Consider the following 144179-nt stretch of genomic DNA (forward strand, 5'->3'; position numbering starts at 1 on the left):
CCTCCAATAAGTGATTTTAAAAGAAATATATGCGAGTGAGTGACACGTAGCCTATAAGTTTGCCTTATTTTATTATTCCCCCAATAAGTGATTTTTTATAAGAAAAATACATATTTGCGAGTGAGTGATACGTATCAATTTGCCTTTTTCCTTTTGAAGAAAACCTCATATTTACACATTTGTAAATGCGCATCAACATATCAATATATCAACTTGTAAATGGGTCAGCGAAGACGAAATATAAACACAAAACTAGTTGTTTTATATTAGCCTACTTGAATTGCAAGTCTGCGCGATGTTCATCTTACGCAACTTTTAGGCTAATTCTTTTTGCGTAAACTTATTAAAAAGAAAACAAGTAGCAGTCTTTCACTATTTGCAATCACTCAAGTGCAACAATAATATTGCATCGTTCTCAGACATCGCAAACAACAGGACTGAATTTTAAAATAAGGTGAACAGTTGATTGGACTACATGTGGTCATTTTGACAGTCACACTTTTTTTTAGACGATTAAAGGAAAACTACATATTGTTTTAGTAATTGAAATTCAATTTTTAGTAAATAGAAATAGCAGAAAACAAGACTAGAGTCTTTAAAAAAATAACGATATTCAAATTAGAACCAGAAAGGGCTTTTTAGCTTGAACCTTTTTACTTTTTAATAGTTCTTTAGATCACAGCCATATGCTGGTGTTTAAAAACAAACAGCATGTGAAGAACCTATAAATGTAACATCAGTAACTTTTTAACTCGTACAGCCATAGTTGTGGATATAAAAAGAAGATTCTTTGCTGAACCAAAGAACCCCTGAAGAACCATGGCTTGTCTGTTTGCTTCTATTTATTTTATTTTGTTATTTTTATTTTTTTTTTTACCTTTTTTCGTGCAGGCAGAGAAATTCTGCTTCAGACACCCCCACCAGAAGACGCTTCTGTTAAATAAGAGTCATCTTACCTTTAAGAGCCGTTGCGTTACTACAGAGGGCGGTGCAGGGGCAGCAGTGTGATGGAGGCTGGCCCTGGGGCGTCAGTTTACTCCAGCTAACTCCAAAACAGCTGAAGACAGGGGGGCTGAAAGAGACATCAGCGATCCTCGTTCTAGGAGGGGCATAAAAACACTTCAGGTGCTTTTTTGATCGGGTTTTATAAGGAGATCTCTGCTGGATCTCCCTCACTGCGCTCCGCCCGGTGCTTGAGGACAGAAGATGCCCAGGCAGTTCTTCTGCCCAGTGTTCGGCTCGTCACTGTGGTTGGCACTGATACTCCAATCTCTCATTTCCTCCGCCGCTACCTACAGGAGACCAGTGTCCGGAGGGAAGAGACAGAGCTTTCTGGAGAGAACCTTAATTTTACTGGACGTGAATACTCGAAGCCCGGTGAAAGTTTTGAATGACAACTTCCTCTCGCTGCAGTTGGACCCATCTATCATTAAGGATGGCTGGCTGGACTTCTTAAGGTAATGCAGTTTTGCAATCGCATCCTGCGCCTGGTGATGCTTTGGTGATGCTGATGTGTTTGTGTTGTTTTAGGAAGACCAGAATTGCCTGTTGGAAAAGCCTGATTTGTTTTGGAACACGGTAGCTGCATGGTTTAAAACTGGTAGACCATATCGGACTAGCAACATACAATCTTAAAGTGGTCAAGCTTGACCAGATAATGACCAGCTAGAAACCATGTTTTCCATGTTCCAACCACAGCTACCCGGCTTAAACTGGATTTTCCAACAGGAACACTACTAGACATTATCAATAAATCATTCCAGTACTTCTCAAATACCTAATAGGCTACTGATATCTAATAGCATACTACTTTTTAGTCTATCAACCGCTCCCTTAGTAGGCTACACAACCAAGTATTTTTCTAAAAGTAGGTTACCAACCCCTTTTGCTCTTATTAGATGTTTAAACTTACATATTTGGTCGCGCTCTTTGGAAATTAGCATTTCTGTGCAGTTTATATTGTTATCATGTAAAACACCACGCGTTTTTCGCACTCATGGACATTCATTTTACGCGTAAAGTAGAATTTATCATGTTTACTCGCGAGGCTTAAAACAACATCTGTTTAATCCCAATGAAACAGTGTTGTGGGATGATGTTAGTCCATGATATTTCTCTGAATGGGTCTACTCGACGTGCGAATAAGAATTGTATATCAGAGCGTGAACCCTTAATATAGCCTACATACGCGCAGATTTGAATGGTTGTGATAATTTGCACACCAGGGCTTGACCTGGAAGTGAATATGAGTGTCCCAGCCCCCAGAGGAGAAAAGACACAAAAACATACGGAGAACCGAAATGTAAGTGTCTTTTATAGACCCTAACAGGTTTGAGTAACGATATAGCCTAGTGTTTACTCCCGATATGTAATCGAATAATTATTATTATAGGCAGGATGAGGTGTTGGAACAAGTATAATCAAAAGAATTTAAGAAGTGGCCCACATAATTCTGAACCCCAATCTGCTGTCGTGGCATTATTGTTCGTTTTCTGTCGTGTACAGTGCACGTTACCGCAGATTAATGTGGCAGGCTATAGCTTTTGGGTTTTACATTTTGCGTATAGCCTACTTCGTTTCATTATATGTATGGAATAAAACCAGGACCAAATATAAGCGTAATTTGACTTTACTGTAGGACACTTACCCACAACTTGAAGATTTATATTGTCCCCCCCCCCCCGCCCCCCAGCAACAGATTTGAACAGTGGCCTATTTGTTGCCCAATGTTTAGCTCATGATATGCACATGCACACGTTTAAAATAAGGTTTTCATAATATTAATGCTATAGGTATCAATAATACCCATAATGTTATGTATTTATATCTAAATGTATTGCAGTTATTGTCGCCATTATTCTGCCGTACGTTGCACTAATATTATTTTTCTTTTAAACTGTTAAATTGTAGTCCCAAAATAACATTATTCACGCTTCATGCTCGGTCTGATTAAAAGTATTAATTCACATTATTGGACGTGACAGCAGATGAGCGAAATGTGAGTGTATATGCCGCTTACTTGCTCGTTTTCTGTCTGTCTCCAAAATGTATTTTCTAAAAATCAGTTTCGGCCCACCGACCACACCACAGGCTTCACCGATTATTTGTGGCAATTTAGCTTGTTTTCTGTTTTACAAAAGAATATGAAACAATTCACATAATATATTTTATTTCACGACTATTTTATTTTATTGTTCTTTTATTTTATCTGTTGTTGTTTAAGTTCTGGACTCTCATAAGCGGAATATTTGCGCAATTTATAGGCCTACTTTTATGTGAATCTTTTACAGCTTCTCTTTTTACGACTGGTACCGTATTATGTCTCATTATTTAGGAAAGCACTAAAAGAAGCTTGTATTTAGCCTATTTATTTAGAAAGAAACAAGCGTGTAGCACCACAGACTACAGCTCTGTGCGAAATAATCAGCATGCGGCCTGAAACACAAAGACTCAATCTCACGAATTTCAGTCCTGCTGTGAGTTCCCGTAAAAAAAGTTAAAGCACCAATCTAATGGCGACAACCAGGTCAATGCAAACAAATAAATATCATATCAAATAAATAATACAATAAGAAGTTTATAATTATTTATGAGTTTTGATATATTATTGCTGTAAAAATTATCCTTTTTTTTTTCTCGTGCCGGCATTACAGACTTACAGACAGTATAGCACATAACATATAGGCTATATATATATATATATATATGTGTGTGTGTGTGTATGTTTTGTGTCTTTATATAATTTAAAAGGCTAAAGATCTATATTAACTAGCCTTAAAGAAGAAATTAATGAATTTATTCAGTTTATTGTACATGTTCCCTCTGATGTTCTAATATCGTGAAGTAAATCTTCATGATTTTATGCACTATTCAATATTTAATCAGGTAGCCTAAATAACTTGCTTCATATGGTGACTACTAATACTGTATATACTATGACTGAATCAGAAGGCTGCACACATGAAAGTCATTTTTAAGGGTCCTGAATAACTCCTTAAGTTAAGCTCTGTTTAAGTTTTACAGTGTAGTTTCATTCGCAGTGATTCTGTAGTAGCCCTACGGGTTTCTCTGAGAATAGCTGGATCTGTGATCTACATCTTTCTGTATCCACAGCTCCAAGCGGTTAGTCACTCTGGCACGGGGACTCTCTCCAGCTTATTTGAGGTTTGGGGGCAAACGGACTGACTTCCTTCAGTTTCATAACCTGAAGAATCTTGCAAAGTTTAGAGGGCCTGGACCGGACTATTACCTCAAAAACTATGAAGATGGTGAGATCTAATTTGGTCATTTTCAATTAGGCAGGTATTTTGCATATATTATTGAGATGAAAAAACTATTTGTACCTCAGAAAACTTGATGAAGAAAAAACACTAAACTATGGAAAATTTAACTATATTTCATGATAGGTATAGTTCACCCAAAAATGAAAATTCTGTCATCATCAAGACTTTCTTTCATCTTCAGAACACATTTTTTATTTTTTTATTTTTATGAAATACGAGTGCTTTTTGTCTCTCCATTGACAGCTACGCAACTACCACTTTGATGCTTCAAGAGAGTTCATAAAGAGATCGTAAAACTAATCCATATGAATTGAGCGGTTTAGTTCAGATTTTCTGAAGAGACTTAATTGCTTTATACAGTATGAACAGATTAAATTTAGGTTTTTATTTTATATAAAAACATTGAGCAACGAACATAAACAGAAGCTCAACCGAACCTGCTTGAAGCGCGAGAACAAACCATTTGCAGAAGCTCAAACGTGCTGCGTAACATGAGAACGAACCTCATTGGTTCTTCTCAAACATGCTTGAGCTTCTGTTTACCACAAGTGACGTGTGAGTTGATGAATGTTTATATGTGAATAAAAGCCTAAATTCAATCTGTTCATCATATAAAGTGATCAAGTCTCTTCAAAAAATTTGGACTAAACCGCTCAATTCATATGGATTAGTTTTACGATCTCTTTATGAACTTTTTGAAGCATCAAAGTGGTAGTTGTGTATGGAGGGACAGAAATCTCTCAGATTTCATTAAAAATATCTTCATTTGTGTTCTGAAGATAAACGAAAGTCTTACGGGTTTGGAACGACATGAGAGTTGGTAGTTAATGACAGAATTTAAATTTTCGGGTGAACTAAACCTTTAAAGCTTCATGTGCAATTCCATACTATGTGGACAAATGTGCATGAATAAACCTAAAATATATATAAATAAAAACTGATGAATTTAATTTATTCAGTTTACGCCTGTAGAAAAGAAATGGCTTTTTAATTATGAAGACTTTTTAATCAATAAACAGAACAGAAAGAAATATATTTTGAGTATCTGGTAAACATGTGCACAATGCAAACCACATTCATACATTGCTCTTTTAGTGGTTAGTTTGTCCTCTTGATGGCCAGATATACACACAAAAAATAACTCCAAAAGCATTCTCGCGGTTTCCATGCAGACATAGTGCGCAGTGACTTCGCCCTGGACAAACAAAAGGGTTGCAAGCTGGCCAGCCACCCAGACATGATGCTGGAACTGCAGCGGGAGAAAGCGGCTCAGATGCAACAGGTCTTGTTGAAAGAACAGCTCTCCAACATCTACAGTGAAGTTACATTAACAGGTAGGAGATTACAGCAACATGCAGATACTGAGCTAATATACTGGGTTAGACTTTGTTTTTTGCCTCAGAGTTTCAAAAAATATTTAGGTTTTTAACAAATGTATTGAATGGTGCATAATGTTAGTGCTGATCAGTAGGAATCATTAGTCCTGTAGATGGTTTGATATCTCAGGTGCTTTCTGTGTTTATGTTGTTTGAGCTTGTTGAGTTGTTTTGTCTCATTGACGTCCAAGAACATTGGTACAGTGATGTAATGCTTGCTGCTTGTTCCAGAAACGCATAGGTTTAAAATGATGAGACATTGCAGCGCACAATCAGCCAAGCATATGGTTTTATTGATCACTTTCAACAGCTGTGCTTTGCCTGTTTGTAAATCCAGTGTCCAATTTCAGATTTCATAGTCACACACACAGACACTGTCCCAAATGTTCAGATCATTTTAGGGCGAGTAATTGTTTGAAAGGAAGAAATCTCAGAGGACCTGTCAGAGACCTTTGTAGTACCGAAAATGTCAGATCGAGGATAGAATGAAGCTGAATGATGACATATACAAAAGGCCAGTGGAAACAACAGCTGACAATGATTTCAGAAAATGACACTTTGTAAAGCACCCGCTGTAGTTCTGGGAGGAAGAGCAGTTATTGCCTGCAATTTGAATCCGGTCAGTAGTGTCTTTTGTGTGCATATTTATGAGGATGATTCACTAAAAAATATGGTGTAAAAAGATGTTTTGGTTGGACCAGGTGTGATATTTTGTTCTGGGTCACTAGAACTATGTGTTGATTTATTTTGCAGGGACACTGTTGTTGATTATTGACTTCTGATCCAAGGGAATTGAAGGATTAATTAACTCCAGAATTAAAATTTCCTGATTATTTACTCACTGCCATGTCATCCAAGAGGTTCATGTCTTTCTTCAGTTTTCTTCAGAAAACATTCCAGGATATTTCTCCATATAGTGGACTTCAATGGGGACCAATGCTGATTGCAGTTTCAATGCAGCTTAAAAGTGCTCTACACAATCTCAACCGAGGAATAAGGTCTTATCTAGTGAAACAACCAGTCATTTTCTAAAAAAATAAAAATGCATATACTTTTTAATCACAAATGGTTATCTTGCACTAGCTCTGCGATCCACAATTTCACACATTACATAATCATGTTGGAAAGGTCACGCGTGATGTAGGAGGTAGGGATGGGCATTTTTTCAAAAATATTGTATTCGAATATTTGGGCTCGTAAAAAACGAATATTCGAATATTCGTTTATTTAAATGAGGTTAAATGAGAAGGATGTGCTTGTTTTATGTTCATCAAGATTTTGTAACCATTTCTGAACAAGCTTACGATTAGGCAATACACAACAAGCTTACATTATATCTTAAGGTTTTCTTTTAGTTCAAAGCATTAAACAATATGTGTAAACAGAAAATATTAAGAACAAAAGCATTTAAGCTCAAGCAGCGCGAGCGGGAAAAATACTAATAAAGCAGACAGCGCCAGTTATCGTACAAAACGTAGCCTACATAATACCCTCGAGTCAGTAGCCTATATGGTTATCGTGTTTATATTTTTTCACAAGTTCATGTTGAAAAAAACAATAAAATCCACATGCTCGGGTGAGAAAACGAGCTACGCTGACAGACGTTGCAGAGACAAAGTAAATAATAATACATAACGGTGTGCTAAGCTAAGTTTCTAACAGTAACGTTAGCACCTTGTTTTCTGTTCGTAAATATGTCTCCCTCGACGAAACTTAAAGGAAACATATGTCTCAAAATCATTTTACTATCAGATCTTCTTGGCTCACTCTGGGATAACTTACAGCTGAGCTTACCTGTCGTGAATGGAGTGATGGACAGCCGTCTTTCCTCTCTGGTGTTTAGATTTCACGTGCTTTCTCCATATGGTGGTTATATTATGATAACTCAGTCATTAATTCATTTGATCAAAAGTATTTCCATTGTGTAAGATCATTTTCATCCAAACTGTGCAAGACAGACGACAACATTATGTGACGATCAATTGAAATAAACTTGTTAAACGTGCTCCACAGCGCCACCCGGTGCATTTAGTTATAACTGCGAGTTTTAGTGCTTAGGATTTATCATGGATTCACTGCATTTACGGCCAGCAAAGCAACATAGTAAAATTCGAATAGTATTTTTATTTTTCGAATATTAATTACAGGTCGAATATTCGACTATTTGTGCACACCCATAGTAGGAGGAAGTACATACCCAGTGTTTACAAGGCAAAAAACAACGATGTTGGACGATTTTGAAGTTGGAGGAGAAAATGAGATTAGTTTTTTCGCCCTATCCTACCTTTTAAAGTACTTCCACCTACGTCATGCATGACTCTTCCAACAAGATTACGTAATGTGTGAAGTCGTGGTCGCGCTTCGCATAGCTAGTGCAAGATGAGTATTTGTGGTTAAAAAAAAAAAAAAAAAAATATATATATATATATATATATATATATATATTTTTTTTTTTTTTTTTTTTTTTTTTAAATGACAAGATCGTTTTGCTAGATACGATCCTTATTCCTCTTCTGGGATCGTGTAGAGCCCTTTGAAGCTGCATTGAAACTGCAATGTGGACCTTCAACCTGTTGGTCCCCATTTAAATCTACTATATGGAGAAAAATTCTGGATTTTTTCCTTAATTTCTTTTTGACTGAAGAAAGACAGACATGAACATGTTGGATGACATGGGGGTGAGTAAATTCTGGATGGAACTAATCCTTTTTTTGGGGGGGTTTCCTTGACAGATTCGCTTTTTTCATTGTTTTATTATTATAATCGTTGCTGTAATCTCAATGTAAACTAAAATCACTATCAGGTACAGTCAACCGGAGCGAGATTATTTGTTTAAAGCAGATTTACTGTGGAAAGATTGTACTAAATTTTATGTCAAGCACTGTGCAAGTTCCAGTGCAGGTCACGCTGAATGTTTTCTTATTAATATTGATATACAAGCTCAGATGAGAATTTCTGAACTGCTCTTGGCGTCAAATAAACCCGAATGTTGTTCATTCATATCTAAACCATTATCGTTTTCATGCCAGATACAGCAAAAAGCACTCTTCTAACTTTCAGCCGTATTTTCCAAACATCTTTTTACGCACATCTGCGTTTGACAGGGCGGCTGTAAGAGGAATTAGGACTAAACACACTTAGCAAAGGAATCTCTCTCTCCGTGGATCTCAGCATGTGTGCTGTAGCAAAAAGCCCGTCGTGTGTATGACTGATTGGTGAGAATGAAGACACCTGGGTGTATGGCACAGACGGGTCTGTTAGCAATCAGGACACCCCCTGCGCAGTCACTGGCAGGTGGCAGGGGAATTGCAGTGAGATGTCCTGCCCCATCCATTTCCACTCAGCACAGGTCGGCTTTTCTGACCCTTTCTCATTACAGCTATCAGTAATAGGCGCGAAAGCCCCCTGCCAGTTAAAACAAACCGTGGTGAGACAAGCCCAAGGTCATACTAGCTTTCACCTCTACACTCGCTACAGTTTAGTCCAGTTTAGTTAAAGCAAACCATCTGAGACAAGTCGAGGTCAGGGCGCTTGAAACTCTCAAGTTGCTACAGTTCCACGCTGCTTTTACGTTCCATGATGCTGCCTGTTGTTTGAGCTCCTCTTTCACTTCATTCTCCGAATTCAGTCATTGTTTGTTTCTTACAATTGAATGTAGCATAAAAGATTTGAATTTCCTGTATTTATGCTTGTAAGAAAAAAGAACAGTGTTAAAGGGAATTTTAGATTAGAAATTAATAATAAAATAAATAAAAAAAACAGTAAAGTGGATGGGTTTTTAACCAAAACTTTGCTTAAAAACCTGTTGTACACAATCTACTACAAGCCTTTTGTCATTTGTTTGATAGTTCATACTTTTTTAGCAAGTAAAATGTATAGTTCTAAACATGAAATCGTGAAATCTTTTAATTAATTTTATGATTATTATATTTTATATAATTATATTTTGGTAGTTATATTTTAAGATGAACACTTTTTTCAGGCTCTTCAGGAAAGTATATTTGTACATCTCTCAATCATCATTTTTTGTCCAGTATTACATATGTTTTGCCCTCTTTGATCGTGAAACTAAGACATATTATTGGGAGATACTGACAATTGGTGTATGCATTTTATGTAAGTAGTCTGCTATACTACTATAAAGATTTCACTGATTTACATTGCAAGCCATCAGAATTTCATCTTACTTTTTGGCCATATAAATATCAGCAACTGCACTAAATTGCATAGTTTTGCTCAGTTTGGGCCTCTTACTGATATTGAAGTGTTTTTTTCCTTGAGTGTGAGTTCCATATCATAATATAAGCCATAAAAGCCTGATGTGTCAAATATGTTACTCAACAAAAAATGCATTTAAAAAAAAAAAAAAAAAAAAAAAAAAAAAATTCTGGCTATTATTTCATATATGGCTTTACAGGGTTAGGTGATGAGCTGCCACGCTGAGATCATATGAACAGCAAAATACTATTTGCTTTATCATGCCTGACTGCAACACATTTTTACAGTACCATTGGTACACTAAAAAATGCTGGGTTAAAACAACATAAGTTGGGTTAAAAATGGACAAAACCCAGCGGTTGGGTTAAATGTTTGCCCAACATACTGGGTAGTTTTATTTAACCCAACTATTGTTTAAAAATTATTATATGGCTTAGAATGATACCAAAATAGGTTGGAAATTAAAAATCAGACGTATAATAACTAGACACAACAATAATAATCAAAAGGTGAACATTAATAAGCAATTTAATAAATGTTTATTTTTTAATTAATATTAAACTTATTAATAAATATTCATTTATTAAATATATTAATGAATGTTAATTTCCAATATATTTCGGATTCATTTTAAGCAAACAATACAGTAGCCTAATTTTGAAACAATAGTTGAGTTAAATAAAACTACCCAGTAGAAGGGCTGTGCAATTAATTGTATTTATTTGGCTTCCAACGATTATGAAAACAAGATAATCGAGGTAAAACGATTACTGTAACTTACCGCTGCTGCATTCCGTTCAGCACACCTTCCTTTCCTTCACAGTGGTGCACTTTTCATTCCTCCCTAAACCAAACTTAACATCCAAATCAGCCGAATAAGAGAGGGATGTAAAATGCCGTCAACTGTTGCTAAACCTGTGTTTGATATTAAACATAAACCGTGCTATTAAAAAGCGCATTAAACCGCGAAACGGAAGCTGTTCCCTAGGCGGCCAACTGTGCGCGCGCTCCGAGAACGCGCACGAGCATTAAGCAAAGGACTTCAGATACGCGCCAAACAGTCAAATAGCCAGCACAAATATATCGAAACGCCGTTTTGGTAAGTATCCTCGTAAATGCAGTCGGTTATGCCTTAAGTGTACACTGAGAAAGTGCGCGTGTGTATTGCTGCCTACGTGCTATCGGAAATTTGATAAAAACCACTTATTCGTGATTCCGAGCTTATCACATTCATGTTACGAAATGAAAGGATGTTCATGTGCAATTTTTACCTAGCAAACTCGTATTTACCATAATTTCGAAACCCCGTGAAGGCAGCATAACAGTAACGTTAGGCCTGTAGTGGGTCCGTTCAGCTCTTAAAGGGACAGCATCCAACATTATTGCTAAAGTCATTGTTAATCTAACAAGAAAAGACAAAGATAAAATCACTCACTGCTCTTGAATTAATAACTTTTTTAGTTTCAAATAATAATTAGTCTATATTTAATGTATACAGCACTTACTTGATTACTTTATTCAATTTCTGTTGGGTATTCTGTTAGTACATCTTTCTGAAAAACCTAAAACACTGTTTATTTCATTTGTATTTTTGATCTGTTGTATTTTTTGTCTGCTTTGTTTTTAATTAGTTTATTTGTTCTTATTTAATTGTTGACTGTTTATTATCTTCTGTAGCTGTTTTGGGGACTTTTTGCTTACATTAATTAACATAGTATTAGTTTTTGCTGAAGTATTGAAAATTGTGAAATTTCACTGACATTTAAAATGACTCATATCATGAAATAAGACTTTGATTACATCACCAATAATCGTGTTAAATAATCTTGATTTCAATATTGACCAAAATAATCGAGCAGCCCAGTAGGTTCGGCAAACATTTAACCCAACCGCTGGGTTAAAACAACCCAATTGCTGGGTTTGTCCATTTTCAACACAACTTGGTGTTTTTTTTTGTTTTTTTTTAGAGTGCAACAATGTCTTCCAATTACTGAGGGCACCTTTAATGTTCCATCCTAGGTGTTTTATTGATTTAAGCTTGTGTTTCATTTTCTATAGACTTTGCACAAGAATATACACACAACACAATTAGGCAATATTTAGGTTAAATACAGTAGATGCAGGAAAGAAAAGATCATTTGGAATTTAGTATGCAAATAGACAAGGATATCCAAAAATATAGCACTCAAAATGGCATTTAATTTATTTAGAAGAAATCTATAAATTTAGTGAATTCTGACAGACTTTCATTTAGAAAATATTAGGACAATATCTCTATGATGGTTGTATTTGGATGATGTTGTCTTTTTTTGTTACGTTTTGAATGGTGAACCTTGTCCAGGTCATTTCAGGCTTAAGTGTGCAATTCAATGTAGTTGTGTGCTAAATGTTTTGTTAAAGGTGCCATCGAATTGAAAATTGAATTTACCTCGGCATAGTTGAATAACAAGAGTTCAGTACATGGAAATGACATACAGTGAGTCTCAAACTCCATTGTTTCCTCCTCCTTATATAAATCTCATTTGTTTAAAAGACCTCCGAAGAATAGACGAATCTCAACGTAACACCGACTGTTACGTAACAGTCGGGATCATTAATATGTACAACCCCAATATTTGCATATGCCAGCTCATGATCGAGGCATTAGACAAGGGCAGCCAGTATTAACGTCTGGATCTGTGCACAGCTGAATCATCAGACTAGGTAAGCAAGCAAGAACAATAGCGAAAAATGGCAGATGGAGCAATAATAACTGACATGATTCATGATAACATGATATTATGATATTTTTAGTGATATTTGTAAATTGTCTTTCTAAATGTTTCGTTAGCATGTTGCTAATGTACTGTTAAATGTGGTTAAAGTTACCATTGTTTCTTACTGTATTCACGGAGACAAGAGAGCCGTCACTATTTTCATTTTAAACACTTGCAGTCTGTATAATTCATAAACACAACTTCATTCTTTATAAATCTCTCCAACAGTGTGTAACGTTAGCTTTAGCCGCGGAGCACTATCAAACTCATTTAAAATCAAATGTAAACATCCAAATAAATAAGATTACTTACGCGATTAGACATGCTGCATGACAAACACTTTGTACAGATCCATTATTTATATTTATAAATATAAATATTAGCTGTGTGAACTTTAAGCAATGATAGAGAGCTCGGGAGGGGGCGGAGAGCGCGAGCAATTAAAGGGGCCGCAGCCTGAATCGGCGCATTTCTAATTATGCCTCAAAATAGGCAATTAAAAAAATTAATTAAAAAAAATCTATGGGGTATTTTGAGCTACTACTTCACTGACACATTCAGGGGACACCTTAGACTTATATTACAACTTGTAAAAAAAATGTTCCATGGCACCTTTAACATTAAAACCTCTGATTATATAGATTCAAATATAATGAGAGGTTTTAATATTAATAAAAACAATCAGCAAAACTGAATTGCACACCCAAAGCTGAAATGACAACACAAGGTTGGAACACAGTCTATGTAAGGGCTGAATTGTTTGCAGAAATTGATTACTTAAGAGTTTTCGGATTTAAAACAAACCCAGACCAGAATGTTTGTGAAAAATCAATCAAGTGCATTACTGAATTGACTAGTATGGCCAGTGTAACATTCACCTTCAAAGACTTGTTGGATTTGTTGGACATTGTAACCGTACATTTCATCAGTGTGTTAGTTTGAAGTGCTGATAGAGTTGTGGATTCATGAATATGCTTGCATTCATAACCCCACTACAGATGTGTATATCATTCAGTACAAGCAGACATATTAAATATGATAAATATCCACAGTACACCTCTCCAAATGACTTATGCGTCCTTTGTTCGTAACCTGTTCCTGGAAACTTCTCTCTTCCACATGCATTGAGTGAAGTGTCAACTGATATGTAGCTAAATGTGGTGAAGGTAAATTCCATCATGTGCTCAGAGCTCGGCTGTAGAGGGCTTTATAGTTGTCATCGTGTGATTCTCAGCGTGTCTGAGGTCACGGTGCACTTTAGATCAGTGTGCAGCCCTACAGCCAGTTTCCCAGACTCTTAGGAGAGCGGCATTCATCATAAATAACTGTCTCTTTAAATCACACGAATTTGCTTGCTTACGCTCTCTTGCGTTCTTCAGCTCAAAACTGTTCTCCTACATCCACTTAAAGACACGAGGGAGTCTCTCTGTGTGATGCTAGCATGTTAAAATGCTATATTCAAAGCTATTTCCTGCCTGTTTGCACTAAGACAAATGACAGGAAGTTGTCCAGTGAGGGTAGTTTGGGTATTAGCTAGCTGACGGTTAGCCTTTAGCCTCTCATTTTCGTTGACAGCAGTAACTGCTTGAGTTTTTGGTCCTCAAATAGTCATTAAAAAGTAAGGAAATGTTATGTGAGGTGAGGAAACCTCCTGTAATCTTTCTGCATAAAATAAACGCTTAAATCGGAGAAAATGAGGAGTGGCTTTGACCAGATGCTGTCTGGAGTGAGATCGTGCCATTTCACAACACTGCGTCATTTGTTTTCCTTCTACAAGTGTGGGTAACATGCCCATGTTGTTCAGAATTGTTTTTTGGCTCATGGAGCACAGATTTTTGTCCAGTTGAAAACGTTTGCTCCGGAGTTGGGCGGTTATTTCATTGAAATGATTGCTGGAGTATTTTGATGAATACCGCATGGCAGAATTTGATTTGCCAGTCATCGAACAGTCTTCCTGTCCTCTTCTCTCTTCTTGTCTGACTGTGCTCAATGTGACACAAAGAGTTGGGAGTATTTTCCTCCTCCCCCAGCAGCAGCGAAAACACACATGTGTGCACTCAACACAAACACAGTGAGCGCACGTAGAATAGTGTGCTAATGATAGATCTGAGGCTCTGACAGATGTTTCTGCCTGTGAAAGAAAACATGATTTTTTTCTATATCTGAGACATTAAGCAGATACTCACACACATATATAATATTCTCCAGAAGAGTTAAAGGGGTAGTTCACCCAAAAATTAAAGAAATTCTTTCATCATTTACTCACTCTCATGTCGTTCCAAACCCATAAGACTTTCGTTCATCTTCGAAAGAAAAATTAAGATGTTTTAATGAAATGTGAGAGATTTTTGTCCCTCCACTGAAAGCCTTTTCACCCAAAACTCTGATGCTGAAATGTTCATACAGAGATGAATCCAAGTCTTCTGAAGAGATACGATCACTTGAATAGATTTAATTTAAGCTACTATTCACATATGAACACTGATCTGCAAACATATAGCACTCAAATATTATAAAGATTGGTTCTCTCATGTCAATCAAGTGCGGTTTACCATATTTGAGTTCACTGATAAATGTTTATATGTTAATAAAAGCCAAAATTAAAGGGATAGTTCATCCACAAATAATTTACTCACCCTCAAGTTGTTCTAAACCTGTATGAGTTTCTTTTTTCGGTCCCACTTTATATTAAGTGACCTTAACTACTATGTACTTACATCAAAAAATAAGTACAATGTACTTATTGGGTTCATATTGAATTGCAAAACACTTTTGCAGCTATTGAGGTGGGGTACGGGTAAGGTTAGGGACAGGTTTGGTGGTAAGGGTAGGTTTAAGGGTAGGGGTAGGTGTAAGGGATGGGTCAACAGTGTAACTATAAATGTAATTACAGAAATTAATTACAGATGTAATTACATGCAGGTCTTTTTAAAATATAAGTACAATGTAAAAACATGTATGTACACAATAAGTGCATTGTATCAAATTATTAATTTAAATGTAAGTACATAGTAGTTAAGGCCACTTAATATAAAGTGGGACCCTTTTTTCTTTTGAACACAAAAGAAGATATTTTGAAGAATGTTGGTAACCAGACACTTGACGGAAGCCTTTGACTTCTATAGTATTTTTTTCCTACTATGGAAGTCAATGGCTACCATCAACAGAAGAAAGAAACTCATACATATTTGGAACAACTTGAGGGTGAGTAAATTATGACAAAGTTTTTATTTTTGGGTGAGTTATTGCTTTAAATCTGTTTATCATATAAAGCAACTCTGTCTCTTCAGAAGACGTTTATTAAACTCTTCATATGGATTTATTTTACAATCTCAGAATGAAGAGTTTGTGGTGAATAGAGGGACAGAAATCACTCAGATTTCATTAAAATATCTTAATTTGTCTTGCGAAGATTAACGAAAGTCTTATGTGTTTAGAATGACATGAGGGTGAGTAAATGATGACAGAACTATCCCTATTTGAGTGAGCTATCCCTTTAAGAGCTGAATATACAAATAGATTTATGAAGTGCACACATGAATTTTCCTTGTTGCAAAGCTAATGAACAATATTATGATAAGCATAAAAATGTATAGCATACAGCAAAATTGTCTGTTTAATTTCTATTAAGTAAAAGGTTGTCACGACAATTTTTTTTCACTTATTATTAGGCATATTTTTTTTTACAACTATAAAGAGAGAGTTGCAGAGAGAGATGTTGGCAAACATGACGTGAACATTTACAATCTCAGTGTGTGGCATGAGTGAACAGAACTGTAAATAAATGAGACACTAATACGCATAACAGACTGTATAGAATGTTTCCACGTTGCCCATTACTCAAGGCCTCGCTCTTCTAAACGACCATAACACAACAACTGAACTGGAAAAATAAAATGTGCCACAACAGAAGGTTATGAAGACAGAGTGGACTCTAGACATCTCGTAAATGTAACAAAGAGCTGTCAGCCTCAGACTGCGCTATATATTGCTGTTCAATTTGCCAAATGAAGTGATAAACTAGCCTTCAAATGAATTTGCAAGTAGAAACAGATAATAGCAGCATATTTACAATTTTCAAAATAATGAAAATAAACTGTGACCAAATGTTAAGAGAAAACAGATGTTTACAATGCTAGGAAGGAGCCGAAATTCCCTGCTGGGTACACAAACGCAATCTAATAATGATGTTAGCGTCAAAATTAGTTTTAGATCTTAAATGCCTTGAAAATGAATTACACTTTTTGAAAATATCATGTGGTCCAGTGTGGATAATATAATTGTTATTGAAATGAATGAAGATGGTTTTTGTAGGTTTTACAAACTAGGCTCACAGAAGCAATTCTAATGATTTGGTTATTGTTTGTCAATCTGTTGTAATTTGGAAGATCTTTTTAATACTGTGGTGATTAATTTCTGAGTTGTTGGTGATTCAAGTTTTAAAAGCATACTGTGATCACCAACATGGCTGGAGAATATCATTTTATTCAAAGTCTGTTTTCTGAAATATGAGGTGGGCCAGGAAATTTTGTTTCATTTTTGTTTTGGAGGTAATATTTCTACAAATTCTGAGCCAGGGGTTTGTGGGATTTGGAACGGCCAAATTTTACACTTTTGCATCAGTTCCCTTTAGCATCAAAATCTAGGAAATGAACGATGACATGATACATTAATCTACATCTCTTTAGTGGTTTTACCAAGTCACACATATTGGAGTTATTTGCTTGGCCTTACCATGCAACACAAAATACCAAATATTAATCCAAGATAATCCAAGCAAAGGAGTTCCCTTTCTTGTGATTGTTATAAAGCTCTAAGCGTTCAGTCTTTGAAGTTTCCTTTTCATTTGATTCATTCATTTGATAGAGGTTTTTAAATGAGTCATTGTGCATGAGAACTGCACTGCAGCAGCTGCAGGTAGTTTAATACCACCCCTTCATAAACAAATATTAAACAGCTACGATTCCCAAAGACATCTGTGTTCTTACCACATACGTTTCAAGTGCAGACATGACTAAAACCTTTATTAAAAATCAATAAAGAATGTAATTGCGTGAAATGCTGTAATGAAATCACCGTAGCAATCGCAAAATCTCAATGGGCTTCATTCAGGAAACGCGAGCAGAGCAAATTTCTGTGCAAATCGCCTGAAAACCATTGCGACGCAAATTGCCGCATTTAATTCAATTGGATTTATGAATGTTTTACAAAGAGATTCGTTCTGCTTGCGTTTCATGACTGAGACCCAAAGGATTTCCCATTACACACTAAAATGCACTAAAATGTATAAATTTTTTGATTATGTCAAGTTCCAAATTGCCATATAAGTAACACACCTTGCAAATTATACACATCCGGGACTTATAATTTGGAACTTGAGCTAATATAATCAAATAATAAATAAATCGCCGTGTAAGAAGTGTGCACTTTAACTTCAATGAAGGACGTATGTTTTGAACACGGAATTGAAGACAAATGAAAGCAAACCAATCTTGCTCTTGCCTACATTCATCATCAATTCCTTGTCCAAAGCATACATCTTTCATTAATCATACGTCCTTCACAAACACAAGATAACAACCAATCTTGTGTTTGCCTTCGTTGGTCTTCAATTCCCTGTTCAGAACATACGTCCTTCATTACTTACAGACTTGTAGCATTTCCCTAATTAAGCTGTCAGTCGATATTCACAGGCTTGCCCCAGAGCACAATTATATTCACTGTTTTTTAAGGAATTAGCACCGTTGGACATTTTGTTAATAGCTGACATCACAAAGACTGAAGGAAGTGATTGTTGTGGCAGCTTGGCGTTATGTGAGGTGAAGTCTGGTTATATATTGCCGTAGTGATTTCACCTGGCAGCTTCAGTACTCTCAGCCTGGTTGGACATTGATTTAACTAGTTTTAATGTTCCAAGGACCATCTGGTTTCACCACAAGTTCACCCTGAATGTTGAACTTTCTCTAGGAGAATAGTCAGGGTTGTGTGCCATTTTGAAGAATGTGCCATTGAGAATTAAGACACAATTGAGACAGAAAACAGGATGAAGAATTGTACTTCCATATTTGCAAAGTGATTACACAACACCATTGTACACTTTTTTCATCTGGCCAAACATCTACCAAATATTTAATATAACAATACTAATTAATATTAATACTATTATAGTATGTATTTGTTTAATTCTTTGGCTATTTGGAGCTATTTTAGTGGCGAAAAAAGTATGCAAGGTTATATATGGGCCATTCTACAGAATTGTTTCAAAGTCAGAGTTGGAAACATCTTGAAAAAAATGTCTTTTTCCACAAATTTTGTATGTATGCAAATTGTATAATATCCAAGGTACACATTTCTAGTAATTGTGTAGTTAATTCTCATATTGTATTTTCAGAAAGTTTTGGAATATTTTTCCTCTCCCCAAATTTGTCATTACCAAAACACAATAGTAAATGATTTAATTATTTAATAATAATTTAATATTTGATAAAAGGTTTTCACAGGTCAATCAATAACAATTACAATTTTAACAATATTTCAAGTGTAATTTATGAGATTTGTTATATTTTGAATCCAATCTTTCTTTGTAAAAGTCATAAAGTTTATCATACTGATTTCAAAGTTAGTTTGAATATACATTGAACCAAACACTATAATAACATCTAATGCAACATACTTTATTTTTGACAAAACATCCATGTTTCGGTCATGACTGCCCATTTTCGGTAGCGACAATAATGTTTTTGTAGCCACCACATCGCATTGCAGAATTTTAACTCGCATACTACAACTTTATTGTATTCCTTTAATTTTGATATTGCATTTCAGAGTAGGATATAATGGTGTGGATTGTATTCTGCTTGGAGATCTAATCCAATACAGGTCATAGTTCAGGAAAGTAAGTGTATGTCAGTCTGCTATTTTCATATTCTGGCTGATCACAGGCTGCTGGCTCTATCCTCCACGCCGTCATGCGCGGTTCTGTGATGTTTCAGACACAGGAGAGACTTGTGGCTCATGAACGTCTCATCTGATTTGTGCTCTAACTCCAACATGTATCAGGTTTCTCTTTTCTTCTGGAGTATTTTTTAATAGCACAGCTGCGGAACTCTTCTCTGGACTATTCAGTCTGAACAGAGACCCCAAGCTCAGTGGGTCTGCTGCAGAAATTTATTAAAACTGCCTAAAGATATGCGAATTATGTGAGGAGCTGGCTAGATCTAGATGTTACCACCTGTGAAGAGGGTATTATTCATTTTTATGTTCTTTGTCAGTAGTTGTTTTGCTCCTGCAACACCTGTCATGGATGATTAATCATTCAGATGCTTCCCACTGAGGTAATTTTTGATTATAATTCTCATGTGTGATCTTTTGTCCCAAGATCAATACTGAGGCCAGAACCGCAAACATGTTTTGGCAGCCGGGACATCACACATGAGAAAAAAACAATATAAACTGGACGCAAGAGCAAATACTTATTAGTGTAATCGCATTTGTACTGAACCAGACAGCTTCTCTTAAGTTTTCCACTTCCATAAATGATAATTAGCTTAAGTAATGCCCATAAAACCTAAACACATTTGCATAGTGATCTGAATTGTTGGCTGTGAGACAATATGCTAGCATTTAAAGCAATACTGTATGTAATTGAATGAAAACTAACTAACAAATTGATATTAACTGTTAGTTCTGTCATGACAACTCTTGGAGTGTTTGGCATGGTAATGGATATGACAATGTTGTTATGTTTGGTCTTGGTGGAATAGATCTGCTGCGCTGCTGCTGCTGCTGTTATTGCTGCTGCAGAAAAAGTACGGGATTTTCTAATGCCAATACATATACACGCTGATGCAGATTTGATGTCCAACTTGGAAACATTTGCAAAATCATGATTAATTCTGTCTCTAAGTAAATATAGCTTTATTTATATAGTAACTTTTTAAAAGTAGTGTTTACAGTTTACGAAATGTCTTAGAGAAAAAGTGCAAAATGACTTTGTGTGGCTTCTGAAAGTTGTGTAAAGTCAGTCAAGCTCTTGCCATATATTTTTGGTTTGCAGTATGGATTATTGAGTGGACTGTGGGTGTGGTCTGTGGTCTGAGACTGAGAACATGCTTAAACACTAGTGTGCCAAGGCCAAATGAGGTCATTGCACAATTCCTAGATATAACCATTGATAAGAACGACAGGAAGGTGTCCCTCCAAAAAACATTTCCAAAGTTTTGCTCTTTGACACTGTTTATAGTTTCTCAGAGAGTGTGATTCCAAGCGTATGTTTGGAAATCTAGGATCTATTGTGGTGAACAGCCAAAAATGCTTTCATTTCTATTGTTTTTCCATGAAAAGTCTCATTTGTTAGATGACAAATAATGTTGTATACATTTTATGCAGCATTAGAAAAGTGGATTCTATTTTTAGTTGAAAGAACAAGAAATTAAATTCATTGGCTGTCTCCAATTTTTCCCATTCCTGCCCAGCTATTTGTTTATTTGTAAATCTAGAGGATTTGCCAGAAGCCTGAATATTGACATGTGGAATGCAGAACTATTGCTGCTCAAACTAACCATACAAACAGAACTGTGCGTCTTTGTGTGTGTTAAGGAGAGAGTGTTTGTTGGGGGAGAGGGTGTTCCCAAAATCACTAAAGATTTGGAATAAAAGTTGTACAGTATGTACAGTATGTTTGTGTCATATTATGACTGAAGCGTACATTTAAAATTATTGCAAAAACAACTTTTGTAAGGGAATAGCTATTGAAAAAAAGGATTTTTTTATATGAAAAGCATTAAGGTAAAAGAATAGTTGCTTGAAAATGAAAGTTCTGTCATAATTTACTCACCTTCATGTTGATCCAAAGCTTTTTTTTTTTGACTTACTCTTTTTCCATGCATTGAAAGTGAACAGTCCCAGTTGTGGTCACCATTTACTTTCATTGTATGGAAAAAAGCAGCTTGTAAATTCTACTGAATGTCTCCTTTTGTGTTCCACAGAATAGAGAAAAGTAATATAGGGTTGGAAAGCCACAAAGCTGAGTAAGTTACAAAACAGAATTTTCACTTTTGGGCGACCCATCAGTTGAATATTGGAGGCCATGAAGCCCCTTCCACTAACCTTTGGGTTAGCAGCCCAGATCTTTCACCACATTTGTGATGGTTGATCTGTTTCCTCACAGGGAGGACTATTAGAAAGCTGAAATTTATCAGGCTTTGAATTGAACTGAACTGAACTGGGTGAAATAAAAATATGTGGATGAATGTCAGCACTGCAGCAATGGTGCTAAAACCACCCTGCACCTCAGATTCAGTAAGTTTTGAAAACCGCGTGTGAAGAAAGCTGTATTCTGCAAGGAATTTTATAAGTCCATAAACATGTAATGAAATTTGCTCTGGTCTAGGGAACATGGGCAGGAAAAGTGAAATTGAGTTTTCTGTGGCAGACTGGAGTGCTTTAAAACAGGTCCGTTAGGAGGGGCTAACAAAAACCCCTCTGCTTTATTTTGTTCGCTTTAAACTTGAGTGACAAGACCTGACGGCTCTAAGCAAAGGCAGATGGAGACTGCCGTTGACTGGGCACGGTAAGGCTAATATAGCACTGTGCTAGTGTCCCATTATGCTAATGTTATTAGCACAATTGGCAGCTGCTTATAGTGCTAAACATTTTAATAATAGTAACATCAGTGTCACCAATGTGATCTCATTGCTGTTAGGAGGTCTTCGTACAAAGTGTGATTCTAGCATGTTTAAAGAATGCTTGGATACACTTACATGCAATACTAACACTTCTAAAATGGAAACAATTGTTGAACTTCAGAGATGTAAAGCTGTTTATAAATCATTTCAGGTTTGTAGATTATTGAAATTTTTATTGTATTTATAATAAATTTACAGCATCCCATTTATGTATTGTGTATTATCGCATAGCACAATCTTGCACAAACATTATACTTGGTCCAACGCATTCTCATGGCAATTCAAAAATTCTTTTGAATTTGTGCAATCTCATTTGTAGTTTCATACAATCTGCTTATGCCCTACTAGGTTTAGAGATGAGGTTAGGGGTGGACCCTCATGCATGCTTTTTCTAAAAATCACACTTTTTGTATTAAACACAAATTCATGTGCAAATTCATAGAAAATTGTCACCTTGCAAAACATTTTTTTTTTTTTGGCCCTCTAGCGGTTAATAAACAGAACTGCATGCGTCTAGCCGGAGCTACTTTTCTCCGCATATGTCTATGGCAAGTCACGCAGTTACTGTGATACTCTGCGGCGAGTCCTACCAGTCCGGTCTGAAATAGTCCGAATATAAACACTTATTATAAGTGTACAATAATGATTCAGGATAAGACAAAAACACGGTTTGGAAATGGATTCATGTTGTATATTCTCATTATATAATTTTTGTAAAATTTTAACACAAAAAAAGTTGCGGACTGCAGCTTTAAGATTGGGTTAGGGGTATGCGCATATTTTATTTTTTTTTTAAATTGTACATTTAGGTAAGAATCACATTTTACAAATTCATACAAAATCATCACCTTGTAAAATAGTTACTTTTGTCATGGGATTGGGTTACCTAAAACGGTCTACTTTGTGTTTTAGATACTGTCAAAATGCAGATATTGTACATTTCAGTATGTCTAAATTTGCAACAATGTATGCATACATTGTGAATAAGTATACCTACAAATATTAATGAGATCACATTTATATTTCACATTAGATATATAGAGGTAGATAAATAGAGTTGTTGAGGTTTGTGAGAACAAGTTGTTGTGAAACTGTTTCTAGGTTGTTTTTGAAGCTTCAACAGACGTTTTAACAGACTTGGGCGTGCTGATGTCTGTTTCAGGAGGCTGACATGTTTGACTAGGGTAAGCGTGATCTGTCTACTTGAGAATTTACAATGGGAACCCAAGACTAATGTTTTGATGGCTTGTATCTTTGAAAAGAACAGAGCATTTTTTCCAAGCATTTTAACTCAATAAATACCTTCCAGAGAGCATCTGGTGAAAACATGCAACGCAGTACTGAAGTCTATTACAGCGCTGTCAGACACGGTTACTACAGAGACCTAACTCTTCTTTACGTCTGCATATCTGATGTGGAGCTGAGGCCAGCGACTGAACTATGTACTGAGGGGCCTTATTTCATGAGATGAGTCATTATGGTAACTCATCCTTTTAATGTCTACGTATATGTAGGAATAATTCCAGGAAACAAGTTTCACTAATAACTGGTGCAGGTGGTTTGTCTGTTTTGGTCAGTGGTGAATTTGGTGTTTTTGCTCATACACTGTGTGTTTAGTGTTTTAGTGTTAGACAGTCTTGTCTATTTTAGTCATAGTTTTTATTGTCTGTTTTCCCTAATTTCTAGTTCATTTATTAGTTGCCACAGTCCCTGAGTAGTGTCACACCTGTTCCCTGTTCTGTTGATTATCTTCTCTATGTGTAGTTAATCCCTCAGTTCTCTTCTGTTCATTGTCTTGTGTTAAGGTTTCTAGATTGTGTTTGCAGATCTCTCTCTGTGTGTTTATTGAAGTCTTGTTTTATTGTTCATTCTGCGTCAAGCATCGTCGTTTGGATTACACTTCAGCCAACCCATGAAAGAACACAAGACCACAGGAAGATTTATTTTTGGCAAACATTTGAAAATGGATATACCAGCAGTCCAAATTCTCAGTTTGGAGCAGAAGCATCGATCCCTTGAGGACCACACAAGTAACTTTTTAGAGCGCTTGATGCATTTTCCCAATCATTCCCTGTTTTTTTTTTTCTGGGCAGCCTGAACAAGTGATGGTCCTCGAGACGCATTCACTGAGTTTGTGGAGTGGGTGCTGGTGCAAAACTCTCCCTGTACTGTTTTCGTCACGAATGAGGACATTGGCAGCTCAACTCCAATCCCATTCCCAGCTGCCATCAGCTGTGGGAATGCCAGAGCCCACCGCTGATTCTGAGCCTGAGCTTTGCCAACAGAGCTGGAGCAAGGCAAATTTAATCTCGGAGCCAAGACCAACACAAGGTGTGTGAGCCGGCAACATCATATGTCGTCAAGGGCATATTGGTGGAGTTTGTTGGACTTAATTGCATCCCCGCCCACACTCCCACTGCTGAGGTTAGTGCTGTAAGTTGGGTTGCTGGTCTTCAGTCACCACTTTTCTCATCCATTTCCAAGTCCTCAAAGTCATCCCTGGATAAGCCTATTTCCAAGTCGTCCCTGATTAAGCGCAGCTCCATGTTGTCACTGGTTAAGCCCAGTACCAAGTACTCTTCATCATGGATGGTCCTGCCCAGCCTCCCTCTCCTTCCTCTACTGCCAAAAACATTCAGATGCACAGCCTTGTCTCCGCTGTCTCCCTTCAGTTCATTAAATTGTTCCACTTTGCTGCACGATCCACCAGGGACTTTTCAGTCATCAGCTACACCTTGGCTCGTGGGTCCCACAGCTCCATCTCAACCCTCAAAGCCTCGGACTCCACCTCGGCCCTCTGACCCACTGGCTTCACCTTGGATCAATACTTCCTAGGCTCTACCCTGGACTGTCATCCCTCAGGCTCCCTCATGCCTTTGGCTCCACCTTGGGCATTGGACTTCCTAGTCCGGACCTCCCTCTATCCCTCTGGCTCTGCTGGGCTCTAACTTCCCTCTGGTTCCTCCATGGTCTTCACTCCCATTGTCTTTGCCCTGGTCTGCCAAGCCCATGCCTCCACCTCAGTCATACCCTCCTGCAGCTCCACTTTGCCATCACCCTGGCTCTTCAGTTTCACCTTGGTCTCCACCTTTACTGTCTCTACCTCAGTCAGTCGTCTCCCTGGTTCTGTCTGGTCCCTCTACCAAGGCTTCACCATGGCTTCATTGCTCTACCGTGGAACTTCATGACATGGCTCTGGGTCATCTTCCTGCTCCTCCTGTTATGTCACAGTCATGTTTAGTTCTTGTCTTTAGTTTTAGTAATAGTCTTCTGTTTTGAGTTCTAGTTCATTCATTAGTTGCCATAGTCTGTGATTAGTGTCACACCTGTTCCCTGTTCTGTTGATTATCTTCCCTCTGTGTATTTAAGCCCTCAGTCTTGAGTTAACATTTTTGGATTGTGTTTGTAGATCTCTCTCTCTCTCTCTCTCTCTCTCTCTCTCTCCCTGTGTTTATTAGTCATTTTATTGTTCATTCTGAGTCATCTTTTGGTTTATTCACATTATCTTTTGGTTTATTCTACAGCCAACCCGTGACACAACTGCAATCAGTAGGGGTGCAAATATTTTGGAAAATATGAAAAAAAAACACATGGAAAATAGTTTTAATTATGATTCGCTAGAAATTATGTGAAACAAAAATAAATTTGTTCATGATTAGTGTTATAAAATATCTTGATATTTTTAAGCCTGTTGATGATATTCTACATACACTACTGCTCAAAATATTGGAATCAATTTTTTTTTTTTTTTGAAATAAAAAAAAAGAAAAGCCTATTCTTACCACGGCTACAAGTAAAAATAAAGATAAGAATACAGTAAGAAAAGCAATATTGTGAAATATGTACAATGTAAAATAAGTTTTTATTTTAAATCAAGTCACCTGTTTATTTCAAAGAAGTTTGTTACAAAGTTTATTCAAAAGATAAACAGAAAGATAACAATCAATGATTTGAAACAAATTCTGCTGTAAAACAGCTCTACAGAAGACAGCAGTGTCATTATTCAGAACAAGTCAGTTCAGTGCTGATTAAATCTAGTTAAATAACTGTGTGAAGTTAATCAATTATTAAATTGACAGAAAAGACAGAAATGGAGATGAAAAAGCTCCAGTCTTCAGTGTCACATGATCCTTTAAAAATCATTAAAATATGCTGATTTGCTGTTCAAGAAACATTTCTCATTATAATCACAGTTGATAATACTTGTGCTGCCTAATACATGTTTAAAAGAGCAGCATTTATTTGCTCTGAAATGTAATAAAATATCAAATTTTCTATTACAAAAAAAGCCATGTAACCAAGAATGTTTACTGCAAGAATACAGTAAAACAAGTAAACAAGTAATATTAATATATTGTATTTATATGCATTAGTTTAAGAATAAAAAGTTTTATTTAACATATATTACCAGTGAAACATTTTTTAAACGCCTCAAAGTTTTGAACCGATTCACTTATATGGATTGTTTGATAATAATCAAACTCACTCTAGAGCTGCACGATTCTGGATAAATTGAGAATCACAGTTTATTAATATTATTAATAATAGAGATCATGATTATGTCATGATTCTGACAACTACAAAAAATGACATGTAACTTTCTCTAGGTTTTTTTCACATTTTTCGGCACAGTTTAGATAGAAATTTCTTTAACGGTGCCATATTAATCAAAAAGAACATTTGTTCTGAGACCAGAGTGCTGCTTGAATTACTTCTTGCCATCTAGGGAATTTTGCATAGTATGTTGCATGCTTCACGCTTCATATCTCGGGTCAGCTCCATCTGCCCATCTTCTTTCAACTTCAGATAGTTTTATTTGGAAAGGACCAGACAGGCTAACTGGACAGATGTTTTTTTACCCCCCTCAAATCTATAAACTTCACATTATTACAAGCACTTACGTTCCCAGACGATGATTTACTGCTAAAAGACGATTCATGAAACATCCTGTCACTTAGAGCTGAAAAACACAAACAAACATGTCACAGGAGTTCCTTTTGTGTGAGAGTGGCTTGCGTGTAAATGGAACCATTCCTGTTGCTCCGACAGAGCTGAAAGACAAAAGCTGGTGTGTATTTTGCGATCTGTATGTTTTCTGTGAAGGATGGGCTAATTCTGTTGTCTGAGGAAGGAAATCCTTTGAAGAGGTGCTGTAAAACAGCTCAAGGGCTTTTCAGCGCCTTACCCTTCTTATCTGTGCTGTCTCTTTAAAGAGATCATGGTGCAATTATGGCATTAGTTGGTAATTAGGATCATTTTGGCAGGTATGTGAAAGGAGCTGCTTAGTCCTCTAATGAAATGAGAGTGTCCAGTGGATATTGGTGGATATTGCTGCTCCTGTCAACTGGATTAATTAACTAATTTTTTTCTCTTTTGGTTATGGTGATGGATTCATTTTTCTTTTGGTTCCCTGGGAATCAAACCCATGACTTTGGTGTTATTTCTAGTGTCATTCTGTACTTTAAAGGTGCCATCGAACGTTTTTTTACAAGATGTAATATAAGTCTAAGGTGTCCCCTGAATGTGTCTGTGAAGTTTCAGCTCAAAATACCCCATAGATTTTTTTTTATTAATTTTTTTTTAACTGCCTATTTTGGGGCATCATTAAATATGAGCCGATTTATGCTGTGCGGCCCCTTTAAATCTCATGCTTTCCACCCACGGAGCTCGCGCTTGCCTTAAACATTGCCTAAACAAAGTTTACACAGCTAATATAACCCTCAAATGGATCTTACAAAGTGTTCGTCATGTATGCGGCATGCATGCGTTGGATTATGTGAGTATTGTATACTGTTATATTGTTTACATTTGATTCTGAATGAATTTGAGGCTATGCTCCGTGGCTAACGGCTAATGCTACACTGTTGGAGAGATTTATAAAGAATGAAGTTGTGTTTATGAATTATACAGACTGCAAGTGTTTAAAAAATGAAAATAGCGACAGCTCTTATCTCTGTGAAAACAGTAAGAAACGATGGTAACTTTAACCACATTTAACAGTACATTAGCAACATGCTAATGAAGCATTTAGAAAGACAATTTACAAATATCACTAAACATATCATGATATCATGGATCATGTCAGTTATTATTGCTCCATCTGCCATTTTTCGCTGTTGTTATTGCTTGCTTACCTAGTCTGATGATTCAGCTGTGCAGATTCAGACGTTACTGGCTGCCCTTGTCTAATGCCTTTCATAATGTTGGGAACATGGGCTGGCATATGCATATATTGGGGGCGTACACCCCGACTGTTACGTAACAGTCGGTGTTACGTTGAGATTCGCCTGTTCTTCGGAAGTCTTTTAAACAAATGAGATTTATATAAGAAGGAGGAAACAATGGAGTTTGAGACTCACTGTATGTCATTTCCATGTACTGAACTCTTGTTATTCAACTATGCCAAGATAAATTCAATGTTTCATTCGAGGGCACCTTTAAGATGCATGAACGCTATGTTCATGATTGCAGCAGCCATAAACATTCTGCAGGTAGGCTATTGAACTATATTACTTGGAGGAAGGATTGTTCATTATAATTATTATAATTATTTTAATGAAATGGGTATTGGTGTTTTTAATCATTCTGTTATTCCTATTAGTAATTCTACCATGGTTAAAAATGTGAGATATGAAAAAATGTACAAAGCAAAATGGTAGACTTAATTGTTTCCTTTAACGGGGTCATAACATGATTTTTTTTTCTTTTATTTGAATATGTTCCTTGAGGTTAATTTATAATGTAAATAAAGCTTTTTTTTGCAATAAATAAATAAATGTATGGTTATTTTTAACCCTCATTATGACCCTCTGTCTGAAATGATCAGTTTTTAAGGGACGGCTCCTTTAAGGCTTGTCAGTAAATGGCCACTTTATGATTGGTTATGTCATTGCATAGGAAACAGTATCAATGCCTAGTGTTTTGAAAGCATTATCCATATAAAACGTCATTATGAAATTGTTTACTTCAGTTTGCAGTGTAGTTGCTGTCAGATCCAATACAGCTGACTGCTTCATCTGTTAAAAAAGTTTCTTCCAAAAAACTCTCCATTACACTGTGCTTTGTTTACAAAGCAATCTAAGTCAAATTCTCCGAACAAACATATAATTCTCAGACGCGATCCATGACGCCATGAAAACATGCCATTTACTTGTTCTTCATGCTGTTATCCTTTTGAAGTCTCTACAGAAATTAACAAACAAGCAATTTGAACTGGACACATCAAAGCAAACATTACTTCACTCTTCCATTTGTCCTGTTGTCGACAGACGCAAACTCATGGATAAGTCAGAAAGTGAATGGACATCTGTATACTGTATTCACTGTAGGCAGTGTTCTATAATGGGTTCTATTTGATTTTGATGCGACGAAACATCCAGTGTAGGCAAGTGTCAGCCGTTAAGCAACTGAATGCCGTTGGGTGGGCCCTATGGTGTGATGATGAATAACTATTCGCTGATGTCTTGCTCTGGAGCAGGCATATGCAAATATATTTGCCCGTGTAACGTAACAAATCCGATATTATCCAAACAAGCCGTTTTTAGAGCTTGATTAAATAAAGGCTTTGTTTATAATAAGGAGGACGTTTTAAGCTATGAAACTTGCAGGACGTTTTAATGGTACAAAGATCTCTTATATGTCAAAAGATCCAGAAAAATGTCATGACACCTTTAAGCATCAGATATGTCCAGATTTGATTCTGCCATAAGATTGCAGAAAATGTGATGCAGTTTTTCATCAAAAGCAGTTGTGTAGTTGTTGCCAGTGGCTCATCAATGCTCACCTCATAATTCCTATGCAGAGATTCAATGTTAGACAGATCTTCACATGTCTCCGTTCTTATCGTGTCTCCCTCACACCTCGAACAAATGCAAATCTCTTCAAACCTTTCAGCTGATGACATATTAGGTATGCTGGCAGATGATGAAAATTCTGTCTTTGATGAAGATCTGTTAATATGAATTATGCTGCTGCTAAGTCATGTCAGGATGAAACACTCTACCAAAAGTTTGGGATCAACAAGATTTTTTTTTTTTTTTTGAGAAGTTGTACTTTTATTTTACTTTTCAGTTAGGAGGCATTAACTTGATAAAGCTAAAGATATTGTAATGTTACAAAAGAATTGTATTTCAAATACATTGTGTTCTTTTTAACTTTCCATTTATCAAAGAATCATGAAAAGAATACATTTTTTTAAGAAAAGAAATTAAACAGCACAACTGTTTTCAACATTAATAATAAGAAGCAGCAAACCAGGATATTAGAATGATTTGTGAAGGATGGAGTAATGATGCTGAAAACTCAGCTTTGCCATCATAGGAATACATTACATTTTAAAATAGAACATTTTCAAATTGTAATATTATTCCACAATATTACTGTTTTTCTGTAATCTCGTCAAATAAATGCAACCTTGGTGAGCATAACATACTTTAAATAATATTCCATATCTTACAGAAACGAACTATATATATTGTATATATGACTTTCAAGTTCGTAAGTACAAACTCCCTGGGAGGACTTGAAAGCAGTAGAAGTATTTCACATCAGAGAAAAAAACTCATTGTGAAAGATTCAAATTGGAAGACAAGATATTTACATTTTTTAGGTTTCAGCTTATGATTCTTATCGCAGGTCTGATTTCATGTCACAATAATGCATTTCAGCAGTAATACTTGAAGGACATGTTTAGAAACTCTTGGTTCAGTCTCTTGGTCAACTTTGCCCCCACAAGTGGTTTTGGTTTGAATTTGGATCTTATATAAGACATTTTAAAGCGGTTGATGTAATTTGGCACACACGCTCGTCTTTGAATTCATCAAATGCAGCTCCAATCAGTCCTGCGCCCAGGACTGTTGACACTAGCAGGAAATCAAAGTCCAGCGCGGCAGTCCTGCGCTGCCCGAACCATGTGCTTGTGCATGAGGCAGCCTCACGGGGAAGATTAATTAGTGTACACAAACGTGTGTGGATGTTTATACACCAGAGTGTGTTCTGAGATGTTAACATATCAGTCAGCTCTTGCTCTCCTTCACTGCCAGCCACATGGCCAGACACATGTACACATACACGCACAGACATGTATATACTCACGCATGTATGTATGTGTATGCTCACAAACAGAACCACATAAAATAATGCGGCCTTCTGTGCGCAGGGTACATCGGTGGATGCTTATTAATGCACGATAACAACTAACCAAGCGAAAATGCAGACATAAAGCACAGAGATAAATACATACGCAGTCCAAGCTAGCCATACTGAATTATAAACAGGTGTCTTCATAGTTTGCATTCTTCCCAAACACAAAAGTGGTTTGACCTGAGCGGTTTTGAGTGTGTATCGAGCCCTATCAAACCAGGGTCCCAGTGTAATTCTGTATTTATAAACACGAGTGCACTTGGGTTTGTGTGACACATACCGTGTGCTACAGACTACCACAGGCATAGCCGAAATATTGAAACCATATTTTCACCCCTTTTCCTGGCTCTTATTTTGAAGGGAAGCCTGTCGTACATCACGGGAACACTTTGATGGGGGTCTCTGAAATGCCTCAAACTGATCCCTCCTAAAACTGATGTGGTGGAATAACAGCAAGCTTGTGTGTGGTTGAAAAATTGAATGGAAAGCGAGTTCAGAAGCCATTCATTACGATTTAACAGGATATTACTCGTAGTTTAACGTTTTAGTTACTTAGAAGGTCGCTCTTGTAATGGTTTAAAACTATTGCACGTTGTGATGTGTTGTTTTCTTTTGCTAGAAATGAGTGTTGATGAAGGGTCAGTATCCGTCCTCTTCAGAAACAGAGGATTTGTCCGGCATCCGTAGTCATTAGTCATAATTAGCCCTGGTTATTTTTCCACTGCAATTGAACGATTAAACTTGAAATTGCTTTAAAGAGTGCTGGGAATTAAAATAGGCTAAATAATAGCATTAACTTCCAATGACTGGAAAGCTTTCTCACACAGTCTATGCACAGTTTAGCAACACATGTCATGTGAAACTAATAATAACTTCTTTCTTTTTTTGTATGAAGAAATGTAAGTGGTGTTTTGCTGTGCAAATTTGTTGCCATGATGCTAGTATATTGTTTGTGGTTGCCAGGCTGTTGCTATGCAGTTTCTAAGGGTACTTTAACATGACAACTATGTGCTAAAAACTGAAAAGTTTTTTTTTTTTTTTTTTAAAAAGATTAAAAACACTGTATTATGCTGCTAGGCCAGTAGTTGGCGATTTCACCTAGTAAAAAAAAACGTCACGCCTATAGACCTTATGTAGCCCCGCCCCTTTTCAGCGCTACGCTCGTTGTCTTTTGTCTTCCGGTATGTATTTCCACAGCAATCTTACATATTTTTGAATGAACTGCTCGTTTTAAAATCTTCTCCTTCTACTGGCATTTAAGACATCTGCTTTAAACATTACAATGCTCATGAAAACTTTAATTAACTCTTCAACAAGGAAATGCACATAATACTTCATACGCATGCACATGACATCATCGTTTTCACAAATTTGTCTTTCTGTAGTTTCCACAGAGACAATAACGGTAAAACCATTTTCAAAATGCTTCCAAAACACAGTTGTCGTCTATATGTACGGCCAAAATGCAAAAAAAGTTTTCCATTTTTAGTTCTTAGTGTTTTTTGTTTGTTTTTAAAAAGCTTGTTGCTAGGGTGTTCTGACTGGTAGCTATATCAAAGACTATAGAATAACACAAGACGCGTCACTCGTATTGTTTTGAATGGGAGAAAGTCCCGCCTTCTAAATAAGAGCCAATCACTGCAGCGGCCATTAGAAGCTCCGGTTCCTATAGAAACAGTCAGACGCGCTCCTCCATCCAGCCTGACAAATACCGTTTTATTGTCATGATTTGAGCATTTAGAAACAAAATTTTTGAGACAGTTGTTGTTGGATTTCATTGGTGATTTCAAATATGAAATGTAATCGAAAGCTTGGCAAACAGCTTTGGAGAATTTGTTGTTTCTCCATTTAAAAAGATAAGAGCTGCGCTTGCATGCCCAAGAGGCGTTTCAAAGATGGTCTGCGAATGAAATTACTTGTCTTAAAGGGACTTTGGCCATATGGCTTTACAAGATGGTTGCTTACTGCCTGAATTCACAACTTTTGAAGTCTGAATTTAAAATTCAAAACCTTTTTGTTTTGTGGTTTGTAGGTAAAAGTGTATGATGCATATACCTTTTAGAGTCTCTAGATTTTGTAGACATAAATTTTAATAGGCTAATGATAAGATCAACTCGCTCTTAAGAAAAATGTTTTTATAAGACAGTATACACTCTCCTGTCGCCACCTACTGACTTAAGGATGTAATGTATGAAGTATCACTGAAAGAAACAGTGAACTAATCTGAACACATTTTGGGGTGAACAGATTCGATTCGGCTCATTTGGATGAAACCAAAATTCATTGGAAAGTCCTATTCATTCTAGTGAATTCAGGCGGTTGAATGTAAATGAACAGATTAAAAACCGATTGATCGATTTGAGTTCCTGCTCTTTGTTTTCATTTTTTTTGTAAATTAGGGGGTTTTGGTTGTTTTTTATGTCAGAAAAGTATGACTTTCATTTAATTATAGTTGGGTCATAATCATAATCTGCCATTCTGGAATAGAATAGGATAGAAAAAGGAAGTTCAACATTCTTAGTTCTAAATCTAATCTAATTTTTGTTTATTAGTATTATTGAATTAGATCATTGAAGGTCAGCAGCAAAGACATAGGTTAATTAAGTGAGATTAAATATATAAAGTATATTTGTGTAATTTAATATAGTTAATTATTACATGTTTGTGTAAAATTATCAGATTGCATTTCATTGTTTTTATTAATTTTTTATTAAAATTAATGTTTTTATGCAAGTGAGATGAGTAAATGTATGCTCTAGATTAGAACTACAATATCCATCATGTTTAAACAGCGCACAAACCGCCTCTGCACTTTATTTCTCTCAACATGGGGACAAGAGAGCTGTCAGTCAATAAATGGGAAAAAAGTTACTTGCGTTACTTAACTGAAAAAAGTAAGCTTCTTATATTTTTTTGTTGTAAAATGAAAAAGTAATGTGTTACTTTACTAGTTACTTGAAAAAGTAATCTGATTACGAGTAACGAGTAACTTGTAATGCGTTACCCCCAACACTGGGTATCTCTAATCAAAATCCACATTGATAAATTAGTTTGCATTGCTGTTTTTGGCACATCTCACTTAAAAACAGCTTAATCATTTGCTCTGAAGTGTTCAGTAGTGTACAAGTGTACATTTCCTTTGTTTAGGTGTAATATGAGCCCACATGACTTCTCCACTGTCCTTTTGATATGAACGCTGAAGAATGCATCCCATGTAATTAATGTAATTACATCCCATGTAATGGGATTCTGTGAGAGGGGCTTGCATGCAATTAGAATTGATTACATGGTGAGGAATGCGAACAGTATGAACATGTGGCGTATGATTATAAAAGCAAACTGGCCTTTTTTAAATTCATTTTAAGAAATAAATCTCTTTAAATATAGACCACATATAGTTTGGCTTTAATCATACAGGGGGGTCCAAACGTCTGATGCTACATTGCAAAATCAAAATATAATTTCAATTAGAAAAATACAAAATAGATGCATTTTCAAAAGGGGTTTTAGAATTTTGGACTGCTCTGTAAATCTTTTTCACACTTCTGGAATAAGATGCAAAAAGGAGTTTACTTCTCTAAGTTGTTTACTCCTTTTTAAAACAAACAATGTCTGTATTAGAGCACATAGACATGGATTTAGAGATGTTTTCCTGGTATTGAAGTGCTTTGATCTCTGTTTTTTTTTTTTTTTTTGGAATTTGGGTGTACATGTCCTGATAGTTGATGTAGGTAATCACGTGTCATAAATGGAAATAAGCTGGCTCAGAAATGAGCCGTAGCGCTCTGGTGCAGTCCAGCTTGTTATGGGAGTCTTATGTCTGTGATCAGATAGCTACCCTGACAATATCCAGACCCCTTTCTGTTTCCATTACATTGGGAGAGGGGGGATCCGGCACTTTAGTTCTACTCATTGGGTTCAGCATTTGCTGAACTTGCTACAAAAGTTCAGACAGTCGACTCCAAGAGAGTTCAAAGGCTTTTTTTTTAAATACATCTGTGCATTCATACTTATAGTTGTTGCACTTTAGCTAAAGTTATCGAAGAGCTTATTGGTGCCTATTTTACACTGCACATGAAAGCAGTGTATGTAGTGCATATTTATTTTGGCACCCATATTAACAAACTACAAAATTCACACAGTGCTGTGTAGCAGAGGTGCACAGGGTAGGTGTGAGTAGATTTTTTATGCTGATGAAGTGTACTTGTCACTAACTTGCATAAATATATGAAAAAAATCATATAAATAGCATGTAAAATGGACCTTCCTGAAACTCTCCTTATTGTCTCCCAAAGGAAGAACTGATTCTAAACTGCTGAAATGGATCATTAGCTATTTCAGTCTGACTTCTGTAACTAATTTACATACTGCCAGCCTCTGGTTGTCAGGAACTGTCTGTCTTTTGTTCATTTAGTTTTCATTAACATGAACTTTGTTTGTTTTGTTTCATGTCCTGCTGTCTTTGTTCTAGCTTCCTGCTCTGTTTAGTTACTATGGCATTTCATCTGATCATCACACCTGTTAGTCTTTTAGTTCGTTATCAGTGTGTACTTAAGTTGTTTCCTCAGTTCAGTGGCTGTGTTTACATACACCAATTTTCGTCAATCCGAATGAATTGAATCCGATTGCAGATCTGTTTACATTTAACGAACTTAAGCCTTCACTTCTGTCATCTTGCTGTCCGTTCCCCTTTTGATGATGAAACAATAAAGATTGGAGCTAATTATTATCAGCCAGTAGACCTCCTAGACACCCAAGGACTCGACTGGCCATACTGCGATGTCTTGAGAGGCTCTACCCCCAATCCATCCCATCACTGGACCCAGAGCCCAGCACACTGTCACCCTGCAACACGGAGCAACAGCCGGAGCCCCCAGCAGATGGAATGCCAGCGCCTGCCACGATGGAGCTGCCAGCACCAAGATAAGCGGATGAGGCTGCCATCGCATCGAAGTCTGACCTGGGGTCCGTTCTTTGTACGTCGCTAACTTGGTTAGCTGGATTTGATTTTTGATGATTTGGCATGATCTTGGATCATTTGCTTCTTCGAAGCTCATCCTAGAGTTGCTGTCATATCAACAGATCCGTAAGCTTAAACCTGCTCGGGAGCAGGCTTATTTCATGTAAACAGGATTAGAGTGCATTTTTTTAAGCAGAATTATATTAAGTGAGGTGCGAAGAACTGGCCACTGAGCACGTGACAGAGGAAATACTAGTAGAGTTTGAGGGAATAGAGAAGTTCCCCGCCCGCAACCTCGCCGCAGTGAGTGAATTTGTGCTGGACTGGGAGATAGATATGTTGGTCCCACCTACGCTCCCTCTTCTACCTCCACCTCTAGTTCCAACCCTGTCGTTGTCGTCTCCTGTTTGTTCCATTGTTCACCCTCTACTTCCTCACTGCGTTGAGAACTCACCTTGGGCATTCCAATCATGAACCGGGCTGGGGGATTCCCTGGCTCCTCCTCTGGCCGCAGTCCCCGCCACTCCACCTCGGCCCGTCGCCCTAACTCCTCCACCGCCACTCCTCCCTCCCTTGGCTCTACCATCAACCATCGGGCCCATGACGTCACCGGGCTCCCTTAACCTGCAGGGTGAGACATCACCGGCCTTTTGCCATGGACTTGCGTGCCTGTCGTTATGCTCCGGCTCTCCACCCGGATCTCCAGTTCCACCTCGGGGGGTCTTTGTGGCAGCTCTGTCGTGGCCTCCAAAGCAAGCAGTTTCGTACAGATCTATCAACCCTGTGCCCAGGACTCTTCCCTCCTGCAACATCGCCATGGGGCACTATCTGGATGGGCTTCTGGAATTCACCCTGTCATTTATCATCACATCCTTGGCTTCCACCGCCTCCTGTTCTTCCTTGGTCTCTCCTTGGTCTCTCCTGCCTACCAACCCTCTTTCTACCAGTCCTTTGCCTGCTCCTCATCTGCCTCCATAACCGTCTCTCCCTTACCACGGCGCGAGGCCATGCCTTGTTGGGGGTAGTTGTAGCTGAGACTGGAAGAGTTTGGTTCATGTTTTCGATTTGTTGAGAAGACACTGTTTTCTGCACTGCTAAAGCAATTTTTGCACATTGCATGTACTCGGGCTCGAATTGATATGGTATCAGATACTGTACCATTGTTACTGTTCGTATCACTGTGTATCAAGTGCTAAAGAAGCCTGCGGTGCTGAAATTCAGATATGGTCATATGCGTTTTGTTTTCAACTGTAAGTAGTAGACCAATCACAACACACTGGTCCATATGACTAATCAGAACAGAGTTTGCTCTCAGAAAGGTGGGGTTTAGAGATGCTGAAACTTTGAACAAACCATTTTCAGACTCTTTGAGAAATTAGTTGGTGTATATAATGATGATATTAAAGTGTTTTTTGACATTAGATGCATGTAAGCCTATTGTAGGACACCTCAAAAACAAAATTACTAACATTTATATTACATGATAGGGGCACTTTAATGAATGATATTCTAATCATTTGTAAATAGGGTGCACATGCATGCTCATTCACAGTTAGCATAATTTTCATCTATTAATTACAACTGTACAACCTGTAAGAGTCTGTTGTGAGACAGGTTTTATTTGTCATGGGAGTTTAACTCTTTGTGTAAGTAAAATCATAAACATGTAAGTATTTTATTTATATTACTAATTTATTCTTATTGCAATTTACTGATAAAATATGAATGAATTACAGGTGCCAAGCTAACCTGTGAGAGGAACTTCAATGTTGTCCAAAGTAAACAACATTATTTTTCAGACATTTGTCTTCATTTAATTTTATAAGGAGAAAAACAGAGAGGATGAGAGAGCCAGAAAAAGTCAGGGATAAAGAAAGAGCAAAAGAGCTGCTGTCTCTGGAAATACTTGAGTTCTCTGTAGTTCTTTATCCATCCAGAGCTCTAGGGAGCGTTTGGCTCAGCATGCTGCTTACACACTAATTACCTTATTACTGTAGCTCAGCAATAAGGAACTGATCAAATTAGCTGCTTTTGGGAAAACTAGCTGTTCTATCAATAAGATTTAACCCTTACAGAAAAAAAAGTAAACCACTGAACAGTAGTAACTGTGTGAGAAGGGTAACATGATCTGTCTGTCTATCGGTCTATTGTTCTATTGTTTTTCTTTCTTTCTTTCTTTCTTTCTTTCTTTCTTTCTTTCTTTCTTTCTTTCTTTCTTTCTTTCTTTCTTTCTTTCTTTCTTTCTTTCTTTCTTTCTTTCTTTCGATCTGTCTATCTATCTGTCTATCTATCTGTCTGTCTGTCTGTCGTTCTATCTTTTCATCGTTTTATTTTATTTCACTTATTTACTTCTTGTTTACAGAACTGCACGACAGATTTTATGCTGATATTTAGAACAACGAAAATCTTGCTTGTGTGATATTGGTTAATAATACTTAAAATTTTCCCAAATTAGGCATGCATTTACAAATTGTCAAAGCACATTTAGCAGCACATGGAACCTGTGCTGGTTCTCTACCTGATCCAGAGTGCAGTGAAGAGGGAAATTGTGGGTTACCTGAGGAACAACATTACATCTGGATCTGTTTCCGCCTCTGCCCTGACAGCACAGTCTGCATGTTTTCCATCCACCTGTCTTTAATATACTGTTTTAATAACCTCGCACAACTCACAGTGCTAAAGACTACACAACAAGTAGAACTCCCACAATATTCTATATATATATATATATACGAAACTTCTTTTAAAAACATTAAAAATCTTAGTGGTTCCAAACTTTTGGACTGTACTGTATATATATATATATATATATATATATATATATATATATATATATATATATACAGTACAGTCCAAAAGTTTGGAACCACTAAGATTTTTAATGTTTTTAAAAGAAGTTTCGTCTGCTCACCAAGGCTACATTTATTTATTTAATTAAAAATACAGTAAAAACAGTAATATTGTGAAATATTATTACAATTTAAAATAACTGTGTACTATTTAAACATATTTCACAAAGTAATTTATTCCTGTGATGGCAAAGCTGAATTTTCAGCATCATTACTCCAGTCTTCAGTGTCACATGATCCTTCAGAAATCATTCCAATATGCTAATATCTGCTGCTCAAGAAACATTTAATGTGTACAATTGTACAAAATATTTGTGTACAATATATTTTATTTTTTTTCAGGATTATTTGATGAATAGAAAGTTCAAAAGAACAGTGTTTATCTGAAATCTAATCTTTTGTAACATTATAAATGTCTTTACTGCCACTTTTGATTGATTTAATGCATCCTTGCTGAATAAAAGTATTCATTTCTTTAATTTGTTTTCAAAAAAAATAAAAATTCTTACTGACCCCAAACTTTTGAACAGTAGAGTATAATGCTACAGAAGCTTTGTATTTCAGATAAATGCTGTTCTTTTGAACTTTCTATTCATCAAGGAATCCTTTAAGAAAAAAAAGAAGTACACAACTGTTTTCAACATTGAAAATAATCATAAATGTTTATTGAGTAGCAAATCAGCATATTAGAATGATTTCTGAAGGATCATGTGACACTGAAGACTTGAGTAATGATGCTGAAAATTCAGCTTTGCCATCACAGGAATTAATTACTTTGTCAAATATATTTAAATAGTACACAGTTATTTTAAATTGCAATAATATTTCACAATATTACTGTTTTTTACTGTATTTTTAATTAAATAAATGTAGCCTTGGTGAGCAGACGAAACTTCTTTTAAAAACATTAAAAATCTTAGTGCTTCCAAACTTTTGGACTGTACTGTATATATATATCAAAATATATATGTAATATATGTTCAGCGTAAATGAGTACACCCCCTTTGAAAAGTAACATTTTAAACAATATCTCAGTGAACACAAAAACAATTTCTAATGTTGACAAGACTAAGTTTAATATAACATCTGTTTAACTTATAACATGAAAGTAAGGTTAATAATATAACTTAGATTACACATTTTTCAGTTTTACTCAAATTAGGGTGATGCGAAAATGAGTACACCCCACTGAAAGTCTCTGGAGCAAAGCTAAATTTTAGACTTCAAATGTCTAATTTAACAAGAATTCAACCACAGGTGAGTCTAATTATTCATTACACAGGTGTCCAGCAGACAGTTTACTATAAAAGGGTGTTAAACCCCTTCCCATTTCATGCTGTCAGCAATGGCACCACATGGAAGAGAAATGTCACAAGACCTGAAGCTAACACCTCGACAGGAGCGTCTTCTGATGAGAAGGGTTGAATCGGCATGCAAGTTCACTGCAGTTATCTAAAGTAGAAAGCCAAACTGGGGTGACTATTTTCCCGTGACACAATACAAAAAAGCCTGCCTAGAGTTTGCCAGGGCCCATGCTGACAAAGATGAAGACTACTGGGACTTTATACTCTGGAGTGATGAGACTAAGATAAATGTTTTTAGAACTGATGGCTTCAAAACTGTATGGCGTCATAAAGGTGAGGAATACAAAGAAAAATGCATGGTGCCTACAGTGAAACATGGTGGTGTCATTGTCCTTATGTGGGGCTGCATGAGTGCTGCTGGTGCCGTACACTTTTCCAACATGACAATGATCCTAAACACACATCTAAGGCCACTGTTGGATTTCTGAAGAAGAACAGGGTGAAAGTGATTCAGTGGCTCCTGATCTGAACCCAATCGAACACCTATGGGGAATTCTGAAGAGACAAGTTGAGCATCACTCTCCATCCAGCATCCAGTCTCTAAAAGAGCTCATTCTTGAAGAATGGAAAAAGACAGATGTTGCAAAATGCCGCCAATGTGTTCATTCCATGCCTAGAAGACTTGGTGCTGTCATTAAAAATCATGGAGGCCATACAAAGTACTAGATGTAGTAGTTTTTGTTGTGGGGTGTACTCATTTTTGCATCACCCTAATTTGAGTAAAACTGAAAAATGTGTAATAAGTTATATTATTAACCTTACTTTAATGTTATAAGTTAAACAGATGTTATATTAAACTTAGTCTTGTCAACATTTTGGAAATTGTTTTTGTGTTAAAATGTTACTTTTCAAAGGGGGTGTACTCATTTAAGCTGAGCACTATGTATATATGTGCTGTATAAAGGCCTTTTAATTCTAGTAAACAAGTCCATATAACTGCATTTGTTTGATGTCTGAAAGCCTGCTAAGTAAGAGTGATAAAAAGTCTGTCATTGGTGTTTTCACTGCTTGTTTGAATTAAGCATAATCTTGACCTCATTATGGTAATATTTTAACGAGTCTGTAATTGGAACATTTCCCTGCTGCTTTAAAGTGCTGATTTAAAAGACCAGCTTTTATAGTTTGGTACCCAGGGAAGCTGTGTGTTGGATCTTTTTACAAGACTTTGTATGTCCGTCCATGTGATTAGAATATTTACGTAGGCTATTTACGAACCGACACTTTGCCGTTGGTGGTGATGTTTCAAATTGTGATGAAAGCTATAAAGAAGACTACACAATTAAACTGAAGTTTAGCAGTCACGCCAGTGTGCATTTCTGCCTTTAAATTACCAGCCATGCTGACTGATTTTCTGCCTGTTGTATTCTTGTGACGCTGTTTTTCTTTTCTCTGAGGATTCACATCTACCCAAAAATCCTGATGAGAGGAATGTAACTTCTGCCCATGTTGCAGTCAAAGAATAGAATAAATGTAATCTCTGAACAGATGTAATAGCAACTAGGTGTTTCTAATGCTAAGACTACCTTATGGTGTTAGCTGTTTGTACCTATGTCAAGAAAGAAATCTATGGAAAGGATTTAACTACACTCTTATTGGTAACTCAAAGTGTGATCAAATAAACAGACGGAAAGGGTGTGGCAACTTGAATGATAGAACTTTGAAATTGTTCTAGTCTTCTTAAAGTGAAATGGTTGATTCAACATTGAAATCAACCAAAGGAATGGTTACCAACTTAAAATACCTATCCACTTATTATATGACCCCTAGCACAAAATCTCTCATCACTGACAAGATGGGGCTCCCTGTGCGTCTCTCTTGGTTTCATCTGCTTCTTTTTAAACACAGGAAATGAAGTCAAAGGGTACTGAAATATTTGCGTTTATTTTTGCCGCTCTTAACAGATAGAATTTCCAAACATTAGCCAACGGCTGTCCATTAGCAAAATCAGAATTATTATGTCTGTCTGGCAGATTTAAAAATTGAATACATTATTTAATGCATTTCTGTTTTTTATTTCTTGTATTTCACTCTGTTTGCATGTTATGTTTGCTTATGCTCTGTGCAGCAAAAGAGCAAGTTTTCCCAAATTCAGTCATGAGTTTCCTTTGAGTTTTAAAGTATATTTTAAAAAGTTCAAATTTAGGTTTTCATGCTTTTTAATTCAATTGTTTTTATTTTACTACAAATTTATTATTATTAAAGGGATAGTTCACCCAAAAATGAAAATGTTTGTCTGCTTACCCCCAGCGCATCCAAGATGTAGGTATCTTTGTTTCTTCAGCAGAACACAAATTATGATTTTTAACTCCAACCGTTGCCGTCTGTCAGTGGTATAATGCAATTCAGCAGGAACTTGGACTATAAGAGTAAATAAAACTTGCTTAAACAATCCCTTAATAATAATAATAATAATATCAGTAGTAATTAATAATAAGAATAGTGGTAGTAGTAGTTATCTTCTTTTTTTTTTTTTAGTTGTGAAATATTAAAGCAATATAATAAAGTGTAACAACAGAAATTTCTATAGTCAGAATACAATAGTCGAGTCATTCTCAACTGGTTTGGCAATGGGACCCGCATTTTCATATGGTCATTAAGCTGCGACCCAAATTTTTAGGAATTTGAACAAAGAATTTATATTTCAAAACTGGCTGACACACACACAAGCACTGTTCCACTTTACTTAAACATGAATTGTACATGAACAAAAACACATGGACACTGATCCTAATGAATAGAATGAACATCATATGGTACCTGCATGCAAATCCTTCCCATACCAGCTACTCAATCTCTTGGTACTTTTTTGTAATTTCATGACTTGAAATTTGTGTGCACAACTGAAGTGTGCATTGACCATGAGTAGAGCATATCTGACCTGACATGAAAGTTTGTTTTTCTTTTTATAGCCTGACAACATCTCATCTGATAACAGATACTGAAACAGGACAATTCTTTTTTTCCTCAGGCACTCATTACTTAAACTGCGTCTGACAGAAGAGTTGACAGCTTTCACGCATGTCTTTCAAAATAAAAGTCTTGCATTAGTAAATCATTAAGAATTCCATTTTTTTTTTTTGTTGTTGTTGTTGTTTCTTTGACTACCCCCCTCAACTACCCCCTTCAAAACCCCTTGCAACCCACTGGTTGAGAAACCCTGCAATAGAACAAGGGAATTTTAACATTTAAAAGAACTAAAATGTTAAATGGTTATTATGATTTAAAAAAAAAAATGCAAGTATCAATGTTACAGCTTTGTCTGGCTTTTTCCCAGCCAGGTCTTTAGACAAACTCTACAACTTTGCCGACTGCGCGGGACTGCACCTGATCTTTGGGCTGAATGCCTTGCACAGAAACCCTGACAACTCATGGAACGCCTCCAGTGCTCTGAGTTTGCTCAAATACAGCGCCGGCAAAAAATACAACATCTCCTGGGAGCTCGGCAATGGTGAGTCCTCTCTAGTGCAGATTCAAAAATGATCTTTAGAGTTATCTTTGACATGTTGTCATTCTGTGACATGGAATGATATACATCATTCATGCACCTACGAAAGAAAAAAGAAAGCATCCATCAGTGATTATTGTGGGAGTTGCAGGTTCGAACCTTGCAATGTGGAATTCTTGAACAAGACACTAAAAGTGGTAAAAATCAAGTTTTTAAGTTTATTTATATATGTCTGTGGTGTTTTTAATATGCTTTAAGGAAAACCATGTGCAAATTCATCAGTCAGCACCATTGTTGTGTAGATTCTCCTTAAAACTTCAGTGGACCCGTTTCCACATGTCACAAACATGTAACCAATCAACATGCATCAAGGATGCTGATTTTCAAAAGGCAGCTGTCTGATTCTGAGATGGCAAAGGGAACATGGTTTGTGTAACATTAGCAACACATTATTAGCTGTTTGATGACGTAGTCTGTTAAGCCAAAGGCTAATCGTATCATATACCAGGCATTATGGGTCTGTCGATACAGCAATACATAAAAAGCATTACCATTCTGATACAGCGACTTGTAGCCTGTATAATTTGTTCTTCTTCTTCTGAATCAGTTTCTGGTTTAAACTGAATTAATCCAATATTTCCACTTGCAATTGTGTAGCATTTATTGAAGTTGACTGAGTGGATCAGGTAGTTCGAGATGGTGTAATTGAGTGGATGCGGGGACTATATTGCATATTCATGGATTCCACGTATAGCCTGTGAAATGAAGCAAGGGTGTAGAGTTACATTCAAGCTATTTTAAGGCATGAAGAAATTTTCACAAGAAAAAAATGATTAAATGTGTAATTTTGATTATCAAAAATGAGTTTTAAAGGATACAATATTGACTGCAGGAGGGAGTTTAACTCAAGTTCAAATTTGACAACATGACAAATTGCTTTTGTTTCTCTTTTGTAAGTCGCGTTTGAAAAAGGCTTTATTTGTTTTTACCTTAAGTTTTTGTTTTTAGTTTTTGTGAAACATTTTCTGAAGGGTTTATCTCAAAATAGGTTAAGAACATATGTTTTGCCGTTGAGATGACTGGAAAAAAGTGTCCCACTTGAATTCACCCTTATGGATTTCATAAATCTTTGTACATTCACACAGGATCAGCTCGATAAGGAAGGTGTGTACTACATTTATACATTGCTGTCACAGTAAGTGACCAATCGTGATAAGCATTTTGCTTAAATAAATATATATGCTGGAATCATTAAACATGATGGGATTAATTGGAGAAATTAAATTAATTCAACTAAAACAAGCAAAATAAAGCACAAAACAATTTGTAAAACTTTATTTGTCCTTGTCCTGTGTCTCTTTCTGTCCTTGGTCTCTCTCGAAATTATCGCACAAAACGTTTGAGAAAAAAATGCTACATTTGGGAGAAGGCCCATAAATCCATACTCAACAAGCATCTTTTCTTTTTCTGCTGTCCTCTCATTGACCACCATCCACTTGAGACCCTTGAAGTGCTTGATGTACGACGGCACACAGGCTGGGAAAGTGTCAGCTGGATAAGCTGAGGATATTTTATAGAAGCAGTCTTTACCGGTACAATATTGTGCAGTCTGGAAAAATTACTGACATGGCCAATTCAAGAAGCTCTGGTCATTATTACATACCCCACCTCTTCATATAAAACTAATCCTATTCGAATAGGGCTTATGTCAGGAGATAAATTCACAAAGCAGAATCCAAAAGGACACCTGGTGACTTTGTAATCTGCTCTAAGCACTCATTCATCTTTTGTTCTGTGCCGGACATGCTGCAAATTGCCCCATTCATGAGGCTCTTGTGTCAAATGTCTCTCTATAAACATCAAAACATCAAACTTTTGACTTGAATAATTATGATCTTATGATGATAATAGGTTCCTATCATAATATACAGTATAGTCCAAAAGTTTGGAACCACTAAGATTTTTAATGTTTTTAAAAGAAGTTTCGTCTGCTCACCAAGGCTACATTTATTAAAAATACAGTAAAAACAGTAATATTATGAAATATTATTACAATTTAAAATAACTGTTTTTTATTTTAATATATTTGACAAAGTAATTTATTCCTGTGATGTCAAAGCTGAATTTTCAGCATCATTACTCCAGTCTTCAGTGTCACATGATCCTTCAGAAATCATTCCAATATGCTAATATCTGCTGCGCAAGAAACATTTAATGTGTACAATTGTACAAAATATTTGTGTACAATATTTTTTTTTTTCAGGATTATTTGATGAATAGAAAGTTCAAAAGAACAGTGTTTATCTGAAATCTAATCTTTTGTAACATTATAAATGTCTTTACTGCCACTTTTGATTGATTTAATGCATCCTTGCTAAATAAAAGTATTCATTTCTTTTCATAAAAATAAAAATTCTTACTGACCCCAAACTTTTGAACGGTAGTGTATAATGCTACAGAAGCTTTGTATTTCAGATAAAGGCTGTTCTTTTGAACTTTCTATTCATCAAGAAAAAAAAAGTACACAAGAATAATCATAAATGTTTATTGAGCAGCAAATCAGCATATTAGAATGATTTCTGAAGGATCATGTGACACTGAAGACTGGAGTAACGATGCTGAAAATTCAGCTTTTCATCAAAGGAATAAATTACTTTGTCAAATATATTTAAATAGTACACATTTATTTTAAATTGTAATAATATTTCACAATATTACTGTTTTTTACTGTATTTTTAATTAAATAAATGTAGCCTTGGTGAGCAGACGAAACTTCTTTTAAAAACATTAAAAATCTTAGTGGTTCCAAACTTTTGGACTGTACTGTATATATGTACTGTATATCTGATATTGACAGCATGTGCAGCTTGTATTGCACACTTAACACTTAGCTCCATACTAAACACTAAACCTATAAAAATACCAGAGACTGCTTTAAGAATGTACACAAGCCATATATTGTTTTAATCATTTGTTTATTGGCTACAATTTGCATGTGTCAAAACATTACTAGCTGTCGGCATAGAAAAACTGCAGGCGTGCAGCAGATTGCTGCTTTTGCTCTTAGATTGTCATACGAGACCGAAGGAAACAGAACGCTCACAGAGAACAATCTGTCTGCTCATACTGAATGTGAAATTCATACAAAAATTAATTATATAATACCATAATTTAATATCTGTCATGTAATACTGGATTACAATCTGGATTAGTGCTGAATCTTTCCATTTAACTAATTCTAATAAAAGCGTGTTATTACTGGAACAGCCATTTGGATGTTTGTCTTTCTGGCTTCAACTGTAACAATAACCATGTCCGAAGAAAAGCTGTTAGGGATAACTTGCTAAATCAGATTTTGTGAAGCTGTTAATTCAAAAACAAACACTTTCAAGCAAACAAAGGGTCCAAATGAAACAAAGAGAAATATTTTCAGCTGTGGGTGGATGTTTATTGAGTGGGTCGTGCCAGCGTGACACAAAGTTTTGATGTACGGGCACTGTGATGATTTATTGCAGGACTGTATTTCATGAATGTGTTATTTGTGCTTTTTCTAAATGATAGGATCTGGATAATATTTTAATGGATAATAATAATGTCTCATATTTTCCACTGGCCTCGGCCTGGCCCGGTACTGTATTAACACAACAGCTCAGCATTTCTGTGTTTCTCTCCCTACACAAACACACACTCACACAGGCTGTGATGTTTATAAAGTTCGCCACTTGACTTCTGTAACGTCCTCGCTGTGATTTCAAGTGTGCACCTCCCACAAGTGTTGCCTTGTTTAAATAGTTTACAAAGTGCTGACCACAATATAGGTCATAATTCAAAGGCAGTTTGAATGTTCACTTGCGATTGGGTGTCAGCTTGCATCACAAGTCTTAAAGGGATAGTTCACCCAAAAATGCAGTTTTTGCTTGCCACAATTGTCAAGCTCCAAAGACAAAAAAATCAAAATATATATGCTACCTTTCAAAAGTTTGAGGTCAGTAAGATTTAAATAATAATAAGCAAGAATGCATTAAATTGATCAAGTGAAATGTTACATTAAAATTCAAATGAATGCTGATCTTTCGAAATTTATAAAGAGAAAGTTGAAAGAATCCTGAAAAAATGGAACACGGTTTCTACAAAAATATTAAGCAGCACAAGTGTTGTCAAAATTGATAATGTTAAAAATGTTTCTTGAGCATCAGATCAGAATGATTTTTGAAGAATCATGTGACACTGAAGACTGAAGTAATGATGCTGAAAATTCAGCTTTACCATCACAGGAATAAAATACATTTTAAAATACAATCCCAATTCCAAAAAAGTTGGGACACTTTGTGCATTGTGCAAAAAAAACAGAATGCAATGACATGGAAGTTTCAAATTTAAATATTTTATTCAGAATACAACATAGATGACATATCAAATGTTTAAACTGAGAAAATGTATAATTTTAAGGGAAAAATAAGTTGATTTTAATTTTCATGGCATCAACACATCTCAAAAAAGTTGGGACAAGGCCATGTTTACCACTGTGTGGCATCCCCTCTTCTTTTTATAACAGTCTGCAAACGTCTGGGGACTGAGGAGACAACTTGCTCAAGTTTAGGAATGTTGTCCCATTCTTGTCTAATACAGGCTTCTAGTTGCTCAACTGTCTTAGGCCTTCTTTGTCGCATCTTCCTCTTTATGATGCGCCAAATGTTTTCTATGGGTGAAAGATCTGGACTGCAGGCTGGCCATTTCAGTACCTGGATCCTTCTTCTACACAGCCATGATGTTGTAATTGATGCAGTATGTGGTCTGGCATTGACATGTTGGAAAATACAAGGTCTTCCCTGAAAGAGACGACGTCTGGATGGGAGCATATGTTGTTCTAGAACTTGGAGATACCTTTCAGCATTGATGGTGCCTTTCCAGATGTGTAAGCTGCCCATGCCACACGCACTCATGCAACCCCATACCATCAGAGATGCAGGCTTCTGAACTGAGCGCTGATAACAACTTGGGTTGTCCTTGTCCTCTTTAGTCCGGATGACATGGCGTCCCAGTTTTCCAAAAAGAACTTCAAATTTTGATTTGTCTGACCACAGAACAGTTTCCCACTTTGCCACAGTCCATTTTAAATGAGGCTTGGCCCAGAGAAAACGCCTGCTCTTCTGGATCATGTTTAGATATGGCTTCTTTTTTGACTTATAGAGTTTTAGTCGGCAACGATGAATGGCACGGTGGATTGTGTTCACCGACAATGTTTTCTGGAAGTATTCCTGAGCCCATGTTGTTATTTCCATTACAGTAGCCTTCCTGTATGTGATGCAGTGCCATCTATGGGCCTGAAGATCACAGGCATCCAGTATGGTTTTCCAGCCTTGACCCTTACGCACAGAGATTGTTCCAGATTCTCTGAATCTTTGGATGATATTATGCACTGTAGATGATGATAACTTCAAAATTTTTGCAATTTTTCTCTGAGAAACTCCTTTCTGATATTGCTCCACTATTTTTCGCCGCAGCAGTGGGGGAATTGGTGATCCTCTGCCCATCTTGACTTCTGAGAGACACTGCCACTCTGAGAGGCTCTTTTTATACCCAATCATGTTGCCAATTTACCTAATAAGTTGCAAATTGGTCCTCCAGCTGTTCCTTATATGTACATTTAACTTTTCCGGCCTCTTATTGCTACCTGTCCCAACTTTTTTGGAATGTGTAGCTCTCATGAAATCCAAAATGAGCCAATATTTGGCATGACATTTCAAAATGTCTCACTTTCAACATTTGATATGTTATCTATATTCTATATTCTATTATTCTATAGTTTATGAGATTTGTAAATTATTGCATTCCTTTTTTATTCACAATTTGTACATTGTCCCAACTTTTTTGGAATTGGGTTTGTATATTCAAAAAAAATATTTTAAATTGTAATAATATTTCGTAATATTACAATTGTTTATTGATTGATTGATTGATTGATTGATTGATTGATTGATTGTATTTTTGATCAAATAAATGCAGTGGTGAAACCAAGATACTTTCACCGAAACACTGAATTTTCAATGAAAATTTCCCTTTTAAATGAATTCATCCTTAATTAGTAAACCAGAGTCTCATCATGTATTTTTTCTTTTATTTCACAGAGCCAAACAGTTACCGCACAATGGCTGCTCGTTCAGTAAACAGCTCTCGTTTGGCTCAGGATTACACTCTTCTGAGGACGTTACTGCAGTCGGTGCGTTTCTACAGCCGAGCTAACCTCTATGGGCCAAACATCGGCCGTCCTCGTAAAAATGCAATCCTGTTACTAGATGGGTGAGTATCACTGTCATTTGTTTAGCAATATTGTAGCCTCCCTGCATGCACTTATTTATATGTTTGACATATGTGAAGAGTGATAAGTTATAAACCAAATCTGTTCCTGCAGAACTGTGAAGGACACTCCACAGGTTTTGGGGATAGGATATTGTGGCTGTTTTGATGATGCTGTCAGATATTATTGCACTTACTACATTTGAACATATTACTAAATATGAAATTTTGAGTGCATACATCAACTTTCAGTAGATGTATGCATTTACACTCTCTCATCTGGAAGAATGGATTAAAAAAATATAAACTACTGTTTAAAAGTTTGGGGTCAGTTTAAAAAGGATGCATTAAATTGATCAAACGTGATGGTAAAGACATCTTACATACTGTAGATATCTATTGTCAAATAAATGCTGTTCTTTACTTTCTATTCATCAAAGAATCCTTAAAAAATCTATCACAAAAATATAAAGCAGAACTGTTTTCAGCATTGATAATAATATAAAAAAAAATACTTAGCAGCAAATCAGCATATTAGATTGATTTCTGAATGATAATGTGATACTGAAGACTGGACACTGAAGACATTTTAAAATTTGAAAATTATAGAAGTTTTTTTTAGCAAATCACAGTTCTTCGCTGTGACATAACTAAAGACTGTTGGTTAGTTAAAAAAATTGGTGATTAAGTTATAGTCATGCTGACAAGTTAAAGAATTAGTTCACTTCAGAATTAAAATTTCCTGATAATTTACTCACCTCCATATCCAAGATGTTCGTCTTTCTTTTTTTCAGTTGAAAAGAAAATAAGGTTTTTGAGGAAAACATTCCAGGATTTTTCTCCATATAGTGCACTTCAATGGGGACCAACAAGTTCAGCCCTTTGAAGCTCCAGTTTCAGTGCAGCTTCAAAGGGCTCTACACGATCCCAGCCAAAGAATTATGTAGTTAAACGATCAGCCATTTTTCTAAAAAAAAAAAAAAAATGTATATACTTTTTAATCACAAATGCTTATCTGACACTAGCTCTGCGATGCGCCATACATTACGTAATCACGTTGGAAAGGTCACGTGTAACATAGGTGGAAATACTGTGTTTACAAAGCATACGTGCGAAGACCAAGTCAAAAGGCCTTTCCAAATAAAAAGGTAAAATAACGATGTCGGGCGATTTTGAAGTTGGAGAAGAAAATGTTTTTCGTCCTATCGCGGTACTTCCGCCTACGTCACACGTGACCTTTTTCAACGCGATTACGTAATGCGTGGCACATCGCAGAGCAGTGCAAGATGTACATTTGTGGTTAAAAAGTATATAATTTTTTCTTTTTTTTTTAGAAAATGGCCGATTGTTTTGCTAGATAAGACCCTTATTCCTCATCTGGGATCATGTAGAGCCCTTTGAAGCTGCACTGAAACTGCAATTTGAACCTTCAACCTGTTGGTCCCCATTGAAGTCCACTATATGGAGAAAAATCCTGGAATTCTGATTTTAATTCAGAGTTTAACTTTGTAGATGAGCAGCAGTGTGACGTACTACTTTAATGGCAGTCTCAAATATGTTCTGATTGACTGTGATTGTCACATCATGCACTTTCAGTGCAGAAAGGCATTGCGACTGTTGTTGGCAGAAGGGCTTATCTGATTTGTGACTCATTTTAATGGCTTGTATAAGAGATCTCCAAAGCACATTGTTTAAGAGAGTGCGGTACCGTCCCCCTGCCTGGAGAAGCACATAGCTGAGTCGTGTTTATGTTGCTCCATGTGGATTGTTAGTCCAGGGGCCTGTAGCACCATTGAAACTCACCGTCAGATAAATAAAGTGTCACTCTATTAATGGCGTGACAGAGCAATGTTCCACCTGCATGTTACTTGTTCCTCCCACTCTCTCCTGCAAGAGTGCAGAGGCTTCAGTATTGCAGCTCTCAATTTTGAGCATAAAGTGCAACATATTAACATATTTTAATTCCAATAAGACATTATAAAAGAAAGAACTTGCAATCAGTAAATCAAGAACCATTCAGATGGATTTAGTGAGTGTCATTGGACTGAGGATTTCTGAATGATTCATAAGAGTCATTTGTTTGTGAATTACAGTGCAGAAGAATAGGGATGTTCAAAAACTGCTGGCAGATTATTATTATTATTTTTTAAATGCATTGTTTCTATAAAGGACTAATAATTAATGGAAACCCCATTACTGAATTCCCTTTAAAATGAGAATCTTGTCTCAATCGTTTAGTCTGTGGTTTTTAAAAAAGGCATTTGAGCAACACTGCCAACCTTATGCTTCTAAACATGTATATTTTATATGACAGAAGCTTATTAAAGCAGTGCCAGTGTTGATGTGCTTAGTATTAAGACCAGATTTTTCAAATTCTGCTCTTGTAATGACATCTGAGATAAATACCTCTGGGTTTCATTTGTGAGTATTCATTTAACATTGTTTGTGCTTTTGTGCTGTTCATCAAAAACTGGTTTTGTAGAATGATGGCTTTTGTGAGTGGATACTAATTGGTTGTAATTCCTGTGTGAAAGAGCCAGACATAAATCTATCAATGCCTGTCCAGAGCTTCCTCATTCTTGCAACCAGCAGGCCTTGTCTACACCTCCACTAACACACTCACATTCACGTTTTCATGTTTTATGGGGACGTTCCATAGACATAATGATTTTTACATTGTATAAACTGCATATTCTATCCCCCTACACTAACCCTACCCCTGAACCAACCCATCACAGAAAAGTTTCCACATTTTTACATTTTCAAAAAACATAATTCTGTATGAATTATAAGTTATTTTCCTTATGGGGACCAAAAAATGTCCCCATAAGGTCAAAGATTTCTGGTATTGCCATCTTTGTGGGGATATTTTGGTTTCAATGGTTTTTATACTATATAAACCGTATTTTCTATCACCCTACACATAAACCTACTCATAACAGAAAACTGTGCACATTTTTACTTTCTCAAAAAAACAAAAAACAAACATTATGTATGCATTTATAAGCCTTTTGAAAAATGGGGACATGGGGTAATGTCCTCATAAGTCACCCTCTCCTTGTAATACCTATGTCATAGCCATGTCATTATACAAATTTGTGTCCTGATATGTCAGAAAAACACGTACACACTCTCACTCTCTCTTTCTGTCTCTCTCTCTCACTCACACACACACACACACACACACTGAAATGAAAACAATTATGGGAGAACAAACAGCACCTGTTAGTAGGTGGGATATATTAGGCAGCAAGTGAACATTTTGTCCTCAAAGTTGATGTGTTAGAAACAGGAAAAACGGGCAAGTGTAAGGATTTGAGCGAGTTTGAAAAGGGCCGAATTGTGATGGCTAGATGACTGGGTCAGAGTATCTCCAAAACTGCAGCTCTTGTGGGGTGTTCCCGGTCTGCAGTGGTCAATATCTATCAAAAGTGGTACAAGGAAGGAACAGTGGTGAACCGGTGACAGGGTCACGGGCGGCCAAGGCTCATTGATGCACGAGGGGAGCGAAGGCTGTCCCGTGTGGACTGATCCAACAGACGAGCTACTGTAGCTCAAATTGCTCAGGAAGTTAATGCTGGTTCTGATAGAAAGGTGTCAGAATACACAGTGCATCAGTTTGTTGTGTATGGAGCTGCATAGCTGTAGACCAGTCAGGGTGCCCATGCTGACCCCTGTCCACCACCGCAAGCGCCAACAGTGGGCATCAGAACTGGACCACGGAGCAATGGAAGAAGGTGGCCTGGTCTGATGAATCACGTTTTCTTTTACATCACATGGATGGCCGGGTGTGTGTGTCACTTACTTGGGGAACACATGGCACCAGGATGCACTATGGGAAGAAGGCAAGTCGGCCGAGACAGTATGATGCTTTGGGCAATGTTGTGCTGGGAAACCTTGGGTCCTGCCATTCATGTGGATGTTACTTTGACACGTGCCATCTACCTAAGCATTGTTGCAAACCATGTACACCCTTTCATGGAAACGGTATTCTCTGGTGGCTGTGGCCTCTTTCAGCAGGATAATTTGCCCTGCCACAAAGCAAAAATGGTTCAGGAATGGTTTGAGGAGCACAATAACGCATTTGAAGTGTTGACTTGGCCTTCAAATTCCCCAAATCTCAATCCAATTGAACATCTGTGGGATGTGCTGAACAAACAAGTCCAATTCATGGAGGCCCCACCTCACAACTTACAGGACTTAAAAGATCTGCTGCTAACATCTTGGTGCAGATACCACAGCACACCTTCAGGGGTCTAGTGGAGTCCATGCCTCGACGGGTCTGGGCTGGTTTGGCAGCAAAAGCGGGAACAACACATTATTTGGAAGGTGGTCATAATGTTATGCCTGATTGTGTGTATGTGTGTGTGCGTTTTTGTGATTTATGTGAACACAAATTTGTACAATGACGTGGGTATTACACTGGTATTACGACGTAAACATGAAATATGAGGACATTTCATGAATGTTTTCTGTGATGGGTAGGGGTAGTTTAGGGGGATAGAATGTACAGTTTGTACAGTATAAAAACCATTACGCCTATGGAATGTCCTCACTAAGAGAGCAAAACAAACCATTGTTTGGTATATAAATAATAAATAAATAATAATAATAATAATAATAATAATAAAAATGGTACATTTGATATATATATATATATATATATATATATATATATATATATATATATATATATATATATATATATATATATATATATATATATATATATATATATATATATATCAAATGTACCATTTTTATTATTATTATTATTATTATTTATTTTTAATAAGTAAAAATAATGCCTGATTGCTAAGCCCATTTCTGCCTCAGTAAATAATAAAAAGCTAATTGCATTGTGATTTTATTGCTTGCAATTGTGGTAATTCCGCTTTTATTGCTTGCAATTAAATCTTTTTGTGTACTTGTTTTCAGCAAGCTTGATTTTTTTTTTTTTTATTAGTTAGGCTAGTATTGTGCAGAATGTATATTAAAAAATATTAAAATTTTGGCATTGCAACAACCTGGGTTTCTAGTTCTGGTCATGTTATCCACCTCTAACTAAAAGTCTCAGTAATATTGTTGCTTCTCAAGTAAATGATATTTCAATAAGGAAAACCTGGGCCCACAAGGATGCCTAAAGTTCTCAGCACTTGAGCTATCTATCATTTTTGCATAGGTTTCTCTGCTCTGTGTGATTTGTACTGTGCAGTGTAGGTGCATGTTTTCCTGAGGGAGCTTTTGAGCAGTCATAACTTTGGCAGGCTGAAATGAAACTTGGTATTACAACCACAAGTGCTTTGACGAAGGTCTTCCTCAGAACGAGACGCCACCCCTTGCTGCTACCAGTCTCGTTCAGATGGAAATGATAAATGCAGTTTTAACTCAGCAGACAGACAGAGGGAAAGAGAGAGAGAGAGAGACGAGAGGGGAATTATGGGACGGCATGGAGTTTTGAAAGGGTGTTCGCTATTTTTCTATGCAGAACTTTGCTTTGCCGTCACACGAATAACTGTTTAGAAACGTCGCTCCTTATAAGGAGTTTTGTTCTCTCGTTTGATTAAGATTACTCAGCTCCCTGGTAAACTATCTTCTCACACAAATTTACTCACAGCATGAGAGATCAGTGTCACCAGCGAGATAAACAGACACCTCCTGTTAGCCATGCAGCGTGTGTGTTTGGCTTTCAGTTCTTTTTTGTGAGAGTCATTTATGATGGTGGAGCAGACTAAAATTGTTTTTCCAATGCAGTAATAACCTTCAATATTGACTTTAACACTACGGATTTTTTCTCTTTTTTACAGGTTTATGAAAAACGGTGGTTCTGTGGTTGACGCAGTAACGTGGCAACAGTAGGTATTTTACCTTTTTTAAATTATAACCTTTCACTATTCTCCATTGTTTATGGAAACTTTGAGAGCATCTCTCTAAAGATGCAATACAGCTTTGCTGTGGTATGAAACCAAAACAGAATGCAAATGCAAAAGTGTCAGTAATTCTCAACTGGTGGGTCATGACCCATAAATGAGTCGCAGGTCTGTTCTGATACTGCAGGGGGAAAACAATGCAAATATTGAAAAAAAGCACATTAAGTGTGTAAGTCATATGTTGTGTCCTAAATGATGCACTTATTTAATATGTACTTATGACTGTTTACTCAACCGTGTATTGTATAAAGTTTATGCGGTTATTTTGCATCGTAGTCTGACAGCCCCTTCACCTCCGCCATGGAACTAAAGCTGCGACAGTTAAATATGTGAAGCGTCCAATATTCCACACTTTAAGTGCAACATCCGGGAATGTAAGTGTACTTTTACTGTTTGGAATTTTCAGTGTGAACACACTACTCGCAGTATTTGTACTACAAAAAAACTTAATATAATTGTGCACAAGTACGCAAATTGGGATGCAACTTTATTTGTGTATAGTTAGGAAAGGGGGAAAAAAATAGACCAACTTATAGACCATACCAATAAAAATAAAATAAAACATTTATAGATTTACAAAATTATTTATAAAATTAGTCAAATTGTTGGGCAGTAATAGTATTAATACATTTTAAATGTTTTATTTTTATTATATTTAATATTTATTAGGACCTTTTTAACAATTTTATACAATTTTTGAAGTTTCAGCTCAAAATACCCCATAGAATCTTTTTTAATTAATTTTTTAACTGCCTATTTTTGGGGCATCATTATAAATGAGCCGATTCAGGGTGTGTGGCCCTTTAAATCTGGTGCTCCATGCCCATGGAGCTCGCGCTTGCCTTAAACAGCATAAACAAAGTTCACACAGCTAATATAACCCTCAAAATGTATCTTTACAAAGTGTTCGTCATGCAGCATGTCTAATCGCGTAAATATATTATTTTTTTGGATGTTTACATTTGATTCTGAATTAATTTGAGGCTGTGATCCGTGGCTAACGGCTAATGCTACACTGTTGGAGAGATTTATAAAGAATGAACTTGTGTTTATGAATTATACAGACTGCAAGTGTTTAATAATGAAAATAACGACAGTCTTGTCTCCGTGAATACAGTAAGAACCGATGGTAACTTTAACCACATTTAACAGTACATTAGCAACATGCTAATGAAACATTTAGAAAGACAATTTACAAATATCGCTAAAAATATCATGGATCATGTCAGTTATTATTGCTCCATCTGCCATTTTTCGCTATTGTCCTTGTTTGCTTATCTAGTCTGATGATTCAGCTGTGCAAATCCAGACATTCTGCCCTTGTCTAATGCTTGAACATGGGCTGGCATATGCAAATATTGGGGGTGTACATATTAATGATCCCGACTGTTACGTAACAGTCGGTGTTATGTCGAGATTCGCCTGTTCTTCGGAAGTCTTTTAAACAAATGAGATTTATATAAGAAGGAGGAAACAATGGAGTTTGAGACTCACTGTATGTCATGTCCATGTACTGAACTCTTGTTATTTAACTATGCCAAGATAAATTCAATTTTTAATTCTAGGGCACATTTAATGTTACCCACTGGTCAATTAAGAGAGGTGCTAGCTAAACCAGTGTCATTTTCAAAATCAACTGGCTTGTCAATGGATAAGACATATCTTCTGTTTTCAGATATTTCGTAATGAGCATTTTACACAATATTCTATATATATTGAATAATATATATTGAATACTCAAAACATTCAATATTAATTTTAAACATTCATTATGTACAGTAGGTACATCTCATTTGTTTTCATTGCAGTTGTACTACATGTAATATATATGTCATTGGCTACCTTGCTGTCTAGGCTTCAGCAATACAAAAGTCTGTCCTTCTGCTCTGTTGTTAATCAAACATGGAGTCTGCTGTTCCCCACCTCCGCCTTAATTTCTTACACCTGTGAGGTGGGATAATGTGCTGGAAGGTAAATTTACACTCCTTGCAAACACATGCAGGCCTCTAATTGAGGCTTTTTTCCTAATCTGGTTAAGTACCATTACTGAGAAGCATCGTAAAAGACGTCAACAGTTGGTGTATGTTCAATAGTACTTTATTACTTCTCACTTTGGTTAAAACAATTAACATTCCATTCATACTTTAAACAAAAAAAATCCATTCTGTAACTATTGATACCATGTTTCTGGTTCCTATTGCATCACATTTGAATGTATATATACAGTCAAACCTTAAGTTATTCAGACATTTTTGATATTTTTTATATGTTTTTACTAGTGGGTGCAGGACACTATAGTTCATTAATGTAAGTGAGGATAGCAAAATAAAGTAAACTGTGACATATTATACCCAAACATTTTTCATACAGTGGACTACCATTAAATTGATAGAAATTTGGAACCAAAAATTATTCAGAAACTTTGACCTGACCATGTTTTGCTTAAGTGTTATCTGACATAATTAAGATTAAAATTAAAACTATAGTGAATAAACTGTATTAATGAATGAAATGTTCAAGGTGTTTGGATACATTTTTGTTTGACTGTATATATTCCTGTGATAGTAAAGCTGAATTTGTGTCACATGATCATTCAGAAATCATTCTGATTTGCTGCTCAAGAAATATTTCTTATTATTATCAATATTGAAAACAGTTGTGGAAACCATGATACATTTTTTTTTCAGGATTCTTTGATGAACAAAAACTTTGAAAGAACAGCATTTATTTGAAATAGAAATCTTTTCTAACATTATAAATGTCACTTTTTTCAGTTTAATGCATCCTTGCTGAATAAAAGTATGAATTGTTTTTTTTAAACGTTGAACTTTATACTTTTGAATGGTAGTGTATATAATATTTACATTTATAAATATTTATGTATACATAAATTCATATAAATACTTAACACTTGTGCACAGTAAATTAATGATATGATAGTTTTAATAAGTGAAATCAGTTACGCTTCACCTGCGACAGAACAGACTCTTTTAGAGCAGCTGTTTTCCTGAGGCTAAAGGATAATCACCTGTAGTGTAATTCATCTCTAAACAACAGCTTATGTCAAAACCCTTCATCCTATTAACTTCTCATGGAGGTGAGGACTGTGTTTTCTACTTTGAGAGTGAATTTAGCTGTCATTTCTGTCCATCAGAGGGTGAAATGGGTTTGATTAGGGTCTGATTGTGGAATGGACTAGGCATCTCTTGTCTGAATTTTATTTTGAACCTCTTGTTTTATGTCTTGTCTTTGTTCTTTAGCCCAGTCCTGATTGAATCCAGGTGTGTCCTCATTAGTTGTAGAGTATTCATATAGCTTTCTTTAGTCAAATATGAGATTTTACATTATGGCTGCATCTCAAAACGTTGAACGTGATTTCACCAAGTACGACATGTTCCTGGATCGACATCTTTGTTGATCCTGAAACAACATTCCAATCAACCAATCAGATTTGAGGGACAAGTTTACCATTTATGTCAAGGTTAGGCTTACAACCAGGGTTAGGTGCTTCCACAACAGTGTTTTTCAACTATCATTTCCCTCTGATTTTAGGGATAAGTTATGGGTAGGGTTGGGTTAGGTTGACTTTGCAGGCAATGACTTTGCAGGCAGAGTTTGCGCACAAATCTGATTTCGGACAGACTTCTGAGACAGCATTACTGTTTAGTAGAGCAAGCTTTTTACTAATTTCTAAGTAGAAATAACATCTGAAGTGGAAAATATTGGTCAAAAACATACATTTACACACCAACCGCAACTTTCAGATGCCATCTTTATTTTTTCAACCGTCACGGTATGGAATGCACAGGATTGTGGGATATCATAGGCAGCGAAGAATACATCAATGCTGCCTTAAAAAAAATCGCCTTCATGCCTTCCTACCTTGGAATGCATCCTATGAAGGCACCATTTTTTAAGCTTTCAGACGCAGATGCTTGGAAGATGATGTGTATAGTAACAAAATGGCAATGCTGTGGTTAGCTCGGCAGGTGTTCATTGACAACACAGCGGTCTTCTGGCAACCAAACTGAGGAGAATAAATGATGTGGTGATGGAATGCTGCCATTTGTTTTGTATGATTATCAGTCACCATGTGTAATGCACCTGTCAGGTTTTGCACCAAACAGGATTTTGAATCATGTGATATCAGAACTTTGACTGTTTTATGTGTTGTATGCATAAAAACAAATGTTTATCATTAACTATATGCACCTCTTCCCGGGTTCTGCCATGTTCGCATGATGCCACTCATCTGCATCTTGACAAAATCTGAAGAAAAAATTAATTTGCAGTGTTCCAAGAAGTTCCAAACAATAAATAAAACAAAGCCAAGAACGTGAAAATGAAAGCCAAAATAAAAGCCAACCGGAATATCAAACTAAAAGACAGACAAGAACCAAACTAAAAGATTCCCAAATCCTTAAAATAGACATGTTAAAATAGACAAATTTAATTTCTAATCTAGCCAAAAATTCCAGTTTGACACATTAGACAAGAAAATGATGTAATGCCTGATATCAGGTCATTCGTTTTAGGAAAGGAAGTTGTTATCAGGGTTAACAGTGAATTATGTGTGTACTTCTGTGGAACTTCCCTCAGTTTATTTTTGATGATTATCGCAGATACAGCTCTGGATGTTGCATGAAATGAAGGGTTTTTTTAATGGAATTTGGCTGAAAGTCTGGACATCTGGTTATTTGTCTGCCTCCAATTGCTCAGTAACAGAGTTGATGAAACTATTGCTTGCCCAGTTATCTAGCTGGCTTAGAGAGAGGCTTTGTCTGAATTGCAAATGATTTGGTATGATCTCGGAAACATCCAGTAGAGTGGCTTTTAAGTTCTAAATAAAGCACAGTCTGGGAAAGTGTGTTTTATGAATTTAGAGCTGTCATTGACATGAGATGTAGCTTGTGTATTTTTCAGCTTTTATTGCAAATTAAATACTTAATAAATCATTTGTTGTAACTTTTTTAAACGTTCAAATGAGTTCAAGTTGCAAGAAATAAATAGTCTTTTCTTAAGAAAATATTTTTCATTAAATGTAAAAAATCTCTTTTAGTGATGAAATTATCATTATTTTTGATGGTTTGCTGTATATTTACAAAATATACTCCCAATATGTTTTGGCCCTGCTTGCTTGCTTGCTTGTTTATTTATTTATTTATTTATTACTTTTTAAAATTACTTCTGTAATTTTCTTTACAAAACTGCATACAATAGTAAAGAAAATTTACTCTATTTTAATGAACAAATATACAATAAAAATTCTTGTTAAAATGGCCAATAATGGCTTATTGAATTTGCTTTATAAACACTTTTTTATACTGGTTGAAAGTCTCTTCACATCCTAATTGCAATCAATAATAGAAGTGGTCTAAATGTTAAAACATGTACATATATCTACTGTGGAAGTCTCAGGACCAAAAATATGTTCGTCCCATCATTGCATTCATTCTGAATGTAATAATACAATGTCCTACCGCCTGTCAATATATGTATTTCCATACCTCCGTGCACCTGCTCGCGCAGACATCACACTTTATCAGCACGTTCAATGAGGCTATGCAGAGTTGTAGACAGACAGTCACTGAGCACCACAAACAGCAGCCGCCTTTTATCAGTTTTACAGTTTGATTAAAAAATATTTAATATATCCGAATCATGATTCGATACGCTGATTCATTATGCTCCGAAGCTTCCTGACTTTTTTTCTCAGAATTGAAAAAAAATATATATATACTCTCAAAGACTTTTTTATCATAGTTGCAAGATTATATCACAAGTTTTTATCATGCAGTTCTGAGAAAACATTTTAATTGCGAGATGTAAATGCATGAGGAAAAAAGTGTGAGACAAAATTGTGAGATAAAAAGTTTCAATTATCTTTCTTTTTTTTTTTAATTCCATGGTAAAAATGGAATAAAAAAAATATTTAATATATTTTTTGTATTCTAGGTTAGGCAGGACAATAGGTTCTACACTATCAAGTCAACCCCTGAATATTGATTTTATTTCAAATCATTTAGCTAACCATATCATATTCATTAATATTCATTTAGAATATACAAACCATATTATACCATAATTGTATGGATTGGCAGTATGTTTAATCAGTCCTATAGTAAACCATTCCATTTTTTTTTTTTTTTTTTTTTTTTTGCTTTTTATTTAAATAAATAAATAATAGCACATGAATCTATCAATCTATCAATCTACTCAAATCTTTAGTTTAAATGAACTTAAATTTTCAGGTAACCAGGTTAGGCTATTTACTTTAAAGGGTTAGTTCACCCAAAAATGAAAATTCTGTAATTTATCACTTCGTTAATCTTCGGAACACAAATTAAGATATTTTAATTGAAATCTGATGGCTCCATGAGGCCTGCATAGGGAGCAATGAAATTTCCTCTCTCAAGATCCATAAAGGTACTAAAAACAGATCTAAATCAGTTCATGTGAGTACAGTGATTCAATATTAATATTATAAAGTTTGTTGTGCCAAAAAAACAATATGACTTATTTAGTGATGGCCGATTTCAAAACACTGCTTCATGAAGCATCGGAGCACAAATGAATCAGTGTGTCGAATCAGCTGTTCAGAGCGCCAAAGTCACGTGATTTCAGCAGTTTGGCTGTTTGACACGCGATCTGAATCATGATTCGATACGCTGTTTCATTATGCTCCGAAGCTTCCTAATTTTTTTTCTCAGAATTGAAAAAAAAATACTCTCAAAGACTTTTTTTTTTATCATAGTTGCAAGATCACAAGTTCATGCGGTTCTGAGAAAAAATTAAAATTGCGAGATGTAAGGTGAGGTCAGGCGGTAAAAGTAAGAGCTCTGTAAGTTGTTTACATTTCTTATTATTGTAATGTTATGTGCTTTGAGACATGAGGTAATTTCATGCCGTCTCATCTCGTGACATTTTGCAGACTCTGCTGTGCGCATTCATGTGTTTTGAAGGAGGCGTGGCCTTGGAGATGCTCTAAAGGGAGGGGGATCATATGCTTTCAAAGCTATGCTAGCCTCTCCAAAAATTGCCTACCCTACCATTAAAGTATTTATATATTCAAATAAAGCATATATTGTTAGAAAATAGAACAACTGTTTTTATTTATTTATTTTATATTTATCTTTATGTATTTACTTATTTATTTTCATTTATTATGCTGGATGTGTTTCATTTATTGGACCATCAGAGAAAAAAAATCTGTATTGTTGAACAAGCTTGTCTGGAGAGGAGTGCAAGTCGAGCTCAAGTCTGACCCGCTCAGTCACTGCCGACTGCTGGAGACAGACAAGGCGAGACGAGAGTTTATTTTTTTCTGTGTGATATCATGAGAAATCACAGATGCTGTGTTCAGAGAGCTTCAGCAAAATATGCACAGCAATTTTTTTACATCTCATTCTTGTTGAGCTTTCCTTCAGATGTGCTGTTGCTTTATAACCTCTCATTTAGAAAGCGCTTGACTTGCTCAACACTGCATTGCAATATGCCAAACCTTTAATAATCAGAAACAAGCTCATTAGGGAATGGGCGCTGTCTTTTATCTCCCAGCACAATGACAGCTGGCTGTGCTTTCAATGACTTTAATTAGTTCCATGCTGAGTGGCTTTGAATTATCCAGTAATGAAAAACTCCAAAGTGTTTTATCAAGTGCATGCAATAGCTGCGGTCATTAAAAGTTATAAGGGCATAAACAAGTTTGCATTTCTCCCTCAATTAGACAGCCCCCCTGCGTCTGCAGAGAGAGGGTGGGCTAAACAGACTCATTAATCTAGAGGTCAACCCTGATTAAAGGAAACGGAAGTAGGAAAGGGTGTCAGAGAGGAGAATTTTATAAAAAACACCACCTACTTAGTCAAACTCAAGCCATATGCGCTCACATGTTCTGATGTGCAATTATCATTTTACAGTAAAGGATGATTCCGGATAGGGCTGGGCGATATACCGGTAGACACGTTTCACCAGTACAGAAATTTGTCATCCGGAAGAGATTTTGGACTATCGTCTCTATCGCGGTTATACTCTTGTGACATTGCTGTGCTGCATGGTCACGAAAGGTTATCGTTTACATGCATCTTTATGCATTGCGGTTTAAAAACAAGTGATTTTATATATACTGTTTATGCATGGTTAAATATACATGCTTACATGTCAAAATGCCGTCTTTGCAAGTATCTTTGTAAACACAGTCATTTATGTGTTAAGTGAACGTAAACTGTTGAGAAAGAAAATGCAAGTGTAACAGTATATTGGATCCATGCATTCAATCTTAAAGTGACGGCAGCCTAATATACCTGCTGTCGTCTGTGTCATTATTTTAATTAAACAACAAAACAGAGAAAAGTTGTGTTTGAAATCGCCCCCTATATGGTCATTCACTATTCCCTACATTACTCCACTAATATAGTCCACTTGAGACAGTGAATGAAAACAAGTGAGTGAATTCATTCACTGAGTGCACTGGAAGGGCTGCTGCTTTTTCATAGTTTAATAATCAGCAAACTGGCATCTCCAGTAGTTAGATGGACCAGCGCGGTTTGGAAAATGGATGGATGGATGATTCGGCTGCGGGCGCCATCTTCTGGTCAGACGAGGGAATTCATTCGGCATGACCCTCAGTGTATTATGGGTATTCTCTAGCTGTTGCATGTACATCAGTTGTTATTGCAGTGCATTATGGGATTGAATCAGTGCACTCGGTAAGGTCCACTATGGTTTCGGACACCACTACTAATGGCTGTCCCTTAAAGGTGCTAAAGAGGATTTTTCATCGACTGAGAAACCAAAGACTGTTACTGAGTTTTTGAAATGAGCGCATGTGTAAGAACAACCCCCCTCCTTCGAAGGAACGCCTCCCAAAACTTGTAAACACTCGTATTGGAACACAAGTGTTTACCACCGGCATTCGCTGTGTCGTGTTAGTGGATTCATTATGTCGGACTCACCGCAGGTAACTCATAATCTGCAGTTGTTACTTCTGTCTCCTGACAAAAACATTGCATGCAGCGCCTGTGGAGTGTGGAAAGTTACTGGAGCGCGCAGCCGCGCTCGTCTCTCACAAGGAACGTCACGGCAGTGATTGACAAGCCAGAGGGCCAATCGTTTACGCGATTGGCTGATGTTTTTAAGGCCCTACCTCGTGCACAGATGATGTATATTAATATTATTCCTTTCAGTGCACCTAATAAATAGTCTTTTATCAGTTAGTATAAAACAAAACTTAGCACCTCTTTAGCACCTTTAAATAGCCCTATTTCAGTAAATGGGGGGGTGATTTTGGACAGCCCTAATCTCTCACTGCCCTTGACTGAATCACTTTTGTAACTTTTTGTAACACAGTGAAGACTATGCAGTGTTTTTTATGCATTTGATTACTTTATACAATTTATGTAACATTTATTTCTAGTGCTTGAAGTTTTTCAGGTCTATTTAATTTGTGTCTTTGTTCTAATGTAGTTTGTTTCATATATGCTTGTAATTAGTTTATTTGTTCTTATTTTATATTATTTTATATTCTTCTATAAGCTTGAGTTTTTTACTTGGGCTAATATTAGTTTTTTTTTGTGATGTTGAAATTGGTAACAAGAATTATGAAATTCGATAGTATCATACATTTTGATATCATAAAAACCTTATTTAAAGCAAAAATAACTATATTGTAATATATATTGTTATTGTCAAACAAAATTACTCATATCATGATATGAGATTTTGTTCATAATGCCCACCCCTAATTCCAGTAATAATAGCCTTCACAGGTTATGTGAACAACTCTTGTGGTTCTGTTCTTGTAGTAGTGGAATTAATAATTTTTAATAGTTTGCTGTATATTTACACACTATATTAAATTTGGTCCTGCCCCCGATTGATTGATTGATTGATTGATTGATTGATTTGATTGATTGATTGATTGATTGATTGGTTGATTGATTGATTGATTGATTGATTGATTTGATTGATTTGATTGATTGATTTGATTGATTTGATTGATTTATTGATTTGATTGATTTATTGATTTATTGATTTATTGATTGATTTATTGATTATTTTTTATTATATATTCAATTTTATTTTATTTTTTTCCTAATTGTTTTATTTCTCCTAAAGAATTTTAGGAGAAACACCCGAAACAAATATGAAAATAAAAAGACCCATAAGAATTCAATTAAGTGTCCTGAGCTATGAAAGAAAAGCCTCTGAGCAATAAAACCATCCTCTAATTTATTCTTTATCTGTTACATTAGCAGGTTCTGTTTTCCATGAAAAAGATGCATTTTTCTTTCACTCATCTTCCAGATGTCTCCTCTGCTTTTAATGCTAAAATTCAGAAGTCTTTTTGTTGAGAAGCTGCTGATGGACTTTACAAGTGGAATCTAAAACATCACAAATGAAAACACATTAGCTAAATATAATACTAGGGAGGTTGAGAGTTCCTCATTGCTGTTTAATATCAAAAGATTTGTTGCCTCTGGAGTTGTACAGCTTAATCCCATAGAGACTCTAAATTTCAAAGGTCAATGTCCATAGAGAACCACTATTCCTTCAGATACGTCAAGATCTTGCAGTTCATTGAGGCCCTCTTTCCACACCTTCCTCCAGATGGCCGGCCCACAGCTACTTCATCCCGAACTCCTCTCTCACTCACTCACTCGCTCGCTGCAGCGGCTCTTTGACCAGAAAGAGCTCTGCATCTTGTCACTGCTGTCTTCTTTTACATCTTAATATAATTCATGGGCTAAATCTGTTAGCTATTTTGCGTGTAAACTTGCAGACTGGCTAATGCCTTTATTTCATATTTTGAACTTTGCTCACTGAGGTGGGAAATGTGGATTGTGTTAGGCTATTTCATATTGTAATGGTAATATCAAGATAGATAGCTTTGCCATTCTGGTGTTTGTTTTTATTTGAAGTTATTCCAGTCTCAGGCTGGGAAAATATAGGGAAAATATTCTATTATTTTAACATTGAAATAATTGTCAGATAGAAATGTAGTAATCAGTTGTTGAATAACAATATTGAGTATATGTGTGTGTGTGTGTCTGTGTGTGTGTGTGTGTGTGTGTGTGTGTGTGTGTGTGTGTGTGTGTGAGCAATATCACACTCGTAACCGTAACCCCTTTGAAAAGTAACATTTTAAACAATTTCCAAAATGTTGACAAGACTAAGTTTAATATAACTTCTGTTTAACTTATAACATGAAAGTAAGGTTAATAATATAACTTAGAGAACTAAATTTTCAGTTTTACTCAAATTAGGGTGATGCAAAAATGAGTACATCCCACTGAAAGTCTCTGGAGCAAAGCTAAATTTTAGACTACAAATGTCTAATTTAACAAGAATTCAACCACAGGTGAGTCTAATTATTCATTACACAGGTGTCCCGCAGACAGTTGACTATAAAAGGGTGTTAAAACCCCTTCCCATTTCATGCTGTCAGCAATGGCACCACATGGAAGAGAAATGTCACAAGACCTGAGAAAGAAAATGATTTCTTTACACCAGAAAGGTGAAGGCTACAAGAAGATCAGCAAAGCTTTACTTATCAGTCAGAATACTGTAGCAAAAGTGGTACAAAAATGTTAAAAAAAAAAAAGATGAAACCGCAACCATCTCACAGGTCGTCCACGGACGTTAATACCTCAACAGGAGCGTCTTCTGATGAGAAGGCTTGAAGAAAATCGGCATGCAAGTTCACTGCAGTTAAATAAAGAAGCAGAAAGCCAAACTGGGGTGACTATTTCCCGTGACACAATACGGTGTATGTATGGCATGCATGGGTGCTGTCCATGCAAGAAGCCCCTCCTAAACTACAGGCACAAAAAAGCCCGCCTAGATTTTTCCAGGGCCCATGCTGACAAAGATGAAGACTACTGGGACTCTGGAGTGATGAGACCAAGATAAATGTTTTTGGAACTGATGTCTTCAAAACTGTATGGCATCGTAAAGGTGAGGAATACAAAGAAAAATGCATGGTGCCTACAGTGAAACATGGTGGTGGCAGTGTCCTTATGTGGGGCTGCATGAGTGCTGCTGGTGTCGGGGAGCTGCATTTCATTGATGGCATCATGAATTCACAGATGTACTGCTCTAATACTGAAAGAGAAGATGCTACCATCACTCCTTGCCCTTGGTCGTTGTGCACTTTTCCAACATGATCCTAAACACACATCTAAGGCCACTGTTGGATTTCTGAAGAAGAACAGGGTGAAAGTGATTCAGTGGCTCCTGATCTGAACCCAATCAAACACCTGTGGGGAATTCTGAAGAGACAAGTTGATCATCACTCTCCATCCAGCATCCAGTCTCTAAAAGAGCTCATTCTTGAAGAATGGAAAAAGATAGATGCTGCAAAATGTCGCCAACTTGTTCATTCTATGCCTAGAAGACTTGGTGCTGTCATTAAAAATCATGGAGGCCATACAAAATACTAGATGTAGTAGTTTTTGTTGTGGGGTGTACTCATTTTTGCATCACCCTAATTTGAGTAAAACTGAAAAATGTGTAATAAGTTATATTATTAACCTTACTTTAATGTTATAAGTTAAACAGATGTTATATGAAACTTAGTCTTGTCAACATTTTGGAAATTGTTTTTGTGTTCATTGAGATATTGTTTAAAATGTTACTTTTCAAAGGGGGTGTACTCCTTTACGCTGAGCACTGTATATAGCCATATCACACAGCTACTAGTGTGATATTGCATTTATACCACAGTTCGACAGCACGAGTGTGTAAATAAATAAGAACAACAACGGAGTGTCTTTAAAAACACACTTTTGTGCAGAGCTACTTCCTTCCACCATGGATTCAAAGTTGACAGTTTGACAGCTGAGCCCAAGCCTCCATTACTAATTCCAAAACATCACTTTAAAATTAGTAACAAAGGAACGTTGAGACGCTTCATTGAAACTCTCTGTAATTTGTAGAGTATTATGAGAGAGAGGTTGCCTGAGCGAGTGTATTACCTGCATCTAGCTGATATTCTTCAGGTCAATCTTATATTCACAATCACAAAATCAGTTTGAATGTCCGCGCTTGCCTTTGTCATTTTAACATTTAAGACATTCCCATGACAGCGCTAGTCAATGGATTTGTCAGTTGCGTCACGTAAGACGTTTAAAGTAAAAACAATGTCCTTGTTTGCTTGTTTCAGTCCATTTCAATATAAAAAATTTTGTGACTGACTGACTCACTCATGAAGACAGTCTTTGCCGCCATCTCATGGCATATTAATGTAACTTTCACTGAAGTCGTAATCACTAACGGACTCTTTCTCAGTACCAATTTATATAAAATATGATTTATTGAACAATAATATGTAAAGTAAAAACAATAGCCATTATAACAGTATAAGAAGTAAAATATGAAATAAACACAAGCAAACAATTTAGTCAAACATACAAAAATAGCGCTCTACTTAGTACAGGATTTAATTTCAATGTAAATATAAAGTTAGGAAACTTAATATAGCCCCTAAGCCAAATCTATTAGCTCTGGAACAAGTAATATATTAAGACCAAAGATTGCCCATTGACATACCCAAAACAAATTATACCTCATGTTTAAACTCTGTCTACATAAAAGCCAGCGTCAAATTCCCGAATGACTGGCCGAGATGAAGCTGTTCTCTGCGGGTACATGAGTACATAGTGGGTGCTTTCAAAAATACTAAAACATACTCTTCAAAACCTTTTGAATAATGTATATTAATCTACATAATTTCTTTTTTTTTTTTTTCATTCTTTATTTCATATTTCATAGCTCTTATGAAGATGTTCTCTTATGTGTGCAGTTACTACATTGACAGGCGGGTGACCAAAGTGGAAGATTTCCTGAAGACGAGACTTCTGGACACCCTCTCTGAACAGATTAACAAGGTCTTAAAGGTAAGATTTGGTTTGTTTTAAAGGCAGGCAGCCTAGATATCTTTTTGAATGTGTAGGTCAGAGATGTACTAATATATGTGTTGAGGTTGTTGTTGTGAGAGAGAGTGTAAGTCCCTCCAGTGCTCATTAACTGGGTTTATCTCAAGGGCCCCGGGTTTATCCTCAGCTGCACCATCCAAACAAGCTGTCGCCGGTCTGATAGGTGGCCTAGTGTTAAGGGAGCGTGGGTCAGGGCACAGTTAGGAAGGAAAGCTTTTGATTGGGTTTACAATTTACAAGTTCCCCCACAGCCTCATGATGTCTCAGCTCAGCTCTGGGAACAGTCCCCTTTTGGTCTAATAAGCAGTACCAGGTTTCACAACATTTAAGACTTCCCTCAGGAGGCCCAATCTATAAATACATAGCTCTCCTGCTGTATGCATCTCAAACTCACACATCTGGTCCAGTGTTCCCCTGAAAGTGAAAGAGGTGGGAAACTGGCCTTCCTCACAAATATCAAACAAAAGACGCCAAAGTTTTGTTCACTCCCAAACCCAGTGGGACAGTGATTAGAGGCCATTACATGTGTGATGTCAGATGAACAAGTGCTTATTCCACTTTTAAACTTCAAGATGCAAAGGTCTGTTAACATAAAATAAGTAATAAAAGATGGAATTCACATTTTTTTTCTTCAGTGGATCTGCAGGTGTTCTTCGCTGATTTGGCGGCACATGTACCCTCCTGCTGTTCGTGACAGTTTACAGATTTATTTTGAAAGACGATTTATGCTTTAGTGTTGATTTTCTGGCTGTCACTCACTGCAGCAGGTCCTGAGGTTCACAGTGTGTCTGAATCACAAGTGAGAGGAGAGCCTTTCTTTGGCTTATTATGGAATATGCCTAATACCCAACATGTGTTCTATTATAACCAGACTCTGACCCTGCAGCTGGACGGCAGTCGGTTGTGTATTGTGCTGCAGAGTTGAGATCTGATCTCAAATCATGCCCACGAACTGTTCATGGTCAGTCTGATTCATATTGAGCACAAAATCTAGAGTCAACATGCTGGTTTTTATCAGTCAGCTGCATGGGGAAAAAATTAAAAACGATGTTCATGGCTTTCATTAATACATTTGAGTAGTACATATAATTGTATTTTTAAAATCATTGTTTTGTTTTTTTTGTTTGTTTGTTTGTTTTTTGTCGATACTGCCATTCAAACCATGCAATTTATGTATACATATATACAGTCAAACCAAAAATTCTTCAGACATTTTTTATATGTTTTTACTAGTGGGTGCAGGACACTATAGTTCATTTATGTAAGTGAGGATAGCAAAATAAAGTAAACTGTGACATATTATACCCAAAAATTCTTCATACAGTGGACTACCAGTAAAATTGATAAAAATTTGGAACCACTTTGCGTAAGTGTTATCTGACATAATTAAGATTAATTTTTCTGACACAGTTTAACTCTGAGATCTTGTCATATTTTATTACCCTTTTTTTAAACTATAGTGAATAAACTGTATTAATGAATGAAATGTTCAAGGCGTCTGAATAAATTTTGGTTTGACTGTATATATTTGTGTGTTTTTGAAAGATCTCTTATGCTCTTCAAGGATGCATTTATTTATTTCATTTTAAAATATAGTAACAACAGTAATATTGTGAAATATTATTACAATAAAAAAAAAAAAAAAAAATGTTTTAATATATTTTAAAACTAGCTTTCAGCAGCCATTACGGGAGTCTTCAGAAATCATTCTAATATGCTGATTTGGTGTGCAATAAACATTTCTTTTTTATTATGGTTGTTGATGAAAACATTCTTAATATTCTTAATATATTGGTGCTCAATATTTTTGTGGAAGCAATGCTACTTTTTTAAAGATTTTTTGATTAATTGAAAGTTTAAAAGAACAGAATTTATTTAAAATAGAAATCTTTTATAAAATTATAAATGTCTTTACTGTCACTTTTGATCAATTTAATGCATCCTTGCTAAATAAGAGAATTAATTAAAAAAATATTACTGACCCCAAAAAAACAGTAATTTATTTTGTATTTGGATATTTTGGACGTATTTCGGATTTCACATTCCACATTTATGTACTGTTGTTGTTTTAACATATATGTGTGTGTGTGTGTGTTATACATGTTCTTTGAGATGTTAAAACAACGACATATATATATATATATATACAGTGTATGTAATCTGGTTAATATCAGTCAGATGGTCTCATCTTGTTGGACTAAAATAGTTGACTATGGAAGAATCAAACCTGAACAACCATCATCACTCAATTATTGATAGTTAATCTCATCTGATAAAGATTTGTCTATATCTTTCTTTCAGATCGTTCAAACTCATGCTCCAGAGAAGCGTGTGTGGCTGGGTGGAGTTGGTCCTGCTTGGGCAGGGGGCACCAATAATTTGTCTGACTCATTTGCTGCTGGTTTTCTGTAAGTAATTAATTAATTAATCACTTAATTGCTGTATTATATGTATGAAAAGCGCTATACAAATAAAATGTGTATTACAAAAATCCTTGCAAATAAGAATGTAACAGTGCTGTGACCCAGTGAAAGATGCCTTGTCAACCATATTGCAGTACAATTTCTACCAAAGCACTTATCCAGGCCACATGCAACTCAGTCCAAACTACATAAAACTCCATATACTTATGGCCTGTTTTGAATAGTTTAACATAAAGTGCTCCTTTGCCTTGAACAATTTGCATTGTACATTTGTTTTCCACTGCAGCTCATGCCAGTTTTTTTTTTTTTTTTTTCTCCATAGAAATTGTTTTTTTTAAATGAATGAAAAGTGACATAACTGTTTATGGTTGTCTGTGAAAAATGCAAAAACCTGACAAATTCTTGTTGGATTCCTAATGTTAAACAACAAGATGGTAACATGTTGATAAAATACTACTTTTCAATGGACCTTGAACTCTGAATTTGTTTGTTGTGCCAATTCCTTTTTTTTTCTTTTTCTTTTTTTTGTCATGTTTTGTAAACTGAATCTGTAACACTTTACAATAAGGTTCATTAGTCAACATTAGTTAACTACATTAGTTAACATTAAGTAATAATGAACTGAACTTCTACAACATTTATTATTTTTTGTTAATGTTAATTTCAACGTCTACTAATACATTATTCAAATCTTGTTAACATTAGTTAATGCACTGTGAACTAACATGAACAAACAATGAACAACTTTATTTTCATTAGCTAACGTTAACAAAGATTAGTAAATACAGTAACAAATGTATTGCTCATGGTTAGTTCATGTTAGTTAATACATTAATGTTTAACTAATGAACCTTATTGAAAAGTGTTACCGCTGAATCTCGCACACGGAAAATGCCTTTCATGCATAAAATGTTGCGGAACTTTTTTTCTTTATTTATTTATTTTTTCTTTCTTTATTTTTTTTACCAGTTGCATTCCTAATGTTCTCATATTTAAACTTAATTTTTCTTTGAACTCTGTTTCTGCTTTAGATGGCTCAACACTCTTGGTATCGCTGCAGCTCATGGAATTGATGTTGTACTCCGACATTCTTTTTTTGATTATGGATACAATCACCTCGTCGACCAGAACTTCAACCCTTTACCTGTAAGTTTAAACACATAAACAAGCCAAAGCCAAAGTTTTTTAACACTCAGACATAACTAGCAGACGGATTCAAGTCATATACCACACGCACTAAAGGTTACGCAAATTAGCACCATACGCAGTGATCTGTGTGGTATGCTCGTTACCGTATTGTAAAACCGCCTAAAACGCATATGTAAAAATTACCTGGGTGTAGTTTTTTTCCACATGAAGTGTTTGAAAATGGTCTTAGACAGAGTCAGTCTTTAGCATGTGGCTCAGGCACCTTACGGCTTTTCCCGTGGGACCTATTAGCCAAGATGAAAGGTGTTTAGTGGTGTTGAATACTAGGCAGCTGAGGTGAACTGCACTGAAATTCAAGCCCGAGACAATGTCACCTGTCTCCCACCCCCTCTACATGTGTGCCCCACTGTGTGGAACAGCCAGATGCTGACAGCACTGCAACCTGAGACGAGGGCACTCCGCAGGTAGCCCCACCCTCCAGACCGCTGCCAACTTTCTCCTGAATTATGTAGAGCTCACTCTTTCACAGTGTCTGCAGGTCAGACCCTTGGAGACGGGACAAACAGAAGACTTCAGTTAAATTTCAGTTTGATTTGAGCAGCTGTAGGAAAGGCCACAACTGTAGGAGACTATATGCTTAACATTCGATTTTGGTATGACCAGTGTTGGGTATAAGGCATTACTAAGTTTTAATTAATTACTGTTCCCTTGAAAAATCAAAGTAAGGAACTACTCTTAATTTTTCTGTAATTTAATTACAGTTACTACAATTCTGTGTAAAACAGTAAGGTTTAACATCTAATGCTAAAATGCATGTAAATTTACAAGAGCAGTTTCGTTTATCCTTGTATTGTTCAACTTTAAAGGGATAGTTCACCCAAAAATGAAAATTTGATGTTTATCTGCTTTACCCCCAGGGCATCCAAGATGTGGGTGACTTTGTTTCTTCAGTAGAACAAAAATGATGATTTTTAACTCCAACCGCTGCCGTCTGTCAGTCAAATAATGCATGTCAATGGGAACACCATCTATAAGAGTCAAAAAATCATGCACAGACAAATCCAAATGAAACCCTGTGGCTCGTGATGACACATTGATGTCCTAAGACATGAAACGATCGGTTTGCGCGAGAAACTGAACAGTATTTATATAATTTTTTACCTCTAATACACCGCTATGTCCAACTGCCTTGTGCACGGCATCCGGTGCGTGAGGTGTGTACGCACTCTGGCGTAGTTTAAAGGATTAGTCCACTTTCAAAAAAAATTTCCTGATAATTTACTGACCCCAATGTCATCCAAGATGTTCATGTCTTTCTTTCTTTAGTCAAAAAGAAATTAATGTTTTTGATTAAAACATTCCAAGATTATTCTCCTTATAGTGGACTTCAATGGTCTCCAGACGGTTGACGGCCAAAATTAGCTTTAGCGCAGCTTCAAAGGGCTTTAAACGATACCAGACGAGGAATAAGGGTCTTATCTAGTGAAACGATCGGCCATTTTCTAAAAAAAATACAACTGTATATGCTTTATAAACACAAATGATCGCCTTGCACGTGCTTCTGCTTTCCGTATTCTTCAAAAATCTTACGCTGTATGTCCTACCCTTCCCTATTCTACTACTACTTACAACAGCGTAAGCTTTTTGAAGAATACGGAAAGTGGAAGCACGTGCAAGGTGATCATTTGTGTTTATAAAGCATATACTGTTTTAGAAAATGGCCGATCGTTTCGCTAGATAAGACCCTTATTCCTCGTCTGGTATCGTTTAAAGTCCTTTGAAGCTGCACTAAAGCTAATTTTGACCGTCAACCGTCTGGAGACCATTGAAGTCCACTATAAGAAGAATAATCCTGGAATGTTTTCATCAAAAACCTTAATTTCTTTTTGACTGAAGAAAGAAAGACATGAACATCTTGAATGACATGTGGGTCAGTAAATTATCAGGAAAATTTTATTTGAATGTAGACTAATCCTTTAAACTATGACAGAACGCATACACACCTCACGCACCGGATGCCGTGCACAAGGCAGTTGGACATAGTGGTGTATTAGAGGAAAAAATTATATAAATACTGTTCGGTTTCTCGCACAAACCGATCATTTCGTGTCTTAGGACATCAATCTGTCGTCACGAGCCGCAGGGTTTCATTTGGATTTGTCTGTTTGTGTTTTTATTACTCTCATAGATTATGTTCCCATTGACATGCATTATACGACTGACAGACTGCAACGGTTGGAGTTAAAAATCATCATTTGTTGTTCTACTGAAGAAACAAAGTCACCTACAACTTGGATGCCCTGGGGGTAAGCAGATAAATATCAAATTTTCATTTTTGGGTGAACCATTCCTTTAACTGAAATATTTAACTAAAATTTTACTAAAACTTACTGTATTTCAGCTAGTTGCCAAGGCAACATTTCCAGTTTAAGTACTAAAATAATGATAACTAAATAAACCTAAAACTTAATAAAAACTATATACACATTTTCTTTTAAACTAAAACTAATAAAAATGACAAAAACACACAACTAATTACTAAAAACTTAACTAAAATGAAAAAGAACACAGAAAATCTAATTCAAAATATGAACAAAAACTGCAATAGATTAGCAGTGACACTAAATAAATAATATACATTTGAAAATATAAATTTTTCTTTTATTTGGAAAGGCAGTCAACATAGGTTATGTTACAACATTACATTCTTTTTTGTTGTTAAAATACTTAAATGTATAAATGAATAAATATAAAAATATATCAAAAATATATATTTTTTCAGAGTAATAAATCTTCCACGTTTTGTTAGTCATAGAAACATATTAAAAGAATTTAGGGGGAAAATAAAGGTAACTTTCCAAAATTGCCATTATTTATTTATTTATTTATTTTTTTTCCCTCTCTGGGACACCAAACACAAAGTATAGTCACTCTCAACAGAACATCAAATGGAAATTTAACACTGATGCCTATGTGACTACAAATTATACATATGAATAAAATAACGTTTTTGCCAGGATCCTTCTTTTACAATGTTTTCAAATAGAGAACATTAAACAGCTTAACACTGAAACAGTCCCACTGATTTTAGCTTCACATGCAGCTTACCTTCAGGTTCTGTTCGTGCAGTCCTCACTGACTCCAAATGCTGATAGATACATTATCTGCTCGTGGCCCTCAGTTCTTTTACAGCCCACCAGCAGTGGAGAGCCAGACCTGTCGACCTGCTCAAGATAACATATGTTCCCGTGTAAGTAATAAAACCAAAGGAAGACATAATGAGGACATTTTTGGAAAAATACAGAAATTCTTGATTATACAACGCTTCACTGAAGGGCCTTTGAGACTGGTTTCTCAGTGCCAGAATCTCACCAGGAGTATGTTCTTCCAGGACAAGCCAGATTGAGCATCTTTCCATAAAATGCACTTTGAGCTACGTTTTCGTCAAGCACTCCTCACAACTTTTGAAACGGTTATCTTTTTTCCCCCCTGCTTCTCATTCAATATCTCTAGTTATTCCAAGGACCAATCGCCCCCTGCTGGGATTGCAATGCTTTAAACATAGCTGGATGTCTGTGGGAACTGCCAGAAGCCCCACAGCGAGAATTCGCAACAGCCGCAACATGTCGGCCTGCGCAGAAAATTTACGGTTCAACCTTTTCTCTTTAATGCCTTACTGAGTCATGTCTCCTTTTCTTTTCCTTCACACCTCAGCATCTCATCCTCTCTTCCTACTTCGCTGCTTTTTTTCCTGTTCTCTCACGCTGGTTCTTGTGTTTTTTCACTCTAGTCTTTTTGATTTTGATTGATTTATCCATCATTCCAAGAGATTTCACAAGAAGAATGTCATTAATTCCCTTATAACTATATATTTACTCCTTTAGAATATTAAAGGGATAGTTCACCTTAAAATTAAAATTAAGTCGTCGTGTGTTGTTCTAATGCTTTTCTTTCTTTTTCGGACCACAAATGCTAGTATAATATATAATATAAAGTCCTTATAATGGCAGTGAATTGCGACCAGCATTAAGCTTTTAAAAAAAATATGCAAAAGTATTACAGAATGATCCCATGATACACATGCTCTATATCCCACGAGGGTATACAATAGGGTTTGGTATTGTATTCAGCAAAAAACCTGGCCGTTGGACTTCTGTGCACGGCTTTGTTAGCGCCCCGGGAAAAGCACACAAGTTGTGAGAAATCAAGATTAATAAAAATGTGATATGAAATGGCTAGAAATCCCAAAAAAGTATGCATGTACTTTCTTCATTGAGTTATTACTCTATCGTTCTATCTACAGAGTGAAAGCAGAACCTTTTTTCAAGAATTTTTATTTATTTTTTATTAGTTATTTATTTTTAGTTGTTTTAGCTTAGCTATTTTAGTTATGTAGTTAGTTATTTATTACTTTTTTATTAGTTTTATTAGTATCTTCAATACTCATATTAATATTAATATCAATGTTAACTATGATTTCATTCTAATATTTATTTTTATTTTGTTTCTGTTCTTTTTCCTGCCAGGTGAAAGTAATAGCACACCTCTCTTTAATAATCTGCACATTGTTTCTATTTTATATTATTATCATTTACTATTAATTATCATTTAGATTATTGAAGAGAGGTGTACTGCTGGTTTCGCACAACACTGAGAAGCTGCCCCAGACATATCTTGAAAGTGGACTGTTTTGACTCAACCACCTAGCAAACACCTGGAATCCCCTAGCAACCACTTGAACACACACTGTGCCTAATAGCAACGTACCCAGTAATATTCCAACATCAGAATATCATAAAGGCATTGAGGTGGGCATGACCTGGGGCCATGGCAAACTCCAGCATCCTGGCATAAAGTTTAGCACTGGCAAGCACCACTCACATTTTCTCCAGAAAATAGTTATTTTTGCAATTCCATTTAGTGTCTGTGGTTAGTGGTGCATACTTCACCTTTAAATATTATTGAAATTGTAGGTTACTGTCACTCCCAGTTGTTTATTATGTGGCTTCGTTTTTGTTGCACACTCTCACGTTAAGTTAATATGTGCATGTCTGGCATTTGCTTATATCCTGTTGGAATTATAGACAAGCAGTTGGTCATATCCTTTAATCTCTCAGGTCTTTAGTGGTTTGACTTTAATTTATTCATTATTAAAGTGGTTTTTATGTTATTCAGTCATTATAGCCGCTGCACTTTCTCAATTTTACTGGATGGGCTGAGAAATGCTGGTATTATCTGACAACACAGAGACTTGGAGGTTGGGTGAGGTGGGCACTTTTGAGGTTTGTCATCATTATGATGTTGACTGTAGCTGCCTAGTGCACCTACGCCTGAGTAAACTTTTGATAGCCTAAAAATATATGTGAAAATTTTCCATGGGCCCTTGCACCCCCCTCTAATAAAACCCTCCAATCTAGATGGTAGTCTCTGGTATTAAATTGCACTCAAGCAATAATTATTTTCTACAAGCCGAAGATGTTGACTTTTTTATTTTAAAGTCAAGTCACCTTTATTTATACAGCGCTTTATACAATACAGATGTTTCAAAGCAGCTTTACAGTGACAATCAGGAAAATAATGATTTAACAATGCAAACAGAATTGCTGTAAAATCAGTTCAGTTTTGATTCAGTTTGGTTCAATTACTGTGTAAAGTTCGTCAATTATGGAATGAGCTCAATTAATCAATCAGTAATGTCAACGTCCAGGGGTGCGTTTCCCAAAAGCATCGTTAGCCAACTAACATTTTATGTTCTGTCGTAACTAACATAGTTCAACGATTTGGTGTTTCCCGAAGCCATCTATGAAACGAACATTCACAAACTACATCGCAAACTTGTGGTTAGACAACACGATCACATGAAAATGCGTATAAATAGTACGAGTGTGTAATCTCGTAGAATATATATGCCAAAATGAGTTTTGGCGTGCTTATGGTACGCATTTTTTCGCGTGCATATGATACGCACTTTATGGCATGTATATGATACGCTATTGGGTAGGATGGGGGTGGGGGTTTCGTACATATAATACGCCATAAAGTGCGTATAATATGCACGCGAAAAACTGCGTACTATAAGCACGCTTAAACTCATTTTGGCGTATATATTCTACGAAATTACACACTCGTACTATTTATACGCATTTTCGTGTGATCGGGCTCGGTTAGAAGCATAGTTTCTTGTTTTTACGACATGTGGACTTGATAAATCGTTATCTTGAGCAAAAAAAAAAGCAAGCTGGCATTAAGTACAATGTATAACTTTTATTTCAAATATATACAAATGTCATTTACATATTTTAGTTTGTCAAGAGATTTTAAGCACCGTTTTTGAAGAGTGCGCATGCGCGTACGTGCTCTGGTACGTAAGAATGAGCCTATGATTGAATCTGGAAATAAAGCAAAATAACTGAGAAAAATGAGAATTAGTCCTGAGATGCCATGTCTGTAATTTATAGCAAAATCTAGCACTAATTCATTCTCAAACAGATTCATTTAAAGAAGTTATTACTCCACCACCTCTGTAATATAAGCGGTCTTGACTAGATAGTTGATTCGTTCAATGATGCATCGTACTATGGTAGTGAAGTACGGGATGTACGGGAAACGCAAACCAGCTTAGTTCAGTTCTCATCCAATAGTGTAAGTGCATTCAAGTCAATAATATTGCCGAATGTTAAGTGTCTCCAACTAAGCAAGCAAAAAGGCGACAATGGCAAGGAACCCAATCTCCATCAGGTGACAGAAATGGAGAAAAAAACCTTGGGAGAAACCAGGTTCAGTCGGGGGGCCAGTTCTCCTCTTGCCAATGAACATACATGGTGTGATTTCATTTCAATTTCAAGCCTCATCATAAGTCAGTGGATCGACATCATTCATTTAAAATCAAATTTTGAAATCGAATTCCATTTAAACAGTAAATTTGAGAACTTTCACTGCATCATATCACATTGCAATCATTCTTATTTAACAGTACTTGAGATTTAAGTTATGTTTATAAAACTTTTTTTTTTTCTTCCATAAAATTGCATTGTTAAGACTAAAGAGACCCACCCATCCCTGAGTCTCTTTTTCCCACTGCCTATAGCAGATGCTGCACAATGTACGCTGCCGGAGCAAATTAAGTTAAAGTTTCCCTGGAAAAGAAGCCTTTAAATGCTGCCATATGCAGGATTGCATGGGAACTTCCTGATGCACACATGCTGCTTTGAACCAGTTCAATTAGGTGTTGAATTTAGGAACTGATGAGAGGTATTAGGAGAGACCTACTGTAGTCATGCATGTGAAATTCAGGTAGCCATCGCTCTTTTCCGTGCAATTTAAAGGTATGTAATCACATAGGAAACAGTTCTCTGGTTACACTTGCCCAGTTAATGTACTTTGTACAATTTATACTATTCTTTGTGCATAAAATGAGAGGTTTTACTGGATCGTTGTAAGTTAAATGTGCTGACATTGTGTAAAATACTGACTTTGGCCAGTGATAACAGCATTATAACATTTAGCTTGAACTGATTTGCTGTTGTGAGCACAATCCATAAACACAAACACACACACACATGTATTTTCATGATTTATGGGGACTTTCCATAGACATAATGATTTTTATACTGTAAAAACTATATATTCTATCCTATATATTATAAAACTATATAAACTATATATTCTATCTAAAGAGTATCCAAACACAACCCTCAGAAAACTTTTAGCATTTTTACATTTTTTAAAAAACATAATTATGATATAAAGTATGATTTATAAGCTGTTTTCCTTATGGTTTCCAGGGTTTCGGTTATTGCCATCTTTGTGGGGACATTTTGTCTCTATAATGTAGGATTTACCTGAACCACACACACACACACACACATTCTTTTGTGTTTGGTTTGTGGGTTACACATTTAGTCCCTTTGACAATGTCAATTGTTGACAATTCATGCAATATATAATGCAGGTGTTCTAGGAGCCCATTTTTTAAAGACACATATTGGATACACATCTTTCTCAGTTTTTATTGTTTTATAAATGTCTCTAAGAGCATGACTGAAAATTTGTTGCTCCCCCAGATAGTGAAAAGCAAAAACTATATTATGTGTCTCTCCATTTCATTCTTTATGGTCAGGAGAAGATTTTTTGTTTCTCAGTTTTTACAGGAAAGGCTTCCAAAGAAAGACTATGCTTATATTTCTCCATTCGAACATCCAAGAAAATGTCTCTTTCAATAAAAGACTGAAGCACATGTGCATTTTCTTCTATCTCTAAAAAAAAAAAAAAAGAAGAGTCTTTCTTACTAAAGTGAAGGCAGATACAAGAAACTTACAAATCCCTCTTTTTTCACTTTTTAAATTCAGTTTTCTACAGTTTTCTTTTGAACAATTCCGAAATTAAATCTCCTTTTTTAAAGATGGAAAGATGCTGGAATTCATTGGATTTCTGCTGGTGAATAAATGCCACGTCTGTCCAGTGTATTTATACCAGAATCATCTTGCATGAATCATGTTTCTTGTGCAGAGGTGCACCACGCTAACACGACTCCATGGCAGAACGGCTTGACCTTACATGCGTGTTGACATGGCCAAGTTCCAGTAAAAAATGCCTTGGTGATGCTTTGTATTTTCTAACATGTGTTTTGTGTGTTGGTATTGTAGGATTACTGGTTATCTCTGCTCTTTAAACGTCTGGTGGGCCCCAGGGTGCTTGCGGTGCACGTCGCAGGTCTCCAGAGGAAACCACGACCTGGGCGGGTGATCCGAGACAAACTCCGCATCTACGCGCACTGCACCAGTTTCCACAAGTAGGTTCATTCTGTCTGCTGTCGAATCCATTCAACCAAATATATCAGTTCTGTTACAAAACCTAGTAACCTGCCTTGATATCTTGAAAAATAAAAAGCCTGCACAAAATTTTAGGCTTGTTAAAGTAAACTGTAAACCGTTCAAGACTTTACAGTTGGTAAGATTTTTTAATGTTTTTAAAGGAGACCTATAATGCCCCTTTTACAAGATGTAATGTAATTCTCTAGTGTCCCCTGAACGTGTCAGTGAAGTTTCAGCTCAAAATACCTCACAGATCATTTATTATAGCTTGTCAAATTTGGCCCTATTCGGGTGTGAGTAAAAACACAGCGTTTTTGTGTGTCGCTTTAAATGCAAATGAGCAGCTGCTCCCATCGCTTTCCAGAAGAGGGCGGAGCTTTAACAGCTCATGCTTCGGTTGCACAACAACAACAAAGGTGGAGAATCTCACGCAGACAAAAGGATGATTGTCAGTAACAGTGTTCAGCCTTACATTGTTCAAACCGGAGTCGGACACTGATGGAGAGACTCGGGAAGAAGTTACAACTTTTAGAATGCATCTGGATGTTTCTGAATGATTAGTGGATAAATTTATGTAGTTGCTGTGGAGTTGATTCAACTCATCGATTAGAACGTACCATCATGTTAATCTTTTGTGCAAATCCAGCATTTTGTGCGATCCTCGTTTGTGAAGCAGTAATATTTTGTAATATTTGATTTAATTTATTTCTGTGATAGCAACGCTGAATTTTCAGTGTCACATGATCCTTCAGAAGTCATCCTAATATGCTGATTTGGTGCTCAAGAAACATTTATCCATGTTGAAAATGGTTGTGCTGCTTATTATTTTTGTGGTAACCATGAACTTTGTGAGTTCTTGAGAACCATTAACAAAACTATGAAAATATGACCCAGACTACATTTAATACAGATTCAATTCAATTAGAGATAAACATGGTTTGTGCCAACCATAGTGTTTTATGTGGTGGAATAATGGATGCAGAGAGCGTGAAACCACTGTAATTCAATTTCGTACAATCAACAGTTTTGGTAATGTGGTGGGATGCCATTTGATTGCCCAATGTAAAATTTGGCTCCAGAACCAATGTTTTATAAGTCAGCGTGACGTTGGGAACACGCTTATGATGCCTTAGTCTAGGTTGGCTGCTTGTTAGATTTTGAAACAACTATGTTGAATACAGTAGCAAGATTGTATGTGCGTGAATTGAATTTTTTTTTACCTGTAGCATTATCTCCACACAGACTCCCGTCATCTGAGTACATAGCTGTAGTGAGGATTTTAAGGCTTACCTGCTCATTCTCAAACACATAAATTACTGAGTCCAGACAGCCACTCTTTCAGAGTGAGAGCCCATAAAATTTAACAAGTATCAATTGTCAAGTGTGCGGAGTCTCTTTCTACAGTGCAAGAGGCGCTGAAAGACACCAGAGGCTCGGGCAGGTGAGGGGAGGAGAGGTGCGGGACAATAGGAAGGTCTGTACCCGGGCCAGATAAAAAGTGCCATCGTTCCCTTTGATGATTATCTATTACCCCAGAATGATGTGAGCGGGACCTGCCAACTTTTCACCAGCAGTGTAGGTTTACGGTCTACAGATCCCCATGTCTCAGCTCAGTTACAGCTCTGTGTCAGTAGTACAGGCCCCTGGCTTCAGGATTCCTCCAGGACAGACCCTTTTGCTTTTGCTGTAGTGTTGGGGAAGCTACTTTGAAATATGCTACTCATAATTTGAAGTACAGTCAACAAAGCATGGGAGCTTTTTAATGGTAGTGTATTTAAATTTTTTAAAAAATTTTTGTTAACACTTTATTTTAGGGTCTTTTAAATAGTTGCTTATTAGCATGCATATTACTAGAATATTGGCTATTTGTTAGTACTTATTATTATTATTAGCACATATTAATGCCTTATTATGCATGACCTTATTCAACATTCTTAATCCTACCCAATACCTAAATTTAACAACTACTTTACTAACTATTAATAAGCAGTAAATTAGGAGTTTATTGAGGGAAACGTCATAGTTAATAGTTTATTATATGTTCCCTATACTGAAGAGTTACCTTTTTTTTTTTTTTTTTTTTTTTAATAAACTACCATTCAAACTTTTGGGGTTGGAGAGATTTTTAATGTTTTTGAAAGAAGTCTCTTGTGGTCACCAAGGCTGCATTTATTATATCAAAAATACAATAAAAACAGGTTAAATTGCAATAATATTTCACAATATTACTATTTCAATATATTTTAAAATGTAATTGATTTTTTGTTCAAGAAACATTTTCGTTTCATTTCGCTCATAACATAGATATAATATATATTTAAATTTATGTGACAAAACTGAACAGATAAATTTATGCTAAACGCAACTAATAAAACTAGACATAATCATTTGTATAATAACCAAGTCAAAAACATTTAGCATCATTTAACTAAATATTTTGCTTTATTAATGAACATTAGAAGCTTGAATACATTTTTGAATCACTAAAATGAGTGCACTAAAGTGAAAGAGGTTTTACGATCATTGTTTCTTTATGCTTGGTGGTAGTAGTAACTCCCCAACACTGCAGTTTAGGAATTGATATGTAATTGCATAATTAGATTAAAGCTCTGAAATCAAATATGCATTTTTTTTTTTTTTTTGTAGCATGTCTGAAATTGCACTTGGATATTCTTCTCTTAAAGGCACAATATGTAAGATTTTTGGATTAAAATATCCAAAAACCACTAGAACAATGATATATTTTTTGTTGACTTGTGTACTTATACTCAAAAAAATAATTATTTGAACGAACATAAAAAAATCATGGAAAGGATTTCCACATGATTAAGTTGCTTTATTTCAGCATTATGCAATTCTTTTATTCCAATTTAATGTACCTACGTTGGGTCAACTTAATTTATTAAGGTTAATTCAACTTATTTACTATGGTTGGGCACAGCTTAATTTAATAGTGTCAGCCCAACTAATTTGCAATGTTTTGGAAAATAAATAAAAAGCAGTAAATAAATAAATAAAAAATAAATTGTTTTCATATACATTGATTTTCACAATTAATTCTTCTTGTTTAATTTTGTGATTTATATAACTTTCGTGATGTTCTGTGATTCTGTGATACTGGATTCATCCTAAATTGCCTTAACCAAAAACATTGTAAAGCCTAAATTGATCATAAGTCCATTGGTGGCAATGGTTTTACAATCAACACTATTAATTAACAGAAACTTTTAAATACCAACATAATAGAACAGTAAACATTAAAAAGTCTTTCCATTTTCTCATCTTCCTAAAAACTGCTTAAAATAACACTTTATTTCAACATTTACACTCCTAGTTCAGCCCCTTTGCAAAGAATGATGGGAAGTGAAAATCCTGTTTGATTGAGTTCTGTTTGGGTTTACTTGATTGAAACATGTTATTTCAATATGAAAACATCAAGTTAAGTCAAAGAGTAATCGTTTCAAGTCAATTTAACATCAATCAATCACATTTAAACCAGAAACCTGATACAATGGTGTTAAAAAAAAAAAAAAAAAGGTTTAAATAAACTGAACAGCATTTCTTTTTTTGTGTGTGTGTACTTACACTATCCCAAATGTTTCCAAGAATGTTTAAATCCAGAAAATAAGCAATTTTAACCAGGACACAGACTGTGTCCGTATGTCGCCTATCAATGACATAACACCCGCGTTACCCTCGATTTCCAGTTTTATTTTGTAGAAACCATGGAAGCACAGAAGAAGCTGTAATATACATTTTATTTGACAGTTGAGCAATTGTTTGGATGGAAACATTCATCGACACAAAACTAATCATGTTATAAAGCTCAACACAGTAAGTCTTATTGTTTAAATCTTGTTTTCTTGATTTACTGCGAGTACCATGTTTCATCATGCCTAATATCGATCTAGCTTACTGCAGTGTGCATTAAGTATCTCATAGCAGCCGCAGAACGAACGCAGAGCAACACTATCAACATTTTTAACACACAAATATATCTAATATGATAAACAGCACTGCGTTACTCCACATACGCTTGACCAGAAGAAGCAGAAGCAGCGACTGCGGCATAATAAGTTCTGCTGCTCTCAAGCCATGTGACGCGCTCATCTCTCATTAGCCATCGCTCCAGCGGCCTCATTTCTGCTGTGCTTCATACTATAGTAACATTAATAATCTCTTCCATGAACATGATTTCTGCCCAAGTCCCGTCCCAATTCTTTTCCACTGGCTGTAGATGTAAAGATGGCGAAAATTTGCACAGTGTGCCTTTAAAGGTGCTTAAAATTGAATTTACCTTGGCATAGTTACATAATTAGAGTTCAGTACATGGAAATTACATACAGTGAGTCTCAAACTCCATTGTTTCCTCCTTCTTATGTAAATTTGATTTGTGCAAAAGACCACTGAAAAACGTAACAGTTGGTTACGTAACAGTCGGGATCATTAATATGTATGACCCCAATATTTGCATATGCCAGCCCATGTTCAAGGCATTAGACAAGCCAGTATTAACGTCTGGAGCTGCACAACGAATCAACAGACTTTATGCAGGTATTGTGAAGCAAGCAAGGACAATAGCGAAAATGGCAGATGGAACGATAATAACTGTTCATGATCCATAATATCATGATATATTTAATGATATTTAGTTTCGTTAGCATGTTGCTAATGTACTGTTAAATGTGGTTAAAGTTACCATTGTTTCTTCCTGTATTCACGGAGACAAGACTGTCGTTATTTTCATTTTTAAACACTTGCAGTCTGTATAATTCATAAACGCATCTTCATTCTTTATAAATCTCTCCAACAGTGTGTAATGTTAGCTTTACTATCAGCATACTATCAAACTCATTCAGAATCAAATTTAAACAACTGCAAAATAAATACCATACTTACATGATCTGATATGCTGCATCACAAACACTTTGTAAAGATCCATTTTGAGGGTTATATTAGATGTGTGAACTTATTTAGTGTATTATAGATTTGCGAGCTTGGGGGCGGGGATCACGAGCATTTAAAGGGGATATGCACAGAATCTGTGCATTTTTAATTATGCCCCAAAATAGGCAGTTAAAACATTGTATAATAAAAAAAATCTATGGGGTATTTTGAGCTGAAACTTCACAGACACATTCTGGGGACACCTTAGACTTATATTACACCTTGTGAAATAGGGTTCTAGGGCACCTTTAATGTCTTAATTTTTAGTTGAGAGGGTTTCCGGATTCAAGTTTGCAACCAGATATTTGAAAGTAAACTGATGTTATCTGGTTACAAATCCAATTTCTGTCTCTCGTTGGCGTGGAGATGACAGAGTTTTGGGCCACATTCAAATTTTCAGCACATCGTGTCTTATCCATCAAACCAAAACCACCACAAACCAAACAAGTAATCTCTGTAAATGCCATGAAACCCAAAGCAGCTGGTCAACAGTAAATGCATTGCTTTTGCTTTGCCTCTCCAGTAGCACAGTGATACACTTTTATAGACTTTTATCGTTGAAAGACAGGCGATTTCATTAAATGAAAATGTTTTTTTATTAAAATGACACTATTTAGTATCAACAATGGTATTATCTAATTTCTAGAATTACCATTGTGCTAGTGGAAAAGCAAACAATGTTATAGGGTTTTTTTTTTTTTTTTTTTGCAAACATTTGGGTCTTATTCCTCCAGCCTCTTTCAAGTTTTTCGTTCTATTAGTGGTTAAAATGGCCGGTCAGACAAGTCATGGATATGCTTTCAGTATCTTCACTAATGCATCACAACACCCTTATACAAAACAGGCCTGCTTTTCGGTGCTTTGAGTGGTTTCTCCGGTCCACATTTCCCCAGGACCAGTCGCTAACATCAAACAAAGGATTCCATGTTTACGTTCCCCAATGCGAATGCTGGAGAGGCACATTGTCTCAAAGTCTTGGACAGTGTTTATCATTTTTCGATCTGTTCGTCTGATCTAATGCGCCCTTCTGGAAAATATCTACCCAAGTTACCAAAGTCTATTAAAATTGAGACACCACACATGTATCACATGACATGAGAGATGTTTTCATTACACTGTCTCGGGTTTGTCTCTTAGCTGAATTTTTCCCCTTGAACTCTATTCGCTGTGCGTCAAGGTGTAAAGATGCACATGGCCCGGGCTGCTCGTGATTGGTGAGATTACTAACAGGCTTGTCTGACAAAAGCCAAGCTGTGACCGGTGCAGTCGGCCCTTTACAACATGTGGTATTCGTGCACAACAGCTATGTTTTCCTTTCCTTTACGTTAGAATCCTTATTGAATTTTATCATGTTTGCCAAATCATGTTGCCAGATACTTATCTTCAGTTAATATTCCCTAAAGCCTGCTCTTCAGCGGTATTACCCTGAAAACAAAGACCAGTATGCTGGAGTCTCTGTAACATAAGCATGATCGTCCAACACATATAAAGCTTTTCTTACCCCTGTGAATTCGGGAGGGGAGCTAATGCTTTTACAGTTGTTATATGAAAACAATCATCTCTTTTACATGACGTAGTCCTGGGGCCTCCTTTGCTTATATACAGTACTTTATAATTTGGTTATTGTGTACTGAAATTAAATCACACAAGGTTTTGGATTCTTATAAAATATAACACATTGTCTCTTGTAAATGGAATTCTGGGAATAAACTCAATGATTCGGTCAGTAAAAACCTGATAATGAGAAACAACAATGTATGTTGAATTTCAGATGGTTTGTTAGCTGTAAAGCCATACCGTTCAAAAGTTTGAGGTCTGTAAGTCCTGTTATTAAATAAGTCTGAAATAGGTCTGTTATGCTCACCCACTCTGCATTTATTTGATCAGAAATACAGTAAAACAGCAATATTGTTGAATATTATTACAATTTTAAATAACCCTTTTCCTGTTTAAGTCTATTTTAAAATATAATTTATTCCTGAGATGTCAAAGCTAAATTTTCAGCATCATAACTCCAGTCTTTTATGTCACATTATCCTTCAAAAATCATGGTGATCAAAGCTGCTTAATATTTTTGTTTAAACCATGATATATAATTTTTCCAGGATTCTATAATGAATAAAAAGTTAGAAAGAAAAACATTTAATTGAAATGGAAATCTTTTGTAACATTGGAAATGCCTTTTCTGTCATTTTTGATTAGTTTAATGTATCCTTGTTAAATAAAAATACTTGTTTCTTTAAAAAAAAAAAAAAATCCTACTGTAATCCTAATATAATATAATAAAATATATTATAATATAATTAATATAGTTGTGTTATATATATATATATATATATATATACTTAATACCAGTTATCGCAGATCTCTGACCTCAGCATATTTAAGAATGTGGTTTATGCTTCTGTTCTCCGTTTACTATAATAATTGACCCCAAACTTGTAAACGGTAGTGTATATGCTAGTGTACAAAGTCAAATGTAAGTGTTTATTTTATCATTATTGACTTTTTAAAATGTATTTGATCAAATGGTGTGTTGATTGATCTTATGATCTAAGTTAATTTGCTGTAACATACATTTTTAATGGATTCTTCTCTTTCCTGCAGTCACGATTATGTCCGAGGGTCCATAACCATCTACATCATCAACCTGCATCGATCACGGAAAAAAATCAAGCTGGCAGGGACTTTACGAAATAAAACTGTTCACCAATACCTGTTACAGCCCTTTGGCACAGATGGACTTCACTCCATGTAAGTCAGTTATCATCTGTGACAGCAATTCACTGACAGAAGGGAACTCAGTTAATAACACAAAAACATGTTGTATATACTTATAAATATATTTAAATTTTGCTGAGGGGGAAAATCCAAATAAATATGGATTTTGTTAAATTATTTTCCTTTTCTAATTCATTCTTTGATGTTAAATTTTAAATGAAGTATAATAATATAAGAAAATATTATAAATAAAGTTCTATTTTATATTATATTTTTATACTATGGTTAGGTTATACCAGTGAAATGGGATTTCCCATTTGTGTAAAAATTATATTTTAAGTTATACTATAAGTATTATATTAATATTGTATGATTATCACAGATCTCCAGTGTCAGTTTATTTAAGAATGTGTTTTATGTTTCTGTTCTCGATTTACTATAAAAATCAGTGTGGTGTTTTGTTGCTTTACTAAGCGTATTATGGAATACTGGTGAAACAGGATTCCCCATAAGTGAAAGAGTTTAATTTTTTTAATATAATATAATATAATATAATAATTATGTTGTATTATATTGTGTTATATTATACACTAGTTATCGCAGATCTCTGACCTCAGCATATTTAAGTATGTGGTTCTGTTCTCGGTTTACAATAGTAATCAACGTGGCGTGTTGTTACTTTACTAAACATTAACTCAGACGGAATAGATATAAATCTGGTGCGCTATAATCGTCTACGGATTCTTATAAAATATAACACATTGTCTCTTATAAATGGAATTCTGGGAACAAACCCAGTGTTCCAGTCAGTATCATCCAGAATATGTGAGTGAAAAATGTTTATTGAATTTCGGATGGTTTGTTAGCTGTAAAGCCATACCGTTCAAAAGTTTGGGGTCTGTAAGATGTTATGCTCACCCAGTCTGCATTTATTTGAATTCTCAGAAATACAGTAAAAACAGTAGTGTTGAATATTATTACAATTTAAAATAACTATTTTCTGTTTAAGTCTATTTTAAAATGTAATTTATTCCTGTGATGTCAAAACTGAATAATATAATGTAGTATAATATAATTAATATAGTTGTGTTATATATATATTTAATACTAGTTATCGCAGATCTCTGACCTCAGCATATTTAAGAATGTGGTTTATGCTTCTGTTCTCCGTTTACTATAATAATCAACGTGGTGTGTTGTTACTTTACTAAACATGAACTCAGACGGAATAGAGATAAATCTGGTGCTCTGTAACCGTCTACACACACACAGCTGAGCTAACTGTTTTCTGACTAAATATTCAGCTCTTCCACAAATGGGGATCCCGTTTCGCCGACACTAACCTAATCATGGAAAGGGCAAAGGAGAGACCTGGGTCATAAAAACACGGTCTGTTCATCCCCTTAAACTCTTAAATGGGATATGACGATTATTGCCGCTGGCTTCCCTGAAGAAGACAAAGCACAGCTGAAACAAACAGAGGTCTACGTCCTATCCTGATCCGTTTTCTTTCGAATTCATCTGGTTGAAGCTATTCTGAGTGCGTTTTCAGTTAATGTGTTCCCGTTTAATGTTTTCTATCACATAAATGCTTCTCATGCAGTGGCGAGTAGATTAGCTCAGCATGTTATGTTGGTCTTGACATGTTAATTCTAATGTCTTGTTCAACCAACAAGACATTAGTCATGAATGAGAAACTTCACAAATGCGATTCACTTAACAAACGTCCTCGCTGGTCACAAACTCGCAGATGATTCACAGATTTTTTTGTATTTTTGCTGCTCGGCTGTTTAAGAAACACATGATTTTTTTCACTCAAAAGCTGACAAAAACACCAGAGAGAGTTCTGTTTTGAGTTTTCTGCTCGAAATAATTTGAAGCCAAGAACAAAACATCAAAACGTCCATTAAACATGGACAATCCAATTGAATTAGCGTAATAACATTGTCTTGGTTTATTGAAGCTCAATTCAAACTGAGTGTACAGTGAAATGCAACTTCCTTCAGGGCAGATGTTGGCAATAGTTTTGTCAGCAGCTTTCAGCTTGAATTTCAAGCAGTTTTTCCTCTCCTCTTGTTTTTTTTCTTGTTTTCTTTTGAGGAATTGTGGGATCCAGAGGGCCACCTCTGTCTGAGCTTAACGTCTATTATTGGGAGTTAAGCATGATACTTTGAAAACATGATCACGGTGTTGATCAGTGAAACAGAACCTCTGTGAATAAGTCTACACTTTAATCCCTTCAGTTTGAATGAAGGATAGAAAGGAATATTCGGAAGAAGCAGAGAGTAATTACCAGTTATATCACAGTAAGCAATCTATCATAGACCAGTATAAAAACAAACCCATAACCACGTGTGTTTTGATAGACCCATTCCCACGGTTAATAATCATAAACCATCCATAGTGAAAAGTTGCTTTCTGATTCCAAAGAAACTTCAATTTAAGGCATTTTTCCATCCAATCTGTACATACTGTATTCGTTTCAGCTGTTGTTGGATGGCATTAGGTTAATTGGTCTATATTGTGTCTGAGCAGTGAGAAGCAGTAGTACTTGTGTCTTCAGAAATGCCCACAGCTCCATATGGGCTGAATCAGTGTGTTCCAGAGCAAATTCAGTGAGTAACATATACAGGCAGACTATAAAGTTACTCATGACACATTCCAATGCTTAAATCCTCTGTAACGCATATGCAGGGAAATTAACTGCTCATTTTGTGGGGTCACACTTAAACACTCTCAGACAGAGTTGTTCTTTTCAAGGATAAAATTTTTTCCTCACAGTGTTTGGTGGATCTGTTTTGCATCATATTCTGTAATTCAAAATGGAAACATAGGGTATTCAAAACACTGGGTAAATAACAGACTGCAGCTCTCATTTCAAATATAAATGAAATCATCTACTAATAACAATTTGTGCTATTATAATATCTGTGTAAATGCATTATATATATATATATATATATATATATATATATATATATATATATACACACACACATATACATATATATATACATATATATATATATATATATATATATATATATATATATATATATATATATATATATATATATCTAAGCACCTCATGATTTGATTTGATTACATATGATTCATAGGGCTGGAAAGTGACTGGGGGTAGGAATCTTTAGGCACCCCACGAATCAATTTCTGAACGATTCTTGATCTACATTTTTTTCTTATTAATTAGTTAATTTAAAAATGTTATTAAAACAATTGTGTGTTAGAATTTTCAGCTAACTATATATAGCTTCCAAACATAGGCAGTGTTGGGTGTAATGCATTACTAAGTAATTAATTACTGTAATTTAATTACTTTTCCCTTGAAAAGTAAGGGATTACTCTATTTGTTTTTTGTAATTTAATTACATCTACTTCTGGTGTAATTGCATTAAATACTGTATAGAGTATTATAACAATATAACAATTCTAACTTCTCCCTTTAAACTCTTTGAATTGTTCAACTGGTCGAGGTTGATATGGGATTTGGAAAGTAGTTAGTAATTAGTAGTGCAATATTTTTTAGAGAGAGCATATAGTAAAATAATCTAATTACACTGTTAAAGATGTAGTACACTGTAAAAAAATGAATGATTTTAACTGTAAAAGACTGTAAAAATAAAAGTTAATTGTTAACTATATAATGGTGAATATCTGTAATAGATCTAATGGTATATTTAATGTAATTTTCCAGTAAAATACTGTTAAATCTACATTTTTTGGAAGTGAAAAATAAGTCATTGTATGATTTGCGTGACATTTCACATTTGATGCATTTTTGTTGAAATATCTCTTCTAGTTTTTTCTAATCAGTTATGTACATTAAGGTTTTATGTTACATCTAATGTTGTGAAATTAATGTTTTTTGCTATTTTAAAATTTCATGTGTGTTACCATGATGGTGTTCAGTGTTTGTGTGAATGACACTTTGTGCACCTTCTATATATTAGTTTTGTCCTTCTCAGCTTGTGGAAAAGCTGCTTATGAACTTTGATTTTGATCATCAATGTGTTTGGTGGGTGTCGGTGTATTACAAAGGTACAAAACAGATATTAGTACTTCAATAGATTAGTAAATTAACATATCAGTTAATGAAATACAATTTTTTTTTTACAATGTGTAAAATAAACAGTTATGAACTGTAATTATTACATTATAATCCTTTAAATTATACAGTTTTGAACTGTAAAATAGACAGTGATGTCCCGTAAAACCTAAAACGTTGCTACCGTATTTTTTTTTTACAGTAAAGTTCTGGAAACCACAGCTGCTTTTTTTATGTAAATTGTGTTATGTAAATTTTACAGGGATTTTTTTTGTGAGTTTTGTGTATTGAATATATAGACCCACTGCATCCCAGAAGGCATAAATGCTGCCATCGTAGAAACATTTTGAGGGCAAAACGCTGAAATACCGGAGGGCGAGACACACATTGTAAGCGTAACATCAAGCAAAGCGTTCGTTTTCATAGCGCAAGTGATAAGTGATTTAGACTCTTCAACCTTTTTAAACTTTATAGAAGATTATTTTATGGAAGGTTCGGGGAGGGGTTTGTGTGTCTAATTGGAAGCAAGCAGAATACGGCTGTTTCTAGAATTGCGATTCATCGTAGAATTCATTTTTTCTAACCTGATCTCATGGCAAATTTGTACGTATTTTACAAGGTGGGGAAAAATGGATTCTATGATGAATTCAAGCAAAATTATACATTTTTTGCTAAATCGTACGTATTTTACAAGTTGCCAAATTTGTATTAATTCGTACGAATGACCTATCCCAAACCCTGCCCCTAAACCTACCCGTCACTGGGGTTTAGACAAATCGCATGAATTCATACAAATTCATACGAATTAGCCACCTCATACAATACGTATGAATTGGTCGTGATTATTGATTTTTTCATGTTATAATGCTAATATTTCACAGTATTTCTTTTTACTTTAAATTTGATCATTATATTTATTATCGTATAAACATTTAAAAGGCTTGCTCTATATTTGCATAATCACAGACAATCGTTAGGAATATTTGAATAGTATGCAGCACTTGCTCTACTTTTCTACATATTTATAACAAGAGAGCAAATCTTTAAAAATGTATAAATAGTCTTTTCCCAGAAAAACAGTACATAGAGACAACTCTGTTTTTTTTTGTTTTTTTTTAAGCCTTAAATGCTGTTTAATGTACAGATTTATTTGAACATTTATCTTTTGAGTCTGAGATACAACAGTGTTGAGAACTTAGACCTGGAGCTTCTCAAACCAGAGCTACTGTGCAATCATGACAGATGTGTGTGATTTCTCTGTGCCTTGAAGGGTTTGTCTTTTCATTTCTGAAACACATACCTACATCTGTAGCCAGAGGCCGTTAGAGCTCCTGAACTATCTGGAGTCTTTAATATAATTTGCATTCTCTCCAAAGGAAATGCAGATCATCATCTTCAGAAGCCCTGAGCAAAAAACACCACTGACTGTGTTCTTACATACTTCAGTTTGCTTTGAACTCCTCAGCATAAATTCTTCCCGGGGGGAAAGTTGATTGTGAAGATCAACAATCTCTCTTCACCGTCACGTATGATGCTTGCCGTCACACTGCGCTTCAGAAGGGTTTCAGGCCCAAAGCAAACTCAGCTTCCTGATCAGTTCAGTCTGTGGCATTGTAAGATGAGGTGATGGAATGGATCATCCAGATGTGTGCTGAAGAGTAGAATGGTTAGGAACTAGAAGGCTCTTTTCTTGGCAAATCAGTGAAGGGTCTTCTGGGTGTTTCTCAAGACAACGATGAATGTAGAAAAATGCTTTAAAGGTATTTGAATTATTTTAGGCTTTTCATAAGAGCTTAAAATGTAAACCTTTCTTCTGTTAGGAAATGATATTAATGTGATTAGACTCATGTTTAGTGCAATATTTATTATCATGTATGCTTTGAACATCTTTCATGTGAGACCAATGACAATAGAATATGTATTACTATTTTGTAGTATACTGTGCACAGTATCCAAATACCCAGATGACATTGCATGTTGCATAGAATAGTATACTGTATACCACAATGCAATGCAACCTTCCATTTCCCATAATGAAGACACTGATATCAATTAATAATAAAATAGTTAGTTGTTTTGCATTAAGTTGAGCAATTAAATATTTTTTCAGAAATTTTGTGTAAAATTTGACAGTTGAGATTTTTTAAAAGAAATTAATAGATTACTTTCATTTAGCAGCACACAATAAATTGATCAAAAGTGACAGTAAAGATATTTACAATGTAAAAAAATATATTTTAAATAAAATGTGCTGTTCTTTTAAACAATCAAAGAAACCTGAAAGGTTTCACGGTTTCCACTAAAATATTAAAGGTAGACTATGTAACTCTTGGCCCTCTAGCAGTTAAAAACAAACAAATCTGGATGCATTTTGCAGAAGAACATTATTTTGGTTGTGCTTCAGCTCGGCGTGATTGTCCAATAATAACCAACTGCAGAACCATATGTATGACCCTTCACAATAGATAATGCTTTACAATGAACTCTGTTAGAGAGCTACATGTGGCAGTTTCTGTTAAATAAAATAACTTACTCACCCTCTTGAGTAATAAAAACGCCATCTTCGTTTGGCATTTACAACATTTCAAATCCCTCAGTTCTCGCCATCTTCGAAAAGCCAAGCCAATGTTGATTGCCATTTAAGCTCTGTCGCATTCTCTTTTTGCAGCACTCTCCTGTGTTCTCCTGCATTTTCTTTTAAACGGGTGATTACCCGGAGGATTTAGCTGCTCCATGTCATATACATTCAAACCAAAATTTATTCAGACACCTTTAACATTTCATTCATGAATACAGTTTATTCACTATAGTTTAAAAAAAAATGGTAAGACAATATAACAAGATCTCAGAGTTAAACTGTGTCAGAAAAAAATAATCTTAATTATGTCAGATAACACTTAAGCAAAACATGGTCAGGTCAAAGTGTCTGAATCATTTGTGGTTTCAAATTTTATCAATTTTACTGGCAGTCCACTGTATAAAACATTTTTGGCTATTATATGGCACAGTTTACTTTATTTTGCTATCCTCACTTACATAAATGAACTATAGTGTCCTGCACCCACTAGTTAAAATATATCAAACATGTCTGAATAATTTTTGGTTTGACTCATTGTGACGACTAACCTGCCACTCCCACACCATACATGCGTCAAAGTAGCCAGAGCACCTTTTCTCTATTTATGGATATGAGGACACACAAGGGCAAAGTGGTATGTACTTAGGCTATGTTCCAGTTTGTTTTTTTATGCTCTTCCCTCGCTAACTTCCCTCAGTCTCATTGACTTGGATGTATGTCATTGCTTACATGCATGAGTGCCCAATACTGGTGGAACCCTTGCAATGGGCTGAACTGGAAAGTCTTTGATTACTTGTAATCTGCTATATGGTGTTGATTTATAATTTACATTTTTTCCTTACGAAACTGTTTAATGCAGCATTCTATATGTATATAGGTGTGGTTGGGTTGTTTTCAGATGTAAAAAAAAAATAAAAAATAATAATATAGGCCTATCAAAGAGTTGTTTGTGGTGGGGTAAATCAAATGCTATGTGCAGTGATGTCAAAATCGTGTTGCATTGTGGTATATATGGAGCTGCCTGAAGTGTACATATGAAGTTGACTCGCTCCCGCGGTCAAAATCAAGGGAGCGAGCGTCTGTCCACATAAACTAACCTCGTCCACTTCACGAAGTGGAATGCACTTCAAAATGGCGGCAGGGATTTCCCCGGGGGGGGGGGGGGTGCTTAGGGAAGTTCGCAGTGAGTGTCTAAAAGAAGCCTTAACTTCCCGCGAAAACCATCCCGACAGGTCTAAAATATATGCTGCCTTCACGTGCTCTCGGAATAATCGTAATAACGAGTTTCCTTGTTAAAAATTGCACATAACGCCCTCCCATTTCGAAATGTGATTACAAGCTCATGCAATGGGCTCATAACATAATTCGCGACAGAAGTGGGAATTTTCAAATTTCCAATTGCACTTGAAGGCAGCATTATAATAACTTGAAGAAGCATTGATGATGTATTGACTAATTATTTAAATGTTGTTGTACCTTTGAGCAGCACGGCTGTTTTCAACAATAATACCAAAGATAAGAAATGTGTCTTGAGCTGCAAATAAGCACATTATAATGATTTCTGAAGGATCATGTGACACTGAAGACTGGTCACGTGATAAAAAAATATTAAAATATAAAAGTTCTTTTAAAATGTAAAAATATTTCACAGTATTGTTTTACTGTATTTTTGTTCAAAAAAAGAGCATAAAGTGAGCATAAGAGACTTTCAAAAACATTAAAAAACGTACCTACCCCAAACTTTTAAACGGCAGTGAGTAGCAGCTGGGGAGTTTCAAGCACTCATACTGAAGATGTTTGTGTTTTCTACAAGGTTGATAATGCTGCTGTAGCGCCCTCTAGTGCACCATCAGAGATATTAACATTTTTTGAGACACCCTTTACCCTTCATGTAACTGAGTCACTAGCTGTTGTTGTTTTGTTAGAATTAAACTTGGACTGATGTTTTATTTAAAATGAATTTGTTTATATCTTACAGCCTGTTACAATTGTTTTATAACCTCTGAGGACTAAGGCTCCTCATTGAGTGTCTGCAGCTCTTTGTCTGCATTGATATATTGATATAAAACAGGTGGCAATCCTCCCATCTGCAGCATCCTAACACGATTCCCTTTGCTCTGCAGGTCTGTGCAGCTGAACGGAGAGCACTTGCGTATGGTGGACAATGAGACGTTCCCTGAGCTGAAGCCACGGACGCTCAGGGCAGGAAGAACAATAGCTATGCCACCTGTTTCCATCGGCTTCTACGTCATCAAGAATATTAACGCTTACGCCTGCCGCAGATAACACACACTGACGACCTCATACGATCTTCTGCTCAATGCACCAGCCCCTCGTGGCCTTCTTCTCTTTTTGTAAGCCCACGGAGACGTGGAAAAGACCCCTTCGTTCAAGCAAGGGTTGCACTGAATGCTTCCAACAACATTTCTCCTCTTTTTTTTTTTTTTCTCCACAAGAACAGCTTTACTTGTGGAAAGTGAATGTATTTTGGTTGCCCTTTTGTGTTTTTGTTGCTTTTGGTTGCAGGAGCATATAATGAAGTCTCTGTCTCACTGTTTTTCACACTAGCATCGCAGTATCACTGAAAGCTTTGTAATCTGATGTTGAAGACCATCGTAAGCTACAATCCCAGCGCCAATGTGCAGTTCAAGATGCGGTAAAATCATTTTGAAGTATGCCCAGGCGGAATCTAACTTTTTTCCCCACATTTTCTGCTGTAATTTTGGGGGGAATTAAACCCTCTTAAAAAATAAAGGTTCCATGAAGTGCTCCTATTATGCTTTTTTAAAGGTTCCTAATTTTGTTTTGGAGGTCTCTTACAAAATAGGCAAAAATGCATCCAACAAAGTCAAAAAACTTGAATTGTATATACATTGCAGTATCACCTTTTCTCAGTGTTTGAAACAGTTAGATCAAGGATCCGGTCTCTCTCTAAACCCCTCCTTTTCGAGAGCCTACTCTTCTCAGATTGGTCAGTCTGGCCCAGTCTGTTGTGATTGGTCTACAGCTTAAGGCAGGAACACACCAAGCCGACAGTCGGCCGTTGGGCAGTTTTTGTTCGTCGGCTGAATCGGCATCAGAGCTCATGGGTCCATCGGGCCATCTGATCTGGGGTGCGTTTCCCAAAGCGAACTATGGTCGCAAGTTCCGTCGTTACCAATAGAGTTCAATGGGACTTACGACCATGGTTCACCAACGATGCTTTCGGGAAACGCACCCCTGATTGGCTGTTCAGCTACTGCCACCTGCTGGTACAGAAAGGCATTTCTTCTTGTGCAGGCGCAGAACGGACGTGCTACTTGGCCATCGGCTGTCGAGCGTCGGTTTGGTGTGTCGCGGCCAACGTGAGCCAACCCTGCAGTCTGCTTTCGTCGTCATTAGTTCGTTGGCATCGGCTTGGTGTGTTCCTGCCTTCATAGTGTGTGTAACAAACCGAAACTCCCATTACCAACTGAATTATAGGCTCCGGAAGCTTCCTCAAGCACTTGATACACATTTAGGGCTGTCGCAGTGAAGGAATTTCCTTTGCGGTAATTATGAATGGCTCAATAGTGCGATATGCGGTATTACCGCCATATATATATATATATATATATGTGTGTAACGGAGGCCAGCTAGTAGTTGCTGTGCGAGTAAACCTCACTCCTCTGATCTCAAGAGATGCTCTAGCGACTGATGCTAGAGGTTGCAGCCTTTAGCCTCCTTGTTAGAGCGTCCGACTCCCATGCCGGAGACCCGGGGGTAGGGGGGTTACATATATATATATATATATATATATATATATATATATATATATATATATATATATATACAAAATACAAAACTATATAGAGCGCTGAAACAGGAAGTGAAGTAAACAGAAGAGAATGTCATAATAAGAGTCCACATAACGGAGCATAATAGTTAGTTCCGATCCTCGAATTTGAATGGACAAGAGACTTTCTGCTGATAATTCACCAGTATAAGCAGAACTTCTCATCTCTGCACGTTCTAGACAGGCTATCAGTCAGTGCAGTTACATTGTTACGGCACAAGGTGGCGGCAAGGGACTGTCTTTTGGGTGAGTCTTTAAACTGTTCATTCAACTACGCGTCCAAAAACGCAGATTCTTTCAAAAACAAGCTGTTGAAATCATTTTAACTTTGAGTGGCACTTTAGAAGGCTCAGTTGACCAGTAATGCATCGATGCTATGACAACCTTTTTTCTTGAATATATGTCTCGACCTGAAGGACAAACGCAGGTAATCGCACATGCTCAGTCAATCTCTCTCACATTCATTGTCTGTTTAGGCTTGTTAAAGGGATAGATCTCCCAGAAATGAAAATTTGATGTTTATCTGCTTACCCCCAGCGCATCCAAGATGTAGGTGACTTTGTTTCTTCAGTAGAACAACAAATGATGATTTTTAACTCCAACCGCTGCCGTCTGTCATTCAAATAATGCGAGTGGATGGGAACTTCTACTAAAACAGTAAATAAAACTTGCATAGACAAATCCAAATTAAACCCTGCGGCTCGTGACGACACATTGATGTCCTAAGACACGAAACGATCGGTTTGTGCGATAAACCGAACAGTATTTATATCATTTTTTAACTAATACACCACTATGTCCAACCGCATTCATCACTCGATTTGTTTGGTCTGATCGCGCTCTGACAGCGGCAGTGATATCTCACGCATATACTTCAATGAGAGCGAGATATCACTGCCGCTGTCAGAGCGCGATCAGACCAAATGAATTGAGTGATCCACTCGCATTATTTGAATGACAGACGGCAGCGGTTGGAGTTAAAAATCATCATTTGTGTTCTACTGAAGAAACAAAGTCACCTACATCTTGGATGCGCTGGGGGTAAGCAAATAAACATCAAATTTTCATTTTTGGGTGATCTATCCCTTTAAGTGCAAATCTACAGAGCCTCCGTACAAATCACCATGGTACCCATTATTTTATCATTACTAACTTATTTAATATTCAGTACACATGCATGAAGTGTAAAACCAGAAGGGCATAACCTAACCACACAGAAATACTGCGGTTGCTGCAGTTTTTGCATTCCTCTGCGGTTGGCTCGTCAATAGATTACGATATTGCGGTAGGCAGCCCTATACACAGTAACATTAACAATGGCGTCTGTTTTACTGTATCAACCTCATCCTTTTAGAAGTGCATGCAAAGTGCAAAATTTGCCATAGAGCGCCTTCTCAACATGTCGACAACACAACTACACAGGCATTTTTCACGGGCAGCCAATGAAGACCAAAGGCTGTAATTATGCAAATTTGTTACAAACTTACATAGGTTGGTGCAGGAAGTAAGACTGAAATTACTGATGACGACATTTCAGGCAGTTCAGAATCAGTTCTTTCTTTTGGGAGACAATAGCTTTATTTATTGTGCACTTAGAGCTTTGCAGACCTTTACACACAGCTATATTACATAAAGGTAATATCCAAAAAAGCATAATAGGGGCACATGGAATCTTTCCATTCCGCAAAAGTTTCTTCATAATGGAAAAAGTTTCTTTATATTTATGATGGTTCTTCTATGGCATCGCTGCAAAGCCCCCTTTTGGAACCTTTACTTTTAAGAGAGTGTGGAATGAATTTAAACATGGTGAAATGTGTTAAACAGAACAGACAGTACTACACTCTTATTGGTCGCTGGAAACAATATTTTAATGATGAAAATGCACAGGGCTAAAGACCCTAAATGACAGCCTTTCCAATTCTCCGGAGTTCTGTGGGTGCAGATTCTGTGTGGGCCTGTCTGTCAACTTAATGTGATTTAGCCGAGTAGGACGTGTTCCTGGATCAACATCCTTGTTGGTTGTTAAACAACATTCCAGTTTGTGAGCCAATCAGATTTTAGTGATAGATTTAAGGGGGTAGTACAATGTTCTTCTCTACCAATCATTGTTCTTGGATGTTAGGAGTAGATTATACTTAGGGTTGGGACTGCGAATGTTTGCTAGAAATGTTGTTCCAGAACCAACAAAGGAGGTTAATCCTGCTAAATCACATTGTACAAATAACAGTTTGATCTGAATTACATCTATCTTGTGTAATTTTGTTTCTGGGGTCTAAAGCCAAAAGGGCAAATCTCGATTTGTAATCTTTGTTCTTCATCACAGGACCATAAATATAAACTGTCCTTTACACCATCTTTATAACTTTTTTTTATAAAACATTGACCCATGCCCTGACTAATATTGTGCAGTCTTGGGATTTTTATTTGTATTTTTTTTAGTTGCTGCTTTATAAGTTCAAACTGTACAACGATTAAGGTACTATGGGAAGATACATATTACTAAAACATCCTTCTATTTCATTGCTAAATTTGAAAGGAATCACATAATACACAAAACCAATCAATCATCTTTGTGCATTTCAAAATGCATGGGTTTTCTGAGAAATACTGTTCTATATTTATAATGTTTACAAGTTTACAAGACTTCCCATTGTAGTTCAGACTCTCTTGAAGCCTGAAAGGAAAGAGTAGGGAGTTTTTGAAGGTACCAGTTTGCTTTATGAAAAACTCTGTATCACATACAGTTTGTTGAGGAGCTCAGGAAATTAGCTCAATTGTTGTCTGTTAGTGTCATGTGTATGTATTCTATAACATTGTGAACCTGAGCTTTCAGTTCTCCAGATTTTGTTTGCTATATTAAACACTACCTTATTCCGTGTTGATACAGGGGCCCTAAAAAGTGTTGGACACTTAAGTCACACTTAAAAATGTAATTACGTTTAAAAAATGCCACTTGGCTTGATATTTTGTAATTAATAAAACTTTTTTTTAAGTGTTGCATGAGTGTCCAAATACATTTAGGGCCGCTATAAATCCCATGTACAGCAATTCCTTTGTGCTGCTAGCTGACTAAATAATAGTAATAAGCATGATGAGTGACAAATGTCTTTGTACAGGTTCAAACCTTTTGTTATATTAGTAAATGTACATACAATTGGTTTTTTAAACAGTGTGCTTCCTTGCTCTATAAATATTATTTATATAAATGTATATGTGTGTTTACGAGTGTGTGTGTGTGTGTACATATTTACATGTTTTGTTAAAAAAAAATAGTTGACTTTTATTTAAGTCACTGCTTATTGTCAGATAATTAATATTGTACAATAATAATGTACTTTTTGTGTTTGGCAATAAAAATGGCCTCTCGTTTTCAAATGTATTGAGTTGCTCACAGTGTGTATGCACACTTGTGTGTATCACAATGTTTTGCATTGTATGTTCTTTGGTCACTAAACCACAAAGCAAAAATAGTAATTCGGCTTTCAAACGGAAGTTTTTGGAAAGTGTTGCCTCTTTATTTGGTCGTAACAGTGTGTATAGTCAGTTTTCCAGGGTCAATAATTCTGTCTAAATCATATTTTATTAGATTTGGAAGATTCGTTTGTGTTTTACAGATTTGTATGGTCTTTGATTTGTAAAATCTTGTCACACTTACAAGCTATTTTTCCTTTCTTGAATGTGTTTATTGCAAATTTAGAGTTGTTAATATTTTTTCTGTTAAAGAGCATTATTTTATTATGGAAAAGTTTGTGTCTGGATATTATTTTTGTCAAAATATATAAATAAAATGATAGTAAAAATGTTTATTGAAGATCTTGGTTTTGACCTCTCATGAACAATATTTAGTGTGTGTGTGTATATACACGTATGTGTGCGTGAGTGCGTATATATATATATATATATATATATATATATATATATATATATATATATATATATATATATATATATATATATATATATATATAAATAACTGTACAATGTGTGACCCTTTAAGAGACTGTCCTATATAACATAGAGGCTGAATTGTAGAATTCCAGCACATGTTCAGGAGTGCAAGATAGGAGGATAAAAGCAAGCTAAGAGCTCAGTGATTTATACATGGGCCTGAATACAAAGAAGAACAGAAATAAATTGTGACAGTACGCTGCAACGGGTAACCCAAGACCAAGAGCTTTATGTCCCATCAGGTCAGGGGGAGAAGATCAACTCAATAGTCTTCAAAGGCCCGGCAGGGTCCTCAGCCTAGCGCTGGAGTGTTCACAAAGGGAAGGAGCCAGTTTGCAGCTTGCACACCAGCAGATGTTCCCTTTCCAAGCAGCTGGGACAAGACTTTGTTGAGGAATGAGAACGAACTGTGGTGTCAGAGCAATCATGTGCAGTACTAAGTGATGAGAACCATTTGCACCTGAATGAGACTCAGATTTAGATAAAGGGGATTTTGATCTCTTCTCATCTAAACTGCTTCAAGACATGTTTTAAAATATATAGTTATGTAAATGCATTATGTATTTGGTGCAAACCAAAATATGTTGCCTTGACGTGGTCATTAAATGAATATACTACCTATTAACTTCACAAAAGTGCATAAAAAGATTAAAATCTTGTCCTAAAATGAAACATGTCTCTGCAGTTCACATATGGTTCATCTTAAAAGACTCATCGTAGTTCAGTCATAAACAGAATCCAGGCTTGTTCACACCACGTCAAGAGTCACAAAGTCTGATACAACCCAGTAGGCCTTTATGGGCAGTGTTTGGGGTAACGCATTACAAGTTCAAGTACAACTCGAGTTACGTAATCAGATTACTTTTTTAACTACAGTAGTAACGCATTACTTTGAAATTTACAAAACAACAAAATATCATACTTTTACAAATAAGTAACCAAGTTACTTTGTTTTCCCATTTGACCGACGCCTCTTCTGTCCCCATGTTGAGTGAAATCGGAAAAAGTGTTGTGTGCGCTGTGTAAACATGATGCTTATTGTAGTTCTAGACTAAATGTGAACATGCATTTACTCATCTCACTTGCATAACATTTTTTCCTCAAAATGGATAAAAACAGTGAAATGCAAAAATCGGAATATTATGCAAACCTGCAATAATTAAATATGTTAAAGCTGCAGTCCGTAACTTTTTTTGGTTAAAAATTATGCAAAATCAATTTTTGAGCAAGTATAACCAGCCAGTGTTCAAAACTGTATTCTTACCTTAGTTTGATTCACAACGGTAAGCTTGTAATAGTGTTTTCTATTAAGAGCGGTACTGGTGGGTTTCCGCGGGAAATTCGGGCATGCAGCTGTTTGTCTTTGCGTCATTTCATCAAGTCTGTTTACATGAAGAAGGAGTCCCAGCTTGGAGGCTATGGCATGTGAGGATGCTGCAGGTTGTGGATCATTTATAGCCTTTTCTCACAGCAGCTGCAATAATTGAACTTATCATTCTGATGACGGATTGTAATCCAGAAAGGTCCAAATGACAATCATCAGTGACAACTGGAGATTCACCCGTAGTCAAAAGCAAAAGACTTCAGACTGTGGAGTGGCTACAGAAATTGAAATCTACAGGTAACGCTAATACAGACTAAATACACAATAGTCACGCAATGCTGATGTTGTTAACATTAACAATTTGAGAACAAAGTATAACAATAATAATAATAATTTGCACGGTTTGATGTGATATGAGCTAAGCAATCATTAGATTTAATCATCATTGGCAGCGCGATTTATTGTAGGTCTAATACTTTTTTCCTCAGTTGGTCAGAACAAAGGTGGCAGGCATGAAAATTCTTATTTTGGTCATACTTCCAAGACGTAGAATCTGTGATTCCAACGTGCAGTATCCACACCTGTGTGGTGACTGACAGTAAACAGCCGCACTGAGGAGTCGTGCTGATGCACAACCCACATAAAGATGATAATTACACAAATAACTGCAATTGCAGGTTTCAAACAGAGATGGCGACAAAGTGGCAAACCTTATGGAATGCAACTTTAAATAACACAAAGGTACTTTATGTATTTAATCTCACTTTTATTTACCTTATGTCTTTGCTGACCTTCGATGATTCAATTCAACCATACGAATAAGCAAAAATGACTTTAGATAAACACCAGTAAGAGTGTTTAACTTTCTTCTCCTGAGCATAGACAGTAAAAGAAATGGACACAGCGACCCCATTGGAACTCAATTGAGTCAAGTGAAGCCCATTTTTAGCGATTTTTAGCACTTCCGTTTCTGACGCGCAGACTCACACTAAGCTTGATGACGTCCGCAACCTGTCTGACAGATGTAAATCTTCTAGTAGCTGTGCGTGCAAACTGCCATCGTTAATCTTGCAGAGACGGCGAGCTTGAGCGGGGAGTTCTTTGGCGTGAGTGAGCAGGAGTAAGTATTCTGATTAATTATTTTGTATAGTATTTTAAAATGTAACGCCAGTACGCCATATTAAGATAATCTCCCCGATTGCCTGCGAGCTTCTCCTCCTGTCTGTACGGTAATTTCTCTACTGTGCGACAGAGAGTCAAGTGGTTATGACGCAATCGTTAGCTTATTTTTACAAAAACTGTTTCTACGGGGCCATAATGTAACATAGGGTAATGGAGCCCTTTATACATTGTCGTGTATCTTTGGAAATAAATAATGGACAAATGGAGTCTTTAAACGCCTCAGATGTAAAGTTATTCACTGTCAAAGTGACGCCAAAATGAATGGGAGTCAATGGGGATGCTAACGCAAGTGAAGTTCTGCTACAAGATGGCGGCACCCGGCCGACTTCAACTTCCGGTTGACTTCCTTGGGCACTGCTCCTGAGTCCAACACTATCTCACGACCAATTCGTACTTATTCTACGAGGTGGCTATTTCGTATAAATTCATACAACCTTACTCGTGCGAATTCGTACGATTTGTCTAAACCCCAGTGACGGTTAGGTTTAGGGGCGGGGTTTGGGGTAGGTCATTCGTATGAATTCATACGAATTTGTCAACTCGTAAAATACATACGATTTAGCAAAAAACGTATGAATTAGTACGAGTGAGGTCGTATGAATTCATACGATTTAGCCACCTCGTAAAATACGTACGAATTGCCGTGAGATAGGGTTGCCTGAGTCCTATTCTTCTGCAATCCAGAATGGCAGCACAGACGACATGTTTATTTGAGCTGCGCCCTCTACTGTACAGGGCTGAATTTGCATTTCCTTCAGTCTGAGGCGTATTCATTTCACTTTGTGAAAGGGCCTTTACATTTGCAAAAAATATAACTTTTTTGGTGTTATTAAAAAAAACAAAAACAAGCAAGCCCAGCCCAGAGGAGGAAAAAGAAAGCGCAAAAGTAATGTAACGAATTACTTTCCATAACTAAGACAATTAGTTACTTCTTAAGGGGGTAACATAATATTGTTACACATTACTTTTAAAGTAACTTTCCCCAATGCTGTTTATAGGTACTGAAATTTAGACTACTAGAACCATCAAAGTAGTCACTAACTTACACTGCAAAAAATATTTTTGTCTTACTGTAGTTAAATATCAAACCAAGATTAATTTATTTGAGATTCAAAATTGCATATGATTATTATTCTTGTGAGAAAACATTTTGGCCATGAAAAAGAGAATTTTGCATTTGAAAATAAAAATATATAAAATAATCCTATATAGGCTACTTCCAAACTTTGTTTCATTAAAAAAAAAAAAAAAAAGGTGGAGATTGACTGGAGTTTTGTTGTTTTCCAATGCAAAATGTCCTGACTGAACCACAACCTTGGTTTAATTATAAATATGCATGATCATGGTGAAACATGCAGGTAGGTCTTTGTCATTTGATCAAAGCTGACAATCAACAGCATGGATTCATATACAGACATAATGAAGTGTGACATTTCTTTCTCTGTAAATGCTGTGGACTTGGAGTTCTGTGAAGAGTCAAACTACCTTTGCGTGACTTCCCTGGCTTTGCCATGCACACTGTAACCAAACCCAGCGTGAAAATGTTTATACTTTTGACCCTATTTGGAAGACCCAGATCCCATCCCCCTTGAGCCAAGATGGTGGATTTCATGATGTTTACACTATATATAAGCCAATTACATGTAGGGTTCAAGTTTGTTGAATTCTTACATGTGTGTGTCATAGACTGAACAAAGGAAAGGTCAAAGCACCAAAATATTTATTTAGAATTTCATGCAGCTAGAAAGAAAGAAAACAGGAGCATATTTTTTTGTTTTGTTTTTATAGCCTACATATTTCCTGTGTGTCTGTTGCCTAGTTCTGGAGTCACTAAAACAAAATAGGAAGGCAATTACATTATTTTATAAATTGATAAATATTATTACAGACTTTGAAAAAAGAGAGAGTGTGTAAAAAATGTGGTTTTCCATTTTATTGATTGCAGCATCATTCAGTCATGAGTCAAACTATAATTATAATTCATTGTTCAATGTTTTTAACCACTTTAATGAGTTTAGATTATTTTATTTTAACTTAGTAATATAGTAACCAAAAGATAGAAAGAAAGAAAAGTGAGTTTGAATGAGTTTATTATATGAATCACGCGCTGCAGATCCGCCGCACATGATCTGAATTCCAGACGTGACGCGCGCTCCCTGGTGATCATCAAATCACGTGACACCCACACACACACATTACGGAAGCGCTGCTGAAGTTTACAGCTGATGTCAAACTGTTTGTTGTGCTGTGATATTGAACTGGCTGAGGGTTTCTGGCGCAATGATACTCTTCGGTTCTAGATGCGAACACCTAAAATAGTAAGTTTACTTTGTTGAAACATAAAGTGGTTAGACGTTTTAGTGCAAAAAGTTTCCACTTAAACCTAATGGTTTTTCTGTGAATTAGGTATCAGATGGGGAGTGAGCTTTTTTAGTTTCATCCAGGAGGAACCGAGAGGTTTTGGCTTCTGCTGCAGTTTATGTGACAAGAATATCATCCTAATTGTATTGTATTGTATTTTACATTTCCTACTACTGAACAGTTTAAAGAAGCTGCATGGTGAGCAATATGAGTTTTTAATTTCTAAAACATTGTGTTTGAATTCTTTTTGGTGTCTTACAGAAGTGTTTATCCCATTAGAAGTCATACTGGCCCTGTTTAGGAACTGTTTTCTAAAATATTTTTCTGTTTTGTGTTATGTTGGAGTCCATTAAAAAGGATTAGTACTGATAAGTTATGATTTTGTGGACTAGTTGCATTGTGAGATTTATGCACAAAGCCCTGTTCGAGTTATGCACAGTGAGTGATAGAGTGCGAATAATATTAACTATTCTTCTAATAACTGCATTTGTGTTCAGGTAAAATGAAGTGTCTGCTGGTGGCCAACGAGAGCGCAGAGGTTTTGTTCTACTGGACTGACAACGAGTTCGAGCAGCGGATTCAGGATCAGTATGTTGTTTCTCAGGAGGAAGGAGAACGAGTGAGAATTAATGCTGTTTGTCATAAAGAAACATAAAACAGATATTTACATATATATCATTATTTAAATATTAAGCGCCATTTTATGTTAAACTACATTTTAACATGAGACATGCATGCATATTATTGTGGAATGTTGAATGAATTTTAATATTTTTTTTTTTTTTTTTATGTGTTCTTAGCTGCCCGCTTTTGAAGACAGCATTAACACTCTCTTCGCACCCATCATCATCTCCTGTAGCACCATGGTGGACCGACTCGGGGACAATTACACCTCCTTTAGCACAGAAAACAATCATATCTATGTTCTGCATCAGGTAATCCACAGCAGAATGAAAGAGTCATCTGATCTTACACTTATAGCATGCATGCTTGTTACGGACAGACAGCACTCTTTCAATGACTAACTCGTAAATACACACATTATGACTGCTGACAGATAAAGTGAATAACACAGTTTATCTCTTCATCACGGCACCTGTTAGTGGGTGGGATATATTAGGCAGCAAGTGAATTTTGTCCTCAAATTTGATGTGTTAGAAGCAGTAAAAAATGGGCAAGCGTAAGGATTTGAGCGAAGTCTGAGAAGTCTTCCCGGTTTGCAGTGATCAGTATCTATCAAAAATGGTCCAAGCAAGGAACAGTGGTGAACCGGCGACAGGGTCATGGGTGGCCAAGGCTCATTGATGCACATGGGGAGCGAAGGCTGACCCGTGTGGACTGATCCAACAGACGGGCTACCGTAGCTCAAGAAGTTAATTCTGGTTCTGATAGAAAGGTGTCAGAATGCACAGTGCATCACAGTTTGTTGCATATTGGGCTCGAACCTCTGTTATAACGAGTGGTTATTTGAGTTACTGTTGCCTTTCTATCAGCTCTAACCAGACTGGCTCTTCTCCTCTGACCTCTGACAACAGCAAGGCATTTTCACCCACAGAACTGCCACTCACTGGATATTTTTCTCTTTTTCTGACCATTCTCTGTAAACCCTAGAGATGGTTGTGTGTGAAAATCCCAGTAGATCATCAGTTTCTGAAATACTCAGACCAGCCCATCTGGCACCAACATCCATGCCACGTTCAAAGTCACTTAAATCACTTTTTTTTCAGTAACAGTATGTTTTTATCATAGACCCTGTTTCAAGAAATGAAATGTATTTCCCCAGTGCTCGTGCTACATCTGCCACCAGCATGACACTGTTGCTTTCTGTCATGCAGTTTGAGGAATGTCTATACATCGCTGTGAATGGAGACGGAGATGAAACAGAAGAGGATTTGAAGAGAAAGATTTATGTTATGAAGAAACTCACAGAAATCATGTTTGGGATGGTGACGCTCAGCGGGGCCCTCTTGAGGAAAGAGTGAGAACTATACTTTCAGTTCAACGTCACAAGATTTTATACCACACTGTAGATTAATATAACTAGTCTCATTGCATTTCACTACATATTATTTTTTGATCTTAAACCTGAATAAACGAAAGTAATTTTAACAGACATATATGTGTCATATATTTTAAATTATTTATCAGATTACGCCCTCAAGATACTGAGCAAAGGAACCGGTTATGGAAGAAGCTACGAAGCCTCCTGGAAACGTATAGCTGCTTACGAGAGCATGACCAAAGCTTTTTAGTCGAGGTGTGTGCAAGTGCTGTTTTTATTAGTCGTATGCTGGGTTTAGTTTTAGATCACACATGAAGAGTTCTCTGTCTCTGTTCAGGCGGTGGAAAGGTTGATCCACCCGACCCTTTGTGAGCAGTGCATCGAGTTTCTGGAGCGTCGGCTGGTGCAGCAGATCAACAGCAACGTGGACAGAGCAGGCGAGGAGGTGCAGCACGCTTTCATACTGGTGCACACCAAACTGCTGGCCTTCTACTCCAGGTATAGCAAACACTGATGGAGAACATGATGTCTTGACCACAAATAAATCAGAAGGAAGTGACATATATTGTTCTACAGAGAACTTTGAAATAATCTCAGATTTCTAACTTTTGTGCAGTCGAAATGCCAGCAGTCTAAACCCCTCTGATCTCCTGGCTTTGATCATCCTTGTGCAGGATCTCTATCCCAGCAAAATCGACCTAGATGAAACTCCTGAGGTTTGATATGTCTTGTTCTTGATATTGCTTGTTGATATCTTACAGTTTTTTATTTCTCATTGTGCCCTGACAGTATTTTTTGCATATTTAGGAGTTAGAGAACAGTTCAGTTCCTGATGTATTCTACACACCGGAGCCCTCTCCTCCTGAACGGGAATCAGGTGATTAAAAATAAGTTGACTTTCATAGACTTTGTGTGTAGTGCAATGATATTCAGACATGTTCACTAAATTTTTTTTAAACAAGTGTTACATAAATACAAGCTGCATATTTGTGTTATTTTCATGAATAGTCCGACCAAGAGGTGACAGTCCTCCTGTCTTCCAGTTTGTAGATCCTGACGTTCAGGTGAGCTATCTTAATTAAAATATCTGTATTAAAGTAATATGATCTGATTTTGTACATTAATGTTTAAAAGTTTGGGGTCAGTAAGATTTCTTTAATTTTTTAATTTTTTTTTTTTTGCAAGAATTTGATACTTTTATTTTTGATAGTAATTTTAATGCATCCTTGATTAACTAGAGTAAAAGCATTTATAATGTTACAAAAGATTTTCATTTTTTTTCATTTTAATAAACGTGTGTGTGTGTGTGTGTGTGTGTGTACATATGTATATATATAATATTTCTAATTATCAAAGAATTCTGAAAAAGACAGTTTCCACAAAAATATTAAGCAGTACAACAGTTTTCAGCATTGATAATTATTAAGAAATGTCTCTTGAGCATCAAATCACCATATTAGAATGGTTTCTGAAGAATCATGTGACACTGAAGACTGGAGTAATGATGCTGAAAATTCAGCTTTGCCATTACAGGAATAAATTGCATTAAAATCTATTCAAATAGAAAACCGTTCTTTTAAATTGTAATAATATTTGTCATTATTACTGTTTTTACTGTATTTTTGGTGAACATGCTCTTCTTTATTTATTTATTGCTTCTACTTTATTTTATACACACTATCTTTTTATTCTTTCAACTCTTTTTCTTATTTTTTTTTATTTCATTTTGAATGCATTTTATATATTTTATGTATCTTTTATTTTCTGACTTTTTAATGCATTTTATATCTTGCTGTCTGGTTGAAAGAGCTGGGAGAATTAGGAAGTAAGTTTTTTTTTTTCTTCTTTTTTTTTGTTATCCCTGGATGCAGCTCTGTGACAAATATTTATTTATTTATTTTTGTTTATCCCCGGATGCAGCTCTGTATAGTGTTAGTCCAGGAAGATTTGTCTGTAAGGGTAATGTTTAAACGCACAGCTACCTGACAAATAAAAACAGTTATCCCTCTGCGTGAGGAAGATTCATTTAGATCCGCTCTGTTGGATAGATCCGTTGGATAGATCCTTAAGTGTTCCATTATTATTATGTATTTGGTTCTTCTTTATGTAAAGCACTTTGAATTACCATTGTGTATGAAATGTGCTATACAAATATAATTGCCTTGCCTTGCCTTGGCTTCTTTTAAAAACAAATCTTACTGACCCCAAACTTTTGTATAATATACAATGTGTATTTATAGAGAAGTTTTTCCCATATTATTATGATTTTAGATGGCTGAGGACAGTCTGCAAACTCTTGAAGTTCCGACCCCTGACCCCTCAGCCCCATCCAGAGTATTCCTGGAAGCCAAAGAGTGTCCCATGATGCCTCATTCCATGTATTGCCTATCTCTCTGGCCTGGAATCACACTAGTGTTGCTCACCAAGGTGAAGTCTTTCTGAATATCATGAATTCTGTATATTAATATTATTAGACCTCTCATGCAAAGAAAAGTTATATCGCATCTTCCCCAATTTGTCATATTGATTCTGCATTCTTTTCAAATAAACACATTTGTACAGATGATATTTTTGCTTCCATTGAAGCACAAGATGCTCTTTGTCTTATTCTCAAATCATGCTGAATAACATGATCATGTAGGTTTAAAACAAACATGTTCCCAGTTCCCAGCTCATTTTTTCTGTTTTTTTTTTTTTTGTACATGCATCTCAATAGATCCCCAACAGTCATATTGCATTGTCTGTTTACTACTTTCTGGAAGCCTTTGTGAAGCTGGAGAAGAGGTTGTGCGAGGGGCATGAAGGGGCCGCGGCCACACGGGGTCAGCCCTCTGTCCAGGAGCAGCGGGGCAGACTAGAGAAGTTAATCAAAGGCTGGGCCAGCATGGACATTCAGGTCAGTGTGTACAACTGAACCGAGCACACTCTTAATCCATTGCACACTGTCAGATCCACTTTACAATGTGCTATCATTAGCACTCATAAGGAATTTATTAATTCTGCATCAGATGTCAATTCTGAATTCCATTAATTGTTTAATGCATTCTTCTTAAAAGAAACTTTCCGACCCCGAACTTTTGAACTATAATGTATGCTCAGCACTAAAATACAGCATTGATTAGAATATTGTTCATTCATTGTTGTGTCATATTCAAATCTAATGCCTTTTTTGTCCTTCTGGAGACATCTGGCACACTAAAATGTAGTTTTAAATTCATTTAAATCTATCTATTCCAAGAACTGCCATATAAAAAGGGCAAATCTACCCCAGCAACCTCCATAAAATGAGTTTTGAAGATTTTCATCCAGTAATCAAGAACAACTGGAAAAGTCTTGGAAATGCATTGACCAGAAATGGTGGAATGCTGTCGCTATAATAGCATATTTTTTGAAAACGTAACTCTTCATTTATGTGTTCAGACATCCCATCTTCAAAATGTGTGGACAGACTTTAAGAACAAGGCCTTCACCAGATCTGGATCTGGATTCACAAGAGAGTGAGTGCTGTTCTTTTTATCAACAAACGGGGAAAAAAACGGTCTTTTCTATAGTGGATGTGGCTAAATTCACTCATGTGACCTCTGGTAAGTGATGTAATACTCCCATTTTTTTGTGTTGTTGCAGTTTGCTGCCCTCTTGTCGAAACATGAAGACTCAGTTGTGTGGTGTGTACAGGCAGTTTTTTGCAGCTGAGTGCATGGGCAGCAGTCAGCGATTGGCTCCTCATCTGCAAGAACGAGCTCTGAACATGGTCCAGTATGTATGAACAGATACTTCTATAGTACTCATTTTGTTGTGCTTTAGCATTAAATCACTTTTGATGGTCACATTTATTGCAGAGAGAAGCTGATGGACTGGAAGGATTTTCTGCTGGTGAAAAGCAAAAGAAATATCACAATGGTGTCATATCCTTTTTTCTGCATTGAGTATTTTGGTTTGACGTGATCAGTAGTCGTCAGGGAGGCATTTATCCATTTACATGTGTTGCATTCACACTTTAATCTTCTTCTGTTGTCATGTGACATTGTGATAGACTTTAACCATGCCATCTCACATACCTGGAAGAGTTTCCTGGTCTCATCCACTTTATCTACGTGGATCGTTCAAGTGGTCAAATGATAGCACCCTCCCTAAATGTGACTGATCGCACCGTCTCTGAGCTCGGAAAGGGACCTCTAGCTGACTTCATAAAGAACAAGGTGATTTTGTGCTTATAGCTCATCATGCACTATATCAAATCGTCATGTGAGTGTGTGTAAATATATAATTACAACATGTGTGTGTGTGTATATATACACTAGGGGTGCAACGGTTCAAATTGCTCACGGTTGGGTTCGTGTCACGGTTTCGGTACGGTTCGGTATTTGCTAAGTTACAGAAAATAGGACTGTTGTCTAAAAATAAAGAAAATAAGAACAAATAAACTACAAGCAAAAGCAAATAAATACAATAGAGCAAATATTCAAATAAAATAAACAGTGATTTTCAGGTTTTTCAGGTATCTAACTGTAGTTTTCAGGTAAAGAAAATGGATAAAGTAATCAAATATAAAATAGCACTGCATATTATCTTCACCGTATAAAATAAATTCATTAATAATTATTGAAGAAAACACAGGCAGCAGGAATAGTTTTTTTTTCCCTTTAAGACATGTATGATCCAGTACATATACTGTTACACCTGCAATGTCTTTCTCGACTATTATATGTTCACTAAAGACATAACCGACTATGTTTGCTAGGATACTCGTCAAGACGGGAATGCTGACATAATTTTTTTATGTATTTGTCTGCTGAAGTGCAAGACTTGAAAGAGAACTCAGTATTTGCGTGCTGTCTGAAATAAACGTGAGCCTCTTATCCCTGCCCTCTCTCCACCCTGATCTAAATACTGTAAAGAAGCTTGAAAGTGAGCTGTTCTTGGCATGATCTTTCCTTCATGATGATTGACTAGTTCTGTCCACCTTACGCTCAACAATTAAGGAGAATTAAGAAGATGTATAGATACTATTATTTGTAAACACCAGATGTTATGATTCTTCTTCATATCCATCTGAAGTTTACAAGGTCCCTGATAATTTCGGTCCATTTCAGGCATATTTCAGCACGGATTGCTCAATGTAATGCAGGCTTTGCAGTCCTGCAGCTCATGACAAATTATGTTTAAACAAGGCTGTTTTTGCTACTGTGCATTCAAAACATCTTTTATATTATCTAAGGGTCAGACAGAATCATAAAAAAAAAAGTCATGTTTACATAAATAAATTGACACCAGAGGAAAAAAATAGAAGTGTTGAGAAAAGTTACTTTTTAAAAGTAATGCATTACAATATTGAGTTACTCCCTAAAAAAGTAACTACTTGCGTTACTTAGTTACTTTTTATGGAAAGTAATGCGTTAAATTACTTTTGTGTTACTTTTCCTTGGGCTGGGCTTGCTTGTTTGTTTGTTTGTTTTTTATTAACAACAAAAAGGTTTTTTTGTTTTTTTTTTGTCAAATGTAAAGGCCCTTTCACACCGAAATTAAAATGAATAAGCCTCAGGCTGATTACAAATGTGATATTTATCTAAAGTCATTTTTGCTTATTAGTATGGTTGAAATAGATCATGAAGGTCAGCAGCAAAGACATTGGTTAATAAAGTGAAGATTAAATGCATAAAATATATTTTGTTTAATTTAATATATTTAATTATTGCAGATTTATGCAATTTTCTGAGATTGCATTTCAGTTTTAATACATTTTTTGGAATTTTATACATTTTCTGCTTTTGTGCAATTAGTCTAGAAGAAGAGTTTACACACAATGTCTCTGCACTTAATCTTGATTTATCTAAACTTTGGGACAGGAGAGCTGTCAGTCAATAAATGGGAAATTAAAGAAACTTGCATTATTTATTTGAAAAAGCAACTCCGATATGTTGTTGTAAATTTAAAAGTAATGCATTACTTTATTAGTTACTTGAAAAAAGTAATCTGATTAGGTAACTCGCGTTACTTGTAGTGCGTTAACCCCAACACTGGTTAAACAGTTAGTTTTTACTAACCAAACTAGTTAAAATTGATTCACTTCATATTACATGTGTTAGACAAACACAGGTTAAAGGTAAATAGGACTTTATTTACACAGGATAAAGGTGAGGAGGGACGATGATCCACATTAGGAGAAGCAGTAGTTGCGGTTGTGCTTGTTGATCCACAAGTGCTTCAGTTTCGGATCGTTCATGTAGCGGTCAAGCAACAACTCTTTTTCTCGTCGCTCCTTCTCCTTGATTATTTTCTTCTCCTCCTTGTTCTTGGCCTTCTCCTCTGCCCAGGTGAACAGAAAAAGTGGCACTTTTCTTTTGCACTTTTCCTGGATGTTCACAGTGTGCTGGGTCTCGTTCTTGGGACAGTCAGGAGAGGTTACACAGAAGAGCTTCATCGAGAGCTCATCGAGCTCTGCTTTCGGAGATGCATGGCCTTGTATGGCGCTGGATTCTCCCATTTCTCTGGGGTCCTCTTCTTCAAATCCCTGGACATCCACCACTTTGCACTCCCACGCTTCCTCCTGCACCTCGCTGTCCTTCTCCAACCAAGCAACAATCTTTCTTGGTTTCATTTCAGGGCGTTCAGACTTGAGAAAGTCACTGGCCGGGAAAGTCATATACTCACTCTCCTCATCCTCTATATCAATCAGCATAAGTTCTGGAAGCGGCTCAAACAGAGAAGAAGTAAACAGCTGGGGCTTCCGGCTGGGAGGACGTTGCAGAGCAACGACTTTATCAGGTGCAGGAGGTGGGCTTGGAGGAAGTTGTTTGGGATGACGCCCTTGAGATGAAGAAAACGGTTCATCAGGCGCTGGAGTGGGGCGCGGAGGAACCACCAATGGAAGCATCGGTGGATTGGAAGGACGCACTTGGGATGAAGAGTTCTGGAGCAAAACAACTTCATCAGGACATGGAGGAACCACTGACAGTTTGGGAGGATCCACTTGAGGTGCTGGAGCCAGTTTCTGAGGACTCTCAGGTGGTTTTGTCACTGGCGGCAGGGGTTCAAAGCGAGCAGCTGGTAGAGCGAGGTGTTCGTAGACACTTTGAGACATTGGTAGTTCTCCCTCTATTGGCTTCAAGAAGGAAGATATGTCTGGAGTATGCAGAGGTTTGACCTCCACAAGAAGTGGTTTTGGCTCTGTGGCCCTCTGTTGCTTCAGTTTTCTCTTCTTCTTTTTCTTTTCTCCAGCTTCTCTAAGCTCACTTCCTCCCTCCATCAACTTTTCCAGACTGTGCATCTCTCTTTTCTGATGCACACGTCCACTCTTCTTTATCTTTATCTTTTCAAGTCTGAGTGGCGCTCTCTCCTCTTCAGCCTCATCTTTATGACTGATCTTTCCCTCGATCTTCACCTCTCTTTCCTCCTCTCTCTCTCCAAACTGGCACTTCTTAGGTACCTTGCGGCGTCTCTTCCTGCACTTCCTGTCATTGGCAGTGAAGTCGAAGGCCTCACACTCCTCTGGAAGTTTCTTGACTGCCGCTAATTCTTGCGCTGCACACGGCTGTGTCTCCCTTCTTCGCAAGAAGTGAGCGAAACGCTCAAACAGTCGAATAAAAACACTGCTAAACAGCGCCATTAATGGACACTGAATGCTGCAATCGAATTCAATATTTGTCAATATATCTGCAGAAAGTCTCGAAAGTCTTTCGATCAGTTCACTCCTAACACACCAACAGCAGACCAGAGTCAGAGTTGCAGTTTAGTGCTGCCAGAATGGAATCTCCACTATGATGTCACAGCAGTCAGAACTCTGAACAATGTGAGCTTTTAAAATAGCTTTTTTTCCCTCTCTTTTATTATATAAAATAATATGAAATATACTTTAATGTTAATATATTAAAAATATATTAAATAAATTTTAATATATTAAATTGAAATGTATTGTAATGGTAAAGCTGAATTTTCAGCATCAGTCATTCTGTCACCTGATTCTTCAGAAATCATTTGAATATGCTGATTTGCTTGAAGAAATTTTTTGAAAAAAAAAAAAAAAATCAATGTTGAAAAATATTTCATATTATCACCGTTCTGCTTAATATTTTTGTGATTCTGTTTGTGAAATGATGCTGTCCTGGTGTCAGTTTCCTCTGTATGCCCCACAAAAACTAAATTTCCCATCAAAGATGATTAGTTCAATTCTAAAGTTAAATTTACTTTGAACATTAGTTAAAAAAACGTATTGTGAATGTCACGCTTCTAGGCCCTGTTTCACAGATTAGGCCTTAGTTCAATTAAGACATTTTAAGTAGCCTAGCTTTTATAAATGTACCCTAAAAAGAAACATTACTGGTGTGCATCTTGAGACAAAGCAACAGCACTGGCATATTTTAAGGCATGTCAGTGCAAGTTGCTTTCAGTTAAAACGGCTCAAACATGCATTTTAGTCTGAGACTAGCTTAAGCCTTGTCTGTGAAACCGCGGAGCTAGTTTTAAAATCCCGAGATTTACAGATTATTATTTATTTTTTTTTCTTCTCGCAAATCTCAAACATGCACACACTACAAGAAGTGAAAACTGTTGCACAGCACACACTAAAAGGATATTATCAGACCCAGAAGAGCACCTCACGTGATCTCGTGGGGAAGCGGATGTAAACATACAGCAGATCAGCGCTGACATCTAAACAGGTCATGTTTACATTGCTAGCAGCTTTCTACACTCACCCGATATGTTCAAAACCATACCGATTTCTCCCCAGCTTTCTTCTTATCTGTATGGTTGTCATGTTTTTCGAAGACGCGTTATTCAAGCAGTCGTATTGTTGCAACACTTCCACGCGCCGTTCCGCCATCTCCGCTTTCTAACGAACCCATACAGCATCTGATTTCACGGTCGCGATTTCAAAAGCGCTCTCATTCACTTCTCTCAGTGGCTGTTGTTAAAAAAAAAAAAAAAAAACCTGACGTAATCTTCCCGATTTAAAATCCTAAATATGAAACATGTTTTCATTTCTATTCACATTTCATCTAGTGGAAACATTTGGTACTGCGCCCAAACAAAATCTTACTGAAAGCAAATTTTTTGATTGGAACACAACTTTAGATTTATGGCTTTGATTTTCTCAGTTTTAGGGTAAAATGTGTTTTGAAAAATATAGATTCCATATAAAAAGTGAAAATATAGTATTTTTGTACATTTTTCATAACAATAAATTAGGGGTGCAATGGTTCAAATTGCTCACGGTATGGCCGCGGTTAATGCCGAACCTTAAAGGTGATAGAGAGGATTTTTTCGTCGACTGAGAATCCAAAGACTGTTACTGAGTTTTTTAAATGAGCGCATGCGTAAGAACAGCCCCACTCATTCACAGCTCACTTTAAAGGAACTGCTCCCAAAACTCGTGCACGAGTATTGGAACACGAGTGTTTACCACCGGCATTCGCTCACTGTGTCGTGTTTTTTGGATTCATTATGTCGGACTCACCACAGGTAACTCATAATCTGCAGTTGTTACTCCTGTCTCCTGACAAAAACATTGCATGCGGCGCCTGTAGAGTGTGGAAAGTTACTGGAGCGCACAGCCGCGCTCGTCTCTCACAAGGAACGTCACGGCAGTGATTGACAAGCCAGAGGGCCAATCGTTTACGCGATCAGCGCGTAAACGATTGGCTGATGTTTTTAAGGCCCTACCTCATGGACAGATGATGTATATTATTCCTTTCAGTGCACCTAATAAATAGTCTTTTATCCGTTAGTAAAGACAGTTTCAAGTAATATTGCAAAAATGTATAAAACAAAACATCCTCTTTAGCACCTTTAAGTGGAGAACAGTACGGTTCGATTTTTTTTTTTTTTTTTTTTTTTTTTTTTTTATACTGAGAACCGTTGCACCCCTAATATACACTACCAATCCCAAACTTTTCAGCAATACTGTATATTTTTCATTATTTACTGATGATTTATTAGTCTCTTCATGAATCTTTGCAGGTTTGGAGTCTTGTGGCAACAACACGGCGATACCTACACAAGGGTTACGCCACCGTCACACTCCGAGATGGAGATTATTTCTACTGTTACTTTTTGTGGTTTGAAAATGAAGCGGTAAATGGCAGCTTGCATCTTCTTTACAATTACTATATAATTCATTTAATGAAAGTTACATTGTCAATGCTGATCAGGATTAACTTTTTGTTTTGACAGGGTTACAAACTGGAAGTGATAGACATACCCAGTTTCCCAGATGACACTGCTCCAATAGGAATGCTCACCTGTGATTATTATAAGTAAGACCTAGAAACAAGGACTTTACTTGCAGTTTGAAGCATATTTATCATTCAGAATAACTTGACAACACCTTGTCTAAGAGTTTAAAGTGCCTCTATTATGCTTTTTCAGATATTACCTTTCATGCAGTGTGTAATATAGCGGTTTGTGAATGTAAAAGGTCTGCAAAGTTTCATAGTGCACGATAAATGGAGTTATTGTCTCCGATTCTTAACTGTTTGAAACAAGTCATCAGTAATTCCAGTCTTACTTCCTGCATGAACCTACATAGGTTTGTAACAGATTAGCATAATGCTTAAGGTCTTCATTGGCTGCCCACAAACTACTTTGCCAGCCCTTAAACCCTGTAGTTGATTCTGAGGCTTGTGTAAGTTTGGTTCATGTTGTCGACATGTCGAGAAGACGCTGTTCCACTTTGCATGCACTTCTTAACGACGAGGACTCAGGCTCGAATTGTTACAGTAAAATCGATGAGAAGACCTCCAAAAGAAAATTAGGAACACTTATAGCATAATAAATACATAATAGGGGCACTTTAAAACAGTTCAGTTTGAAGGTTAATGTACATAAATATTCTATTCAAAAGTAGCCATGTAAAATTTAAGTTTGAATGGAAATGGATTTTGCTAGAGGTTGCTGTTGTGTTCTTAGTGGTAGGCAGTTGCTATGGTGTTTTGGATGGTTTCTAGGTCATTGCCAGGAGATGGGAAGCTGACCTTTCTTTAACACATGTCTATTCTTTACTGTCATAGGAAACTGCTGCGCTATTACAGCAAAAGACATCAGAATGAAGTGGTCAAGTGTTATGAACTGCTTACAGTGCATCTGGGTGTAATCCCCAATGAATATATTCTTCAGCACTGCAGTCAGCTGGCCCGCAAGCTGTGGGAGCCCTCCCGTATCCCGCTCCTGTGACCAACACGGTCCTCGGCGTCAAAGGAATATGGTCCATGCAGCCGTCTGATGTATAATCTATATGGAGAGTTTTCTGCACTTTCTGCACAAGCACTTCTTATTTCAGTTCAGGTAATTGCAGAAAATATTGTGCTGGGAAACTAAACATTGCATTTCTTGTGCTTATAAAGAACTGAATGTAATGTGCAAGTGAACAGTGAGAAACAGCCATTTTTAAGGTGCTCACAATGTCTGTTATTTACCAATTATTTTTGTGAAACCAGGACCAAATATTATAGGAAACGCTCTTTTTTTTTTTTTTTTTTTTTTTTTTTGGTCAAGTCACCTTTATTTATATAGTGCTTTATACAATATAGATTGTTTCAAAGTAGCTTTACAGTGATAAAAGGAAAATGATTCAATGATGCAAACGGAGTTAATTTCGCCTATACAGCAGCTCTGAAAGAAAATAGTGTCATTGTTTAGCTAAAGTCAGTTCAGTGTTGATTCTGTTCTGTTGTAAAGATCATCAATTATTAAATTGTATTTAAGATGCTCTGAAGGGAGGGTGGGATCTTATGCTTTCAAAGCTAGCTTGCTATTGCTAATCTCTCCACCCTACCTTTTAATGAATCAGTTTTAAGCATGCTAACATTTTTTAATGGTTGTAAAGTTAAAGCTGAAATACACAAATCTAATTCTTAAAGAAGACAATTACAATTTATTTATCCTGCTGTCAAAAATATCCATTGTATTGCAAAAGCAGATGGTTTCTCTCCTTCCATTATGTCAGCACTTTTTGTAGCAGTAATTAATGATCATGAATGTGTTACAGAAATGCAACAAAATATTCCCTATATTTAAATTTTCAGAGATTAAGTTAAATATGAAGTACTTTGATAATGACAGTGTGTTTGTTTTTAATTTTTATATTTTAAAAATATAATGTGATATTTTACAGGACCGATTATCACACTCAAACAAATCTGCCGTTTATATTTTGATAATATTGTTTGGATATATATGTAATGTTCTGTTAAAAAAAAAAATACACCATGTAATCAGTTTTCCAAGATAAATAAATATTAAATAATAATTTATCTTTTGTCATCTCTTATAAAGCTATTTAAATGTGTATTATAGTAGCTTTGGTTTTAATTTTAGTAGTTATTTTCAATTGTTTTAAATGCCTTTGTTTGTATATTATGTTATTGGGTAATGTCTATGTCATATTTTACCCCAAAATTACAAAATGTAGTAAATTTGCCCTGGAATTTACACATTTTACAGGGAGTCTATAAAATCGATGCTATAGTCTTCCAGCAGGTCGGTTTCTGTTGTTTGTATCTGTTTTAACTTCTACATGTAGCTGTTTCAGAGTCTCTGCAGTCATTACAGTGCACCGGTGAGGTCTCGCACCGCTCCAGCTTTAACCAGCTCCCGCAGTAAGATGGTCTCAGCGCTGACGTCGTGAACCACCTGTACCCTCATGGCGTCCATGCGGAGAGATCCATAGTAATGCAGCAGAGCTCCAGGGTGCTGCAGGTCATATCCAAATCCAGCTATACTCACCTCATCACAGACCTGCAGGGCCAGAACTACTGCCGTTATACCCAGGGTCGGCACCATCTAACAAACAAAATATAAAACTGACTTAAATTAACAATGCTAGCAGCAGAAGATTTAGCAGGAGTCTCATTCTGTAAGGACACGTTTAATTTAACATCAGTAAAGACGATAAAGAATTTATAATGTTACAAATTTGTTTATATTTCAAATAATGTTCTTTTGAACAATTCTATATGACAAAGAATCATGAAAGAAAAATTATTTCCACAAAAATATTGAGCAGCGCAACTCTTACAACATTGATAATAATAAGACGACATTTGTCCTGAGGACCAAATCGGCATATCAGAATGATTACTGATAAAAATTCAGCTGTGCCATCACAGGAATAAATTCCGTTTTTTATTGAAATAATTTTTCACATTACTGTTTTTAGTATACATCTGTTTATATATATGTGTGTGTTTTAGGAGCAACAATCTATTTAGTAACCTTCTGAATTCAAAGCCAGGAGAAGTAAAAGTTTTGAGTTTGCACAATTGAAAAAGTATCTCAGTTCTGACCTTTCTCTGTTTCTCTGCATAGGTTTGCAGCACTTGTCCCGTCCTGTACATGATTTCAGGATTCAGGATGCGAACATTTTCTGGTTGAAGAGGTATCGTGTCTATTACTTCCCTCCAGAACCACAGTTTAGACCACCAACTCTTCAAAAAGACAGGGACAGACAATGACTCCTTTACTGATATCTGGACTGTTAATGTAAACAATTCGGTTATATTCCTTCTGTAGGTGATTCAATATTATTTTTAGGCCATTTCTGTTATCTTTAAGGCTAGAGCACACCTAAAAAAGGACAAAGGTGCCGTAGAATGCATTTTCAAAAGATGTAATATAAATCTAAGGTGTCCCCTGAATGTGTCTGTGAAGTTTCAGCTCAAAATACCCCATAGATTTTTTTTTTTCATTCATTTTTTTTTAACTGCCTATTTTGGGGCATCATTAAATATGCGCCGATTCAGTACGCGGCCCCTTTAAATTCTCGTGCTCCTCGCCCCCAAGCTCGCGACTGCCTTAAACAGCATAAACAAAGTTCACACAGCTAATATAACCCTCAAAATGGATCTTTACAAAGTGTTCGTCATGCAACATGTCTAATTGTGTAAGTATGGTATTTATTTGGATGTTTTCATTTGATTCTGAATGATTTTGAGGCTATGCTCCGTGGCTAACAGCTAATGCTACACTGTTGGAGCGATTTATAAAGAATGAAGTTGTGTTTATGAATTATACAGACTGCAAGTGTTTAAAAAATGAAAATAACAACAGTTTTGTCTCCATGAATACAGTAAGAAACGATGGTAACTTTAACCACATTTAACAGTATATTAGCAACATGCTACGAAACATTTAGAAAGACATTTATATCACTAAAAATATCAAGTAATCATGGATCATGTCAGTTATTATTGCTCCATCTGCCGTTTTTCGCTATTATTCTTGCTTGCTTACCTAGTCTGTTGATTCGCTGTGCAGCTCCAGACGTTAATACTGGCTGCCCTTGTGTAATTCCTTGAACATGAGCTGGCATATGCAAATATTGGGGTGTACATATTAATGATCCCGACTGTTACGTAACAGTCAGTGTTACGTTGAGATTCGTCTGTTCTTCGGAGGTCTTTTAAACAAGTGAGATTTATATAAGAAGGAGGAAACAATGGTGTTTGAGACTCACTGTATGTCATTTCCATGTACTGAACTCTTGTTATTTAACTATGCCAAGGTAAATTCAATTTTCAATTCTAGGGCACCTTTTAATATTTACAGTCCCTCTGTTTCACAAAAATTGATGGTTCATCTTGCATTCAAAGGCGTATACTAATTTTTGTCCAACAAAATGCTCTCTAGAATGAGAATGTCATACCTGAAAACCTTCTAACATTACTCACCAAAGGTACTTTGGTTACTGCAGAGGTGAGCCATGCTATATCTAAGCTCTTGAATACGACCAAAGCCACCACTTCAGTATTCTCGTATTCTTGTAACAGGGAAGGAGCCCCTTCTGGATAAATGAGCCGAATGGTAGTTCTAGATCCAGCGTCTCTCTCAAATCCAAATACTGGAGCATCATTCACTCTGTAGGTACGAGGATTAAAATATTAATCACAATACAGTTAGTTTAGGCAAGTTAATATGCCTTGTTGACACTATAACACCACAATCATATGTGTTTGTTAATGAACTAACCTGATGATAATGTTGTACTGGTCTATATGTGGTCCAAGATTTTTGCCACGTAAAATGCCACCGCTTCCGACCACCACGCATCTCCTGCAGGTCTCTGGACCAGTAGGTACACCAGTATAAGGCAGAAATTTCAGAGCCTGAGCCACTATCTCTTCACTACCTTGCAGACCCAGAGGAGGAGGCAGTGCCCAGTCCTGTGTGCCATTCTCCAGGAACACTGGGATCCTCAGCAGCCCAGTAGGTGTAGGCAGCGTCATCACCCTCTCCACACTCCAGCCACTGTGGCACGACTGAGACAGCAGAGCCGCTGACTGATTCTGCAGAGCCTGAGGTGTGCACAAATGAGAGTTTAGATACCTGACAACAACATTCTTTTATAAGTGAGTGTTCATACTGATTGCAATAGCAAAGATGCATATCAGATTTGTACTTGTACCTTCTACCTTATTATACATAATTGATAAACATTATTTATTTACATATACACAACTGTTTAAAAGGTTTTTTTTTTTTTAAGAAAATAAGATTAAATTAATATTTTATTTATTAAGAATACATTTTATTATGGTTTCCACATAAATATTAAGCAGCTCAATTGTTTTCAACATTGATAATAATAAGAAATGTTTTTGAGCACCAAATCAGAATATTAGAATGAAGGATCTGATGATTCTAAAGGAGCATGTGACACAAACATACTGCACACTAAGTTTGGGTTCAGTAAGATATATATATATATATTTTTTTAATGTTTTTGAAGTTTCTTATGCTATCTCAGTTGATCAAAAATACAGTATGAACTGTAATATTGTGAATATTATTACAATTTAAAACGACTTGTATGTGAATGTTTCAAAACGTAAGGACATTAATCGATAAAAATTGAAAAAAAAGTCGATTTCAAATAAATGCAGTTTTTTTTTTTTTTTTTAAAGTATATTCATCAAATAATAAAAATGTATCATGGTTTCCATGAAATTATTAAGCAGCACAACTGTTTTCAACACTAATAATAAGAAATGAGCACCAAATCAGAATTTTAGAATGGTCTGATGGATCATGTGATGCTGAAGACTGAAAATTAAGCATGCCATCAATAGAATTAATTATATTTTAAAACAAAATAAAATAGAAAAAATAGTATTTTAATATTTCACAACATTTACTATGTATTTTTGATCAAATAAATACCTTTGTGACAGAAGAAAATCTTACTACACCAAACTTTTGAAATTAATGTATTTATTTATATGACACAATTTGTGATTTATATATTTATACTCATAATTTAATGAAATATTAATACAGCACTATAATCCTCTATAAAAAGTGTAGAAAGAAACTCTGGGTTTGAATAATTGGTAAAACTTTACAATAAGGTTTAATTAATTGGTAACACTTTAAAATAATTCAAAACAAAGACGTAGCTTGATGACGCCTTCATTTCACAGAATCACAGGGGAAATGTCTTCAAGTCTACAGCCGATGAAAAAGAATGGATGAGCTAGTGTATTAAACATTTATTATCATTACTGTAGTATGAAGCAGGGTGTGGTTGAAAGCTGTTGGAGCGAAACGAAGTCGCTGGAGCTATTGCTAAAGAGAGACGAGCGCAACACAGGGCTCGAGAGCAGCGGAACTTTTATTAAGCCGTAGACTTAAGCTGGCTTCCGCTTCTTCCGGTCAAGCATATGTGAGGTAACCATACACTGTAAAAAATAAATAAATATATATATATATATATATAATATAATATAATAAAAAATTATAAAGAACGCACCTTCACTCTCTTCCATTATAGTAACTGAAGCCGCCAGTGTGTCAGTATGGTGCTGAGTCTCGAGTCTGCGTATAGTGAACTTGGAGCGCAGTAGTGAGCACGAAGTGAAGCCGTGATACTCAGAACAACTCATTATGTCAGTGTGAAATAAATAGTCATGGAAATGTAGAAATTAAAGTTAAATCTCCTCGCGAAGATTCAGAAAAAAAATGTCCTTTGGTGCCTCAGTGACTACTTCACACAGAGAAGCTGTCAATCATGACGTCTCACCCCTGTTTTTATAGCATCAAATAACTAACTAAAACCAAACTTGTTTAAAGAACAAACATTTGAACTAACACCAGTGTGATTAAAAACTGCATAAAATGACAGAAACCTATTTTGGAAAAAAAAAATGTTTAAAATGTAATTTGATTGATTAGTTTGTCTTGCGTCCCATTACATTTTAATGGAGAGGGCGGGGTTTATGACCTATACTGCTTCCAGCCACCTGGGGGCGATCGAGATGCCTTGGCTTTTCAGGACTGGTGTGACACTCTCGTGTGCAACGCAGTGTTGTTTTATCATTAGATACATTTGTGTGTTGAAAGTTGTTATAATGCTACTCTGCGTTCACTCGGGAGCTACTATGAGACACTTGTTGCACACTGCATTAAGCTAGATCGATATTAGGCATGGACCATGGTAAATGATGGTACTTGCGTTAAATCAAGAAAACAAGATTTAAATAAGACTGTCAACTATGTTGAGCTATATAACATGGTTAGTTTTCTGTCTGATCCAAACAGTTGCCTGTCTTATAAAACACATCATATATAATATATAAAGCTTCTTTGGTGTTTCCATGGTTCCTACAAAATAAAACTGGAAATTGAGGGTAACGCGGGTATGATGTCATTGATAATCGATGCACGGACACAGTCCGTGTCCTGGTTAAAATTGTTTATTTCTCTGGATTTAAACATTCTTGGACACTTTTGTGATAATGTAAGTACACAAGTCAGCAAAATATCTAACATTGTTCTAGTGGTTTTTGGATATTTTAATCCAAAAATCTTACATATTGTGCCTTTAACAAACAAAGATTAATAAATACTGTAACAAATGCACTGTTGGTTAATACATTAACTAATTTTAACAAACGAGACCTTATTGCAAAGTGTTACAGAATAATTATTTATATACTCCCCTTATTATTAGAATCATCTCAATCCTGTAGTAAAGTCACAGTTAAATATCAAGTCTCTTAAGTGATGTCAAGTCACAGATCCTACAAATTGACACACAACTCTTTAGTTTCATGCGGTGAAACAGTGAATTTCAGTACCAGAGTTTCAGCAGAGCTGTCATTGGTCCAGATGGGCTCTGGGGTTGGCAGATACGCAGGAACCAGAAGTGCAGAGTAACAGCTCAACAACAGAACAATGCTTAAAATGAAGTTGTTCCTCCTGAAATCATAAAACAGCAGTCTTATGAAGCTGACAGTCTTAAGTTGTTTGAAATGCTCACACTAAGTGTGCTTCATTGGTTTTTAATGGAATGCGTCTCTAAATCTCCTTTGAAGCATGTGAATGGAAAGCATGTTTCCATCATGTCACTGTGCTTATCTCGGGCAAACCCACCGGCTGAGGAAGAATTCTCTGGACTCTGCCCTGTGGTGTTGGGTGGTTGGGCTCTCCGAGCTGCTAGCTTCCGGTAACAGAGGAACGCTGTCTTCATCGTTATCTTTAACACTTAAATGTTTCAGAGTCACCATTTTTCCAGCCAGTTCCCAACTACGCCTGTTAATTATGAAATCCTAATTAAACCAGGAGTCAAATTTAGCTTGTTTGTTCTATAGAGTCAGTGTTCTACAGCCTTCATTCACAGCACATTTTAATACTTTATGCCTTTATATATGTTGTTTCTTACCTCTTATTTCAGATGCTGTCTTCATCCAGGTGTAGAGATAGAAACATGTCTGTGTTGTACTGAATTTGAGCTGCGCTTTTGTCCCTTTCGTCCGCTGCCCTTTTGTGTTTTGTCTCACTCTGATCCCTCCTCATAGTTAATCATTCACCCGTCTAAAAGGCTTCACATTGTATACCACAGTACGTTATCTGTTCTACTGTTTAAACAACCACACACACTGCCATTTATGAATGTTTCATACCATACCTAACATTAGCATTTCAAAAGTCCTTTAGACAGCATGCACAGCTATTGTCCAAAGTAAAAAAATCTTAATAACTACACATAAGTACACAAACTTTCCTTATTGACTTTCCTTTCGAAGAGTTAAAGCATGACTTCTATAACCTGTCCTACTTGACCCGCTCCAAGCCGGATTCGAACCGGCGTGGGAGGTGTGCGTGCTAAACCTCACTCCCATCTGGGTCACTGCACCAAATTTAACCAATCCTACTCGACTCGCTCTGAGCAGGATTCAAACCAGCATGTCAAGCATGGGAGGTGTGCACGCTAACAAAGATGATAAAGACCGCAGCCGCTAGTGCACCTCTTGAGGCCAGGGGAATGAGGTTTACAGGCACAGCTCTTACTGGCCTATGTCCGTTACACTCATACCCCTAAACCTCACTCCCATCTGGGTCATAGCACCAAATTTAACCAGTCCTACTCGACCTGCTCTGAGCGGGACTCGAACCAGCATCTCCAGCATGGGAGGTGTGCACGCTAACAAAGATGATAAAGACCGCAGCCGCTAGTGCGCCTCTTGATGCCAGGGGAACGAGGTTTATAGACACAGCTCTTACTGTCCTATGTCCGTTACACTCATACCCCTAAACCTTATTACCAAATTTAACCAGTCCTTCTCGACCCACTCTGAGCAGGATACGAACCGGCGTTTCCAGCATGGAAGGCAGGCGCACTAACAAGGAAGCTAAAGACCACAGCTGCTAACCTCAGTCACTACCGCTCCTCTTGAGGGCAGAGGAGTGAGGTTTACATAAACAACTCCTGTAGTCTGATCCCGGCTTTAGTTGCTCAATCTTAGTTTGACATAAATACCAGGGTAACAAAAATCTTCAAAGAAATCTGAAGGAAACTTGAGTATGTGAAAATAGTCTTGTTTTGAAGTCTAAAAGGTTTGAGAGAATTAACTGAGATACATTGTTATTTATTTATTTGTATAATTAATCACACTAAATTATACTCTCTCTCTCACACACACACACACACACACACACACACACACACACACACACACACACACACACACACACACACACACACACACACACACACACACACACACACACACACATAGATATATGTATATATAATATATATATATAATATACTATAAACAAAGTTTGGGGCCAGTAAGATGTTTTTAAATGTTTTTGAAGTCTTTTATGCTCTCTCATTTGAGAATGAGAGTCTTCAGTGTCACATGATCCTTCAGAAATCTTTCTAATATGCTGATTTGCTGATTTTCTTATGGAAACTGATACGTTTTTTTTTTTTTTTTTTCAGGATTCTTTGAGCAATAGAATATTTGAAATAGAAATCTTTTGTAACAATGTTAAATTAACTTTACTTTCACTTTTTATCAATTTAATGTATCCCCCAAGTATAAATTTATTTCAAAAAGGAAAACAAAACAAAACAAAAAAACTTACCGACCCCAAACTTTTGAATGAAGTCTAGATAGAGAGAGAAAATCTTTATTTATCTGGCACAAAAACAATCAGGATCTCAGTTAGGCTGACAGCATTAAACAGCATTTGAACATGAGTAAAGGAATAATAGCAGCATTTCTTAGACTTATCGTGTGTCATAACAAAAAGATGTAAAAGTGCAGGCACCTAATTTGATTGAATATTGCTTAAGTATTCTCAGCTGTAAGTCTTTATTTGCTATTATTTGCTTATATATATATATATATGTATATATATATATATATATATATATATATATAATATATAAAAAAACACTGCCACTGCTTTTAAAAACTATAGAGAAAAAAGACTGGAAAAAATACTTATGCAACATTACTAAATTCAGTAAACTAAGCAGAAGTTTTTAGTTAGTTGGTTTTAAACAGATATTTGAACAGTTATTGTAATTTTTAGTTCTTTCCCAATAAATATTTAAATCAAAAATTGTTAGGGGTGACTCCTAACATTTAATGACTGGTCAGTTGAAGGACTTGAACAGCATTGTATTGTTATGAAATCAAACAAACCATTAGGAGTATTTACACATGATTATTTGCTGTTGCTCAATGCTTGGTTCAGTTTGTTTTATTTGTTTGTCAAATGATGATGGTTTTATTGAAAATTTCAACTTGATCTCACCTTCACAACCATTTACTTCTGTTCTTCCTTCAAATTCAAACTGCATACCACAAACACTTAATCATAATAAGACATTTGTGGGCATTCTTGACCGTGTAAAACTCACAGGGATGTACCTGAATGCCGGTCCACGATCGGACCTTGTTTGTTAACAGGCGTTCTTTGAAACTAGAAGGCATTTGTGAGATATCACTTGACACTAATGAAACACTTATAAATAACATAATCTCCAAAACAGAGTGTTTACTGGGTCGTGATTCTTGTAAAACTGAGTGTGGCAGAGGGCAGACTGTGGAGGTGAATGGCACCGAACAAACGGTGAGCTCATGGGCAGCAGGGGGTCGCGTGTTTGTGTGTGATCCAGCTCCTGTCCACAGCTGTCGCACAGGGCCTGACGTGGCTTTACATTCCTGCTGAGAGCTATAAGATCATTTCAGATCTCAGTCCTGCAGGTCTGCTATTAACAGTGGGATTTTCACACTGTTATTTGTGCAAGTTTTTGACTTGAAAATACTCTGGGTTAACTTCTTTTTATACTGTATATATACATATTTTTACTCATAATGGACGAGACCATCCTATGGGCAACGGCTGTGGTTGATAGAAGAGCAGCCCTTGACAAACGGGAGGAGGTAAAGATTTTTAACTCTTTAAATTAGTTTAATTTCTCATTATTATAATTTTTTTAAATGTATTTTATTGGTAATAAGTCTGGGACGTACCTGTCTGAGAAAGTTTCTTTGTCTTTTATTGAAATTGTTTAGAAGTGTCGAGCTCGGGCGCGAAAGTTGGGGATTTTGGTTGTAGATGCATCTTCTGTGGGGGCAGAACAGGGAAATGAATCTGTCAATCAAAGTGTTGCAAATATTCAGGTGAGTGGGGAAAAAAATCACAGCAGAGATCAAAATATGGACTTTTAATGAAAAGATGAAAATTGTACCAGTCTGAGATAAACTTGACAGCTGAAGCATAACACATATCTACATTAAAGCTGGCATGAAATGAAAGTCGATAATAAATAGTCTTTTTATCCCTATTGTGATGTATATATGCAAGTGAAACGGCTTCTCGAACAAGAAAAAATGTAGGGCAGAGCTTGATTTTGTGATTTTTTTGAATAGGGAATTGATTGGGTGGTTGTGGTTTGCTATTTGTTGATCTCTGACAGGTTGTCCCACCCTCAATGTTTTTATTGTTCATCAGCTGGAAAAAAAATCATTCTGAAAGTGATTCCAAAAAAGTTCTGAAAGTGGAAACAGCACCGTTTTCAACAAAAAATGGAAAACTTATGTGTTTTGACCATTCACAACAATACCTTTTTGGGGGCCTGAAAACGCAAACTTTTTTTTAAAATGATACTGTTATCGTCTCTGTGTAAATTACAAAAATGCGAGTCTGTGAAAATGTTGACGGCATGCAAATGTGTTTTATGCGTTTAGTCTATTGGCATATTCACCAAGTGGCAACTTCCGTATTGGCTTCAAGAGAAAATGGGGGAAGTGACTTAAACTGCAATCATCAACTGGCCGCTAGGGACGGGCTCCAAAAGAGAGCAGAATCTCATTGAGCCCCATGTTAAAATGCCCAACTTTACAGCAGAAAATACGTTTACAGCTGGTACAAATTGTGATTTTGGTCTATACAGCTAATTTTGCCCTTCATTACAACTGTGAGGGGGGTGAATTTTTTTTTATAACTCATCCATTTAAATTCTATTAAGTTCTGCATAATTAAGGGTGTGGCCACTTGAGTGACAGGTGGATTGCCGCTGCTGTCACTACTGAATTTGGAATCTCTGCTGCGTTTGTGTTTGTGTCTTTTTCAGGATTATTTCATACAGTTATCAAATAATATGGCATGCTGTGTGGTTAATGGTCAAGACCATAGACTGCAAAAAAATGTTGAGACAGCTGTACAACTGAACGTCCAACACATGTTGTTGGATTGTCTTGGCATTGGCTAAAAGTTTTGTCCATCAGATTCACTACAATGGCAATGGTGGGAGAATATGCCTCTCAAGACACCACAAAATCCGACAGCACTGCTTGGATATTATAACTAAAACTGCTGCACTATTTTGAAAAAGTATACTTTGGATGCGGGCTCATTTGTCTGTGTCCAATTTTACCGAATGAGTCTCTGCTTCAATGAAGTCAAACTTAGCTGCACATGTTTACATCACTGATTGTGTCAAAGCCTTTGTAGCTTGTGAACTTGGATTTGATAATCCTCCGTTGTGACTGGGTGAGATACAGGTGTGCTTTCATATCACGGTCGTATACAGTTTTACAACATAACTGCTGCTCAGATTGCCTAATTTCTTAGAACGAAATTAAAATGATCGTTCAGAAGAAATTTGATGCTAACGATGGATAATATATCAGTATTTCATGGATCTAACGCTTTTGTGGACAAGTGATGTTGGATGTTTTTCAATGGACGCTCATGGACATTTTATCCAAGTGCGGCAGATTGGATTAATTTTGCGATTAGTATTTCATTACAAAGGTATGAAGGTATGATTTTGCGTGTTGTCATTTGCACACCCGACACAAATTGCAATATTACTGTTGCTGGAGCATCTACAGGTGCTGGTCATATAATTAGAATATCATCAAAAAGTTGATTTCACTAATTCCATTCAAAAAGTGAAACTTGTATATTATATTAATTCATTACACACAGACTGATATATTTCAAATGTTTGTTTCTTTTAATTTTGATGATTATAACTAACTAAGGAAAATCCCAAATTCAGTATCTCAACGTAACGTTCAATATTGAAGACACCTGGTGCCACATTCTAATCAGCTAATTAACTCAAAACACCTGCAAAGGGCTTTAAATGGTCTCTCAGTCTAGTTCTGTAGGATACACAATCATGGGGAAGACTGCTGACTTGACAGTTGTCCAAAAGACGACCATTGACACTAGGGGTGTAACGATACGCTCAGGTCACGATACGATACGTATCTCGATACGGAGTTCACGATACAATACGTATCACGATATTTTGAACAAAATGAAACTGAAATTCAAACAAGATTTATTAAAAAAACATTAACAAATTTCAATAATTGTCCTTGTTGTACACACAAGATCACATTTCAATAAAATAAATAAATATAAAATTTTTATAAAAACCTTCTGTATTCAAATTAACAGTTGAATAGGGCTGTCTGTCACTGAAAAAAAATGTTAAATTTAACATGAACTTAGAATTATGAATAGGGGCCGTTCACATATCGCGTCTAAAAACGCGTGGAAGGCGCGGCCGCACTGCTTCTCCTTCTTTCCAAAGCGCTTGCGCTCCCGTGGCGTCGGTCGTTGCTATGCAACCATGAACTGAGCTCTCCAAGAGGATCAGAGGACGTTTCTGCAAAGGATAAATGATTTCTAGCCCTTGCATTAGTTTTACTACGAGATATATTGATGGAGATAAGATATAAAAACCACCATGTACAGCTATGATCAGCTGTTCGGCTGAGCTTTTGATGTTTTGCTACGAAAGGCCATAGCTGATCGGTTGATTCTTGTCACACGACCTGCGGTGCGCTTGCGGCATTCTGAGAAGTTGAGAATTGCATGCGCGTCGCGACCGCGTTGATCCCATTATGAGCGCGCCTGCCGAGCAGGTTAAATTTGAAAATAATAGCTGACTTGCACGCGGAAAAGACGCAATATGTGAACGGCCCCACAGAACTTAAAGCAAAGCATCGCAAGCGTATTTTGCTTTTCTGTGAGCACAGCTGTTGCTGTGCACTGCGGTGAAAGAAAGCCACGACTTTTCTCACGCGACCATGCAAGAGACTGACATGAGAAACGTTTAAACAATGCTTGCAAGATTCAATGTGTGCCCGAAACACTTACTGAACTAGAGAGCTGATTGAGACACACCATCTACGATAAATCGTTACACCCCTAATACTTATAGTAATTTAAAAATGTGGTAGCATTGGATCTGGACAGGAAGGATAACTCTGGGAGTTGGAAGGGGTGTGTTGCGATTCTGCCTTCTCAAATCGCGATACAGGTTCGTGGACCTGCGTATCGCGATTTCGATTTCATATCGCATATCGTTACAGCCCTATCTTGCACAAGGAGGGGAAGACACAAAAGGTCATTGCAAAAGAGGCTGGCTGTTCACAGAGCTCTGTGCTGTGTCCAAGCACATTAATAGAGAGGTAAAGGGAAGGAAAAGTGTACAAGCAATAGGGATAACTGCACCCTGGAGAGGATTGTGAAACAAAACCCATTCAAAAATGTGGGGGATTCACAAAGAATGGACTGCAGCTGGAGTCAGTGCTTCAAGAACCACTACGCACAGAAGTATGCAAGACATTGGTTTCAGCTGTCGCACTCCTTGTGTCAAGCCACTCTTGAACAACAGACAGCGCCAGAAGCGTCTAAAGACAAAAAGGACTGGACTGCTGCTGAGTGGTCCAAAGTTATGTCCTTTGATGAAAGTAAATTTTGCATTTCCTTTGGAAATCAGGGTCCCAGAGTCTGGAGGAAGAGAGGAGAGGCACACAATCCACGTTGCTTGAGGTCCAGTGTAAAGTTTCCACAGTCAGTGATGTTTTGGGGTGCCATGTCATCTGCTGGTGTTGGTCCACTGTGTTTTCTGAGGTCCAAGGTCAACGCAGCCGTATACCATGAAGTTTTAGAGCACTTCATGCTTCCTGCTGCTGACCAACTTTATGGAGATGCAGATTTCATTTTCCAACAGGACTTGGCACCTGCACACAGAGCCAAAGCTACCAGTACCTGGATTAAGGACCATGGTATCCCTGTTCTTAATTGGCCAGCAAACTCGCCTGACCTTAACCCCATAGAAAATCTATGGGGTATTGTGAAGAGGAAGATGCGATATGCCAGACCCAACAATGCAGAAGAGCTGAAGGCCACTATCAGAGCAACCTGGGCTCTCATAACACCTGAGCAGTGCCACAGACTGATCGACTCCATGCCACGCCGCATTGCTGCAGTAATTCAGGCAAAAGGAGCCCCAACTAAGTATTGAGTGCTGTACATGCTCATACTTTTCATGTTAATACTTTTCAGTTGGCCAAGATTTCTAAAAATCCTTTTTTTTTTGTCTTGGTCTTAAGTAATATTCTAATTACTAAAGACGTAAGTCTTAAGTAATATTCTAATATTACTTACTGAATTTGGGATTTTCCTTTAGTAGTTATAATCATCAAAATTAAAAGAAATAAACATTTGAAATATATCAGTCTGTGTGTAATGAATGAATATAATATACAAGTTTCACTTTTTGAATGGAATTAGTGAAATAAATCAACTTTTTGATGATATTCTAATTGTATGACCAGCACCTGTATATTGTAAAACAGACACCGTAGAATGACAGTAAACCTTTAGAAATTTCAAATGATATAACTGTTTATCATTTTGCTAGTATCAAGATAGATGGATAGCTCCTTAGCCTGAGCTAACTTGGTTACGTCAAGCTAGGCCAGCGTGGTTTCAGCAACCAGGCACCTTAGTTCCAACCACATCCCGCCTCTTTGCCCATTTTCAATTATCCGGGAGTGACGCATGGTAATGCGCTGCCAAGATGGCGACGGCCCACTTTAGGCTTTAAAAATGCTCTTCAGAAACCTACAGGTGATGTCACGGACACAACGTCCATATTTTTTACAGTCTATGATATGTATGCAGGCGCATAGTCTTTCTTTACAAAGTGACATCAACAACTACTGCATAATACAGCCTTTTTTGTTGTTTTCATTTTCGCAGATCTGTGTGAACATGGATCATTTTGATAACGTTATTTGTACAAAGAAAAAAAGAATTTCCATTTTTAGTACATCATTGTCGTGTAAACGTACCCTTAGAATGATTTTTAGAACTATATATTGTTATTGTCATAATCATCATCCTTGGTGTGAACGGGCCTTAACGGGCATTTTTCTAAATTCAGCACACAGGCTTTGCATGTTTACAAGCCCAGAGCTTCTGCCAACAGCAGCGTCTTCCATTAACACTGTATGAAATGACATGCAGTGAGATTTAACAGCTAGAGTCATGATGTATCTGTGTGGAATGGGTTATGCATTTTGCTAACTAAACCTTTAACATGAAACCAAGCAGAGGAAGACATTGACAAAAATTAATTGTAGTTATCCTTCCTATAGTCTACATGTGAAGCTCAAACAGTAAAACAGCACTAACAATAGCAAGGCCATATGATCGATTCCCAGAGAATGAGAGAAAAAAAAAAAATCAGTGTAAGTCGCTTTGGATAAAAGCGTCTGCGAAATGCATAAATGCAAATATGAAGTTGTTGATTGTAGGAAATTATCTAGACCTATATTCATATATACAGTTAGTACATGTGATTTCAACTAAGAAACAAAGTTTAATAGTATTATTGAGAGATATTTCCCATTCAAGTAGAACCAGATGGACCCAGGGAGTCAGGGTTTTGGCTGGTGGGCTTTAGTAGCCCCTGCTGGTAGATGCCATAACTACACCATTATGCTGTTTATTTATTTTGAATCAGTAAAACCTGTTTATAACCTTTTTATTACTTGCTTTAAAAAAAGAGGCATTGGCTGTATATGCAGTAAAAATGAAGTGTATAAGCATGTTAATCTTCCACCAGCGCACACTCATATACATTCACAGAATGCTGTACTGGTAATAATATCAAAATTTGACATCTCATATCAGTTTGACAAGATTTTCACAATACTGTCAATTAAAATTCATATGAGCAAATGTTATTGTAAGAATACTGCATGTGCTGTAAAGACCAGGATCAGTCCGTGATGAAGAGAAGTGAATTCTTCATGCAGGCACAGGAACGGGTGAGGAAGATCTCCTCTGATCTGAGGCGTGAGATCATTGATCTGGGGGGTGCAGAGAATATTATTGAGCTGCATATGAAGAATAAGAAAATCAAGAACAAGGCCGCAGCTTCCAAAGGCCCAATGGATGTTCCTGTGGTGAGGGAAACCCATCTGTCTTTCTTGTCTAAATTATTGTTATGTGCATTAATTATTGTTAATTTGTCTCTGTTGTTCGTCAGGGACTTATTGAACCAGAGGAGTTTTTAAAAGCAGCAGCTCTGGGAAACATGGAAGTAGTTGAGAAGTTTCTGGAAGATGAAGGAGATCCAAACACCTGTGATGAGGTGCCATATGTCTGAAATGACATGTTCTCTCCAGTGTTATTTTAGTATCAGTGAGATACTATTATAGGTTTTTATTATAGTTATTTTTAGTTAAACATTAGTAATTTTATGTTGTTGAAATTATTAGTTTTTTGTTGTTGTTGTTGTAAGTATATCTGTATAGTTTTTATTAATTTTCAGTTTATTTTATACATCAAATTAAACCAATAATTAGGGCTGTGAATCTTTGGGTAGACAGGGATTCAATTCAATTCACGATTCATAGATGTTCGATTTTTGCAAATTCAGAACAATTCGATTCGAGATGATTCACATAAAAATTCGATGCGATTTGATTAATTCTATTAGATTCTGCATTTTAATATGCATTTATAGAGATATTGAAATGCTTCCCACAACGTGTCTTAGTCAGGGTGTGAATTACACAGTGGCCTTCAGGGGGTCAAAGAGTAAGGGCAAAAACTAACAAACAAAAAAAACCCTTTTGTCCATTGTTAATGTTAGTTCATGTTAGTTCTCAATGATGCTACATAACTTTATTTTAACAGCTTTTATTTAACACTATGAAAATTGGCATTCGTGGAAATTTACATAAACCAAAACTTTAAAAGGGCTTTAAAAGTATTTTTAGGCCTAGTTCATGTTAAATATAGTGGAGGATAATGGTTCCAGTGGTGTTAATGGTTACACAACCTTATTAAACTGTTCCAGGTACATTAAAAATACTAATGTACTTTCCCAACTAATCTTAAACTAACTTTTCTTCACGGAATAGTTATAAAAGCCATCTTTGTTCTTTTTATATGGAAAATTTTCCTTATGGTGATTCTGAAAGAAAACGCGCTTGGTTTCTACTGTTGCTATAGTAACGAATGCACGCTCTTATGTCAGTGTTGTTAATGACGGCGCACAACGTCTCCATCAGTTCGCGCATGTAGTAATTTAATATTTATATATTTTAAAGCACTGAATAACTGTAGAATCGTGATTAATCCGATTCTTTGCATTTTACATCGATTATCGACCGAAATAAACGATTCACGATTCAAAAAACATGTTTCAAGATCGATGCATATGCATCGTCAGGATTTGTAATCGATGCATCGAGAAAACAAGTGAATCGTTACACCCCTTCTGGTAATACTTTACAATAAGGTCTCATTTGTTAACATTAAAGCTGCTCTCCGTAACATTTTTATTTTTCTTTTGGGGGTTAAAAATGATCCAAAATCAATTATTGAGCAAATATCAGTTTCAGCTTTACTGTCATGAACTAACAGCGAGCAATACATTTTTTTATTAGTTTTTGTTAATGTTAATAAAAATACAGTGGTTCATTGTTTGTTCATGTTAGTTCAGTGCATTAATGTTAACAGATATAACTTCTGATGGTAAAAATGTATTAGTAAATGTCAAAATAACATTACCTAAGATCAATAAATGTTTTATAAGTATTAGTCATTCTTAAAGGTGTGTAACTTTTGTGGTTAAAAACAATACTGCATGCATTTTGCAGAAGAACATTGTTTTGCTTGTGGTTTGGCTCTGTGTGACTCTGCGGATGAATTTGAATAACTTTTCCCAACAGTTCTAAATTATAAACACTTAAAGGTGCTCTAAGTGATGTCACGCATTTTTAGGCCAAAACATTTTTTGTCACATACAGCAAACATCTCCTCACTATTCACTAGCTGCCTGTCCCCTGAACACACTGTAAAAAAACGTGGTCTCTGTAGTCACCACAAGCTCCAAAAATGGCAATAAAAACAAACTGGTGCAGTCTGGACCAGGAAACATAATAAACATGCTCCAGCCAATAACCGACAAGAATGATTTTAAATGCGCGTTCATGACTGTTTCAGGAAGCATGGAGGGGAGGGGGAGGAGGAGGGAGGGTTTAGCTAGCCTCTGTTTTGTTTGGCAACACTTCGAACTTCAACAGGAAGTTACTCCACCCAGGATCACTTAGAGCACCTTTAAAATGGGCTAGCCATATATTTCAGTATATATTCTTATTGTAAATGTTTACCATTAAAATAAATGAAAATGAGATGTTACATTGGCAGCTAGCTAAAAATGAAATATTTAAGTTTTTTATATTTTATTTTGATTCAAGTAACAATTTTTTTTTAATGGTTTTAATTTCAGTTAGCTATTGTAACCCTGGTTCTCTGACTCTATGATGACTCAGTTGCTCACACAATTGTTTTAGTTCAGAAAAACAGCACTCCATCGGGCTGCACTGGAAAATCATGCTAAAATAGTGGAAAAATTACTGGACAAAGGAGCTGATATGAACTTTAAAGACAGGGTGAGATCATTATAAATGTTTATTAAGTCAATTCATTGTTATAATGGGTTTGTGATTGTGATGATTTGCTTTTACTGTCCTCTGTTTAGCTGGATTGCAGGGCTGTACATTGGGCTTGCAGAGGTGGAAGTCTCTCCGCACTGAAAGTCCTTCAGGACAGGGGAGCTGATATCAACGTCAGGGACAAAGTAATAATGATTTTAATGGAAGACAAAAATACTGTACAGTATATAAAAAATAAGCTGCCTTAAATATGTCTAACATAGTAAATCAAATTACTTCCTCCCATACAGCTGCTTAGCTCACCTTTACATGTGGCCACACGGACAGGTCACAGCGACGTTGTCCAACATCTTCTTGCCAATGGAATCAATATTAATGCCAAAGATTGGGTAACAGATGATTAATTCATGAGGAAAACACAAAAATTATACGGATCATGCAAATTATAATTCAGCTTAAACCTTTCCTTTCTCTTTTAAAGGAAGGAGACACAGCTCTACATGACGCTGTCAGATTAAATCGTTATAAAATTGTAAAACTCCTCATTCTGGCAGGAGCCGATATGCAGATCAAGAATGCTGTAAGATGATGCTGGATGAGAAAAATAAAATATAATGCAATTTATCGTCTTTATCAACAGCTGGATATAAACACTGAATTTGTTTGCTTCAGGAGGGCATTACAGCCACTGAACAGGTGAAGCAATGGCAGTTTGACACCAAGGAGACACTGGAGAAACTGGAACAGATGAGGGAGGTTGGTCTGGCCTGACAGACACATGGATTCTTTGGATTCATTAGAGCCGCTGTGAACAGGTGCACGGCTGAGAACAACCCCACCTCTGCCTGAGTAACTATTTGCTTTCTGTGTTAATTAGTGGTGAAAAGTACCTGTCCTCACTCAATATACTGAATGAATGAGGACTTAGAAAAGAGTTGTATTCATTTATATAAAAATAAGGCTTAAATTTTAATAATATATAAATATAATAAAACATAATATTTTTGTATTTTATAAGGGATTGCCTTGATCAGATCATATACAGTATTAAAAACAAAACTGTGTAATCGATTAATCGCCATTAATTGCATCTAACATAAAAGTGTGTGTGTGTGTGTGTGTGTGTGTATATATATATATATATATGTCAAACCAAAAATTATTCAGACATTTTTTATATGTTTTTACTAGTGGGTGCAGGAGTTCATTTATGTAAGTGAGGATAGCAAAATAAAGTAAACTGTGAAATATTATACCCTAAAATTCTTCATACAGTGGACTACCAGTAAAATTGAAAAACATTTGGAACCAAAAAATTATTCAGACACTTTGACCTGACCATGTTTTGCTTAAGTGTTATCTGACATAATTAAGATTATTTTTTCTGACTCCGTTTAACTCTGAGATCTTGTCATATTTTTGATTTCCATTTTTTTAAACTATAGTGAATAAACTGTATTAATGAATGAAATTTTCAAGGTGTCTGAATACATTTTGGTTTGATATATATATATCTATATATATATATATATATCTATATATATATATATATATATATATATATATATATATATATATATATTTATATATATATATATATATATATATATATATATATATATATATATATAATACACGCATATACATATAGAGAGATGCGATTTAATAGATTTGACACTTGTTTAGGCATTATATATATAGGCATTGTAATAACTTGATCAGTATTATAAACATATTTAAACTTGAAATTCAAATTTTGAACAGGTGATCAATTTAATGTTTGTAATTTACTGTTTCACAGACGGGGCTTAGCCTAAACCAGGATTAGGCCTTAGTTCAATTAGGATATTTAAGTAGCTTTTATAAGCATACTTTAGAAAAAAACATTGCTGGTGTGCATCTTGAGACAAAATAATGGCACTGACAAATTTTAAGATATGTCAGTACTAGTTGCTTTCAGTTAAAACAGCTCAAACATGCATTTTAGTGTAGGACTAGTTTAAGCTTTGTCTGTGAAACCGGGAGTTAATGTTGCTTATTATAAATGCATTACTCCGGTGAACATGTAATTTAAGATTGTGCGGTTAAGAGATGGTT

At 36.2% G+C, this 144179-nt stretch overlaps 4 protein-coding genes across 8 annotated transcripts; 3 read left to right on the forward strand and 1 right to left on the reverse strand.

Moving 5' to 3' along the window:
- Positions 1-1081: 1081 nt before the first annotated feature.
- hpse2 (heparanase 2) lies at positions 1082-99864 on the forward strand. 2 transcript variants are annotated; one of them, XM_067385531.1, is made up of 12 exons: positions 1082-1457; positions 4114-4268; positions 5456-5617; positions 43908-44081; positions 50207-50378; positions 56183-56230; positions 70104-70197; positions 72538-72644; positions 73691-73805; positions 82454-82599; positions 90176-90322; positions 99057-99864. In XM_067385531.1, the coding sequence occupies exons 1-12, from the start codon at positions 1207-1209 to the stop codon at positions 99217-99219; spliced, it is 1734 nt and encodes a 577-aa protein (XP_067241632.1). In that variant the 5' UTR covers positions 1082-1206; the 3' UTR covers positions 99220-99864. The 2 variants fall into 2 exon arrangements, with proteins under 2 accessions (XP_067241632.1, XP_067241634.1); XM_067385533.1 differs by lacking the exon at positions 43908-44081.
- Positions 99865-109399: 9535 nt separating this feature from the next.
- hps1 (HPS1 biogenesis of lysosomal organelles complex 3 subunit 1) lies at positions 109400-122853 on the forward strand. 2 transcript variants are annotated; one of them, XM_067386975.1, is made up of 19 exons: positions 109400-109519; positions 109608-109760; positions 110060-110181; positions 110363-110497; positions 111398-111540; positions 111711-111819; positions 111902-112062; positions 112181-112280; positions 112372-112441; positions 112573-112628; positions 113836-113991; positions 114281-114460; positions 114985-115061; positions 115189-115320; positions 115404-115468; positions 115618-115763; positions 121522-121635; positions 121735-121817; positions 122571-122853. In XM_067386975.1, exons 3-19 carry the CDS (start codon positions 110065-110067, stop codon positions 122731-122733), a joined length of 2007 nt encoding a protein of 668 aa, XP_067243076.1. In that variant the 5' UTR covers positions 109400-109519; positions 109608-109760; positions 110060-110064; the 3' UTR covers positions 122734-122853. The 2 variants fall into 2 exon arrangements, with proteins under 2 accessions (XP_067243076.1, XP_067243077.1); XM_067386976.1 differs by lacking the exons at positions 109400-109519; positions 109608-109760 and having other exon boundaries at positions 110118-110150.
- A 202-nt stretch (positions 122854-123055) lies between these two features.
- Positions 123056-130353, reverse strand: st3gal7 (ST3 beta-galactoside alpha-2,3-sialyltransferase 7). Of its 2 annotated transcripts, none has more exons than XM_067386977.1 (7): positions 130217-130353; positions 129928-130086; positions 129633-129753; positions 126526-126851; positions 126228-126414; positions 124845-124985; positions 123056-124341 (listed from the first exon to the last, which is right to left on the reverse strand). In XM_067386977.1, the coding sequence occupies exons 2-7, from the start codon at positions 130059-130061 to the stop codon at positions 124105-124107; spliced, it is 1146 nt and encodes a 381-aa protein (XP_067243078.1). In that variant the 5' UTR covers positions 130062-130086; positions 130217-130353; the 3' UTR covers positions 123056-124104. The 2 variants fall into 2 exon arrangements, with proteins under 2 accessions (XP_067243078.1, XP_067243079.1); XM_067386978.1 differs by having other exon boundaries at positions 129928-130103; positions 130217-130338.
- A 2674-nt stretch (positions 130354-133027) lies between these two features.
- ankrd2 (ankyrin repeat domain 2 (stretch responsive muscle)) lies at positions 133028-143565 on the forward strand. Of its 2 annotated transcripts, none has more exons than XM_067385534.1 (9): positions 133028-133238; positions 133371-133478; positions 139431-139580; positions 139664-139768; positions 141981-142079; positions 142169-142267; positions 142373-142471; positions 142564-142662; positions 142755-143565. In XM_067385534.1, exons 1-9 carry the CDS (start codon positions 133170-133172, stop codon positions 142851-142853), a joined length of 927 nt encoding a protein of 308 aa, XP_067241635.1. In that variant the 5' UTR covers positions 133028-133169; the 3' UTR covers positions 142854-143565. The 2 variants fall into 2 exon arrangements, with proteins under 2 accessions (XP_067241635.1, XP_067241636.1); XM_067385535.1 differs by having other exon boundaries at positions 139431-139577.
- Positions 143566-144179: the final 614 nt, after the last annotated feature.

Source organism: Chanodichthys erythropterus, chromosome 5 (genome assembly GCF_024489055.1).
Source record: "Chanodichthys erythropterus isolate Z2021 chromosome 5, ASM2448905v1, whole genome shotgun sequence".
NCBI lineage: Eukaryota > Metazoa > Chordata > Actinopteri > Cypriniformes > Xenocyprididae > Chanodichthys > Chanodichthys erythropterus.

Excerpts from the sequence above, each read along its gene's own strand:
- hpse2 (XM_067385531.1), top strand. The coding sequence starts at position 1,207 with ATGCCCAGGCAGTTCTTCTGCCCAGTGTTCGGCTCGTCACTGTGGTTG. Across the intron at positions 1,458-4,113 it reads GGCTGGCTGGACTTCTTAAG|CTCCAAGCGGTTAGTCACTC; the intron begins GTAATGCAGTTT and ends CTGTATCCACAG. Across the intron at positions 90,323-99,056 it reads ACAGATGGACTTCACTCCAT|GTCTGTGCAGCTGAACGGAG; the intron begins GTAAGTCAGTTA and ends TTTGCTCTGCAG.
- ankrd2 (XM_067385534.1), top strand. The coding sequence starts at position 133,170 with ATGGACGAGACCATCCTATGGGCAACGGCTGTGGTTGATAGAAGAGCA. Across the intron at positions 142,080-142,168 it reads ATATGAACTTTAAAGACAGG|CTGGATTGCAGGGCTGTACA; the intron begins GTGAGATCATTA and ends TCCTCTGTTTAG. Across the intron at positions 142,268-142,372 it reads ATATCAACGTCAGGGACAAA|CTGCTTAGCTCACCTTTACA; the intron begins GTAATAATGATT and ends CCTCCCATACAG.
- st3gal7 (XM_067386977.1), bottom strand. The coding sequence starts at position 130,061 with ATGGTGACTCTGAAACATTTAAGTGTTAAAGATAACGATGAAGACAGC. Across the intron at positions 126,415-126,525 it reads CAGTACAACATTATCATCAG|AGTGAATGATGCTCCAGTAT; the intron begins GTTAGTTCATTA and ends TCGTACCTACAG. Across the intron at positions 124,342-124,844 it reads ATGCAGAGAAACAGAGAAAG|ATGGTGCCGACCCTGGGTAT; the intron begins GTCAGAACTGAG and ends TTTGTTTGTTAG.
- hps1 (XM_067386975.1), top strand. The coding sequence starts at position 110,065 with ATGAAGTGTCTGCTGGTGGCCAACGAGAGCGCAGAGGTTTTGTTCTAC. Across the intron at positions 113,992-114,280 it reads CACTAGTGTTGCTCACCAAG|ATCCCCAACAGTCATATTGC; the intron begins GTGAAGTCTTTC and ends GCATCTCAATAG. Across the intron at positions 114,461-114,984 it reads GGGCCAGCATGGACATTCAG|ACATCCCATCTTCAAAATGT; the intron begins GTCAGTGTGTAC and ends TTATGTGTTCAG.